Source organism: Pipistrellus kuhlii, unplaced genomic scaffold (genome assembly GCF_014108245.1).
Source record: "Pipistrellus kuhlii isolate mPipKuh1 unplaced genomic scaffold, mPipKuh1.p scaffold_m20_p_3, whole genome shotgun sequence".
NCBI lineage: Eukaryota > Metazoa > Chordata > Mammalia > Chiroptera > Vespertilionidae > Pipistrellus > Pipistrellus kuhlii.
Window position 1 is genome coordinate 86,946,572 of NW_023425529.1, and position 144,179 is coordinate 87,090,750.

The window sequence follows — 144,179 nt, forward strand, 5'->3', positions numbered from 1 at the left end:
TTAACTGCTTTTGCCTGCCAGCCTGATTGCACCCAACTGCCCTCCCCTGCAGGCCTGGTCCTGCCCAACTGCCCTCCCTTGCAGGCCTGGTCCTGCCCAACTGCCTTCCCTGCCAGCCATCTTGTGGTGGCCATCTTGGGACAACGTGGGGGCGGCCAGCTTGTGATGACACGAGGGCGTGAGGGCCATCTAGGCTTTTATTAGCTGCCTTCACCCTCAGAACCTTGGCAATGGACTTCTCAGCCATCAAACCCTAAAGCAATAAATTTTCTAACTTGACCCCTCTTGAAGTCAAGTCTGTAGGCAATCCAAGGAAGGGTTGTGGTTGGGTTCACCTGAAACTGTAAACTATTGAGGAAACAAAACTGACAGAGTTTGTGAAATAGCCCAACTTCAAAGCGTTCCTTGCAGGTGAGTGGACAGCTCAGATGGAAATCTTTGGGCCTGGCTCGGGGCTGCAGCCACTTCTGAGGGCAGCACCTGTGCTTGGCGCCCTCGGGTCTCCAAGGCCAGTCATCCATCCTGTGTGATTGTATTTCAGCCTCTTCCCCCTTGGACACTTGCCTGCTAGTAGGCACTGCACTTATATGTACAACTTTACTTCTAAAGAGCTTTTGTGTTGCCATAGAAATTAATTGGTCGCTTAGTTAAATAGAAGACTTGCACTGTAAAATGGCAAAAGAGCTTTTTGATAAGGATCCTGAGGACTTGAAGCCTTCAATAGTAGAGGAGAGAGACTGAAGAGAGAAAGCACAATTATGAATTCCTAGCCAGTGACCAGGCAGCAATTTACCAGCTCCATGTAATCTATAGAGCATACTGCCAAACATGGACAAATGGAATAAAGTCTGAATTATGAAGGATAAAGTTCACTGTTTTAAAGAAATCATCCAGAAACATTTTGGTGATTGCCAGATGGGAGGGGTGGTGGTGGAGGAATAGGTAAAAAAGATGAAGGGATTAAGAAGAACAAGTTTGTTGTTACATACTACCCTGTTTCCCCGAAAATAAGACAGTGTCTTATATTAAAATTTTCTCCCAAAGTTGCACTAGGTCTTATTTTCAGGGGATGTCTTATCTTTCCATGCGCTAGGTCTTATTTTTGGAGGATGTTTTAACACGGTAGTCATGGGAATGTAAAGTACAGCACAGGGAATACAGTTAGTAATAATCTAATAACTATGTATGGTGTCAGATGGGTGCAAAATTTATCAGGATGATCACTTAGTAAGTTATGTAATGTCTAATTACTGGGGTGTACACCCAAAACTAATATAATATTATATGGCAATTGTAATTGAAAAATAAAAAATGATTAAAAAAATGATCCTCGTCGAAACCAGTTTGGCTCAGTGGATAGAGCATCTGCCTTCGGACTGAAAGGTCCCAGGTTCGATTCCGGTCAAGAACATGTACCTTGGTTGTGGGCACATCCCCAGTAGGGGAAGTGCAGGAGACAGCTGATTGATGTCTCTCTCTCATCGATGTTTCTAACTCTTTATCCCTCTCCCTTCCTCTGTAAAAAAATCAATAAAATATATATTAAAAAAAACACAAAGAAATAAGTGGTCCAGAGCCCATCAATTCACTGTGCACATAGCTGGTGCTGAATAAATTCTTGCTGAAATGACTCTGGAAAGGAAATATACCAATCAGTTGAATGTGCATGGGTATTTTTCAAGTGCTGAGGGCAACTTGAAGATAGCACGCTTCAGCATGTAGCTTCAATATCCATTTATTAATTCTTTATATAAAGTGGCAAGTTAGCCCTACCCAGTTTGGCTCATTGGATAGAGCGTAGGCCTGCGGACTGAAGGGTCCCAGGTTCGATTTCGGTCAAGGGCATGTACCTTGGTTGCAAACACATCCCCAGCAGGAGGTGTGCAGGAGGTAGCTGATTGATGTTTCTCTCTCATCAATGTTTCCAACTTTCTATCCCTCTCCCTTCCTCTCTGTAAAAAAAAAAAAAAAAAAAAAAAAAAAAAAAAAAATTAAAGTGCCAAGTTAATTTCTGCTCTAAGCACTCAAATATCCAACGAGATAAGTCTGAATCAATGAGGCTTTGCTATATTGTAACATGGAAACTTCAGGCATGATGAGATGGTGACAACCCTTTTGAAGCTGAAATTGAGGTTTGTTAACTTTGAATGTAATTTTAACCACTTAACTGAGTATAGCTTCAAGTTTTGGAGGAACAAAAAAGCAACAGTCCACTTTAGTACACAGAGTGGAAATCAGCTTGCAGTTGCAGCATGGGATCTGCAGGCTCCATGGCCTCTCAGGCAGAAGAGTGCAGTAGGGACGAGGGAGCACAGGACTGACAGGCAACCTGAGGGCGCCATGCAGCAGTTCAGTGAGAAAACGAGCCTCTAACGCTGCCTTCCAACTTTTCCCACCAAACACGCCTCTGGGTTTATAAGCACAGGCTTCATTTGCTCCAGAGACGTTGGTGGCAGGTATCTTTGACGGACTGCTTTTTCCCTCTAGGCCCCAGCTCCCAGCCCTCCAAATGAGAAACTGCTTTGGTGATCCAAACAGTGAACTGGCAACATGTTGGTGGCGATGCTGCTACCTCTCAAGCGTTTATGGATCTGCCCTTTCCCCAGGACTTCAGCTCCACTGTCCAGGTCTGCAAGTTGCCTGTAACCCCCTCTGGGCCTTCTGTTTCCTACACGTTCTGTTTCCATTACTGTAATGTTAAGAGCTACCATGACCCGTAGTTATGTCAGTTTTTCTGTAGTTTACATAGTACAGTAACCAGATCTAAACAAACCTTAGACTAATTAAATAATGATAATGACTAGTTGGAGGAAAAAAGAGGGAGAAAGCATAGACTAGCCAACATGTTAGCCTGAAGGGTGATGGGAGACAAGCTCCCTATGTGGTGCACAGGAAGGGCAACACTATTGACCAACTTAAGACCTGACGTGAAGTACGCACAAAGAGAAATGGAAGGGGAAACACTAAATGAGCAGAAACAGACATATTCAGGGGAAGAAAACATAAAGCACAGAGAGCAAAGTAAGCTGAAAGCACAATGTAAGAAAGAAAAAATAAAATAATGTAAATGGACAAAAGAAGAAATTTCAAAAGCAGATAAAACACAGAACCTGCTATTTATACATTTGTCCACACATTGTAATGTAATGATAAACTGCAGTTTATCACATCGCTACAAATTGAAAAGAGAAGTCACAAATCTGGGGAAGGTATACGCACCACAGATAATCCACTCAGGGTTAACATCCTGAATAAAAAATTTATATAAGGAAAGTCCAAACAACCTATTAGAAAATGGTCAAAAAGTTATTCATCAAAGAGGATACTAGGATGGCTGGTAAAAATGTGAAAAGACACTAGATTTCACCAGTCATTAGGAAAATGCAAATCAAAACTACAATGAGACGCCATTTCACCCCCTTAATTCTGGTTGATTCTGCTGTGGAGCTAGTGCTGAGCAACCACTGCGCTAGAGGAACTCGCCTGGGGCACAAGGACGCTTAGTTCTCAGCGCTCACAGCAGCATTGCCAAAGATGGCAAAAAAGGGGGGGGGGATAATTGTTCAACTAAAAACAGTATAAAATTGTCAGTCACTGACTAATATAGCCATGAACATAAACTTGAACTACATATAACAAACATGAATGCTGTTGAAGCAAAATCAGTTAGTTGCTGACCACCACATAAGCATGGCATCACTTCTATAAAAGCATGCACAACAAAACTGTATGTGAAGGCTAAATAGGTGGTATAATTATGAAGAGACACATGGGGACACCAGAAAGAAAGTGAATCCTTTAGAGAAGGACCTTCAATAGTAGTGGCTGTTTCGCTTTGGTCAGTGGGTACATTTATTCATTGTCATTTTCATAACTTTTTGTGTTGGAAAAACTGTTATGAATTTAAAAGAGTGAAAAAGCACAACATGAAGACAACTCTTCTAGAAATTTTACTATGAAATAGCAGAGTCAAGGGAGGGATTTGGGGAAAGAAATGTGTTCCTGATATTCTTAACCAAGGATCCCGCTTCCTTGCTTGCACCACAGACAAGACCTCCCCTTTGCAGCGCCAGCACCAGAGGCCCCTCATTTCCCTGACAGCTTTTTGTGGTTTTTTTATTAAAGCAGATTCCCTCCCCCCCTCCTTGATTGTGGGCTGTGCAGTGACTTCTGGGGCAGGAGTTAGAGGAAAGAGTAACTTTATTGTGGAGAAACCTGATAAACACAACTGAGGTCAACATCAAACCAAGTCATAAATCATATCGACAGTACATACTAGTCATTCAATCTGACATAAGGGAATGGCACTTTTCTGTGATTTTCCTTCTCCAAACCAGTAACCCCAATCTAATCATGAGAAAAATAAACAAATTCCAGTAGATCGCCTTGTACAACATCCTTGACCGGTGACATGGCCAAGATCCTCACAAGGAGAAGTCTGACAGAATGGCACAGCCAACAGGAGCCTGGCTAGAAAGGACTAGTGTGTCCTGGATGGGATCCTGGAACAGAAGATGAATACCAGGCCGAGGTTCTTCCTCTGGGATAGCCCAGGCTCTGCATATTTAATGTCTCTGATATTTAATGTCTTTTAAAAACTGCTACAATTACCTCAAACACCTACCTGACAAGTTTGTTTTCTTCTGCTAAGTGCACGTCCATGACTACAAAAATATCCTAATACATAAAAAGCCAGGGGCCATCATGACTGATACAACCAGACAGACAACTGAACAACAGGCTGCATGAGGCAACCAGGCCGGCAGGGGGGTTAGTGAAGGACGACAAAACAACTGAACAGCAGGCTATGTGTGACGAGGCTGGCAGGGGGGAGGTTGGGGGCAACCAGGCCAGTGGGGAAAGGGGCAGTTGGGGGCAACTAAACCAGCAAGCAAAGGTGATTAGGGGTGATCAGGCTGGCAGGCAGAGGTGGTTAGGGAAGAAGGAAGGAAGGAAGGAAGGAAGGAAGGAAGGAAGGAAGGAAGGAAGGAAGGAAGGAAGGAAGGAAGGAAGGAAGGGAGGGAGGGAGGAAGGGAGGAAGGAGAGAGGGAAGGAGGGAGGGAAGGAGGGAAGGAGAGAGGGAAGGAGGGAGGAAAGGAGAGAGGGAAGGAGGGAGGGAAGTAGGCCAATGTTTGGAGATATTGTTTTAGTTTGGAGGATTGAGATGATGAATCTTAAAGCAATAGGACATTCATACTATAGACTGTGGGAGCTAAGACTTAGGGCACCTATGGTATTCAAAATTACAAGATGACCATCAAAGATGGTACTTAAAACTGTGACAGTCTTAAGTGGTAGAAAGTGGTCAGAGCCATAAAACATACAAATATGAAGGCTGGCTGAGGTTCCATCACAAGGAGGGTAATTCTCTTGCAAGTGGAAGTGAAGGTAAGAGGGAGCAAGATGCGGTTATGTTCAAGCTACGCCTTCAGCTATAGGGCCATGTGAGAGGCATAGAAGGGAGAGCACTACAGGGAAGGACAGTTGGGGCAGACCCAGGCCTGCAGGGGAGAGCAGTTGGGGGGTGGGGGTGGGGACCAGGCCCGCAGGGGAGGGCAGTTAGGGAAAAAGAGGCTAGCAGGGGAGCAGTTAGGCATCAATCCGGCTGGCAGGGGAGTGGTTAGGGGGTGATCAGGCTGGCAGGGAGAAGAGGTTAGGGGCAATCAGGAAGGCAGGCAGGCAAGCAGTTGGGAGCCAGCAGTCCTGAATTGTAATGAGAGGGATGTCCAACTGCCTGCTTAGGCCCAGGCCGGTGGACATCCCTCGAGGGGTCCCAGATTGGAGAGGGTGCAGGCTGGGCTGAGGGACACATACCACATACTCCCCTCCCCCATGCATGAATTTCGTGCACAGGGCCTCTAGTGTTATATAATCCATATGTCCAAGATATCATCATTTCAACATATAGCACTGGTCACAATTAGGCACTCAGTAGCCACCTGTCTAGAGATACTGCACAAGCAAAGCAAGTCACTAGAGATCATATGCCTAGAGTCGTGGTCAGCAAACTGTGGCTCGTGAGTCACACACTGCTCTTTGGTCCTTGAGTGTGGCGCTTCCACAAAATACCACAGCCTGGGTGAGTTTATTTTGAAGAAGTGGCGTTAGAAGAAGTTTAAGTTTAAAAAATTTGGCTCTCAAAAGAAATCTCAATTGTTGTACTGTTGATATTTGGCTCTGTTGACTAATGAGTTTGCTGACCACTGGCCTAGAGGAATGAGAACTAGAAGATGGATTTGTGATGCTGAGGTTTAAGCTTGGGATACTGTAATGATAACAAAAGTAAGGATCATGAGTTAACACCTGCTGTTCCAGAAAGATACAATACTGCTATTATGGAATTGATGACTTTTATTTCCATCAAGAATGATCATCATATCATTATTTAAACATACCTGGAAAATCCTGAAATAATTTAAACTGAAGGCACAGAACAAATAGAAATATTTAACTGTTTAAGCTTCAAATGACAAAATTCAAATATTTCAACAGTAACAATAAATTATGAATAAATTTCCATCACCAAATATCATTCTGACCAAAAGCTATATAATCTTTTGTAATAAAACCAAATTAGCTTAAGCTGATTTAAAGATTTCCATAATAAAAATAATATTGAAAAGTATTTCTTCTTTCAGAATACTCATTATAACCACTGAGTTCAATGAAAACTATTTTATATATAATAAAGTAGCAGGTTGGGGTATTTGTTGATGGATGGCCATTCCCCAAGAAATGACTCATTTTTACAAAATGTTTTTAAAAATAGCAAAGTGGGTTACAAAATTCTACTTGGGGAGTAGGAATAAAACTTGTTCCATGTCAATTAGAATATCAAAGCATTTCAATATCAAATTGCTTCCAAAGCCAATCATAACATAACAGTAATATACTGCATGGGGCATTCCACTGTATCTTGGTTACCTGTCAACTACAGTGTGGCTAAGAGGTTGAACAAGTTAGTAATAACTATTCCATTTCTTATTTATTCAAAAGAGATATATTTTAAAAAATCATTATAAAACTAACTGGAATGATTGGTGACATGCTAGAATACAATGAGCACAGCAATGCAATTGCTAAGTTTGAAAACAAAGTGGTCATGCTTCATAATATACTGTAGTTATTTTGAAATACATTCTCTGATCATCAATACCATTCATTACATAGGTCATTTGTAAATTAGCTCAGATTCTGAACTAGGTTTCTAATGAAACTTTTTTCAAGTATGCACAATATTAATAAGGATATTTTTTATCTTATTCACCTCCTTCTTCTGAAGGACAATCATATTGAATAAAGGACAAACATAATGGGCTGGTCATAGCTTTCAAAAACTTCTCAAAAAATATGAAATAGTCTAGTGACCAAAAACTGATAGATATTCACATCTAAAATCTACTATTTCAGGTTTAAAAAAAAACAACACAGAATTTTTCACTTTTTAAAAAAATAATTAAGTTCGTAAGTAAAGGAATAATGATGAAAAAGAAAGATTTCTAAAACACTCAAGAATCTTAATGAATAAAAATTTTAAAAGTTTAGCTTCCCCTACTTAGCTGTGTTGGGTAAGTATGTCTTGAATGGTTTTATCTTTATGATCTAATTGCATAAATCACAAAAACATATCCAGCCAGGTTTATTGACAGAAGGATAATACAAACTCTAAAAAATAATTTTAGCAAAAACTGCTTTAAAATTTTCCTACATGAAACATTCCTTTGGAAATGAATCTTTAATGCTTTTGGACTGTTCAAGTATATGCAGCTTTTAACATCTCCAGTACTAAACTATAATTCTCTCTCAAATGCCTGACACTGGAAAATGCTATCTTTTATTCTCTAATATTCTAATAAAGGGATGTTTTTGGTTTTTTTTAAAAATAAACTTGTGGTGTCAAAATTATTTCTTCATCATCTCTGAGCACTGAGAGATTAAGAAATAAGCCAGAAAAATTTATAAACAGTATGAAGTTTTGAAATGTTGGCACCTATGAAAAATGGGAAATGGTTATCATCCAAATTTAAAATCTATCCATTCCTGGCATTGGCAGTAACAGTGATAGCAAATGCTATTGCTCCTGTCTTCACTGGTACCAGTCTTGGGCATGTGTAACTCATTATCTGGTTCAGTCAGTGAAAACAAAGAGCCGCCAGAAGTCCTTGAATCTAGCTGGCTGGGTCACAGTTTTGACTGACTTCATTCATTATTATAGGTCACATTCTGAAAATATGAACTCATAGGATTAGTGGAAGACTGTTTCCAAGAAGAAAGAAATGTGGCTAACTAGAGTTTAACCACTTAAACAACAACAGAAGGACAATCTTAGTGGTTTGGGGCCCTGTATATACTAGCTGTGCTAGTAGCTCCTAACAACCAGAAAGACAAAAAAAAAAAAAAGGATTTCCTTTATGAAAAACCTAAAAAAGAAAGATGTTTGAGTCAAAATCTATTCCAAAATCTATACCAGGCTGCCAGGCCAGCAAATAACTGTCAGAGTGACTTTGTTCCTCTGCTCCTTCAACATGGGAACTAACGCGGAATGGCTCATGCCCACAGTTGACAGGCCGTTCACAGCCACGATCATATCTCCACATCTGGACAAAGACAGACAGAAACAGAAACAGACTGTCATGATTTTCATGGTATTAAAACCATTTAAAAATATGTCTTTATTGATTTGAGAGAGGAAGGGAGAGGGAGAAACATGGATTACCTGGAGATTTGTTTAGCATAAAAATCAGTTTAACTTAGTAACCATTAATTGTCAATGATTAGAGTGTATTATCTAGTCTGAGAAACATCTGGGGTGAATTTTTAAGTCTATGCTGGTTTTTCATGGCCAATTATCCCTCTGCCACCCTCTCTCCTTTAATCAGTGGGTGATTTCAAGGGCAAGAAGAATAATTTTCATGTAAGCATAAGGCAAAATATAATTAGGCGAATAAATTTATCTTTTATGATTTTTGGTCTTTAGTTTATAATATGAACATACCATTTTATTGTTAGCTATCTCAACTTCTTTTTGGAAGCAGGTGGAATGCAAATTATAAGCTAACAGACTCATTCTGGTTAATTTAGCTAAGAGAAAGGCTAATTCATTTCCCCCTACTCTTTCCTTGTAAAATAATACTTTCCATTTTATAAAATAATCTGATAAAAAGACTTATCTGGAGTGTACCAAACCCGACCAACTTTTCACAATATTATTTTAATGTCACTTTCTATTTGCAAACACTGTAATCTCTCTGTTTGTGCTGCTTTTTGTCTACGATGTCAATTTAATTTTTGCGAATTAGTTCTTTCATCAAAAACTAGGCACTAAGAACTTATAATCACCCACCTCCTCTTGGTTAGTATAATCTTTTGATATAATACCTCATTCTTTTCCCTGCACCTGAGTTTTGAAAAAGTAAAGAAGGCTGCACGGAGGCTGAGCAAGTCCTTCCTGCCCAGTGGTGACAACCGGCCAAGGGGATAGTGGGAAAGGCTCTGGAGCCAGGTAGTCTGGGTTTGAGTTGCGTCAACCACTCTCAGCTGTTTGATTGTGGGCACGTTTCTTAACCTTTCTAAGCCTTACTTATCTGGTTTATAAGTGGGAATTACAACACCTCCTAGGCTTAGCAGGGGTCTTCAAACTTCTCTCATTATGAGAATCACCTGGTGGAGTTGTTAAAACACAGATTCCCGGATCCCAACTATAAGAAGTGCTATCAGGAATCTGTGTTTTAACACCTCCACTAGGTGATTCTCATAATGAGAGAAGTTTGAAGACCCCTGCTTAAGAGGATTTGATAATCCAATCAGTCTCAAGCACCCAGCACTGTGCCTGGCACACTGTCAACTATCCCACACTCGTCCATTAAATATTTGTTGAGACCTTACTACATATGCAAGGCACTGCTCTGGCTACCAGGGATGTAACAACAAATATAACGAAGTCCCCTCTCCCCCTCCCTGCGTGGAGCTTGCATAAATATATTGTTAGGGAGATGTAAGTGCTGTGGAGAAAAATACAGCAGAGGCATCTAATGACAGGACTAGACCTGAGTGAATTGTGTGGCAAAACTACTCCGAGCCTGTCACATCATAGTATGTGAAGTGCAATGACTCAGGTTCAGGCCTGTCACCAGATTAACAAAATATACCTATGAGTGGCAAGATTGTCAAGGTAATGATTTGTCTACATCAGGGTTGGCAATATTTTCCTATAAAGGGCCAGATGGTAAATAAATATTTTAGGCTTCGCCAATCATATGGTCTCTGTCACAACAAATCAACTCTGCCAGTGTAGCTCAGAAGCAGTGACACAACATGTAAACAAGTGAGCATGGCCATGTTCCTATAAAACTTTATTTACAAAAACAGCTGCATTTGGAGCAGATCCCTGGTCTAGATCATATCGGTCACAACAAACATGAATCACATCAGTAAATAACAAGACTCACTTTAATCTTCCATCATAATAAGCAGGCGTTCCCAAGACAATGGTTTTAATGAAGAAAGGCTGATTGGTGTGGTTCTCTTCATATCCACCAACAATACTAAAGCCCCAACTTCCCAAGTAGCTTCTTCGTAAAACTATATCATGGCAGCTATGAAGGGAACTATAAACAAATACAGACACCAAGAATCAATTAATGGAGGCAATTACAGCCAGCTCATCTTCGTTATAACTGCACATCATGTCATATTTTCCATCACTAGGAAAAGTAAAAGGGCTACTTTATTTTCTTCTGAATGCATTATTTTGACCACCATTTTCCAGCACAGATGCAGTTATACATAGACTTGAATTTCTTTCACTTTTTTCAGTCTTCTCTTCCCAAGTGAATAACACACACACACACACACACACACACACACACACACACGCGGATTTAAGTAAACTTGGTTATAAGTTACACCTCCAAACTTGTATAAAATGGTTCTGAACCTATATTTTCTCACTGTACTGTTAACAGGTCTTCCATTCTGATATCCACTGGTACCTTCAAAATTTATATGGTGGTACACTTGGCTGGGTGGCTAGGAGGTTAGAGCATCGGCCTGTGGACTGAAGGGTCCCAGGTTTGATTCCTGGTGAAGGGCATGTCTCTGAGTTGCAGGTTCCATCCCTGGTCTTGGCTGGGGCATGTATGGGAGATAACCAACTGATGTTTCTCTCTCTCTTCCCTTCTCCTCCTAGCCCTTCCACTCTCTCTAAAAAATAAATGGAAAAAATATCAATGTTTGAGGATTAACAAAAACAAAACAAAACAAAACAAAAAAAGTGGTATGACTTCAGCACTCAATTGAAAGAAAATGAGTAGAGCAGATTCCCCCAAAATGTAAGATCACTATCCACCTTTTTAATCTATCCAAGGAATTAGAATTTGCTGTATTTTCCTTTTTCACTTAATATGCTTCCATTTTAAGAGACTCTAATTGACAAAATAGGGGACTCAAATCTGGAAAATAGTAATAAAAATCTCCTATTTCAATTTTGGTGTATGAAATAAACAGATATCTAGTAGCTAAATCATTTGTCATAAAAAAAATCTCTCTCCACAAGGTCCCTACAGGACCCTGAGACATGAATTCTATTACAATTTTAGGCCTCTTTGTTGGTTTTATTTTATTGATTTCAGAGAGGAAGGGAGAGGGAGAGGCAGAAACATTAATGATCAGACAGAATCATTGATTGACTGCCTCCAGCATACCCGCCCTGGGGATCTGGCCCACAACCTGTGTCTGCACCCTGACCAGGAATTGAACTGTGACCTCCTGGTTCATAGGTCGATACTCAATCACTGAGCACAGTGACCCGGCAGCCTTTTTGTTTGTTTTAAACCAAGAAGACAAGTTAGCAAGTTAGATTGTAAACAAACTAGAGGCCTGGTGCACAAAATTTGTGCACGTGGGGGGGGGGGGGGAAAGGGGTGCTGTCCCTCAGCCCGGCCTGCACCTTCTCCAATCTGGGACTCCTGGAAGGATGTTCTACAGCTAGTTTACAGGAATCAGGCCTAAACTGGCAGATGGACATCCCTCACCCAATCCCAGACTGTTGGCTCCTAAACGCTCACCTGTCTGCCTGATTGCCCCTGATCACTCTACCTGCCAGCCTGCTTGCTGCGACCCCCGCCCCCCTGTCAGCCTAATCACCCCCAACTGCCCCTATGCCAGTGTATTCACCCCCAACTGCCTCCCCTGCCAGCCTGCTCACCCCAACTGTGCCCCCTGCTGTCCTGCTTGCCCCCACTTTCCCTCCCCATTTACCTGCGCGCGCCCCCCCCCGTCCCCCCCCCAGTGATCCAGTATCCCAGCCCCACCATTTTATCTTTCTTTTTTTCATCGCCTCCTTGAGTGAAGGCCAGGGTTGGCTGGAAGCAGGTATCTGGGATTTATTTATCTTCTACAATTGAAACTTTGTAGCCTTGAGCAGAGGCCAGGGCTGGCCAGGGTGGATGGGAAGCTTGACTTCCTCCATTGCTGGGGGCAACCCAAGCCTCCTGCTTGCTCCAGCTCTGTGGCCACTGCCATTTTTGTTGGGCTAATTTGCATACTCGCTCCTGATTGGCTGTGGGTGTAGGAGAGTGATGGTCAATTTGCATGTTTCTCTTTTATTAGTGTAATCTACTAATCCAATTGTATAATCTAATCTAATAATGTCCTTTTTTTTAATTGTTCTTTATCTGAAAGTACTTTATAAACCAGAGTACTATACAAATTCTACCGTTTCCCCGAAAATAAGACAGTGCCTTATATTAATTTTTTCTCCCAAAGTTGCACGAGGTCTTATTTTCAGGGGATGTCTTATCTTTCCATGCACTAGGTCTTATTTTCGGAGGATGTTTTATTTTTGGGGAAACACGGTAGTTATTACTAATTTATTCCAAATGAAGCTAGGTAGCCCAGAAATTGGCACATTCTTATCGTTTATTTTTATTTTAAATAAGTAATTTTCATACTTTGTTAAGAATCAAAATGTTTCATCATAGTTCGATTTTAGGATTTTTTTTATATGTTAAGAATCTAAGCTGATTTGGAAACAAAAATAAGAGCACATTCTTCCCACTTCAAGATCAAATTATGCAATAACCACCTGGAGGTTCCATGACCAGACCCTGACCAAGTTCAGAACACATTGGCTGGTCAGTCAGTCATGAAGCAGTGAATTCTTTAGAAACGTGGGTAGGAGCCGAGACCAGTTTGGCTCAATGGATAGAGCGTCAGCTTGGGGACTGAAGGGTCCCGGGTTCGATTCTGGTCAAGGGCATGTACCTTGGTTGCGGGCATATCCCCAGTAGGGGGTGTGCAAGAGGCAGCTGATCGATGACTCTCTCTCATCGATGTTTCTAACTCTCTATCTCTCTCCCTTCCTCTCTGTACAAAATCAATAAATTATATTAAAAAAAAAAAAAAAAAGAAACGTGGGTAGGAGCAGCTATGCTTGAATACCAATCATTGGATTTAAGACTCTTATGCCCAATAAAAATTGAGTTTTATACCCAGCCATTTTAGGAGAGTTAAAAGCATTAAGAACAAAGGGCTTTTAGAAAGCCTCCTGGGATAAGACAAGGCTCTACACTTTGACCCCATGAACATGAAGTCTAAGCATGTATCAGAATGAACGTTGATGATGACAGCTTTCCTGAGCAAGAGACTGCTTGCCCACGTATGAGCCTTAACAGAAACAGACAAATGGATTTATTAATTTTTATAAATAGATGTCTTTTTAGCTTAGTTCTTATTATTACATTTACCTTTTAAATATAAGCTAAAAAATGACCATTTATTATAACTTGATTTGATGTTGCTACTTTTATCTAAAATTTACTGGGTTACACACTAATAAAAATTGTAATTATAATTCTATCTACTAAAAGGGTAATATGCAAATTAACCAGCACTCCATCACAAATATGCCAGTGCCCATAGCCAGAAGATGGCAGCACCCAGTCCTCTCAGCCCCACCGGAGTCCCCCAGTCCTGGAGGGGTGGTCACTGAGAGTGGGCATTGCTGTGGCAATGAAGCAAGCGTTCCATCCTGGCTGTGGAGGGCCTCTGTGCAGCAGGCATGGAGCGGTGGGGGGGTAGGGGGAATGCTTGCATCGTCACCTAGGCAATGAGGCAAGCATTCCATGCCTGGCCGTGAAAGGGCCTCTGGGCTGCAGAGAGCCTCTGGGGAGCGGGCGCAGAGTGGCCAGGCCCCACAGAGAGCTACTGGCACACGGATTTGTGCACAGGGCTACTAGTTACTTTATTAAGCAACAAAAAAAGCTGTCAGTACCTTGGAAGCCCAAGCCACATGACCCACGATGGGGACCAAGTGGCATCGTACTCGTTCTCACTGAGAGTGCTTGGCTGCGCATCCGTGGCCTGGGTAGCCTCCTCAACAACCTGGACCTCGAGGGCTTTCAGGGCAACAGCAGGGGATGCAGCACTGGCTTTCAGCATAGCAACAGCCTCACTGTGACTTAAATTGGTCAGATCAATGCCATTGATATTCAACAACACATCACCTGTTCAAATGTCAAGACAAAAAAAAAAAAAAAAAAAAAAAAGAATGAGCTGAGCTACTAAGTGATTATCTCCCTGTAAATTCTTCTACTGATAAGCTAAGCAACAAAAGCTAGTTTCATGACTCATATGAGATAAGGTAAAAGACCATTTTTTTTCTTCTTTGTAATTTTTATAATACTGAGAAAAAATTCAACTCATGAGAATCACTCCAGCCCTGGCCGGTTTGGCTCAGTGATAGAGTGTCAGCCTGCGAACCGACAGGTCCCAGGTTCGATTCTGGCAAGGGCACATGCCAGGGTTATGGGTTTGATCCCTAGTGGGGGATTTTTAGGAGACAGCCAATCCATGATTCTTTCTCTTCATGGATGTTTCTATCTCTCCCTCCCTCTTCCTTTCTCTCTGAAATCAATTATATATATATATATATATATATATATATATATATATATATATATATATATATATATATATATTTATATATATATATATATCTATATATATATTTAAAGTAATTTCATAATATATAGGGAAAAGTGTGGCTTGAGGAACTGTGATTCCATTGGAAGTCAAAAGTCAAAATCCTTGACCCTGGCATGTCATAGGTTTAGCTGAGTACAGCCCCTTGCACATTCAGTTCTCTTCTTTGAGCTTCAATGATTTCTACTGTTCTTTCTAATTCAAAAATTATTTGACACTTAGACATGAATTTTTAATATTCTATGTTTACACAGTTTTATACATAAAGACAGCCCTACACAGTTCACTCAGTGCACACATATCAGAATATGTAGAGAGTATATTCTTGGGCCTACACAAAGAAATGAAACTAGTGATTTGAACATCTTTTCCTTGAGGGAGAAAAAAAAGTATTTGTTCCTCTGTCAAATAATATGATAAAAAGGGCAGTGGGGATTAAATAAAAGGCTAGGAAGAAAAAGATTATTTCTGTAGGAAGCACACATACTTGTATCAAGAAACCTACATAAAAACTTCTCTCCCAATTCATCTATTATTCATATTGTTAAAGCAAAACATTTTCATTGTAGAAAATTTAGAAAACATAACAAATAATAAAAAGGAAATAAAATTACCCCCAATTCTATAACTGGACAAATACCTGTAAAAAATAGCAGCCTTCTAAAGAGATTACTCATATAACATTCAATTTATTCTAATTTCAACTTTATGGTTTTTAGTATAGTCACAGAGACCTCTCATTTTAAGATCAACCCCCAAAAGACATGTACCCATTAACAGTCACTTTTCTTCCCCCAGGCCTAAGTAATCACTAATCTACTTTCTATCTCTATGGATCTTCCCACCTGGGCATGTCATATAAAAGGAATCACATGTGGTCTTTTGTGACTGGCTTCTTCTTTTCATAGGCATAATGTTTTCAAAGTTCACCTATACTGTAGCTTGTGTCAATGCTTCATTCCTCATTAGAGCCAAATAACATTCTATTGTATGGATATGCCATATTATGTTAATCCATTCGTTAACTGACAGATATTTGGGTTGCTTGTACTTTTTGGTTATTTTGAAAAATTCTGCTGTGAAACTTTATGTACAAGTTTTTGTGTGGTCACATATTTCCATTTGTTTAGGAACAGAATTGTTATAGATCAGATGGTAACACTATGATTAACTTTTTAAGGAACTATTAAACTCTTATCTAAAACATTTGCAACAATTTACATTTCCACAGGCAATATCTGAAGATTCCAATTTTTCCACATCCTTGCCAATGTTTGCTATTGCTTTTTTTTTTTATTATATTTATCCTTGTAAGTGTGAAGCGGCTTTGATTTGCATTTCCCTAATAACTAATGACATTGTGTATATCCTTTGGAGAAATGTCTATTCAGATCCTTTGCTCGTTTTTCAATTGGGTTATTTACACTTTTATGTATTGAGTTGTAAGAGTTCTTTAGTACTCTAGATACAAATCATCAGATATACAATTTACAAATATTTTCTCCCATTCTGTGGGTTATCTTTTTACTTTCTTGGTGGTGTGGGTCCATTATCAAATTTGCAATTTTGATGAAGTCGTTTATCTATTTTGTCATTGTTGCTTGTGTTTTTGGTATCATATCTAAGAAAACCACCACCTAGTCCAAGGTCATGAGTTTTTCTCTGAATGTTGTAGACCTTACATTTAGGTATTGGGTCCATAATAAGTTAATTTTTGTATGTGGCTTGAGGTAGGAATCCAACCTCACTCTTGAAAAAAAAAAATAGCTTTTAAGACTCACTTTTCCACATGAATAAACCAAGTGTATGAAGAATGCTGTTTTCACCACTACCACCCCCATGTACACAAATAATATAATATTGATGCGGAATGTGAACTTTCGTGTTAATCCCTAAACCCACTATATTTTTAAAGTTTGTCTTTGCTCCACATCCCCTGTGAACCCGTCCCACTTTATTTTAAGCAACATTTGTATTTTGGAGATGGTCCTTCAGAGAATCTAGTCTGCCATCACGTAGAAAACATAAACTTCTTAGAAAATATTTTCTAGCATAAAATAGACCAACAGTCTCCATAACTGCTAGTAAATGCCAACCTTCAGCAATTTCCCTTTACAGTAGGCATTTTTCTACGCTTATAAAGAGGCTTTATGCTTATATATGCAAGGGACATTTTAAAGAATTAAAAAAGTAATATTTAAGAGAAAACGTTGTACATAGTTTTTACGTTCATAGTTAATTCAGGGAGAAGATGTAGTGACATCATTGACATTACTGACAAACCTATCTTACCTCTCTTGATTCTGCCATCGCGTGCAAGGCAGCCATGAGGCGGCACACTGGTCACAAAAATGGGCAGTTCCCCACTCTTACTTCCTCTGCCCCCAGCTACTGTCATTCCAAGGGACTCGTGAGGTTCCTTCTTTACAGTAATGTGTTTTTCTTGGCAAGTAACACACTGGGTAAGATCCTAAATCATGAGAGGAAAATTTTGTGGAATATATTTATTGGAATGAATATAAAACGAGGACAGCTTAAACTAATGTAAAAACTTATATGGTAACTGTAATTTTTTTTATCACTCAGTATAGAACTGAAAGTAATACACAGTTCCTCATAGGTTCAAAACTACACACTGATCACTGTGGATCACGTCAAACTTTGGATTTTTCGTATGACAATGGAACTAAAACAACTTAGGACTATTGGCATGTGTAAATTAAAGTAAAACAAGCACATCATTTATATAGTTATCTTAAAGTCCGATATATGATCAATTCTATAAAAGAAAATAATGTTTGACTTTTAAGATTCTAAATATGAGCTAATTAACTTTTCTTCCATCTTTCTTCCCTATTCTTTGAAAGGAAAGTTGATAGTACAAGATTATATTAATGTTACTAACAATATCAACAGTGGAAATATATGAGTTACATTTACAGAATTTTAATATTTCCTTTAGTGGCATAAATTTAAAGAGTTGACATGCACATATCTATTAACCAGGTCCTAGAATTCCAGGTCATGTGCTTTCTCTGATCCTGGACCCCTGCACTCCTGAAATTTTTATTAAGAGAATTATTTAAAATAATAGCAGAGCATTCCTAGCTGAAAACCTGTAAATATCTTAAGTGGTCTCCTATCTAAATGTATGAAATCTATGTTAGTATTCTTCAAAATGGACAAGAGGATTTATATGAGGACATGTAAACCCAGCCTTGAGGATATTAAGCGTTTTAGCTCTCAGGTATTTCATTATTTAAAGATAGGGATTCTAGTCCTCTGACAGCTGAGATGTATGCTTCCCCCCCCCCCCCCCGAACAAAACCTAACAAAATCAATGGTTTTACTGGGTAAGCTTTAAGGAAACTTCTCAGGGTTCAACACCATATGAATGCTTATCCAAACAGCTACATAGAAGTTTATTAGTAGACATATATTTTAATTTTTTAACAATTATAATCACCTGAACAGGTTGTTTCATGAATTTGTGTTTTGGCTTTCCCTAGGAGACCTTTATTTTTCTATATCAGATTTGTCATAATAAGTGCAAGAGTAAATAGCTAAATTAACTCTTAAAAGTATATCTCATGTGGTTGGCCCAACTAACAGGTTTGCAGAGTACCTAGAATAAGAATAAATTCAGCATTACTATGTAAAACACTGTGACATAAAATTAAAGAGAATAAGAATTAGCAGAGTTAAAAGAGAAAAATATATGTGCTCCAAACAAAATGAAGCAGTTATCTATATGAATGTTGAAATAATTAAACATAATTTTAAAAATTTTCTTATGTCTTAAAATTACAATGTTGTCAGACATCCATATCTCAAATCATTGTAAAATTCAATGACACAAAAGATTCAATAATCAATTTTTGGCTTATACTACAATTCTTTAAGAATATTTATCTTGTAAAGCAAGGACAAGCTATCTGAAATGACTACTATTAGAAATTATTGTTCAAAACACTAACTCCTTTTTCACAGTCATCATTATGAAGGCAAAATTACAAGGTTTCCCGCATACATTCTGTTTTTTTGTTAAAAAATGAGAACAAAGACTGTGGTTATAATTGTGTGTACGTATTAACTAAACCAAAGATCAGTGACAAGTCTATACTTAAACTCAGAAAACCAGATAAACTTGATGGGCCAAAAAATACTCATGTCTTTAAGAAATGCTTTTTTAGGGTACCCGTGACATTCCAAAGGTAATTACTTTTCAAATATTGTACTTACATTAAGAAGCCATTTTAACACATAGGCAACTTCTATAGTTTTTAAGCAGATCAATGGATAAGTTTTTGTTTGGTAAAATAATTTAATTTTACTTAAGGAAAGTCACTTTTGAATCTCACATTTAGCTTATATTTTCACACAGTTGGGTGAACGTAATCGTTGAAAAAATCCTAGCCAATCAGAAGTTGAGTTCACACAAGGATCCAATGAAGTAAATAATATGAAAAAATGCAGTGAAGTACCACTCTTTTTTCATTTCTGGAACTAAAGTTAGAGAGTATCAAAATTCTCAGTACAGACATACATGTCTTAATATATTATAATACCAGTGAAATATTAATGAAGCTGTAAAAATGCTCAACATATGGAAACTTAAAATAATTTAAGGTAGTATTCCTATTAAGCTATAATATAAAAAAGTGCTATACTTGTATCTATCAAAATGTATGATTTATACGTTTAATAATCGCATATCTAATTCTGTTGTTGCAGGCAACCTGCTCGATTGCAAAGTATAAACTTGTCATCACTGTCTTCATTTTGCTTTTTCAGTCAGACAACCAACTGCTGCATTTAAATGAGTAATCCAAGATAAAGCCCACTTTCAAGGAAGACTAAACAGAAATTTTTTCCTGGAAGATCAAACATTTCTCATCAATCACCTGGCAGAAGGGACCTTCTTCACTAAGAAACCACCTCTATTGTCTGAAGAACTGAGACAACAGAGTCACACTCCAAGGCAGCAAAACATGCACATTTCACCTCCCCAATGCCCATGTTCACCTTCTCCAACAGAATAGCAGCCTTCATTTAAATTTTACCAGTTGTAACAATGGTCCTTTGAGGGTGGGTAAATTAAAACACACAAACAAACACAACACCTCACCTTATGTGAGCTGGGTCTGCTGTAATACAGTGGCTGCGCATGGTGCTGGCTGCTGCTCTGGGTTCCTGCTTCTCGGATAGTGTTACCAGGCTGGGCTTTCCCTGGTCTAGCAATTGTTAAATTGACCCTTTCTCCACTAGCCTGGAGGAAACACACATACATACATTACCACCAGTCATTAATGAAGCTTCTCATTGTAAAAATTACAGGCAGTATAGTTTCTAATGCACTTATCGCTATACCAGAGCCTTGCTTGGGTAGTGAATGCAAGCACTGGTGGTGAGGAAGAAGGAGGTTCATTTCATGAGTTAATATTTTAAAACTTTTGCAGGTGAATCACACACACAGAGCTCCTGGATATGCCCTTCCCAACTCTACCTCCAATAAGGCAAAGCAGTTACCTCTCATCTCCCCTTGATTTCTTGAAGGGTACGGTAACTTTTTAAAAAAAATATTTTTATTGATTTTTTACAGAGAGGAAGAGAGAGGGACAGAGACTTAGAAACATCAATGAGAGAGTATCATCGATCAGCTGCCTCTTGCACACCCCCTACTGGGGATGTGCCCGCAACTAAGGTACATACCCTTGACCGGAATCGAACCCAGGACCTTTCAGTCCCCAGGCCGACACTCTATCCACTGAGCCAAACCGGTTTCGGCTAAGGTAACTTTTTATTTTATTTTTTAAATATACTTTTTATTGATTTCAGAGAGGAAGGGGGAGATAGAAACATCAATAATGAGAGAGAATCATTGATCAGCAGCCTCCTGCAAGCCCCTTACTGGGGACTGAGCCCACAACCCAAGCTGTGCCCTGGATCGGAATCAAACCTGGGACCTTTTAGTCCACAGGCCAAGGCTCTATCCACTGAGCCAAACCTGTATGATAACTTTTTAAAAATTCTTCTTTGCCCTTTCAATACTAGTCCTGGCACTGAGAGGGTCATAGCAAAGGAAGGAGATAGAAAGGAAGAAATGATTCAAAACTTAATTAAAACCCATTGTGACTTTTGAAATAAATTTTATAGTGGCTACTTTGGAAGTAATAATTGATGAAACTATGCCCAGCTTTGTTTTTGCTTGTGATAGGTTCGAGTCAAAATAGGATTTTTTTAAACAGTCCTGAAAAGAATGATTATAGAGATACGGCATAACAAGACCATGCACACACACACACACACACACACACACACACACACACACACAGTATGTGTATGACACAGCCACATGTCCCTAAGGATTAATATGGTAAGTTACTTTAGAGGTTTATGATGATTATTTTAAATTTAGAAGTCCGTTATCTATATATCTGTATTTTAAACAGAGATTCATATCTAGTATATTTTTAAAAAATACTTTGTTACTTAATTTTTTACTTTAAATTATTTTATCTTTGTTTTTTAATGTACAAGCCTAATTTATTTGATATTGACTCTTGGTCATGACCACAATTTTCAATTTTATTATTATTTCTCTGGGAAAATAGGATAGCCTACTTTCAAGGAATTGTGGTAGAAAGAGGGGAACTCCCTCATAACTATAGTCAACAATGTTAAGAAATTACTCCATTTTTAGTTTTTAAATTGGAAAATAAGTGATAACCAACTTTAAGACCCCAATGAAAACCATTTTCTATTCAAACATTTTATAGCACTAAATAGTTTCAAACAAGTTCTTTAGAATAACTGAAAGAACAGTTAATATACAGCCATACTTCCAAAGCAGAGTCTGGGGCTTGATCTAAAAGATCAATAACAAAGTAGAATGTTTAGAATTCTGATACTTAGAATTCTGATACTTCAGGTTATTAGATCACAGTGTGAAGTGGTGAGACGCTCCCTTTGTGACTTCATGTCAGTGTAGGATCATTTTCATTATGCTTAACACCTGATAACTACTAAATATTTCATAATCAGTACTTCAACTTTACTGGGAAATTCCTACTTACAAAACTATAAATAGAAATGAATCACTGATCTTAGATTGCTTCAAAGACAAAATTCTTTAAAAAAAAAAATATATATATATATATATATATTATATTGATTTTTTACAGATAGAAAGGAAGAGGGGTAGAGAACCAGAAACATAGATTAGAGAGAAACATTGATCAGCTGCCTCCTGTGCACCCCCCACTAGAGATATGCCTGCAGCCAGGGTACATGCCCTTGACTGGAATCAAACCCAGGACCTTTCAGTCCGTAGGCCGACGCCCTATCCACTAAGCCAAACTGGTTAGGGCCAAAGACAAAATTCTTTGCATGTAATAGAAGTGGGCAATTAGGCTTGAAACACTTCAACATTTGTGTTTAGGCTAACTTTAAACAGACCACACATGTAATATTCCAGGATTTCAAACATAGCAAAAGAGTTGTGTTAAAGTCAATATATTTTAAAATGCAGGATACCCAAATGACAATACCCATGATTCATAAGTAAGTAGCATGCTTTGTTACTGGGTGTATAAATTAGTATAGTCTGATTTTTACAGAAGGAAGTTTAGCAAAATGTCTTAAACCTGAAAATAAAAGTTATAGAACACAACATGCACACAGGTATTAAAAATCACGATGTGAATCTACACTTACTATTTTTTTTTAAATATGTATTTTATTGATTTTTCACAGAGAGGAAGAGAGAGGGATAGAGTTAGAAATATAGATGAGAGAGAATCATCGAACAGCTGCCTCTTGCACACCCCCACTGGGGATGTGCCCGTAACCAAGGTACATGCCCTTGACCGGAATCGAACACGGGACCTTTCAGTCTGCAGGCCGACGCTCTATCCACTGAGCCAAACCGGTTTCGGCTACACTTACTATTATAATAAGTCCACAATATACTGTTGATGTAAAGAAAAAGTTGCAAACTCAGAATTTATAAGTGCATAATGTTAAGTATTTGTGTAAATATGCACCTATTTACCTGAGGACAAACACATAAAAAATGTTTGTAATGATGGTCTCCAAAACATTAATGTTGACATTTTGGGGCTATTAGATTGAATGTGATTTAACTTCCTTCTTTATTTTCTGTATTTTGTCTTTCTGATTCTTTTTATGGGACATGGAATACATTTCTTTTTCCCACAGAGAAAGTTAAATTGACCAACTTCGGTTTTCTATTCTCTGAGGAAACTATGATGCAACTATTTAACTACTGCATTATAAAAATCAAAATATACATTATTATGAAAAAAATTTAATGTATTTTCTACCTGTGTATGTACATTTTTTCACATTTTGGTTAGAAATGTAGTGAGGTCCATCTACTTAAGAATTGAGTATTTTAACACTGCCTGAAATATATTTAGTCAGTCTATTTATCTGTATCTTACTGATCTGATTTCTCACTATATAAAGTTTACTCAGCTCTCCTGTTTCCTTTAACAAATCCCATAATTGATTAACTCCCCCCCCCCCCCCCCCCGCACCCCCTCCTCCTCTCACCAACCTGGCCCTTTCATGATGTACCTGTCCTCACCAGGGCAGCTGCTGCCTGGTATCCACAGGTAAAGGTCCGAATTACTGCCTCTGATTTCAAGAAATTTTAAGGCACCCAATTTCTTTAAATTTTGTCTATGAACTGAGGCCGATAACTGAATCTCCCTTCAATGCAATGTGGCTGTGTGTTTCTGTAAGGCTATACTGAACCAAAAGTTTTAAAAAGGAGTAAGTTATAGAGGTTTGAGAATTGGGTTTTCTTATAATCTTAAATTCTCATTATTATTTGATTCTGTGTAGTGCACACATGTTTAGTGACTATCCACCTATTTTAATTCCTGATGCTCAATTATATTAATTCTTGATTTCCTTTAGAGTGTTCTGTTGGGCTTACTTTAAAAAAAAGGCACTATTGTTTCACCCTGATCTCCGTAGGAGATCCCCACACTGGGTTAAATGCCATGGCTTGCTGCAGAACCTGAAATCTTCTCTGGGTGGTCTTCTAAATTTATCTGGAGTAATTCTCTCACTAAAAACATGATTTTTCTGTGATAATAACTATCCTTACTTTCTTTACAGGGATACTGTGAGGAGAAATGTTAATGTGTTTGAATTGCTTTAAATTCCTTAAGATGGAAAAAAAAAAAGGCATTATAGGATAACATTTATTCTTAACAAAAAACGACCTGCTATTTTTATGTATCTTAAAGTGAAGGGAAGGTAAGAGATGAGGTAAGTCACAACCTTGGTAATCACAGATTCTTTGAACTTTACTTTTCTCTTTTGTTATATGTGGACAACACCGTGTGCTATGTCTACTGCTAGATGGACCCAAGGGAGCAAAGGAGAAATGACACTTTAGAGACTGCACCTATAAATAGCCAGGCTACAAGTTCATGGACACAGTGCTTAGGAAAGATTCTATCTATAATGAAGTTATACGACTGTGGATTTCAAAGAATTTAAATAGCTATGCTTGCTTTTTCCAATGAAATATTAAACATGCCCAGATTCTTATGTTATTGGCTGATGAAAACAAAATACTGATATGTGGTAACAAAGGCCAAGCATTTGGAATGCATGTCTCAAATGTACCTGAATGATCTGTGCAGCCAACTCAGGAGTTCCGTGCTTCAGGTCATGCCCGTTGATGGCGAGCACCCGGTCATTGCTGCTGAGTCGCCCATCCTGCGCAGCAAGCCCCCCTTCCAGCAGGTCAAGAATAAAAACTCCTGGCTCATCCGTCCGTCGTACAAGTTTGATGCCAAGCTGTTCACCATAGTCTCGTTTATGAAGAACCACGTGGAAAATCTCTTCTCGTGGAGAGTTCCCATCAGAATGGCTAGTCACTCGGTTACCGAAGCGCCTCTCTCGTAGCACAGTGAGCTGTAGGGTGCTGCAGGGCTGTGAAAGGACAGCCCTGGCATAGTTGTGCGACACATTGCTAATATCATAGTTGTTGACCTAAAAACAAAAAAGAATTATGATCATACTGTGACTATATTCCCCCCTCCTATTTATAGAAATAACATTTCCCTAGGAAACTAATATTGTAAAAATGATATACAATCATTATTTACAAAGAAATCCACTCTAAAGACATTTTAAAGTACAGAATTCCTAAAATTAACTTATAATTAGCATTAAATAGAGAATAGTAGTTAGGATTACAGCATTAATGATAGTCTTGAATTAGCATCCTTTGTTCTGCTATGTACTAGCTGGATGACCGAGGGTCATTATAGAACTTATTTGAGTGTGTTTCCTTATGTGTAAAATGTGTTACATATTTGGGATTGAAATTAAGGTAGGAAAAAAAAATTCCATAAAATATATGGGGAATCAGAAGAAATTATAAAATCCTAATATTTTACATATAAGAATATACTCACATTCATATACTTTAGGTTCCACAGCACCATGAATTTTCAAGTTTTAAATTTATGAATAAGAACGAAATGATACAAATTAACAGAATTAAAATTGGTACCTGAAGAATCTGGTCTCCAGCAAGGAGCCTTCCATCTTTGGCAATTATCCCATCCCGATAGACTTCCTGGATAACAATGTTAATCAGTGGTGTTTCATTGCCACCCACGATGCTAATTCCTAACTGAATGTAAGGATTAGATCGGTGAATTTCAATCGTGGTGATTTCACCTTCTGGTAAACTAGGTGGTTGTTGTGTGGCTGCGAAGTTAAAAATGAGAAAGAAAAAAGAAAGAAAATAAATGTTTTATATTTTGAGGTTCTTCAGGTAAATAAGCCATCTTATGTTAATATATGACTAATAACTAATGATACCACTGGAAAAGAAAAAGATAGTGACAAAATATCTATATGTTAATATTATCTAAACATTTCCTCTTCCGAAGGTGATCAGTATATAAACAACAAATAGCTACCATGTATCAGATAACTAGGGAAGGTACAATGATCTGATAAAGAAATATTAAAAGACAGTCATCTTGTTCTAACTGATAAGAGAAAGTCTGAACCATTAACAAATGTGAACATGCAAGGCAGTTTAAGGAAAAAAATAACTGTGCTATGTAATCACTACAGATGCTGAGCGAGTAATCACAGCTGTAGGAGAGCTGTAAGAGGTGGATGGTGAGCCTTTATAGATGAAAAAAGTTCTAGCTATGGCAGGGAAAATTGGAAATGTTTAGTAAAACTTAAAAATTTTAAGGGAAAATCATATTTAAAAGTAAATTCCAAGAGATATGCCCAATATCTAGGACTACAGGCTTTCTGTTTGCTCCTAGTGGGTTTGTACAGTCGGATTAGTGACTGACAGCAGAGTGCAGTAGTCACAGTGTGGCTTTGGAGACAGATATCCAGCCATTTCTTAACAGTATGAGCTTGACCAATTAATCTCTCAAAGACTCAATTTTCTCACCATTAAAAAAATAATAACCCCATAATATTGTAACAAGCACTTAATCAGTTAATTTATATGAAGTGCTTGGCCCAGGGCCTGACACAGAACAAGCACTTAATCCAAGGTATTGTTTTTGCCATTCTTGATGTTACTGATTTTTTAGTCAAAAAGCAACAAAGTCTGAACACAGGAGCAAACAAGAAGCTGTTAATGACTAGCAAATTCATGAACTATAACAGAAGAGGGTGGGGGCACCTTCTTCCAGGGTAAAGATCATGTTCTGCTTCTAAAATGCCAATTGTTCGAATTATAAACTTAGGGTGATTCCATCCTATCTCAATAAAATCATTTTTTTAAGAGGGAAAAAAATACACGTTGGAAAATCGGAGGAGGAAGTAAGGAGGAAGCAAATGTCCGATTTGAAAACAGAAAAGAAAGAGGTGACTAGCACATACTATCAGCAATGGTGCTCTCCTCGAAGGCGGGGTTGTCCAGGCCAGGCTCCTCAGTCCATACAGGAAGAGAGGCTGAGGTCAAGTTCCGTTCGGCAGGCGCTGTGCCTGTCCCTGAGCAGTCCGTTTCGGGAGGAGAGGTACCTGGGAGATCTATTATAGTGGTTCCATTTTCATTTTCAGTCTCTGTCTGAGTTTTGCTGGTTTTCCTTCTCTCTAAGGCAACTCTCTGATGAGAAGCTCCAGGACATCTAGAAAGAAAATATCAGGTGGTTTCCAGATTATTTGAAAGGAGAAAAAAGTGACTAATGGCTCATATCACAACAAAAGAATGTCAGTGGCTTCTATTGCACAAAGCACCTAGAGGTATCCATAAGTTATAATTCCACTTGAAGTAAGTTCTTACCACTTTACATAGTGAATTTAAAACAAGGCGTCAGCATAAACAATGGTTTGGTATATATCTCAAAGAATGTTTCAATAAAAATTTGAGCATATATTAGTACCAGAGACATACACACCAGTATAGTATACAGTATTGTTGTCTCAATCCTACAAGACTTATTCTGAGTACAACCCTTTCTACAGGTTTACTGCCTGGACTGGACTGGAAATCATATTCTTCTTTCTCAATAAGCCCTTAAGCGCTTAGACCTTAATGCCCATATGCCTGACTCTGCACTCTCACAGCCAATGTCGAACATTTACTCATTAATGATAGCAAAACATTGAAGGTTTACAATTTGTAGGAAAACATAGCAAAGGCCCAAATAACTGTATAACAGACATGGAAGGAAATAAAGAAAACATATATCCTAGTTTGTAAAATTAGAATTGCAATTGTGGAATTACAGCTATGCTAAGTTAAACATATATTCCAAGTATCTGGGAAACTTACATAAACATTAAGAAATATGAAGTATTTGTTTGATTTTATTTATTTAAGCAAATAAAAGGGCACAAAAGTGCTTGTTTAAACATTTAAATAAAATTTACACAGATATTAGAAGGGTCTTTTCTACCTGACCCGTTTACTGGAGAACATGACTAATGCACAGTTTGAATGGTGGGAGAAGGAGAGGGAATTAGTGGAGAGCTAGATGTACATCCTACAGCCCAACTTGACTCAGACACCGTGTTGGGTAAGCAGGCACACAATTTTATGTCTAGGGTTGTAGATCTTCATTCAATGACAATATTGTTTAACAATGTAGCATTTTGATAAAAATTAAGTATAGGATTAAATTAAATTAAAATGGCAATCTATCTCTTAAGTATAATAGAAATAAAATTTCCCTCATGAACTAAAGATTTAAGTCCCGGATTTCAAGTTCTTTAAAAGAATCATTAAGAAGTTTTTACTCAACTTTCTCCCACTAGTGATTTTCTCTTCCCCTCATTAAGAAGATGGCTGACTTTCCTTACTGCACTGCTGAGCAGCACTCTAGGGAATGTTCCTACAAGGGCTTGACAAATAAGTTTGAAAATGGTATCACTGAAAAACCATTTTTGTAAGTATATTTATTTAGAAATGCATTTAAAAATATTTACTTCAATAAAAAAAATTGAGACAAAACTGTATCATAAAAAATATTTGTGACTAAACAGATAAATATACGAGTTCCAAAATGTATATCATACAGAAATATATACATGTGCAATAGCTAGTCTTCAATGAAAAACATGAATTAGGAAAGGGAAATACAAATAGAATGTGAACACTGGGAATTAGCCTAGCTTACACACAAAAAACTCCTATAAACTAAATAACTACAAAGCCTATCTTATTGTTAAAAATGAAAAATTAATTTAAAAAAATCTAAAGTTGTTTGAGAGGCAAAAAAGCAAGTATACTTAAAGTCCCAATGGGGCAGCAAATTGCTAATAGGAACTAAATAAAGATACTTTTAAATATCATGTGAAAATACAAAAGAGAGAACTTAGCCAGCACTGGAGAACACTACCTTTGAGAATAACCATCCTATATAATAAAAGCCTAATATGCAAATCAACCAAACAGTGGAACAACCAGTTGCTATGATGCACACTGATCACCAGGAGCTTCCCCCAACCCGCAAGCCCCAGGCCGGCCAAGGCGGGTGTCAGTGGAGGCCCCCCTGATCACCCGCTGGCCACCCTGCAGAGGGAGGTGACTGGCAGCAGCAGTGGGGCAATTGGCAGGCGGGACTGGTCAGTGAGTAGGCTGGGGGGCTCCTGCAGAGGAAGGTGACTGATGGTGGTGGTAGGGTGATCAGGGGCGGGGCTCCCCGATCGCCCCACCAGTCACCCCAGTGGAGGGAGGCTACCAGTGGTGGTGGCAGGGGGTGGGGCTGATGAGAAGGCAGCGCCAAGGTAGGTGCGGGGGGGGTGGGGGGGCGGCGGAGGGGCAATCACCCTGCCAGTTACCCCACAGATCGGCCTTGATCACTGGCCAGGCCTAGGGACTTTACCCTTGTACAAATTCCGTGCACTGGGTCTCTAGTCTATATACGTAAATTGTCCATTATGGCATCACAGTAATGACTGTTCAACAGGCTGTGCACGCAGCAAGGGGACTTGCATGAGGCTCGCTTCCCTGCCCCAAGCACTGGGCCGAGGAATGAGGCTGTGTCCCCTGCCCGGAATCCTCTTTTTCTCCCGGGTGCATGCGCCCGACAAACACCCTTGTGACACTCTGCCTGGGGATACCACCAACCCCTTGCCTGAGGTGGGGGCGGCGAGGGATGACACCCACACGACAGAAGGCCAGTTCTCGAAGCACGGTCAGCAGACACCAACTGGGGCGTGCGAGCATTGGTGGTGACTCCTGGGAGGGGTTGCACATTCAAGTTGAGAGGGTGTGGACCCAAATGAAGAAAGGGCCTGGGCGTGATGACAGAGAGTGGACATCAGGATAAGGCACCGGACCTGGATGGGCCACTGGGTAAACAACATGTAGATCCTACTGCCACAGACACACAGGGCAGCCCCATGATGCCTGGGACACTGGTCGATCCTCCCAAGCGCACAACCTCAAAGCCTCCTCCTGCCACCATGGAAACCACAGGCAATCCTCACACCACAGGGAAGTCACTATGGCTTTCTCCAGCCGTCCATCCATTCATCTGCCCGGTCTGACCCGTTGGGGGCTCGCATCCTGGGCGAACGCCCCCTGAGGGCAAGCCAGGCCCCAACTATGCCTGCACAAGCACGTCTGCTGCCTGTGAAATCGGGACGGGAGTGGACAGAGAGCCGGTCGAGGTGTGGGAGCACTCTCGGGGACGAGAAAGGCCTTCCCCTCTCCCTTCAGCATGCAACAGGAGAAAAGCCTCACGTGTGCACACAACGCAGTGGTCCCCTACTTGGAGCAGGGAGGCGCAGGCCACCGTAGGCAAGACACAGCTGCATTGTCGCTTGGCCTCTCAAAGCTGGTGTGAGAGGGGCCCGAGTGCCCAAACAGAGGACATCCCTAGGGTTCCCGGATTGGAGAGGGTGCAGGTCAGGCTGGGGGACCACCCCTCCCCCCGCCCCAATACACAAATTTCATGCACCAGGCCTGTAGTATTGAAATAAGTTGGAATAGATGAGTAGATTGAGAAAAAACAACTAGACAAGAGGAGACAATGAGAGCAAGACTTCCAAGTAATCAAGGGAGACAAGAGTGTTGCCAAAGAAAAAGTGGCCAATAACACACGTACCACATAAGAGACAAATAAGATAAAGACCAAAAAGCATTAGTTTGATTAAGTATTGAAAAAGTCATGGTGACCCCAGAACGAACACTTCTGATGCTAAGGGCAAGAGCCCAAACTATAATGCCAGCATTTCTGTTACCTTAATACAAGCATCTATTACAAAAACATCACACTAAGAATTACAGGGCTTAAGTGAGTAGGAGAATTGAGAAAGACCATGCAAAACCTGTACACCTGGGAATTGGAATGGCTGCTAATGGGGATGAGATTTCTTTATGGAGTGTTGAAAATGGTCTAAAAATTTGATTGTAATGATGACTGTATACTTCTGGAATATACTAAAAACTACTAAAGTGTACACTTTAAAAATAGATTGACTTTTATAGTATATGAAATATATCTCAATAAACTCCCCCCCCCCTCCCCCCAAAAAAAAGACTATATGGAATGAATAGATCAGAGCAGGTTTGGCCAGAGAAAAGCCCAGACCAGACAGACAACTCACAGCCATCATTCCTAAAGTTTGCAAATATTTGAAACTGAAAGAAAATGAAGAAAAACCAACATTTGTAAAGCATCTAATATGTGCCCGTCACATGTAAAAACCTTTACATACAGAATTTTAGTGAATCCTCACAATCACTCTATTATCCCAATTTTACAAAATGGGAAATTTGAAAGTCAACTAAGGCACCATCACATCGTTGTTAAATTGTAGAGCCATTTAAAACACTCTCAGATCTGATTTCAAAGATGTTTTCTGTTTCCACTTTGTCACACTAAATTCATTCTTATGGAGTTCTTTCTCTAGGTCTTATAAATTGAGTTTGTTCCAGAAACTTGTACTTAGAATCACAATTATAGAATGTAAGAATGAGAAAGGCCTTGGTGATCACTAAAAAAAAAACACCAAAATCATAAACAACAACAAAAACCCATGCATCTTATTAAATGGAGTATTTAACAATACAATACAAACTGCAACTGGCATTAAGGGACATAACTTGGATTATTCAAGCAGATAACTCATTGTAGCAGAAATCTAGTATAGAAGATATTACAAATAAATAAAAACAACGGAAACAAAATACATGCAACATTTAACTTCTCAGACAATGCAAATGGAAGTGTACCTCTGAGACGGTAGTCTGCCCTTAAAAGAGGCGATAGAGGCAGTATGAATTTCCCAGGGGGGCCGCTCTATTGCAGTTTTGTTTTTAAAATTTTAAAAATAAGATCAAAAAGCTCTTATAGCAACCAGAACCAAACTGAGGGACTTTTTCCCTTTCTGCTGAAGGTTATACTTCCATTCTTATTAGTATGGCTCTTCTTATGGAGACAAAATTACATAAAACTTATGATATAGTTGCATCATTCCCAGATACAACTATGATTCACATTGGGGAATATACAGTGCAACTGAATACACTATCTTATTAGTAGTAGTATTAGTGTCAGTGGTGGGACAGCTGTAATAGAAATAAAATAAAACGAAACAATGCATGGTTAGAAGTAAAATAAAACACAATGCATGGTAAATGCCAGCACAATGACAAGTACGTAATAAAACTCAAATAATATGAGCATCTTAGAAACAAGAAAAGTGAGCCCGACCTGTGTGGCTCAGTGGTTGAGCATCAACTGTTGAACCAAGAAGTAACAGTTCGATGCCAGGGCACATACTGGGTTGCGGGCTTGGTCCCCACCGTGGGGTCTGTAGGAGGCAGTTGATCGATGATTGTATCTCATCATTGATGCTTCTATCTCTCTCTCCCTCTGCCTTTCTGAAATCAATACAAATATTTTTTTTTTAAAAAGAAAAATGATAAAAATAGTTGTGGATTAAAATATGCAAAAATAAAGTGATGTCAGTGAAAATGGTAGGTTAAAGGTACCTGAAAAGCCTCTCCTTCATAAAGCAAAGAGAACACTGGCAAACACTGTTAGATCCAACTATTTTTGAGTTCTTGAAATTAGCCAAAGTTTGGTAGCAAGCCAAAGTGTGTTTACCAGTATTCAAGAAAAATGTCTAAATTTCAGTACAGTGAGCTCTATGGCATTAAACGCCCTGTTCTGGTCCCCAACTCCTTAGCTCCACAAAAGCCTGGAAAAACAATTGTCCATAATCACAGTTTGGCAGACATTGAAAGTGTAAACTGGCATGCTTTCAAAGCCCCATTTCTAGAGAATTGTCATTACTAATTGACCTGTTGGCTCCTTGAAAGACTCCACCCATAAGATGTCTTTTAACTAACCTGACTTGGAGCTCACCCAGTAAAATCAACCTTTACACTTGGGGGCATTCATTGGGGGAAAAAGTCAGAGTCAACTGTTTAAGATTGTGGCTGCCTGAGGTGGGCAAAAAAGGCTAATCAAAAGTGTTATTGTTTTTTAAAACTAGGGATAGAAATTTCCATAGGGGTTCTGACATGTCCAGACTGTGTGCATGCATCTGAAATAGTTGAGAAGGCACTTAGCTCTCATTTCTGGCTAATATTGACATTTTGTGAAAACCAGCAATGAAGGCTAAGGAGGAATTGTCTATTGTCTGAGTGTTGAAGATGTGCCCCACCATGAACACAGAATCCCTCAGAAACACTGGGAAATTTATTGGTCACAGGCATTTAAGGAATTACCTGTCTGACCATTAGCTGGCCATAAGCTGAGCAAAGATTTTGTAGAATTTTGTAGTTTATAAATGTCACTGGACAAACAGACAACAAACAGCAAAACAAGACCTGAAAAAGAATGAATAATCTGATTTCCAGAGTTTCTATATTACATTATTTAAAATGTCAAGTGTTCAATAAAAATGTTAAAAACATCCAAAGAAACAAATGAGTATGGCCCACACACAGGAAAAATAGCAGTCAATAGAAACTGTCCCCAGACATTTGCCTTGTCACTAGACATGACTTAAATAAAATATTACAAAGGTGTTCAAAGAACAAAGGAACCATGTCTAAAAACCCAAGGAAAATATCAGATTGTTTTACCAAATAAAAATATCAATACAGAAATATGTTATAATAAAATCCAAAGAGAAATTCTGTATTAAAAAAAATGAATAAATGAAATTAAGAACTCACAGCAGATTTGAACAGGCAGAAGAAAGAATTGGTGAACTTGAAGTTAGGTCAATTGAGATTACCAGTCTGAGGAATAGAAAGAAAAAATAAAAGAATGGATAGAGTCTCAAAAACCTGTGAGACACTATAAAAAATATTAGATATGTATAATGGGAGTGCCACAAAAAGTCAGAGAGAAAGGGGCAGAAAGAATATTTAAACACAAAATAACCAAAATCTTCCCAAGTATGATGATTCTTGAAAGCAGCAAGAGAGAAATATCTCATTACATAGAAGTGATCCTCAATAAAACTGGCAGCTAATTTCAGAAATCATGGAAATCAGAAGGCATGGATGACATATTCAAACTGCTAAAAAGAAAAAGAAGACAAAACAACGAAAAAATCACAGGACTTTCAACCAAGGATTCTATATCCAGCAAAACTATCCTTCAAAAACATGAGAACTGAAGACATTCCCAGATACTAGTAAACAAAAACAAAGATTTTGTTACTAGCAAATCTGCCATACAAGAAATACTACTCCTTCAAATTGATATGAAAGGTATTTAGACAGCAACACAATCCACATGAAGAAATAAATAGCACTGACACTGAGGAAAGTCACATAAATACATATGAAAACAGCCTAAACATATTTTTATAGTTCTTTTTTTGTTATATCTGGTTTAAGACAACCTCAAAAATAATTTTAATTCTGTTTTTATAGGTATCAATATATAATGCATAAAGATGTAATTTGTATAACCATAACAGCACAGAGGCAGGAGGAAGGAATGGAGCTATATATGAGTTTTTATATACCAGTGAAATTAAATTAGTATTAATCTGAGATAGATTGTTATAAATTACAATGTTAATTGTAATCCCTAGCACAAACACTAAGAAAACAAAACAAAAAACTATATATCTGGCCGCTGTTGCTCAGTTGGTTGGAGCATTGCCCCATATACCAAAAGGTCCGGGGGGTTGGATTCCCAGGCAGGACACATACCTAAGTTGTGATTTTGATCCCTGGTGGTGGTGGTGAGGGGAAGGTATATAGGAGGCAACTGATTGATGTTTTATCTCGCACATCCATGTCTGTCTGTCTGTCTCTCTCTCATAAATTTAGAAATGTATATATATGAACAGAAATGCCAAAAGAATTAAAATGACATACTAAAAAATATCTATTTAACATAAGAGGGAAAAACTGGAGGAATAAACAAATAGAAATGAGATACAGAAGCAAGTAGCAAAGTGGCAGACATAAATCTTACTTTATCAGTAATTATATCAAATATAAACAAATTAAACACTCCAATCAAAAGTCAGTGATTGGCCGGGACCAGTTTGGCTCAGTGGATAGAGCGTCGGCCTGCGGACTGAAGGGTCCCGGGTTCGATTCCAGTCAAGGGCATGTACCGTGGTTGCGGAAACATCCCCAGTAGGGGGTGTGCAAGAGGCAGCTGATCAATGACTCTCTCTCATCGATGTTTCTAACTCTCTATCCCTCTCTGTGAAAAATCAATTAAAAATATATTTAAAAAAAAAAAGTCAGTGATTGGCAGAACAGATTAAAAAGAAAACATGATCAACTATATATCGACTATAAGAAGACACACATCAGATTCAAAGACACAAATAGGTAAAAATTAAAAGAAGAAACAAAGATACACCAGGCAAATAGTATTTTTAAAAAATATATATTTTTTTATTGATTTCAAAGAGAAAGGGAGGAGAAAGAGATAGAAACATCAATGATGAGAGAGAATCATTGGCTGCATCCTGCACACCCCCTACCAGGTACTGAGCCCACAACCTGGGCATGTGCCCTTGACTGGAATTAAACCCAGAACCCTTCAGCCCACAGGTCTACCACTGAACCAAACCGGCGAGGGCACAAATAGTATCTTAAAGAGGACTATGTGGGTATACTAACTTCAGACACGATAAACTTTAAGACAAAAATTATTTCTAGTGAAAAGAACATTTTACAACATGAAAGGTTCAATTTATTAATGTTATGACAATTATAAACATAACCACAACACATCCCCAAATACATGAAGCAAAAATTATAGAATTGCCCAGCTGGCATGGCTTGGCGGTTGACCTATGAACCAGGAGTTCCTGGTTTGATTCCTGGTTGTGGACTCGATCTCCACTAGGGATTGTGTAGGAGGCAGCCAATCCATGGTTCTCTCTCATCATTAATGTTTTTATCTCTCTCCCTCTCTGAAATCAATAAAATATATATTTTAAAAAATATATAGAATTAAAATAAATAATTCAACAATAGTAATCTAAGATTTCAGTACCCTACTTTCAATAATAGAAACAACTAGGTATAAAAATAAGAAAAAACAGACTAACCTAATAGATATCTATAGAACACTTCACCCATCAATAGAGGAATACACATTCTTCTGGAGTAGACAAGAAGCATTTTCCAGGATAGACCATATGCTAGGCCATAAAAAAGAGCCTCAATAAAACTGAAAGGTTTGAGCTGAAACCAGTTTGGCTCAGTGGATAGAGCGTCGGCCTGTGGACCGAAAGGTCCCGGGTTCGATTCTGGTCAAGGGCATGTACCTTGGTTGCGGGCACATCCCCAGTAGGGGGTGTGCAAGAGGCAGCTGATCGATGATTCTCTCTCATTGATGTTTCAAACTCTCTATCCCTCTCAATTCCTCTCTGTAAAAATTCAATAAATTAAAAAACAAAAAAAAACAAAATAACAAACAAAACTGAAAGGTTTGAGTTGTACATAGCATGTTCTCCAATCACAATTAATTCAAAATGGATCAAAGACCAAAATATAAGAGCTATAACTAAAAAAGTCTTAGTGTAAATCTTCTTGACCTTGGAGTAGGCAATGATTTCTTAGATGTGGTACCAAAACCAAGCAAACAAAGAAAAAACAGATAAACTGAACTTCATAAAAATTAAACGTGTTTGTTCTTGAAAGGACATAGAAAAGTAAAAAGACAATCGATAGAATGCGAAAAAAATATTTAAAAACTGTATGTAATAAGGTTCTATAACCAGAATTTACATAAAATGCTAAAAACTGACAAAAACACAACAATCCATTATAAAAATGGACTAATAATTTTGAACATTTGTTCATGTGCTTATTGGCCATTCAAATATCCTTGAAGAAATATCTATTCAGACCCTTTGTCCACTTAAAATTGAATGACTTGAGCCCTAGACAATTATTGAGTGTTGGCCCAAGCACCAAAGGGTCATGGATTCCATTCGAGGTCAAAGGTATATAACTGGGTTGTAGGTTTGATATCCAGCCCCCAGTCAAGATATCAATGGAGGAGTCAACCAAACAATCTGTCTCTGTCACATCAATGTTTTTCTCCCCCCCACGCCCCGCACTCTCTTTAGAAATCAATGGAAAATATATCCTTAAATGAACATAAACAAAAAAACAAAACAAAAAAACTGAATGACTTGAGTTTTTATTAACTATTAGAGGCCTGGTGCATGAAATTTATAACCCAGGGGTGGGGAGGTCCCTCAGTCCAGCCTGCACACTCTCCAATCTGGGATCCCTCTCACAATCCAGGACTGGCTCCCAACTGCTTGCCTGCCTGCCTGCCTTCCTTATTGCCCCTAACCGTTTCTCCCTGCCAGCTTGATCATCCCCTAACCACTCCCCTGAAAGCCTGATTGATACCTAACTGCTCCCCTGCCAGCCTATTTGCCCCTAACTGCCCTCCCCTGCAGGCCTGGTGCCCCCCAACTGCTCTGCCCAGCAGGCCTGGGTGCCCCCAAACTTCCGTTCCCTGCTGACCTGGTCACCCCTAACTGCTCTCCCCTGCAGGCTTGATTGCCCCCAACTGCCCTCCCTTGCCGACTTGGTCCCTTCCAACTGCCCTCCCCTGTTGGCCTGATTGCCCACAACTGCCCTCCCCTGCTGGCATCTTGTGTCTACATGGGGGCAGCAATCTTGTGTGTTGGAGTGATGGTCAATTTACATATTACTCTTTTATTAGATAGGATAGAGGCCTGGTGCATGGGTGGGGGCTGGCTGGTTTGCCCTGAAGTGTGTCCTAGATCAGGTTGGGAGTTCCCTTGGGGCATGTGGCGGCCCGGGAGAGGGGCCTGTGGTGGTTTGCAGGCTGGCTACATCCCCCAGCGACCCAAGTGGAGGCCCTGGGATCTGGGATTTATTTATCTTCTATAATTGAAACTTTGTTGTCTTTAGCAGAGGCCAGGGCAGGCCAGGGCATTAGGAAAGGTTGGTGTCCTCCATCGCTGGGGAAACCCAAGCCTCCTGCTCACTCTGTGGCCACAGCCATTCTTGTTGGGATTTATCTTCTATAATTGAAACTTTGTAGCCTTGAGTAGAGGCCATGGCAGGCCAGGAAGCTTGGCTTCCTCCATTGCCAGGGGCAACTCAAGCCTGCTCTCTCCAGCTCCGTGGCTCCCACCATTTTTTGTTGAGATTTATTTATCTTCTATAATTGAAACTTTATAGCCTTGAGAGAAGGCAGGGCAGGCCAGGGCAGACAGAAAGCGTGGCTTCCTCCATTGCAGCGGAAACCCAAGCCTTCTGCTCGTTCCGTGGCCACAGCCATCTTGGTTGGGTTAATTTGCATTCTTGCTCCTGATTGGCTAGTAGGCATGGTTTATGGGTGTAGCAGAGGTAAAGTCAATTTGCATAATAGTCTTTTATTAGATAGGATAAGAACCCTATATAGCCTGGATACTAGACTCTTACCAGATACATGATTTGAATACACACACACACACACACACACACATATATATACACATGTATATATAAAATGTAATCTGTTTTTTACATTATATATGAGAAATGGATATTGGTAAGAATGTGCCAAACTAACCCTAGCTGGTTTGGTTCAGTGGATAGAGCTTTGGCCTGAGATTGAAGGGTCAAGGACATATGCTTGGATTACAGGCTTGATTCCCAGTGAGGGGCGTGCAGGATGCAGCCAATCAATGATTCTCTCTCATCATTAACGCTTTTTATTTCTCTCTCCCTCTCTCTTCCTCTCTGAAATCAATAAAATTTTATTTTAAAAAATGTGCCAAATTCAAATTTCCCTCCAAGCTAAAATGTGAATGTAAAAGAGCAATCTTGCCTCAGCCTATCCTGACCCATAAAGACTTTAAAACCATTAGATGAAACTTGGCTATTGTGGCTCAGAAAATTGGCTCAGTAGATAGAGCATGGGCTCACGCACTGAAGGGTCCCTGTTTGAGTCCCAGGTCAACCTGGGTTGCAGGTTCATCTCTGATCCCAGTGGAGGCGTGTGTGGGAGGCAAACAATTGATGTGTCTCACATTGATATCTCTCTCTCTCTCTCTCTCTCTCTCTCTCCACATCCCTTCTTCCCTTGCACTCTCTCTAAAAATATCAATGGGTAAGGATTAACAAAACACAAACAAACAAAAATACCATTTGATGATCTAGGAAAGGTCTCAGCATGGAAAAAGACTTCTTTAAAGATTTTCTCTATAGTGTACACACTTTTTACCAGAATGTTAAATTATTATGTTTTTTAAAGAGGAAAGTAAAATAATCCTGAATCTTGTCATAAACTAGGGCACAATGCTCAATTTAACAACAAAAATATAATATTTACAATTCTTATAAGCTTTACATGTTAAATTGTTGAGGGTGAGGCAGGAAAGAGGTGTAGAGCAGGGGAGGAGGGATGTTTTAAAGTTGATGGTGTTTGGCAGAATCTCACAAAGTAACTACTAAAATGTAATATGCTTAGTACAATATACAGAATATTTCTTTAATGTTTTAAGTCTCCTTTCAAAGAAGTGTACTTTTTCATGTCTTCAAATTCTTCATAGTTTTACTAACATACAATCTGTTAATAACTAGTAATTTTATTTAAAAACACATTCGTCTTTCACAAATAGTTTTAGTTGTAGCTGAAAAGTCAGTGGGTCAAATCCTAAAAATTCAAGAACAAAGACATCATAACTTTTATACAATGAATCACTTGCTGGTGATAAAATTTATGCATTTCCATTGAGTTTTAGAGAGAAGAGAGTGGGGAGGGGGGCAGTTATATACACACACATACATACACACACACACACACACACATACATATACATATATATATATATATATATATATAGAGAGAGAGAGAGAGAGAAAGAGAGAGAGAGAGAGAAATAATGTGATAGAGACACATCAATTGGTTGCCTCCTGCACTCACCCTGACCAGGGGCTGGGGATTGAACCTGTAACCCAGGTATGTGCCCTTGACCAGGAATTGAACCCATGACCCTTTGGTGCATGGGACAACATAGCAGTAGAGAACATGATTCAACCTGTGGAAAAGTCAGCATGGCATATTAGAATAGTAAAGAAGAATATGGACGTTTAAGTCTAACTATATTATTAATTAGCACTATGTATTTGTAACTCAGTTTCCTGATTTGTAAAGTGAAATTAATCTCTTTAAATTCTATGATTTTATGTGTGAATGTAATGAAAAGTTACTCTATGCCAGATTTATACTACCCTGTTTCCCTGAAAATAAGACAGTGTCTTATATTAACTATTGCTCCCAAAGATGCGCTAGGTCTTATTTTCAGGGGATGTCTTATTTTTCCATGTGCTAGGTCTTATTTTCGGAGCATGTCTTATTTTCGGGGAAACACGGTATTTCTAAATCTACTATAGGAAGCTTTTTTTGAGAACATGAAATAGTTTATTCTTGTATTATTTATTAATTAGTGGTGCAGTGCACAAATTTGTGCATGGGTGGGGTCTGGCCGGCCCAGCCCAAATCAGGGTGGATCTCCTGGGAGGAGGAGACAGTGGGAGGTTGGCTGGCTGGCCAACCCTGATAGGGGCTCATCAGGGCTGGGCAATTGGCAAAAAGGCCCTGCTCCTGATTGGGTGGGGGAGGCCAAATGGGGGTGGGGCCAGCTGTGGGGAGTGACTGGGTAGTGGGCTGGCCAGCCCCACCCCTGAATGGGGTGGGGTTAATCAGGGGTTAGAGGCTAGGGGAGGTTGGCCAGCCAGCCCCAACCCTGACTGGTACTATATGTGGGGGGCCAGTGGGGGTGGAGCTGGTTGGGGGAGTGGCTGCAGGCTGATTGGGGTGGGGCTGGCTGTGGGGAGGGGCTGTGGATGGTGGGCTGGCTGGCCCTGCCCCTGAATGTGGTTGGGGGAGCCAATCGGAGCCAGCAGCCTGAGGGAAGGGCCATGGGTGGTTGGCTGGCCAGCCCTGCCCCTAATTGGGGTGGGGGGGTGATCTGGGGTGGGGCCAGGTCAGGGAAGGGGCTGAAGGAGGTTGGCTTGCCGACCTTGTTCCCCATTGGGGTAGAGAGGGGCAATCAGGGGTGGGGCTGGCCGGGGGCTGCAGGTGGATCAGGGTGGTGGGGGCCCATGGAGGTTGGGGCTGGCTGGGGGGGGGAAGGGCTGTGGAGGATTGGCCAGCTAGCCCCACCCACGATTGGGCTGGTTTGCTGGCCACAGTGGGTATCATAGCTACTGTTGTTCCAATTATGGTGTTGTGGTCACTGGCTTTTTATATATATAGGTTGTATTTTCCACACAAACAGCTGTAAACCTACTTTTGCCCCACCCTGTATTGTACTCAATTGTTTTCATATAACTTAAAATTGCTGCAGCTTTATACTACACAAGTGACTTAAATTTGAAATTTAGAAATGAGTACATTTCTGTCACTTTATGTGATTCGACCTACTTAAGACATGCGATGTGCCAAAACCGGTTTGGCTCAGTGGATAGAGCATCGGCCTGTGGACTGAAAGGTCCCAGGTTCGATTCCAGTCAAGGGCACGTACCTTGGTTGTGGGCACATTCCCAGTGGGAGGTGTGCAAGAGGCAGCTGGTCGATGTTTCTCTCTCATCAACATTTCTAACTCTCTATCCCTCTCAATTCCTCTCTGTGTAAAATCAATAAAATATATTAAAAAAAAAAAAAAAAAAGACATGCGATGTATTTTATTCCGTCTAAGGGTATAGATAAATTTAAAGATCAAGAATTTTACCAAAGTCAAATTATAAATCTCACTAAATAATCAGCTAAATAAATCACTTAACCTTTTAGCCGAAACCGGTTTGGCTCAGTGGATAGAGCGTCAGTCTGTGGACTGAAAGGTCCCGGGTTCAATTCTGGTGAAGGGCATGTACCTTGGTTGCAGGTACATCCCCAGTAGGGGGTGTGCAAGAGGCAGCCGATCGATGATTCTCTCTCATCGATGTTTCTAACTCTCTATCCCTCTCTCTTCCTCTCTGTAAAAAATCAATAAAATATATTTAAAAAAATTATTTAACCTTTTAAAAAGTTTTTGTTAGGATAAAAATAAAACCTAAGTGTTTTAAAATTTCCACCTTGAGTTCTTATTCAGACTAGTCCCTAAATGCAGAATCTTCTTAAAAATAATCCTCACCCAAGGATATGTTTATTGACTTTTAGAGAGAGAGGAAGTGGGAAGGCGAGGAGAGAAAAATCGATCAGTTGCCTACTATATGTGCCCTCACAGTTTCCATGTTACAACAAATCTATCATTTTTATTGGCTGCATAATATCCCATTGAGTTGATGCACTACTGTTTTTAACTCTTCCTCTACTGTTAATTAGATTGAGTCCAATTTACTGAACTATGCTCAATGTGACAATGAACATCCTTATATACAATCTTTCCTTTTTGTGGATTATTTTCTTAGGATAATAATATGGATAAAAGGATATTTACAATTACAGTTTTCTAAATGTCTTGCAAAAGGGTATATCATTATATCCTGCTACCCATGTATATATAGTACCTTCATATTTTACCAGCAAAATCATTAATAGGTATAAAATGGTACTTCCTTACCACAGTTTTTATATTCATGCTTTTTTTTTTTTTTATAAAACCGATATTCCAAACAACTTATTCATTTATTGTATCTCTTGTATTTTATTTGTTCATTTATTTATTGATGCCTTGGTATATTTTTAATCAAGTTTTTGAACAGCCATTTTATAAAACCTAGAATCACTTTTTCTTTCTTTCATATTTTTTACTTACCTGTTTTTAAGATGTGCCTCCAGATCACAGCGCTGCATTACATCCTGGCACACTGAAGAAAAAGGACATGCAACTAATAATTTGTCCAGAAGTTTATGAACTAGAATACTAGACTTCTTACACAACTTAAAGTGAAGTCTTTTTCGGTCCAATGGACAGAAATCTTTCTCTTGTAAGAAGTTTCTGAGGCACTTGCAGCAGAATGTGTGTCCACAGGGGGTGTCTAATGGCTGTAATAGAGGCTGAAGGCAAATATGGCAGACCAGGTCATCATCCACTTCATTCTGGTAATTATACAAGTGATTTTCTCTTGTCCAGTGCTGCTGACCACATTCAAAACACAGAGGATTGAAGGACGAGGAGGTGTGTTCCACCGATACCATCTCTTCACTTGTTCCCATTTTGAGTCAACTGAAGCAGTTTCTGTGTCTTCATACATTAGATTTCTACTTCCATTTCAGGTCTGGTTTCTTTTAACAGATAGTGATGTATTTGACTAAAACCAGCCGTTTCTAGATTAACAAAACAAACAAAGAAAAAGTAATTAACATCCATCAAGAGAGACTAGACTAAAAGTATTAATATAATATTACCAGTTAATTTCTTTTTTAGTAAAATATTAAAATTTAGATCACGTTGGACTTAGAGTAAAGATAGCAAAGTAGAATGTCTAATTGAAAAATACTATAAATTTTCAAAAATAGAAAAAATATTAAAAAGAAATCACAGTAAAATTTAGAACAGGTAACAAATTAGTCATGAAACAAAAATGAAATTAGTTTGCTAGTTGGGTAAGAATGCATTACACTGCCAAGTTCTCAGTAAAAAAAAAAAAAAAAAAAAAAAAAAAAGGTAATTAAAAGCAAAGATGTCATATACTATATGACATGGCATAAGAAACAACCAATTTGTTTTATTTACTAACTGAAATCCACAACTACCTCACTGCTCAATGATTGTTTTAGAGCCCATTAATCTACAGAATATGTAATGTAACTTGAGATATACTACGTAATACATTTGCACTGGCAATCCCAATCATGGTTCTTTGCTTCTGACTGATTTTATGCATTTATAACACTATATCAAAGACTGCATCTCTGAAATGTAGTTTCAAAGTTAATTCAGTATATGTTTAAAAAATGGCCTTTGTTCCACACCATGTTTGGGGAGAAATGGATTTCAAAATATATAATATTTGAATATTCTTTTTATATATAACATAGATTAAACAAAGATAAATTTTAATAGCATATATAAACTATGCAACCTTCATAAAATACAATGCTATTTAATGCCATTAAAGAAAACCCTGTTGTAATTCAATTAAACAGATAAGACATGTTATAAATTTAAATTCCACCTCATATTATTCAATTATTCCATTTGTCCTGGCTTGCTCAGAGAAGCAGCAGTGTGTGTATTTATATGTGTGTGTGCATGCGTGCACGTACATGCATTCCCTCCAACATAATACTCTTAAAACAGCCTACCTCGATTTTGTGTAGGCTCCCCTTGGTAAAGTTTCCAGATTCCAGCTGCTGGAGCACCAGGGGTTAAAAAGTCAACTCTAAAGGCAGCATTTGTTTCTATTCATTTTTCTGTACATATTTACAGTGTCTAGTATGTGCCAAACATTGGACAAGGGCAGAAAGGTAGGGAGAGGACAGTTAAGCAAACCCACTATTAAAATTCAATGCAATAATTACTCTGAGAAAGTTGTGCACAGGATGCTATATCAATATAGAGAAAGGAGAGAACTGCCATCTAATTGAGTTCAGCTTTAAGGCTGGAAATACTTTCAAAAGGAAAAAAAATATGACTGCTGGGTTGTGACAGAAAGCATTAACCCAAGAGAATAAATGGACAAGGGCATCTCAATGCTAAGTCACAGGAGCTTGAGAGTGCACTTACATTCAGGGAATGGGGAGCAGATCAAGACCTCTGAGGCAAAGAACATGTACTTGGGCAGAGTAATTATAAGACTCAGCATCCCTGCTCCAAGAAGAAAAAGAGCAGGACACCAAGTTAAGGACTCTAGCATTTGTTTCAATAATAAAATTCTCCTCCAACCATCTGTACTAATAAAAGGGTAATAAGCTAATTAGACTGGGTTGACCAGACATCTGACTTCCTTCCGGACAAAGCCATTGTGGCGGGGGCTGAGGCAGAGTTGGTTAGGGGCGATCAGGCCAGTAGGGGAGCAAGCAGTTAAAGGAGAGATCAGGTCAGCGTGGGGGAGCAGGTAGTTAGGGGCGATATCAGGCTGATGCGGGGAGCAAGCAGTTAGGGGCATGATCAGGCTGGTACGGGGGAGCAAGCAGTTAGGGGTGCTATCAGGCCAGCAGGCAGAGGAGGTTAGGGGTGATCAGGCAGGCAGGCAAGCAGGCGAGTGATCCAGCTGTCCCAGATTGTGAGAGGGATGTCCCCCAAAGATTCCCAGATTGCAAGAGGGTGCAGACCGGCTGAGGGACTCTTGTGCACTGAATCTCTAGTATATATATATTTTGCTGTTTTACTTATCTGATATATTTATTAGAAAAACAAGATTAACATTTTAACACATTTATTAAGAACTGCCATGAATTATGAAGGGGTGGGACAGGATTCAGATGGGATGGCTGATGTCAGATAAATTGCAGGTTTTTTAAAAACTACTTAATATTTATATATACAAAAACCTAAGTAACCGAACTACCAAATGACCAGTCGACCCGTTGCTATGAGTGCACTAACCACCAGAAGGAAGATGCTCAATGCAGGAGCTGCCCCCTGCTGGTCAGTGCACTCCCACAGCCAACCTCCCGTGGCCAGCCAACCTCCCACAGCCCCTCCCCGCCAGCCAGCCATCCTGATCACCGGCCAGGTGGAGGGACCCCACCCATGCACGAATTCGTGCACCGGGCCTCTAGTAATATCAATAGGACAGCCTGTAATCTAAACTCCTACCAGTGCCAACATGAAGAGAGCAGACCCTTTTTGTATTTTACAACCTGTGAGATTTCTTCTTTACCATCTGAGCACTGCTAACTTTTTAAATGTCAGTACAAAAAAAATATATATATATATCAGTACAAAGTATGTGAGATTAAGGACAGAAATATCATTTATCTCAGGCAGACTATTGCTTCAACCCAGGTATTTAACATAGAAGGTTTACAGACATTTGTTTTCTATTCAATCAGCAAGACACTTCATATAACCTTTGCTCTTCTTTGTTTGTGACAGTGGTTATTCTAATTTTTCTTTTCCTCAAGAAAATATATTGTGAATCTAGCCTCCCACATAATGACTAAGAAAGCATTTCTCTTAAAACCATTATGTTTTAGCTATTTTCTAAGTCTCTAAATAATTTAGTTATTTGATTAGTTTAATTTTATCACAAATCTTTTCAAGAGGAAAAATAATATGGTCCCATTTGTAATATCCAATAACAACTGCATGATCTCCAACCCTGAAATACCTCTTTTACCACAAAATAAACATTAAATGAAAAATTATCATGAGTAGATTGCTAACATGTGCATATGAACATTGATTCAAGGCTTGTGAGACCATATAGCATAAGTAGCACATACCCCGGTGGCTCAGCCAGTCTGTGAGGATAGCTTTGTGACCTTAAATTTGTTTCTTTCTCGTCTGTGAAATGGGAGTAATAATAAATATGTATGTGTATACCCAACACATAATAGGTACTATATAAGTGTTAGCTATTGTTACTCTTATTAAAGATAAAGAAATAGAAGTTTAGACAGACTTTCATTTGCCCTAAGTCATCTATATACAGTAGGTCCTCAGGTTACATTGGAGATCCATTCCTATGATTCGATACGTGATTTTTGCCATAAGTTGGAACCCACCTACATAAGCACATACACAGCAGTAATGAAGTGAAACAGTAAAAAAAATTAAAGAAAGATAATTCTTTTTTTTTTAAAAATATATATTTTATTGATTTTTTTACAGAGAGGAAGGGAGAGAGATAGAGAGCTAGAAACATCGATGAGAGAGAAACATCGACGAGCTGCCTCTTGCACACTTTCTACCGGGGATGTGCCCGCAACTAACGTACATGCCCCTGACCGGAATCGAACCTGGGACCCTTCAGTTCGCAGACTGACGCTCTACCACTGAGCCAAACCGGTTTTGGGCAAGATAACAATTCTTGACCTTTACTTGTGGTAAATAAATAATAAAAACCATAAAGCACATATGTACACACATTGAAATGATGGAACTTTTTTAAAAAACAAATAAATGAAAGATGGTGACATAACCATGAAATGATGTATGCTGAGTCTGACATAACCTGAGGGCTGTCTGTATATAAAAGTCTAAGTGACCACCCGGCCAGCCAGTAGCTATGATGTGCACTGATCAGGGGGCAGACACTCAATGCAGGAGTGGAAACCACAAGCATGAAAACATGGAACAGAATGCTGAATGAATCTCAGAAAGAAGGAGGGAGAAGGGAGGGCGGGAAGATACTAACCAAAGATCTTATATGCATACTAGAGGCCTGGTGCACAGACTCATGCACTGGTGGGGTCCCTTGGCCTGGCCTGCAGGGATCAAGCTGAAATAGGCTCTCTGAAATCCCGAGGGGACCCTAGATTGTGAAAGGGTGCAGTCCAGGCCGAGGGACCCTACCGGTGCACAAATCTGTGCACCAGGCCTCTAGGAAAATTTATAACTACTTAGTAAGAGAAAAGGAAGATAAATCCAGTCTTTTCTTGCTTCAAAATAACCCAATAGTAAATTAAGTAATTATAGGAACAAGGTAAGGTATTTTATGAAAGCCTGGCTGTGCGAGTTTTGTTAAGGACAAAAGTAGCCTGACCCTGATTATGAAGCATGAGTGTATAGATAGTATGAAAAGCCCTCAGATCACCAAAGAAGAGTAGATGAGTGTAAGTAGAATAGAGGAAGGAGTCTAGGCCTGAACCTTGGGACATTTCAACATTAGGATGTCTGGGGGATAGGGAGGAGCCAAATTGAGAAGGAGTGGTAATTGTGGTAGATGAAAATTAGGAGAGTGTGTTGTGGAGAAACCAAACAAAGTATTTTAAGAAGTAGGGAATGATTAACTGTGTCAAATACTGCAAGCAAGGATAATACGATTAGGACTGAGAATTAAACATTGGATTTAGCAACATGAAATTCATCAGTGACCTTAATACAGAGCTTGGGTGGAATGGTGAGAGCAAAATCTTTCTGGAAAGAGTTCCAAAGAGAACTGGAAGAGGGGAATTAAAGCAAAGACAATTCTTGTGAAATTATGCCATATGGAAAGAGGAAAATTTGTATTTTTAGAGGAATTGAGACTATCAGAGATGATAGCATCTCTCATCCATTTAATAAAACAAAACACTTTTCACCTCCATCTGCACAAGTTTATAATTTGTATCTGTACAACTCCTTAATTCATTTTTTCTTCCATCAGACTTCTCCCTCTCCTATTTAAAGGCTAATTTCTCTTTTGCCAGAGATCAATATCCAGCCCCTTTGGCAACTATTGTCACTTATCTCATCTTTCTCCAACCTCACTCTTATTTTTCCCCTATATATGAAAAAGTTCAGTCTCAACAATTCAGAAAATAAAAACAAAAGATTCTTATATAATTATTAACATTTTCCCCATTTCCATTGCACCTTCAATATTTTTAAATATAAAACAATGCTTGCAGGCTCTAATTTCTAGGTGTGCACTGACCAGGGGGCAGACACTAGGTGTTAGAAATTTCCATCAGCCACTGAGACTGGTTCTATTGTGGTCATAAATGTCTAACTGCCAAAACTAATAGTCACTTCTCAGTTCCAAATTCTATTTTACTTCTTTGCAATATCATGACCTTTCTCCTTGAAACTCTGATCCTTTGGCTTAAATTATACCACTCTATTCCAGTTCTCATCCTACTTTTCACTCTTGTGATCAATTATTTCCTTTAGGCAAATTCTAAAAAAGTTACAATGTTGGGCCAAAGTGAGAGGAAGGCTTCTGACTTACCACTTTACTAAACTGGCCTCCAAATGGTAAACAAAAGTTTGACTCCTACAGTAATGTATAAGTATCCTAACTTTTCCCAAATTATTTTAATCCTGGTTAATTTTACTATTTTCAATATTTAGAAGTCTGATAGTTGAAAATACAAAAGGTATTTAAATTGAATTTTTTATTCTAGCTAAGTTAAATATATTATTATCATCCTACTGGAGACCCGATGCACAAAGATTTGAGCAAGAATGGGCCTTTCTTCCCCTGACTGCTTGCACTACCTTTGCTCCAGCCAGAGCCGCCTTTCTGCCTTCTCACACTGCCCAGAGGCCAGGAGCAGCTGGGATGGTACGATATGTCCGTATTGTCGCATGGGGATGACACAAGCGTCCTGCCCTGCCCCCAGCTGCTCGGCACCTGTGTATGTGTGTCTATTTTCTTTACCAGGTTATGGAAGTTTTCAGTCATTATTTCATCCAATAGGTTTTCAAACCTTGGCTTTCTCTCCTTTCCTTCTGGTACTCCTATAGGCAAATAGTTGGTATGCTTGATGGTGTTCCAGAGGTCTCTTAGCCTTCCTCATTTTTTAACATTCTTTTTTTCTCTTGCTATTCTGATTATTTCCCACTACTTTACCTTCCTAACACTGATTCCATCCTCTGCTTCATCTATTCTACTCTGATTCCTTCTAGTATATTCTTCATTTCTGACTGGTTCTTTTTTATGGTTTCTATGTCCTTTTATTGCTTTTTGTTTTTGTTAATCCTCATCTGAGGATATTTTCCCATTGAGATTTTAGAGAGTGGAAGGGGAGAGAGAAAAGCATCATGTAAGAGAGCCAAACTGGCTAGGGCTCTATGTCCTTTTCTATGCTTACTTTCTCTTTGTTGGAGTTCTTCCTCTACATTCCTTGAGCAGCCTTATGAACAGTGCTTTTAACTCTGTATCTGGTAGATTGCTTGTCTCCATTTTATTCAGTTATTTTTCTGGATTTTTCTCTCCTTTAATTTGGGACATGTTTCTCTGTCTCCTCACTTTGGCTGCCTCTCTGTATTTGCTGCTATGTATTAGGTAGATCTGCTATGTCTCCTGGTCTTGGCAGGGTAGCTTTCTACAGAAGGGTCCAGTGACCTTCTTTGGCCGCCTGAGCCCGGTGTCCCAGGAGTGTCCCTTGTGTGGATTGTGTGCACACTTTAATTGCAGTAAAGCCTTGATAATCAGTAAGTAGGGATGATCCTCAAGCTAACTGTGAAGACTGGCCACAACCACATTGTGAGGTGACTCTACAGAGTGGGATTCACCTCAGTGGGACTCTGGTGCCCAATAAGACCTTGGGTATGCCATTTATGGAGCTAATTAGGTAGTGTTCTATTGTGGTCTGAGACCGATTACCAGGTGTGTTGGTTCTGGGGCCTCTTGGAAGGGACTCCAGTGCAAACCAAGGTCATCTGCTACCTGTGCTCAGCTTGGGTGATAAGAACTACAAAGTGATCCACTATTTGCAGCTGGACCTGGAGGCACATGGAAGAGGCCAAACTGCAGCCAAAAGCTGGCTGTCACCTGCAGCATGCCCGAGACCACTCAGCAAAAGGCACAGGGCACACCAAGGCAAGTTGCCACTTCCACAGGAGCTTTGAGGAGCTTTTAAGAAAGTTTGAAGCCCAGGCTGAAGCTGCCCAAGAGGCACAGCCTCTGAAAGAACCAACAGTACTGAGTTGGGTGGAATGGTATCTCAGGGAGTCATCAGTGTGGAAAAGTGGTGTTCAATAGGTTAATGCAGATTCAGATTTGGCAACCTCTTGCTCCTATAGGCTTTCTTGGGGGAGGGCTCAACACAGGGACAATGGCGGCACTTGGTTTGAAGCCTGCACAATTTAGTTTCCCTCTGTATGTCATTGGTGTCTTTCAAGCTGCTTTCTCTTCACTAGAGCCCAGGGTAAGAGCCTCTGAGTGAGCCTGTGCATGGGTCCTTTAAGAGGACACCTGAATTTACAGCAACACTCCATCTCATGAGGACAGAATCCTTACGGATTTTCACAGCCAGCTGCTGGCTATGGAGCCCTGAGGTTGGAGCTGTGACCCCTCACTCCTTAGGGGGCACCAATATAGACAAGATATCACTCCCAATTCTCACATGGGTATGTGACTAGCCTGTTCCATGTCTCCATCCCTCCTACAGGTCTCAAAGTGACTTCTACTTTATATATGTAGTTATAGAAGTTCTGTTCAGCTAGTCTTTTGGTGGTTCTCTAGGTTGAGTTCTCTATAACTTAGATGTAATTTTGATGGTGTCATGGGAGGAGGTAAACACTGCACTTACCTACTCTACCATCTTGACTGGAACACCAAAAGCAATTACTCTTAAACCCCTTTATTCTTTCAAACATTCCACCACTTAAGCTCTAAGACCACTAGCCAAAATTAAACAAATAAGAAGCTAAAGCATTGTGTTAAGAATACAACTAGTACATTCTCCAGTTTTAATAAAGATAGAGATAAAAGATTGTCATATGTTAGGTGAATAGGAAGAAAAAAAGATGTGGCAACCAATCAGCTTTTCCTGTTTAGACTTTATGATTAAAAGCATGGTTTCTCTAAAATAATTCACTGCATTATCATAAGACAATCCCACTGAGTTGTGCGGTATATTTTTTTATTGTGTGTGTGCGTGTGTGTGTGTGTGTGTGTGTGTGTGTGTATGTTGTTGTTGTTTTTTAAACCATCTTACTATGAGCCCTAGAAAATAATTGCCTTTTACACAAGGAACCTGCCTCTTTGTTGATCAACTCTGTGGTTTTAACCGAAATGATCTTCAAAGTTTTTTTTAGCAAGAAGGAATAAAATAATTAAGGTTCTATCACAACTTTAATTTTCCATAGAAACCACCCAGTAAAGAGTAATGGCTTTTAGATAAAAAAGGTCTAACTTCAAATCATAGGTAGTTATTATACTTTTCACAAGCAAAAGGCAGGCAGTATAACAGTGAAAATTTAAAATCTTTATAGGGTGATACTCATAAATTACTGAGATTAATTTACCTTTATCTCCCCTCTACATCTAACATCATATTCTAATTGGAATCAAGGAAAAAGGTGCCTTTCCCTCTTTCCCTTTTAGAAGAAAAGGAATGCAATCAACCCTTCTCAAAATGAAGGTATTCTAAAAGTACATAACACAAACATTAATACTATAAAGGTACAATCTGTAGAACTGATGGACCAAGATACTTCCAATTAGCAAACAGACTTGTTAAATAAGTAATTTTTAATGCAGTATAATTTGTACTATAATATTCCCTAATAACCAAGTTTTTTAGCAAAATTGAAAATTTTCAAACAGGTCTTCTTTAATGGTTGTACTATATTTGCCAGATCAAAGTAACCGAGGAAATGTCCTATTTTCTCTTAGGTTATCTTAAAGATGACTAAATTAATGTTTATTATGTTTAGCATTCCCTTTAAAAATGAATAATCAACAGGGTCATGATTTATGTTTTTAAAAGTTCAAATAATATAATCATATCCAGCAAAGAAAACCTCTGCAAGGTATGTTCATGTGTTCTTCAAGATAAATATTTTTTAAGGTAATATAATTCAGGTGAGATCAGCAAACAGAAGGTGCCTCAGTTAAATTTCAAAAAGACTGGCAAATTAAAAACATCTTGAGCTAATTTAAGTCACGGTTCAGAACAGCATATGTTTCAAAATAACTCTCTATACAAATATACCCCCGAGTTCATATGCACAAATTATGTCTAGAAGGAAATACAAAAAAGGCCTAACAGCAGTCAACTTTGGAGAAACTGGACGTTTAGGGTAAAGAAGTGGGAGTGAGACTTTTTCTTCATTATCTGTTTGTACAGATTGACTTTTATGTATGGGAATATACTATGGACAAAAGGAAATAAAGCAGGAATTAGAAAGTAGCCAAGCTTGATTCCTATATACATGATTAGAAAGTAAAGCAAATAAGAAGTCCACATCAAAAAATAAAAACAGTTTTATGGAGCACTAAAAATGAAGTAGTATGCTCAAGTAGTATGCTTTATTTTCATTTCTGTTCTCTGTTTCAAAACTAAGTAAATCACAAACCTACAAATTAATCTACAAAGTGACTTCATACCATAAAAACTGGAAAAATGGTGCACAATAAGGATCTTTTTTGCAAGAAATACACATAGGTTATGCCTATTCTATTCAAACATATCGGAATGTCCAGTGTTGCAATACATTTCCAAGAATCAATTTAACATACAGCATAATAACAACAGGACACAAACATACAAATTTGTGTTTTCTTGTATTTGCTTCCACAACTGCTGCATAATGGAAATCTGCTATCACATTCTTTGTTTCTAAAAATGTACCACAATGTCAACTGATGAGTCATGGGTCACACTCCAAATTCTTATGTACTAAAGAAAGCAGGACACAAGTCTTACACATCTATTGTAAAGACTGTCAAATCAGGAGGGTTTTTTTATAAGGTGACACAGATGGTATTTTTTTAACAGATGTGAGAAATTAAAAACAAAAACAAATTTGCACAAGGATTAATAAAATTATTTTCCCTTGTTTCCTCTCCTAATACCTGGTAGAGTTTTATTTTTCTTAATTCAGAACATACAAAGAGTGAGTATTTTGGGGATACTGACAGATACAAACTCAAGTTGGTAAAAATCAAACAAACTCCCTACTTCATGAAAAGCCAAAATGATTTTCCATATGCTTGCTTCTCTTAATTCCTGCCTACTTTTATTATATCTTCACTGAACAAGCAATCTCCAAAAAAGAGTACAAAAGGGCAAGAAACAAAGATGACACTGGATGTTTCTTTAGGCCAGGATTAGTTAAAAATTTCCCTGGTGAGGAAAACAAATTATTAATAGCTGAAAGGAACTCTGGTGACCAGCTGTAGATTTAATCATGATAGCAGACTTGAGATCTGACCATACATATCATCTTATTTTCTTCCAGGCATTGGCCATTAGACTTTATTAATTTGCTAACTTGTTTATTATTTATCTCTCTTACTGCCTCCCAGCATGTAAACTCTCTAAGAACAGGGATCCATTTCGTCTAGTTCATTGCTATATTTTTACCATAAAAACAGTGCCTGTCACATTATAGGCAATCAGTAAATATCCAATAAAGAAAAAAGATACATAAACCTGTTCTTATGTACCTCAGTACCCGCACAATTGTTAAAATTTGTTTTCACATGAGAATATACTTTATTTATAACTTATATTAATAAAAAAACTTTTGCCTCGTCACAAGATTCTCTATCCTTAAATCCTATCTTTTAAATATAACATTGGTATTGAAATATAACAATTGTAATGAAATTGGAATCTGACATCTCATTTTCTGAGAACAAGAACTTCTGTCATTTTCATATCCCAAATATCTAGAATGGTACACAGTATAGCAGATAGTCAAATATTTGTAGAATAAGTGAATTATTAAAAAAAAAATTAACTGGTGGGACTATTTGTAATTTTTATTTTCTTTACATAGTTTAGGATTTTCTGAATTTTCTATATTTAGCATGTATTACTTCATAATTTAAAAAATTCTGTTATTAAAAAATACCACATGAATACCCTTATGCTTTCATGTACTTGATAATCCTATATAATAAAGAGATAATATGCAAATTGACCATCACTCTAACACACAGATGGCTGCCCCCATATGGTCAAAGATGGCCACCCCCAAGTGGACAAAAGATGACCACCACGAGATGGCCAGCAGGGGAGGGAAGTTGGGGGCAACCAGGTCAGCAGGGGAGGGCCCTTAGGGATGACCAGGCCAGTAGAGGAGGGCAATTGGGGGCAATCAGGCTGGCAAGGAGTGGTTAGGGGCAATCAGGCAGGCAGGCAGGCGAGCAGGCAGGCGAGCAGTTGGGAGCCAGCAGTACTGGATTGTGAGAGGGATGTCCGACTGCCCATTTAGGTCCACTGGGATCGGGCCTAAACAGGCATTCGGGCATCCCTCGAGGGGTCCCAGATTGGAGAGGGTGCAGGCTGGGCTGAGGAACACACCCCCTCCCTTGCATAAATTTCGTGCACCAGGCTTCTAGTGTATGTAATAAAGCAAATCAAACAGCTCTGTTACTTGCTTCCTTGGAATTATCAAATAAAAATATTCGATTTTTTTTAATAAATCAAATATTTGCATAGAGCGTCAGCCTGTGGATTGAAGAGTGCCAGGCTCGATTCCAGTTGAGGGAATATACCTTGGTTGAGGGCACATCCCCAGTAGGGGGCGTGCAGGAGGCAGCTGATCAATGTTTCTCTCTCATTTATGTTTCTATCTCTCTCCCTTCCTCTCTGTAAAAAAAATCAATAAAACATATTTTTAAAAGAAAAATACTATTTAAAACAGAGATGTAATTATTTTAAAATTCAATTATTTTTAAGAACACTAAACTTTATCTTCCAGAAAGCTATCCTTCAATAAATCATTGTTTTTTATTAACAGAATTAGAGGCCCAGTTCATGAATTGGTGCACGGGTGGGGTCCCTTGGGGTGGCCTGCAGGAATTAAGCTCCACCTTGTGCCCCCAGCCTCTCAGCACTGCCTGGCATCCCACCATGGCCTAGTGCCACCTCTCACCTACTCCACCATCCAGCCTGTGGGACGATCAATCAGGGCCGGCCCCCTACCCTCGTTGCTATCTGCAGGGCAATCGAACCCCCCCTCACACCCAACTTGGCCTGGCACCACCCACTCACCTGCTCCACCATCCCACTGTGGTCCTGCTCTCATCAGGGCCCATTGGAGCCAGCAGTGCCTTCACAGCCACCCGCTACCAGCACAGGATTGCTGACACCCACCATGTTTTATGCTGCCCCCAGTGGACAGCACATGTCATAGTGAGTGGTCAAACTCCTTGTCAAAATCCCAGTGGAATGATTTGCATATTAGGCTTTTATTATATAGTATTATTTTCTTCTTAAAAGGTTAAAGGAACCAAAAAAGAGTAATTCTTTATGAAGACATAAAGAAAACTGTATTGTGACCAAACTGGCATGGCTCAGTGATTGAGCACTGACCTATGAACCAGAAGGTCACAGTTCAATTATCAGTCAGGGCATATGCCGGGGTTATGGGCTTGATCCCCATTGGGGGGCATGCAGGAGGCAGCCAATCAATGATTCTCTCATCATTGATATTTCTATCACTCTCCTCCCTTCCTCTCTGAAACCAATAGATATATTTTTTAAAAAGAATACTGTATTGTGAATAAATATTTGAAGAACTACTTTTAATGTTCCATTTTCCTTTCTTTCAGCACCAAGTTTAACTCACTGCTTCTGGCAAAACCAAACTATAAGTAAAGAAAATTAAGTTATATTGTCTCATTTAGAAAGACTTTAATCTGAGCAACTTTATAAGGGGAAAAGTTAATAACAGTAGTTGAAAATTGACTTGTTAAAAAAAAGAATAAAAGAAAGTTGATTTGTTTGAATCAACTTGATATTTAAGAATACATAGATTTGCCCTGGCCAATTGCTCAATGGTTAGTGTCAGCCTGTGGACCAAAGGATCTCAGGTTTGATTCCCAATCAAGGGCATGTACTTTGACCAGGCTCATGGGAGGCAATCAATTGATGATATCTCTCTCTCTCTCTCTCTCTCTCTCTCTCTCTCTCTCTCTCTCTCTCTCTCTCTCTCTCTCCCCCCCCCCCTCCCTCCTTTCCACTCTGTCTAAAAATCAATGGAAAAAATAACCTTGGGTGAGGATTAAAAGAAAAAAAAAATACATAGACTTTATCCTCTTTCTGTATTCTACAAAATGTATTCATTAAAAATTTTTATCCCTTTTTGTAAATAGCTACCATAAAAAATTCCAGACTCAGAATAAATCCTGAAAATGTTTCAATGTTATTGATTATATACCATCAAAGGAAGAAAAATTCAAATGTGCTGACAAATGTACTCTATATAGCTGGATAAAGACTAGGTCAGAGAGCCAGAAAAACTGTATCTATTTTTAACAAACTCTGAAAATAGTCTATTGAAATATCAATTAATATATTTCATCTATAATGAAAGCACAAAGCCTAGAATAAGGGAAATTAATGAGGTTAATAAATATTTCATATAAGTTCTAATTGCTATGGATACTTTTGAAATCTTATTAAATGGCCTTGACAGAATAGTCTTAAAAGGGATACATGGCAACTATTGACCACACGGAATACATATTTAGTAGTAGAGGCAGAAGATGCAATCACATACACTCTGATACCCGGCTTCTTCCCAAGCATTTTAATTTTTTTTCTTTGGCTAGCCCTACTCTATTGATTGCTTCCATATTGGTATCTCACAACTATAAGAAACAAAAAGGAAAGAGAAATTCACACTAGAATTTCTCTTTCCTATTCAGCACCATTTGAGAAGTGTGTCCTAGCCTAATCACTATTCTCAATCCTTCCAAATTAAAACTATTCTATATTTCAGATCTTTCCCTTTTGTTTCCTATAAGCAAGGTCTCAGATGTTCAAAATATTTTCTTTGAACCCTTACCTTATACCATATTAAAAAACTGACCCAAAATTGATTAAAGACCTAAACACAGGACCTGAAACTATAAAACTCCTAGAAGAAAAGATAAAGATAAAGCTTTATGACACTGGATTTAGCAAAGATATGATAGCAAAAGCACAGGTAACAAAAGCAAGAATAGACAAATGGGATTATATCAAACTTAAAACCTCACATCAAAGGACACAATCAACAAAGTGCAAATGGGAAAAAAATACTTGTAAATAGTATATCTGAAAATTATTTATCCAGAATCCTATATAATAAAATACTAAAATGCAAATTGCCCCCTCGACCGGAAGTTCAACCAGGAGTTTGACTGCTCACTATGACATGTGCTGACCACCAGGAAGCAGAGTGGAATACGGCAGGTGTTGGTGATGCGAAGCTGGGAGCAGGGATGACAGGGACAGAGGTTCGGTAAGAATACGGGTTGTGTGCTGAGCTCACTCTGATTCCCCCTGCTACCCTTTTTCTGGACACCAGGGCTTGCAAGCCTGGAAAGCCCCCATGCTCATGTGACAGGTGCCTGTGAGGAGCCCAACCTGCGCCTCTTCTGGGTGAGCCTGGCCGCAGCCGCTAGAATCCAGTTGAGCTCCCTGTGGTTTCGTGTAGGAGCTAGTTGTGAGGTTAGCTGGGAGAGAGCGCACTGCCCACCTGCCTTCTATGCAGTGCCACTGGACAGCCCAGAGGTCCATGCTGAGCCCTGGCCCACAGCATCTAGCCGCACTCACTGCATCTCTGCATGGGGACTCGGACACCTGACTCAGATGGTGGTGGGGGTACGTGGGAGCCTTGAGGTCAGCTGGGACCTGCCCTTCCAAGCCAGACACTTGCGCTTCAATCACCAGCCTGGCCTACGGACCGCACCCGTGCAAGGATTTCATGCACTGGACCTCTAGTATATAAATAACTCCTATAAATCAACAACAAAAATCAAATAATCCAATTTCAAAATATGCCAACTACTGAGACATTCTCCAAAGATGATCTATAAATAGTCCACTACCATAATGAGATGTTCAATATCACTAATCATCAGATAAATGCAAAGCTGATACAATGAGATTATCACCTCAAACCTGTTAGGATGGCTACTTTAAAGAAAAACAACAGGAAATAACAAGTGTTTGTAAGAATGTAGAGAAATTGGAACCCTTATGCACTGTTAGTGAGATTGTAAAATTTGAAGCTGCTATGGCCAACAATATAGAGGATCTCAAGAAATTTAATAAAAGAACTACCATATGATCCAGCAAAAGCACTTCTCAGTATATAATGGGAAGAATTCCAAGCAGGTTCCCAAAGAGATTCCCACACTTATGTTCACAGCAGCACTATTCACAATAGCCATGAGGTGGAAGCAATCCAAATGTTCACTGAGAGATGAATGGATAAATAAAATGTGTATTCCAATGTATAAATACAATGGAATATTATTCAGCCTTACAAAGGAAAGAAATCCTGTCACAGACTACAACATAGATAAACCTTGAGGCCATCACACTAAGAGAAATAGCCAGACATAAAAAGACAAATACTGTATCATTTCACTTATATTAAGTATCTAAATCACATGTGTCAAACACAAGGCCCGCGGGCCAAATCCGTCCCGCCAGGCCTTGCCATGTGGCCCGCACCGCGCTGTCATCACTGCACTCCGCTGCGTTTCCATCACAATGACAGTTTATGACTGTTCAGTAAACCATCGGCCCGTGATTTAGGCTGGATTTTAGATTTTGGCCCCTTCTCTGATTGAGTTTGACACCCCTAATCTAAATTAATCAAATCCATAGATATAGAAAGTAGAATGGTGGTTTCCAGGGACTAAGGGGAAGAAGAACTGGGGATTGTTGTTTAATAGGTACAGAATTTCAGTTTTGCAAGATGAGAAAGTTCTGGAGATCTGTTGCACAGCAATGCGAATATACTTAACACCACTGAGATATATACGTAAAAATAGTTAAGATGTTACATGCTTTTCACCACAACAACAAGAACCTGGAGCAGTGAAAAATATTTTTCTGTTAAATTATTTTTACAAGATTCTTTTTATTTTAACCACTGACATTTTAGCACCTTTACTGAGATATGCTATAAGTATAAAATATAACCAGATTTCAAATACTTAATATGAAAAAGTCAAATATCTTGTTAATACTTTTAAATTGACTACCTATTAATGTGGCTTTAATAAATTACTTTAAATAATATAAATATTAAATTAAAAAATATTTTGTTATGCTTTAAGAACAGTGACTTGAGGGTAATGCAAGGTCAATGGACTTACAGACTAGTATGAAAAAGCCAGTGAGAAAGGGATTAAATACAGATGGGAGTTAATTAATGAAGTCTCTCCTGAAAGAGACTTTGAAGGATGACATCAAGGCACACGTGAAAAAGCTAGACTTCAACAGATCTGAAACTGATAATAGGTAAGTTAAGGAGGGGAGGGACAGAAATCTGAGAAATCAAACCAGATCATGAAGCGACCATATTACCTATACAAAAAGTCAGGGTTGGATAAAAGGGTCTGTAAATGATGAAGGTTTGGAATAATCTATGAGTGATAAAGAACAAAATCCTTATTAGGGCCAAAAAGGCCTATATGATCTGGCCCTGTCTGCCTCCCTGGCCAATCTCTCCCAGCTCCTCACCCTCCCTCAAAGTGCCATCCCCCTCTGACTGCTTCCTCTGAGGAGGGTTTACCTGTTCAACACCTCCTCAGCCAGATAGATCTGTTCAAACACAACTTCCTCAGGGAAGGCTTCAGGGACACCCTGCTCTGTGGATAACACCCTATGCCAGCACTGTCAACAAAAATAGAATGTGGCCACATGTCATTTTAATTGTTCTAATAGCCACATTTAAAAAAATATATTTTTACTGATTTCAGAGAGGAAGGGAGAGGGAGAGACACAGAAACTTCAACGATGAGAGAGAACCATTGATCAGCTGCCTCCTGCATGCCCAACACTGGGAATCAAGACCACAACCCGAGTAGGTGCCCTGGTTGGATTGAACTATGACCTCCTGGCTCACAGGTCAATACTCAACTAATGCTGGCCAGGCTAGTAGTCATATTTAAAAAAATAAAACTATTAAGTTATTTTTAACATTTTATTTTACCTAATATATGCAGAATATTATCACTTCATATATAAAAATTATTGAGATATTTTACCTTTTGGGGATATAAAATCTACAAAATTTGGTGTGTATTTTACACTTATAGCACACCTCAGTTGGGATGAGACACATTTCAATAGACACATGTGCTAGTGACTAGTACTGGACAACATTGTCCCATACTATTGCTTCAAATCACTTACCATATCTTGTAACTATACTACCGTGTTTCCCCGAAAATAAGACATCCTCCGAAAATAAGACCCAGCGCATGGAAAGATAAGACATCTCCTGAAAATAAGACCTAGCGCAACTTTGGGAGAAAAAATTCATATAAGACACTGTCTTATTTTCGGGGAAACGGTAATAATGTATGCTAATATTTGATGAATATCTATCTCCTCTAGCTTGTAAGCTCTATCAGGATATTCCAGTATTCTTAGCACTAGCTGACTAAGGAGGTTGGGGGAATGGTTGGTTGTTTGAGAGCCAATTATCTACATTAAGTGTCTGGCCTTTTTTTAAATTTTATTTAATATGTTTTTATTGATGTTAGAGATAGAGGAAGGGAGAGGGAGAGAGAAATCCCTATGAGAGAGAGTAACATGTATCAGCTGCCTCCTCCATGCCCCCAACTAGGGAGAGAGCCCATAATATGTCATGTCCCCTGACCTGGTGACCTCTCAGTGCATTCAAAGACGTTCAACCAACTGAACCACATGGCAAAGGTCTGGCCTTTTAATGGTGTTACCAAAGTACCTCAGGGAAAGAAGCAAAAGCAGAGTTCTGGCAGGCACAGCACAAAAACAAGTTCAAGAGAGGCAAAGGTACCAGTGAAAGTGCTTAACAAAGAATTCAAATTGGACAGGGAATAACCCAAGGCCAATAAATGTAAATGCAACAGACTAACAGGAAGTGGGAATGCAATCAAGGAATGGCAAGATATCTTTGCCAGAAGGAAGGGTGTTGTAATATAAAGTGTGGGTGTGAGGGAGCTAGAAGGACAGGAGGATGTGGTCACAGAGCAGGATATATAAATTTAACATTTCTATTGTGGAAAATCTTGGGGAATGTTAAAATATAGCAGAAGTGAAGGTCACTGGAGTTGAAGAGCTAAGGTCCTAGACATCAAGTGTGTTAGTCATCCTACTGCAAACGCTTAACTGTTTGACTGAATGTTTTTAAGATTTCAAGTTCCACAAAGGCAGAGACAATCTTTTGTATTCCACATTGCCCAGGGTTGACCACATCATGGATGCTTAGGTATTCCATGAATATAAGTATATTGAAAGTCAAAGTTCAAACATTAAAATCATGTGGAAGTGGTAATGGCCACAATACAATAAAGAAATAATGAATAAGTGAAGGACTCCAATTTACTTGTTCAGTAGTTATTTATGCAGTTTAATTGAACAGAATAAAGAATTCTGATAAAGGATTAATTTTTCAGATTGGTTGCCTAATCCCAATTTGGGGGAAGGAAGTAGGTGATAGGGATATCAATATTTCCTAGACTTGCTTTACTTTTTATTTATTTATTTATTTGTTTGTTTGTTTGTTTGTTTTTTAGAGTCATAAAGCTGGGTGCTAGGTGGGCGCCATCTCTCTGATGGAGTGTCACACTCACCACAGACAATACAGCATATTTATTGACTTGCTTTACTTTTAACTAAAAATAAAATAATGGCTAATAGGTCCTTTGGATGCTTTATTATAGCCAAGCACACTTTGTTTTACATAGGTCCTCATAACTTGGCTATGAACATTTTTTGCAGTGGCCCCTATTACACATTTTACAGCAATTTTTTTTTGTTTTGTTTTTAAATAACTCTTTATTGTTGAAAGTATTACATATGTCTCCTCCCCCCCCCCCCCCCCCCCCCACACACACACTGATGCCTTCTAGTATGCCTCTGTTTCCTGCCCCAGGACCTCACTGCCCCATTGTCTGTGTCCATGGTCCACACATATCTACATATACAAAAGACAAGGACCGGAATGCCCGAACAACTGGAATGACCAGCAGCTTTGACAGGCACTGCTGCCAGCCAATTGGCTGAATGGGGGCGGCTCCCCCTTTCCTGACTCCCTCCCCAGACCTCCCTCCCCAGACCTCAGACCAGGCAGGCCAACCTCCCATGGCCCCTACCCCCTCACCCCCCCAGCCAGCCCCGCCCCCAATCAACCCTCATTGGGGGAACTGGCCAGACCCCACCCATGCACGAATTCATGCACTGGGCCTCTAGAATGCATGTAAGGTCCTTGGATAATTACCTTCCACCCATCTACACGCCCCCCCCCCACCTTCCCCACTCTGTTCCATGCTTTTACTTTGATTTCACATACGAGTGAGATATGATACTTGTCTTTCTCTGACTGACTAATTTCACTTAGCATAATACTCTCCAGGTCCCTCCATGCTGTCTCAAAGGGTAGGGTAAGAGATTCTTCTTTTGTATTGCTGCATAGTATTCTGTGGTATAAATGTATCACAGCTTTTTTATCCACTCACCTACTGATGGGCACTTGGGCTGTTTCTAGATCGTAGCTATTGTAAATAGCATTGCTATAAACATAGGGGTACATACATTCTTTCTGATTTGTATTTCAGGTTGTTTAGGATATATTACTATAAGTGAAATTTCAGGGTCAAATGGCAGTTTCATATTTAATTTTTTTGAGGAAACTTTATATTGTTTTCCATACTGGCTGCACCAGTCTGCATTCCCACCAGCACTGTACTAGGATTTCCAAGGCAAATTGTTATTTAAAAGAATTCAAAGATTATCATTTTAATATTCTTTAATATTCATATGTTTTACATATGAAAGTGGTATGTTTTTAAGTAGACAACACTGTTTACAGTATACTTATACATATAAGCATATATGTATATTACATACTTATATATATATTGTATATACTTATACTTTTACTATTGCCTATTTTCTGCATTTGTTTCTATTTCTCATTTCTCCTACCCAGTCTAATTTTGAGAAAAAATCATTTTCCACTACAAAATTTTTCCACTGATGGAATCTGATTGCCAGAAGTAATAGTCCTAAGTCTTGAACCTGGAAAGATATAGGTGTGAAGCTTAACCCTCTCTGCCCACGACACTTCTGCTCCTTTCTTTTCAGCTTTTCTTATCAAGACACCAGACACTCCACTCTGGAGGTTTACTAATACCCAAGAGAAGACAAAATTATGACACAGCTATTGTCATGACTAAAGTTCAACTATGCCGGGGAAGCAAATTCCCTAAACAAGTCTGTTTCTCCCTATCACACTAATACATACATAGTTGTATATATAAGATATATTTGTATCTATGTTCACAAATATATCATACATTCCTATACACTTTTTTTTCCCAACCAACACAGCTTTCTAAGTAATATGGAACCTATAAAATGCGACCTTTGATTCTTCTAGAAACCTTATTGGATTGTGATATGGAAAGGTGGGCCTAGTGTGAACTTTTGCCCCATATGCAAAGAAAAGTTAAATGTCTCTGCATTTAAAAAAAAAAATAGATTTTGGGGGACAATCAGAAAGGAGAAAAAGAAAAAGGGAGAAAGGCACAGAAACAATCAGATTATATGAGCCTGGTACTCCTCTGTGATGGTAGCCAAATGCACTTTAAAGATTTTAGAGATGCCTAATATTCAACATCAACACTCCTGGTATTGCTATAGCATAAACCATTTCTCTCACTCTTTTCTCCAAATCTTCCAGAAAGCGTACCAAACCCACAAAGGCTCCCTCCCCACCCCCCTTCCATTCTTTGCTATCTCCTGTTGGATACATCTATCCAACAACTTCATCACAGACACCTCAACCATCCATTAGCAGTTGACTGGGTTGTTTTTATCTGCTCCTTCTCATATCTTCTAACATTCCATTAGCTCATTAATGTCGTCATCAGTAAAGAAACAACTAATATTTATTGAGCTCTTGTAATGTACTAGGTACTCTGCCAAGGGCATTACATGCATAATTTCATTTGATCTTCAAAACCTACTAGACAGGTACTGTGATCATTTCTGAAACATTAGGAAACCAACACTCAGTCAGGATGGTAATCCTGAGGGTAACAGAATTTAACCCTTGTTCTGATTCCACAGCAAACTTAACCAGTACACTCCAATGCCTCCACTCAAAAAACCTAGGTGCTATCCCTCTCTCATTAATCATATCTACAATAGTCACTAACCTAATCCAACCAATATACCTTCTAAAAGACACATCACTTGTACTTCCACTGCCTGCACAGAATAACAACTCACATTTACTAAGTCCTAACCATGTGCCAAGGATTATTCTAAGCAATATACATGTTTTTCCAAGTTTCATCCCCCAAACCCTATGGAATAAAGAACCCAAGGGGAAAAAAGGGTACAGAGAGAGAGAGTGACACAGCCAGATTCAAAACAAGACAATGTGAATCGAGAAGCCCTGAGCACTTACCACCTATAGTGTAACAGCTCCTGTTTTGTCTCCTTAACCCCCATCTGGACCTCACTATTCTCCTCTGCTGCAGATACCTTTCTGAAATACAAATGTCATCATGACATTCTCCTGATTAAAGTCCAATTTTCTTAATTTGCCAGACAAAATCCTTCATGTTTCTGTTCAATTCAGTTCAATAAATATTTGAGTGCCTGCTGTGAGCAAGACAAAGTGCTCTGAAAGGAGTATACACCAGCCCCTGACTACCACACCAACCCCAGACACTGTGTGCTTCAGCCACATTAACTACATGCAGATCTCATAATGCAATACCCTATACCCTATATTAGTCTCTCTGCTTAGAATGTACCTGGCAAAATTCCACAATGATCTGAAGTGGGATTCTGACTACGTTAGTTTCCCTAACAAACTCCAGGCAGAAATGCTTCCTCTTAAGTTCCCACAGCACTATGCTCAAATTACTTTCAGGCAGCCAGTGGAATAGAGGTATGGATCAGCTTCCAAATGAGACCACAGCAACTTAGGGCAAAAGCTGACGCCTGCCATCAATGCCTGGCATGCTGTAGGCACTCTACCATTTGCTGAATGAATAAATAATGAAATATACCTAATTTGATGGGAAAGGAGAGGAACAAGATACAGAATTAGGAATGTTAAGACACAACTGGGCCAAATTAAAAGTAGTATGATTCTATTTTTGTGCTGATTTGACCTACATTTTATCCCTATGGAAAAACTCACATGTGTGACTTGGACAAACTTAAAAGGCAAAACTTTGCCCTAGCTCCGTGGTCGGCAAACTGCGGCTCTCGAGCCACATGAGGCTCTTTGGCCCATTGAGTGTGGCTCTTCCACAAAATATCACCTGAGCGGGTCTATTTTGAAGAAGTGGTGTTAGAAGACGTTTAAGTTTAAAAATTTGGCTCTCAAAAGAAATTTCAATCGTTGTACTGCTGATATTTGGTTCTGTTGACTAATGAGTTTGCCAACCACTGCCCTAGCTGGTTTGGCTCAGTGGATAGAGCATCAGCCTGTGGACTAAAGGGTTCCAGGTTTGATTCCAGCCAAGGGCACATTTCGGCTTGATTCCTCCCAGCCCAGTCGGGGACGTGCAGGAGGTGGCCAATCAATGAATCGCTCTCATCATTGATGTTTCTATCTCTCTCCCTTCCTCTCTGAAATCAACTTAAAAAAATAAAAAGGAAAAGCTTTGTTATTCATTGCATAACAAAGTTTTGACAGGCCAAAAAGGATACTAGATCAAAGTCTATTTTTGAAAAGGGCATGAAGATAGGAATCAAATTAATTAAAGGAAATAAAATTGAACTACTGAGGTCCAACTTAGTGCTGTGTCACAGTACATTCAAGAAATAATAGAAAACAAAATCTGTCCTGGAAATGAAAGTCAGCTTACAAATAAGTACTACTTACTCGGCAAGAACGGGAAACTTTTATTTATTTATTTTTTATTGATTTTTTACAGAAAGGAAGGGATAGGGACAGAGAGTCAGAAACATCGATGAGAGAGAATTATCAATCAGCTGCCTCCTGCACACCCCCTACTGGGGATGTGCCCACAACCAAGGTACATACCCTTGACCGGAATCGAACCTGGGACTTTTCAGACCGAAGGCCAATGCTCTATCCACTGAGCCAAACCGGCTTCGGCTAGAATGGGAAACTTTTAAAGTGCAGGCAGTTCCCCAGAGCTCATCATTGCTTTTCACTCAACCTCATTTCATGTTTCTGTGATTTAAAAAGAAACATCTACACAGTTAAACCCAGTCCATGCAAGAGTGTACAGTAGCTCCTGTCAGATATGATGTCTTGATTCGTAGCATTATTTGTTAACTGAAATATCAGAAGAAACAGTACACAAAGTAAAAAGTCGCCAAAACAGGGCATAAAGCTTTGCAGAGTGAGTGATGTATTTCCTGAATGGTTTTGGGTACAACTGCTTCCAAATCAAGCTCCATATTTTGAAATCCCCTTCTCTTGGTGTGGAAGATGTTAAATCTCTCTACCACCTTCTCCTGCCTAAAGAGTAAGATGATAGAATGGCTACTACCAACAGATTAATAAATGTCAAGTGCTGGCAAGGATGTGGAGAAAAGGGAACCCTAGTACACTGGTGGTGGGAATGCAGACTGGTGCGACCATTATGGAAAATAGTATGGAGTTTCCTCAAAAAATTAAATATGGAACTGCATTTGACCCAGTGATCCCACTTCTGGGAATATTTCCTAAGAAACCCAAAACACCAATCAGAAAGGATATATGCAATCCTATGCTCATAGCAGCACAATTTATAATAGCTAAGATCTGGAACGAGCCCCAGTGCTTATCAGTAGACAAGTGGATAAAAAAGCTGTGGTACATTTACACCATGGAATACTATGCAGCTGTCAAAACAAAAACAAACAAAAAAAAGGGATCTCTTACCCTTTGAGACAGCATGGAGGGGGACTGGAGAGTATTACGCTATGCAAAATAACCCAGTCAAGAGAAAGACAAGTATCACATGATGTCACTCACATGTGGTTTCTCATGAACAAAATAAACTGATGAACAAAACAGATCCAGAGATCCAGAAACATGGAACCGACTGAGGATTCTGAGGGAAGAGGGGAGGATTGGAAGAAATTAATCAAAGAACTTGTATGCATATATGCATAATCCATGGACACAAACAATAGTGTGATGAAGGCCTGGAGGGGGGCGGTGACGGGTGGAGGGGATTAATGGGGGGGAAGTGGGGGACATCTGTAATACTTTCAACAATACAGTTTGTGGTTTTCTTTTTGTTTTTTAAGCAAAAAGAGTAAGGTGAGATTTACAGGCAACAGGCTGGGATGGAGGATATGGTCTCTTCCCATTCCTTTCCAGGAAACAAGACCCAATGTAAGGCAGCTAGTGCCACTCTTACTCATGAAAACATACACCCAGGAAATAAGAACTCATCCCCATCTCTCCCCTCCCTAAAAAAGCAAAAGGCTCAAAGATCGGCAACACCGCCGCCAGAACCGCCAAATGGCAACAGCCGGGGCCGCCCGCCTCTCCCAGGCGCCCGCCGGGCGGCGGGCACTGGGCGCAGGGCAGCTGGTCCCTCCGCCCCGGACAGGCGCGCCGGCCCCATCAGGTCCGCGTTCCTCCGCAAACAGGACCGGGCAGGAGGGGAGCGGGAGGACCGCCGCGGCGCCGCTCCAGCCGCCTCCCCGGCGCAGCGGCGCCCCAACACCCCCCGCCGCCCGCACCTGAGGCGGCAGCCCGGACCCGGCGGGGGCGCGGAGCGGTCCGCACAAAGTTACTCACTGGGAAGGCGCGGCGTCCGGGGCGCGCTCCGGCTCCGGGCGCCCCCCGCTTGGCTCTCCGTGGCCCGCTGCGGGAGCCGGGAGCGCGGCGGCCTCCGCTCGGCCGGGGATCGCTGCCGCCGCCACCGCCGCCTCGGCCGCAGCAGATTTGCTGGCAAGAAGCAAACTCTGGCTAAGACTTCACTTCTCAACCGCCCCTGCTGCCTTCTCGGGGGGGAAACGCCAGGGCCCGGCCGCCCAACCCGACACGCACCTGGACCAATCGGCAGCAGGACAGGGCGGTAGGGGGGCGGGACAGAGAGGGTATCCGCCTATCCGAGGGCTCAGGGGGCGGGCCAGGCCGGAGCCGTCACTCCCTGGTTAGAGTGCGCCCACTCCGCCCCGCGCCGCCTACCCTCCCCCACCGCTCTCGCCGGGGCTCCCGGATCACCTGGCCTGAGACCGGCTCCTGGGGTGTCTGCGCTCCGCCGCGGCCGCGAGGGGCATTGGACAGTGCGGGAGGCAGGGAATGTCTAGGGGAATTCAGGAAGAACAGGTGGCCCGGGGGAGCAGAAATGTAGGTGTGCTGGGCGAAAGGACAGCTGGGCAAGGTGGTGGGGACTGGGGTGGCCGGAAGGAGAAGGGCGAGCGGAGCCGGAGAGCGAGGAAGGGGAGGCTGTTAGCGAAGAGTCACTGAGGGGACGGAGAGCCAGTCTGGCTGGAAAGGTGGCCGAGGCGGGGGAGGGGAAACCTGAGGACAAAGGTGAAGAAGTTGATCCAAAGCGAGGGAGCACGTCCTCCTGGGGCAGAAGAGACCCTAGGAGAGAAAGAATGGGAGGGGAAAGTTTCCTTCCAAACTCTCACTTTCCTCGCAAAAGATCAAGACAAACGCTTGTCCTTTGACCCAGCTGAGATGTGTCAAGAGATCCTCGATGAGACAAATACCGTCTTAAACCTATCCTATTCTATTGTGAAATGTATTAAGATGCTTTATCAACTATAACTTAAGCCTGACGTTCCACGAAAGCCCCCCAAGGGCTGGAGTCCTGCGCGAGAGAAACACCGTCCCCCGTAGGTCTGGCGGCAAGTCAGAAAGAAGCCGGATTTGGGCCCTAAGTGGGCAGGTGATCTGGGGGAGGCCGGTGGGCCGCGCCCCCTCCGCCCACACCCGGGGTAGGGTGCGGTGGGCCGAGTTCCAGCGCCCACAGGGCCGTCTCGGCCTCGGGGGTGGGCGGGACCCGACCCCACCTGCCCCGCTAGCTCAGCGGCGGAACCCGCTCCGGAGCTCCGGGAGCCGCCCGGCCCGCCCCGCCCACCGCGCGCCGGGGGAGGGGGGAGGGGCGGTGTGGGCGGGGCCTGGCGCCGCGGCGGCTCCTCCCCCCTCCTTCCGCCTTCCGCTCCTCCGTCGGTCGGTTGTTCCTTCCTTCCTGCTTCGGTCGCACGTTTCGCGATATGGGGCAGAGCGTCCCGTCCCTCTGCTCCACTTGAACATCCTGGAAGCCGGCCCCGCGATGGAGGAGGACCAGGAGCTGGAGAGGTAACGGCCGAGGCGGCGGAGGCGGAGTAGGCGGGCGGGAGGGGCGAGCCGCTCCGGGCCCCGGAGCCAGCGGCCGAGGAGGGCCCGTGGCCGCCGGGTCTCGGCCTCTGCGTCCAGGCCGGGCCCGAAGGCAGGGGGCGAGAGAGGAACGGGCGTCTGGGCGGGAGGGAGGGCTCCGATTGGGAAAAGGAGAGGAGACAGAGATGTGTTGGAAGAGAAACGCTCAGAACACTAGGTACCAAGGAGGGAAGGCAAGTTGTGAGAAATCCCCAGACTGCCCGTCCCCAGTTAGAACAGCAAGAGGAAATCAGCCACCGTGTGAACTCACACACCAGGCCCACGTCCCTGCATGTGGCCCAACTCCCTCTTCTGGGCTCCGAGTTCTCTTTCTCCCTTCTGCCTGATTGACCTCTCTCTCACTTACCGTTCTAGTTTCCTTACCTCGTCCAAATGGAAGCCATAGTTGGGCCTGCACGTTGATCATCTGTAGCCTCTAATTTTATAACAATCTGCTTCTCTACGCCTTCCAACTAACTCCCTTTTCATTCTCTTGCAAGACTACCTTATTCTAATCCTATTCTTGTGATTCTTTCAAAAGACTATTTTAGCAAACATTTAACTTTGTGTTTTAAGAAAACTCCCTTTTGGCCATGTAGATAGTCAAATGGACTGGGGAGAAAATGGAGGCAATAAATTAGGTGCTTATTGATAGAAAATGTGAAAACAGGAAAATAAGGGGCTAATGTAATAGTTTTATGTAATTGGAGTGCCTCGGGTATTATTGTGTTGCAATTGTGATATAGTAAATGAAAAAGCTACTTACAAAACCATATTCAGTATGATCTCATTTTTATAAAAAATATGTACGTAGAAAAATGTCTGGATTGAAGACCTCAATGGCTGAAGGCGAGAGGAAGACAGCTCTGGAAATGGTCCAGGCAGCTGGAACAGATAGACACTGTGTGACATTTGTTTTGCACGAGGAGGACCATACCCTAGGAAATTCTCTTCGTTACATGATCATGAAGAACCCGGAAGTGGAGTTTTGTGGTTACACTACAACCCATCCATCAGAGAGTAAAATTAATTTACGAATTCAGACTCGAGGTGCTCTTCCAGCTGTTGAGCCATTTCAGAGAGGCCTGAATGAGCTCATGAATGTCTGCCAACATGTGCTGGACAAGTTTGAGGCCAGCATAAAGGAATATAAGGACCAAAAAGCAAGCAGGAATGAATCCTCATTCTAGTCTGTGTGCACTGTAGAGGGAGGAACATCCTCCGGGATATTCTCTTTGTGATCTTGCAAAACCTAGAAATAGAAGTTTATGGTTACAACATGATCTGCCCTTCAGAAAAGTGTGATTCTAGCTGTTAACTCATTGCAGCTATGGAAATCCTTGCAAGAACCTTTGTATTCTAATAAATTCCCTCTTTAAACTAATTTGAGTGGTTTCTGTTCCTTGATCCACAAGGTTGACTATTAGGGGGTATTTGTTTATTAATTGATCCAACATTAAAAGTGAGGAAACAAAAGCCCAGGCCTAGACAAGGACTTTTATTAAGGGAATTAAAAGAAATACGCGTTTATGGCTGTGATTGTGGGGAAGGGATATGTGCAGTAAAGCATGACCCCAGATAGGCTCTGGTTGTTAATTCATGAGAAAATTCTTTGCTGTAATTGGTAGATAGGTAAAGGTGGGGGATTATTTGAAAAAACTGAGAATTCTGGTTTCACATAGGAATTTTAGGTAGTATCAAGCTCCATCATATTTATAGGATAGATATCAGTTTGCTTTATTTTGACATAAGGAAGTCAAGAGAATTTAATTCTATTAGAGAGGAAGGTTACTGGGATGACTAGATAACCTTTAAAGTTCTTAAGTATCTTTATACAATATATATATATATGTGTGTGTATATTATATATACATTTTTTTTATTGATTTTTTACAGAGAGTAAGGGAGTGGGATAGAGAGTTAGAAACATCGATGAGAGAGAAACATCAATCAGCTGCCTCCTGCACACCCAAAGTACATGCCCTTGACTGTAATCGAACCTGGGACCCTTCAGTCCACAAGCCGATGCTCCACAGATTTTGGCCAGCCCTTAGGTACCTTAAGTATAGCCCATGGTTACATAAAAGAGGCAGTATTTGAAAGAAAAGGCAGGAAGAAAGGAAATTCCATATGGCCAAAATTATTTTTAAAAAATAAGATACCAGTGAATCACGTCTAAGAACTGTCCTATTTCTTCAAACTTGATTAATATCTATCCTATGCCAACTTGATTATTAATTTATCCAAAATGTCTGTCAACTTTTGAACCCGAGCACCCCCACCCCAGTACTTTATGCTTTGTTCCTTCTTCCTGGGGGACTCTTCTGTCATACTGCAGTGTAGGTAAGAACTTATATGTAAGACTCCCCCATCCTAATTTGGGTACTTGCCTGCACTTTCATTATACTCTGTTTCCTAGTCTTGGATTTACTATGTGATTATTTGTGCTTACGTTGTCTACCATTATACCAACTTGTAGCACAATGCCTAATAGGTAGTGGACCATTAGTAAATACCAGATGAATCCATGTAGCTAGTTATGATATGTAGCCTTTAATTCACTCATATCAGACCTCTTCTATTGACCTGCCACAGAACCTGAATTTTCTACATGCAACTTCTTTATATATATATATATATATATATATATATATATATATATATATATATTTTTTTTTTAATATATTTTATTGATTTTGTACAGAGAGGAAGGGAGAGAGAGTTAGAAGCATCGATGAGGGAGAGTCATCGACTAGCTGCCTCTTGCACACCCCCTACTGGGGATATGCCCGCAACCAAGGTACATGCCCTTGACCGGAATCGAACCCAGGACCTTTCAGTCCCCAAGCCGACACTCTATCCATTGAGTCAAACCAGTTTCGGCAATATATTTTGTTTTTATTGATCACCTAGCATATGCCAGGTTCTAGGATAGATATGCTAGTGGATGAAACACAGGTCTTATTCTTATGGAGTATACATTATAAAAGGAGTAAAAATTTTTTTACATTATATTTGTGGGGGTAGGAGGAGAAAGAAAACATGAGAGGAGATTCTACTGTAAGTATGGAAGTAGTGAAGATCTTCCAGAAATTATGGGGAGCAGACCTAAGCTGTCAGTCAGACCTCAGTGCTTCCATGGAGGCAGGAGAGGCTCCCTCCATCACCATTGTGCTTGCCAGCTGTGAGCCCTGCTTCTGGCTGAATGGCGCTCCCCCTGTGGGAGTGCACTGACCACCAGGGGGCAGCTCCTGCATTGAATGTCTGCCCCCTGGTGGTCAGTGCACGTCATAGCTACTGGTCATTCTGCTGTTTGGTTGATTTGCATATTAGCCTAAAAGGCTAAGCAACTGTTTGACCAGCCAGTAGGTGTGACATGCACTGACCACGAGGGGGCAGATGCTCAGTGCAGGAGCTGCTGAGCTCAGTGACTTGGCAGCAACAGTTCTCGGGTGACGCACATCAGAACCAGAGAGGAGGGAGCCCGGTTCCTCGAACTTCTATCATAGAGAAAGGGTGAATAGTGATATTAAAACATTTCTCCTAATTAATTTCCTTTCAATGTACCGAATCTGTGCACTGGGCCACTAGTATATAATAATTTGCTTACCTAGCACTTTCCATTTTCCAAAGCACTTTACAAATTACAAATTGCATATAGCTGTAATATCTAATTGCTCTAATTAGTTGGTATAACACACAAGTGCCTACAGAATCTGTAGAGATTTTTAAAAAGTGTCTATATAAAATGTCCATTCAGTACCATTCTGATCCAAAGAGTATCTTGTATTTCAGGAAATATGAAAGCATATCAAGTTCTACGGCCCACCATTTTATTCCCTTTGAACAAGTTATTAAAATTGTAGTTACACCCTGGCCGTTTTTTTCAGTGGTTCGTGCATCAGTCGGTGGACAGAAGGATTGCAGGTTCAATTCCTGGTCCAGGGCACACATACCCATACCTATACCTGTATTGCGGATTTGTTCCCAGCCCTGGTTGGGACATGTTTGGGAGACAACCAATCAGTGTCTGTCTCACATCAATATTTATCTCTTTCTCCCTTCCACTCTCTAAAAAAAATCAATGGAAAAAATATCCTTGAGAGAAGATTTTAAAAAAGAGAGATTGTAGTCTCCAGATCACTAGGCAAAAGTCATCAATTTTGGTTAGCATAATTTTAGAATCAAAGACAATTTTTGTGATATCCCTCCAAATGGGATCCTAAGAAGTTTACTCAAGCCCACTAGTGTACTTTCAAATACTTGTAAAGATCTCAAATCTTTTGCACTCAAGTTTTTAATGTTTTGTTCGCTATTTGAAACTTTAAAAACTATCCCAGTTTGGTTAAAGTATGGTTTGTATTTTTTTTCCATAATGAAATTTCTTCCAAACCTAAATTAATGTATCTCTAAGCAACAAATATGTACATAGTCTTGGCACAGTTCTGAGAAATGGTGCAGGTAGAGATGAGTCGGTCCTGAAAAGCTCTATGTGGTTTTGGAGAGAAGAAAGTTGTATATATGAAAAAGAAAGCAGATTTCATTTATGATGAAGTGCCCTAATGTTCAGTAAAGAGTATTATGTGCTGAACATAGAATGGTATCAGGGAGAGACACTATTGAAGAATGATTATTTCATGAGTTTCCCCTCAGCTAGGCACTGCAGATAAATAGTTTCCTGTTTCCCAGTGTAAACGAACCATTAAAGACTCTTGAGCTAGGGAATGCCATAAGTTTTGTTTTTTCATCCCGTGCCTGTGCATAATGGATGAGTAGAAGGAAACATTGGGAGACAGCATTGAACTGGGCATGTGTAACTGTCCGGGTGTAATAAAAGGAGGCTATTCTAGCAATGGAGGTGAAAGGATGAATACTAGAAAGCTAAAAAAGAATTAAAATAACTTGGAGACAGATCCTACATAGGGTTAAAGGTAACAGAAGTGTTGTAAATGGCCTCAACCATGTTGTTGACCCCTTTATTTTCCTACTACTCCTTCAAGACCCAAACCAGAATGATGGAGTATACCATCTCTTTCCCAGCCTGTACTTGCTAATGGGAGCAACCACTCTTCCCTCCTTCTCTCACCCATGTTAGAAGAATTTACATCTTAGACAAGAACTTTAATCCAGGACTACAGATCTGAAGATTGGGGATAGGAGGAGGCAGTCAGGCTGACAGACTCTTACAGCTGTCTGCGTTCACCAAGTTGCTTTCATTCATCTACCCAATCCATAAATATTAGTGAGTACATATATATTTAGGCACATGTAAGGATGTAGACAGGAACAAATTGCCTACATGCAGTTTACTTTCTAATAGAAATAAGAGCATAAATATATAATGTAATTAAAGGTAGTGATATAAATGGGAAGTAAAAGAATGATGGGGATTAGAGGGCACTGAGAGATTGAATAGTTAAGGAAGACCTTTCTGAAGAGGTGACATTGGAACAGAAATAACAGAGACAGACCAAGCATAAAGAAGAATATGCTCAGAATTTTCTTAAAGATGAACTTAAATTATTTACCATAGAAAAAAAGCAAGATTATGAACCTTTTTAAAGAAAAACTTTCAGCATTGTGTATATGTGGGTTTTATTAGTACCTAGATTTATATCACATTTTTAATCTATGTTTTTACCTAATAATTAAGGAAAATAATATTAAGTTACTGTCTGGGACACTAAGATATTGTGTAGGAGTTTTGAATTGGATTATATATATATATATATATATATATATATATATATATATATATATATTAGAAAAGTTGAATTTATCTTAATGGAACTTTTTCTGTATTTTTGAGAAAAGCATATCTTTCTTAGAAGCAGAAGTTGGTGGGCTTGGGATCTTGCATATCTTTTCAGGCTAAATAACAGGCAGTATAGCGTAGGAACTAACAGGTTGCACTGTTGAAATCATATTGCTTGGATCTTACCTCTAGATTTTAGCTATATGTCCTTGGACAAGCTGTTTGACCTCTTTGTCCTTCGCCAGTAAGATTGGGATACTGTAACTATTATTCAGCCCATCATTTCTGCTGGATATATAGGATATTATCTGTCCCATATAGCATACTCTCAACCAATGTTAGCTATTGTTGTTATATCATTAATTCTGTCGAACAAACTAGCTTTGTTAATTTTCTTTTAGGTGAAAACTTGAAAACAAAAAAACTTTAGTAACTTGCTATTTTTTGTCTTTAGCCCATGCAGCACTATAATATAAATTTGTGAACTCCAATATGGAATGTTATCAGTATACCAACATCATTGCTTTTCAGAAAAAACAGTTTAAAATAGCATTCCTATTAATAGGATGTAAATAAAAAATAAATGGATTGTGTGTTCCTCTTTCACAAAGAAATTAAGATTCTGATGGAACATTTATAACATTTCCCAAGATTCAAAACAGGTTAAGCAGGAAGGAAAAGCAAGTTCTATAGCAGATGGATGCCTGGTTTGGTACTGAAATATCTGAATATTGATAGGAAGCCAGGACTCAAGCTAGGTCAGCTAAGTATAAAATTGCAGAAAGTGGAATATATTAGTATTTTATCTAATCATACTAATCCTCAGTAAATTCCATATTTGTTAATTAAGGAATTTAATATATGTCAAAAAGAAAAGTTGCCTGTTTGATTTTCTAAATTTATCATGCTGACCTAGATCAAACCTCAAAAAAAAAAAAAAAAAAAAAAAGCACATAATACCACAACCAATACTAGTAAAGGGCTCCAAGAGAAAATCAAACTGCCAGGACCATCTAATCAGAGACTGAACTAGTTGGTTTAAACAACAGTTTCGGTTTTGTTTGTGTGGTTGGTTTGTTTGTTTGTTTGTTTGTTTGTTTTTTCAAGGGTGAAAGAGATTTTCTTTCTAAGGGCCTCTCTTTCAAGATAGTACTGTGTAGGGATGGAGGGTAAGGCCTCTGAAGTCAGAAGGCTTATCTCCCACATTCCTAACTTGTGAATGTGGGAGAGTAACTTAATTTTTATGAGCCTCAGATTCCTTTTCTGTAAAATTAGGCTAATAATAATATCTATTTTATAGGGTTATTGTGAAGACTAAGTGAAATAAAGCACTTAGCACAATGCCTAGTACTGTATATTAAATGTGAAAATATTAGCTATTGCTATTATTGTTATTATATTGGTTATTGTTTAAGCCAGTTCGTAGTAGTTGGAATAGCAGCCTTCATAATACTAGTTATGTCTCATTTTTCACAGCAGTCGTCAAGGCTGGCTTGCTCCAACTGGTCTCTGTCCATATTATCACCTGTGACTGGCTGTCATACTGCCTTCTCCCTTTTAAGTGTGCCTAGCTTGTTCCACATCAGAGACTTTGCCATTTACTCCGAGAGACCATCCTTGACCACTGTATTATTTAGTGTTGTATAACAAATTGTCCTAAAACTTAGTGGCTGAAAAACAAAAACATTTCTCCTAGTTTCTGTGGATAGGAATCTGGTTGGAGCTTGACTGAGTGATTGTGACTTGGTCTTTCATAAGGCTGTAATCAAGGTGTCATGTGGGCTGCAATCATCTCAAGACTTGAATGGGGGATATTTTACTTACAAGCTCATTCACATGGGTCTGATTCATGCCATGGCATCTGGCTTCCCCAAGGTCAAGTGATCCAGAAAAGAGAGAGAGCTAAAGATGGAAGCCACAGTCTTTATATCCTAGTCTCAGAGAATAGACAATCACTTGTATTCTGTTTGTTGGAAGTGATTCAGTACGTCCAGCCCACATGGGGATGAATTTTAACAAGGGTCCACATATCAAGAGGAGAGGATCCTTAGGACCTTCTTGGAAGCTGTCTACCATAATTGCCTTCTCTAAAATAGCATGTGTGCCTACATATAAACCTCCATCATTTTCTTTCTTTTTTTGAAATACATTTTTATTGGTGTCAGAGAGGAAGAGAGAGGGAAACATCAATGATGAGAGAAAATCATTATCAGCTGCCTCCTGCAACACCCCCAACTTGGGATCAAGCCTGCAGCCTAGGTACGTGCCCTGACTGGGAATGGAACCATGACTTCCTGGTTTATAAGTTGATGCTCAACGTCTAAGCCACAGCTTTTGGGCCCTGTACCATTTTCTATCCCTGACCTTCATTCCTTTATAGTACTCATCATTAACTGATATCCTATATAATAAAAGCTTAATATGCTAAGTGTCTGGTCATCCTTTCAGCTGTTCAACCAGTCAAAGGGTAATATGCTAATGATATGCTAAGGCTGCTCAACCACTTGCTATGATGTGCACTGACCACCAGGGGGAAGATAGTTGACCAGTCGTTATGACATGCACTGACCACCAGGGGGCAGACCCTCCAACCTGCTGGGGTTTGGCAATGGGGACTGAGCGAGACAGGGCGTGTCCCTAGAGCCTTCCATGGCCCCTCCCTGGCTGGCCAACCTCCCGTGTTCCTCCCTGGTCCCTATCGTGCACCAGTAGGGTCCCTTGGCCTGGCCTGCACCCTATTACAATCTGGGACTCCTTGGGCGATGTCAGAGAGCTGGTTTTGTCCCAATCCCGCAGGCCAGGTCGAGGGACTCCCCAATGGTGCATGAATTCATGCACCGGGCCTCTAGTTATATATATATGTATGTGTATTATATGTTTTTTGTCTAACTCTATTTAAATAAATACATGCTCCCTGAGGGCAAGGGCTTCATCCTTGTTTGCATGTGTATCCTTAGTACTTAAAACCCTACCAGGCATAGAGCAGGGTATCATTAGTATTTATTCAGTGAATCAGAATATATATTCATGACTAAATGTCAGTGTTGGTAGGACTGCTGCAACAGAGAACAGACTGCAGAGAAGGACTGATGATTTTTAATGACATTAGTTTGTACCCTCATCAGATAACAGTTGCATACTCAGCCACCACAGTTAACAAGCTTTGAGATGAAAAAAATATTCTTGAGTGAGGCAAGGAAGCATGCTCTCCTGTGGCTTCTGTGGAAGAGCTGAGGTGATAAGCATAAAAAAGCTTCAATAAAGGTAGTTATATGTTGGAATCGTTTCATTTATGTCTTCTCTCTATCCCCAAGAGCCTTAGATACTGCCATCCCTAACACCTTTGTCCCATGCTACTTTTGATACCTTTGCTCTTATTAGTCTACATATCTCCCACTTGAGGTTGAAAAAAGGACATTTTTGTTTTACAGCAGCAACAATATGAAACAGTAATAAGATTATCCTTGGAATCTGGTCCTCACAGAATTCCAGTGAGGCAAAAGTTCTGGGTTATAGTTTTGGAGACTATGAAGAGGAATTCAAATAATTTGACCCTTAAGGTTTGCTGTTTTGTCAGTGCCAAATAATACATTATTTCCTGACCTGCTGTTTTGATAAATTGATGCCATAAATTATAAGTAGCATTGCTTTGGGAAAATGTTGACTATATGTATTTTATTTCAGCAGTTGTTTTTGAAGTCCTGCTGTGTCCCAGGTACTAGGCATGCAAAGGTGAATCTTACTTGGTTTCTGCCTTTGTAGTTTACAATCAGGTTGAACCAAAGAACTCAATACATGTGTCATTTTTTTTCTAACTCTTTCACCTTGTTTAAAATTGTAGCCCTTCCCCCAACACCATCTGGCAGAATTACAGCCCCTGGAACAGTGCCTGACCCATAGTAGATGCTCAAAAAATACTTACCAATAAATTAATAGTAATTTTTTCATTGAATATTCTAAACTAAATTTGAATTTGAATGGCTGAAGTAACTATTTTATAATCTTTGGAGTTAAAAACCACAAATGTGTGGTTGTATATCTTTACCTCCATAGTCTGTCACATATAAATGACAACAGACTGGGACTGTCAGGGAGGAGACACACTAGAGTTCTTTAGGCTAAAGGTGGTCATGACAAAGAGAGTGGCAAAGAAGAAGCCTGCACAGTGGGGACCTAGTGGACCTTACAGATGGATCCATCTGCTATGGTCCAAGAGTCCAAAGAGGTCACGTGAGCTAAGAAGAGTTGGGCATGTTGTGTGTACACATCTAAGAAGGCAAGACTTGGATCTGGAAAGCCCAGATTTGGCTATAAGTGAGTATATCTCACATTAGTGAGAAATCCCCCCTCTCAATGTGGCCACAGTTGGTTTTACACCTACTGCATGGTTTCAGATTTGGGTCAATAATATTTCAAAAAATATTATTAATCTAATAGGGTTAACTGATGTATGCTTGCTTAGGTTTTATTTTGCCTTTGAAAATGTACTTTCCCTTGCTTTGGTAGAAAATTGTCAGAAATTCTAGTTTTTGTGTGGCCTGATATAAGGTAAAGGCCTCCAGTGCGTGTTCTCCACAGCAGTTAATTCTGACACTGGGCTTGGAGATAGCACAAACCTCACAGGTTATTGTATAGGCTTAGTCCTACAAGACTGTACACCACCCTCTCCCCAATTCCCAACCCTTCAGAGGCCAATTTCATGTCCAGGTTGTTACCTGGGCTTCTGGCAAATGGGCTATAAGTTGGAGGGACCCATGACCTTCAGGTTCAATTACTTTGCTAGAGCAGCTCACAGAACTCAGAGAAATATTTAGTTACATTGATTAGCTTACAATAAAGGATATGAATGAAGAAGTGCATAGGGCAAGGTATGGGGCAGGGTATGGCGTATTTATGCCTTCTCCCCCTTAATCTCCCCATGTTCACCAACCCAGATGTTTTCTGAACCCCCATACTTTGGAGTTTTTAAAGAGGCATCATTGCATAGGTGAGATTAAGTCATTGGCCATTGGTGAATGAACTCGATCCCCAGCCCCTTTCCCCCACCTGCAAGTTAAGGGATGGGACTGAATGTTCCAATCCTCCAAATCACCTTGTTGGTTCCCTGGCAACCAGTCCCCATAGTTAGGTTTCCAAGGGGCTTTCCTAAACCATTAACTAACAAAAGACCATTATCTCGCCAATTAATTGATCCAGTTATATTGGATCCTCCTGAGCTTTACAATTACAGCTCTTAATTTCTCACTGCCATGTTTGGTAAATTATGGGGATCTCAGAATGAATTTAAATTTGAACTCAGATTTCAAGTTAAGGATCATACATCATTGAGATTCCCTATCTAAAGTTATTTCAGACCTTGTTTTGCTTGCCTTCTCTGTCCTGCATACTTAAACTTAAATTATGGTGCTTGGAATACTTCACAGAGATTTTATTCAAAAGTGATTAATATAAATTTGGGGATATAAGCATCAATTATCATCTCTTTCCCTGAAGTTGAAGAATAAAGCTTATAATTATGTTCTTTATCACAGTAAACGAGTTGGATTATGTTCTGCATCAGACCTTGTAATCTAAGCTTTCAGGACTTGATTTCTAGAGAGGTTTGTTTTTTTTTTCTTCCTGTTTATTTGTTTACATGACAAAGATTACAATTTGCCCTTAAGTAGATGGGAAATATTGGGGATTCTAGAGCCTTATGATTAGAAACTATTCTGCTGAAAAATGCCTGTCTTTAGAAGTGTCCGCCTGCAGGTATGTCACTGTCTACTGTCCAGACTTGTAGCAAGCAAGCTAAAGTTCCCTTTCTATTTTCTTGTTCTAGTAAGTTGGTCCCCATCTAAGACATTATGCTGAACAAGCTAGGGCATGAGGAAGCCAGTTGGGCTTATTCTTAGCCAAAAGCAGACAGCTTAACAGACATGTAGCTGTGACTGTGAAGAAGACTGATTCACCGACCCAATTGGGAAAAACCAGTTTAATCCTGTTTCAAGGTAGACTGGTTTTTGCATTTATAGAAATGGAAACAGGTTTGCAGAAGTAACCAGCTTCAGCTTATACAGCTTATAAGTAAATACAAACCCAGGAATGCCTGACTCCTTAGGCTCAGCTTTTAATGTCCACGATGTTGCCTTTGCTATCTCAGGTACATATGAAGATACTAAAGCTTGGCCAGATGTTCAGTTTGAGAAACTAAACAGTTGACCTATAATCTTTATTTACGTCTAAATTCAGGTTGAAACATGCTGGAAATGGGGCTGTTTTTTGTACATCTTAACCATGAAAAGGGTCAATGAGAATATTTGGTTAAGAATCCAGATATGGGTTCACTAATACTTGGTTCATAAAAATTATCATTTTTCATAATGGTAAACTCCATTGGCATTATTTTTAAATACATTCATTTTCACTGTTTAAGCTGTCTTGTACCAAAGCTACACTTGATCATCCTCAAAATGTGGAAAATACCTTCATTGATAGACTAGAATAGGGAGTCAGAAGTTAGAATCAGGTTTACCGCTTATTAATTGACCTGGTGGACAAATCAGCCTCCCTACATATTAATTGCCTAACAAATAAAAGGGGGACAATGATTTCAAGGGTTCTTCTGAGGTTCAGTGATATCATAATATTATGCTGTTAATCACTTTATTTTGGCTTCTTGCATGTTAAAGTAAAAAGTTTTGTATATACTTGGACCTGTATGAATTAATATAGATGTTTAGTATATGGCCCAGTTTCTATCAAGCAAATGCTGGGGGAGAATTGTGAATTAGGGATTTGCTATTTTAAATCAATTGTGAAAGTATGGTCCTGAACATTTATCAACGTAGTGCCCTTTTTATAAGTATAAGATCTTGGGAGCAGGCCCAATTATGTTGTTTGGGTAATCAGCATGAACTATTCCTTAGAATTTCCCCTGAATTCTCAATTAGGTACCTGTTCCATTTTTAACAGTCTAAATTCTTCATTAGCATTGCTCCAGCCAAGCCAGCTGCAACAGCAAGCATGGGTTGTATGTCAGTGGTAAACAAGATGTTTCTAAAGTAGGCAGCACCTTAACATATAGCAATAATACAGGTACAGAAGATAGTGTTTAAGTTTTTTGATATGTTGTAAAATGGATCTTGAAACGTTTGCTCTAGAACATGTTTTCATATTTTCCTTCTTAGTTGTATCATTGCATGTAAGTAATTTATAAGTCTGAATAGTAGCACAGTTGGTTAGAGCATCTTCCTGATACTCCAAGGTGGCGGGTTTGATCCCTGGTCAGGGCACACACAAGAAGCAGCCTATGAATGGGCAAATCAGTGGAACAATAAGTCGATGTTTCTCTTTAAAAAAATAAAGAAGTCTGAATAGTAAAGTTTACTTTAGAGTTTGGTGGTTCTTTTAAGTATGATTTTTTTATTGATTTCAGAGAGAAGAAGGGAGAAGAATAGAAATATCAATGATGAAAGAGAATCATTGATCAGCTGCCTCCTGCATGCCTCCTATTGGGAATCCTTGACTGGGAATCGAACTGTAATTTTTCGGTTCATGGATTGGTGCTCAACCACTGAGACACACCAACAGGGTAGAGTTTGCTGGTTCTTGGCTGTATTACATCTGGTTTCTGATGCCCAAATCCCGAGTTGTATTACTCTCTGTTGTTTCTTTTCTTTTTCTTGTCAGTTAATAGATTGTTTGTATGGGGTGATACACACTTAATGGTTGGATTAATCAGTAAAGGAATTTCCCATGCTTTGAGTTTTTCTCCTGTAGTGGTTAGTCCATTGTGCTCGTTTCTTCCCAACTCTGCAGACTTTCTAGTGATCTGCTGTATTTAGCATCTGTAAGAATATGTTCGCACTACACCAGAGCTATGACTTCTTCCCGTTAACAGGAAACATCGTTGGGGTCTTTACAAAAGAATGAAAAACCTGCCGAAACCGGCTTGGCTCAGTGGATAGAGCGTCAGTCTGCGGACTGAAAGGTTCCAGGTTCGATTCCGATCAAGGGCATGTACATTGGTTACGGGCACATCCCCAATAGGGGGTGTGCAGGAGGCAGCTGGTTGATGTTTCTCTCTCATCGATGTTTCTAGCTCTCTATTCCTCTCCCTTCCTCTCTCTAAAAAAATCAATAAAATATATTTAAAAAAAAAAAAGAATGAAAAACCTTATTTCCACAATTATGTAGTTTTGGCTGACTTTGAACTTTTATATAACATTTTCCCCAAAGCAACACTACTCCCAAGGTTACTTTTGCTTTTATATTTAACTGCTTAATTCCATTAACTACTGCATTATAGAAATAGAGTTGTGGTGTTTTAATTTTCAAAACACTTGCATGTCTGTTAAGTAAGATTTTTTAAATTGTAAAATAGCATTGACATTGCCTTGTGCTACTTAAATACCTTGTTATCAAATTAGTACCTGAAACTTGACACTGGAATGTCTGTGAAGAGTCAAGAATTTACTGATTGGGTTCAATAAGTTATTTTTTATAGTAGATTCTTATACTTAACTATTGATGTAGGAAACTCTGTGTGTGGATTTACTATTTGTCCAGAAACTCTCTCTGCCAAAGTACTCTTTGATATCTAAAGTGTGAAAGACAGAAAATGCCTGGTGATCCAGAGAAGTCCACAGGCAGGAGGGCTGCACCCTGCTCCAAGTGGGCTGCATCCTCTATTTCACTGGCTCCCCATCATCTCTTACCTCCTGAAGCCAGACCGAAGTATCAATATGTTTTCTTCATGGGATAAAAATTGCTTAATTCAGTTGATGACAGATAAATTACTTATCTTGAAGTAGCACCTTCAAGAGACTATTTTCCCTATGTGTTTTTAAATGAAAATATAAGTTGTTATTGATTTTAGAAAGAGAGGAAGGGAGATGGATTGAGAGTAATAACTAAGTGAGAGAGAAACATCGATTGGTTGCCTCTAGTATGAATCCAACCTGGGAACAAACTCGCAACCCAGGCATGTGCCTCAACTAGGACTTGAACCATTGCTTTTGCCGTACATGGAACGATACTCAACCAACTGAGCCACACCAGCCAGGGCTAAAATGAAAAGAATTTTTAAAGAGCTTGAATTAGGAAGTCCTACACATTCTGGAACTTTCTACATGTTTTCAATTTCTTGGTTCTTGGTACTAAGTATAGTTTATAATCATTTGATGAATTAGATCAGATCTGCAAGGTATGAAAAGCTTATCTTTTAGCTAATTACTGCAGTCTTGACACAACTGAAGGAAATAGCTTCAGCGGGTCGACCAAACTTTCTGCTGAATAGGCCATTCTTGGGGCCGAGATCCAAAAACTCTGAAGCATTGTTTTGGACAGTCTGCAGAGAACTGCAGATCATTTATATGAAATAAAGCTCTTTTAGGATCAAGAGAGTTGTTTACAGACCATGGTTTGATGAGGTGGTGTTTTCTGGTAAGTGGTGTGTTTATCAAAGGACAAACTTCAACCCCCACTAAAGAAAGCCATAGAAGCAAACTTTAGAGGCTTTATAGTCTAATATTTCTTTAGTGCAATTATTGTGTGTTTTTCCTTTTTGCATTGTTGTTTGGTGAGAGTTGGAATTTTATTTTACATTTCTGACATATTTTCACACCCATCTTCCTATATTTTATTCCCCCCCCCCCTTTTTTTTTGCAGTTTCCTTTCACTAATTTTGTTCTTCAGAGTATCTGTTCTTTTAAGGACATCATAAAATGCTTTCATTTAGTAAAAGAGCTCAATAATTATTTTGACTTTATGTTCTTTGGGTTTATTTATATTTCAGTAGGATATATATATATATATATATGTATATGTATATATATATTTAAACTTACTAATTGACCTATTAAACAAATATACTGTTGCTGATATTGGTGTAATTTATGTGCTTTTCTATTCAGAGTTTACTATTTCTAAGTTAATTCTCTACCATCCCTATTTCACCACCACAGAGTTTTTTAGTAAGAGATGTTTTTCTCCATTACCTTTATAAATTTACCATGGCACATTTAATGTCTTATAATATTAACCAAAATGAATCACTGTACTTCTGACTAGCTCCTTAATCAGGATTTAAGAATAAATATTTGTGTAAAATTACTACTTTGAATATGAGGTCATTTTTTCTTTTATTACATCTTTTCTACATGAGGTATCTTATGAACTGAGGAATAAGGTTTTTCTCTAAGAGCCAAACTAATAAGAATCAGCCCACATATTAAGTTTTAACTGAAGAAGTCATCTCTGTAAGAATAGCCCATCCTCAGAGGTCACCTAGAAAAGGATAGTGTTGGACATTCCAGAATGTCAAAGTCTAGGTGAAGGGACTAGAGTGTTATCTTCACTGTAGCAATTCTTGTCATAAATACAAATAAATACAGTAAAATACTGCTGTCATTCCTTTACTTGCTTTCTCTCTCACTAGCCTGGAGTTTGTAAGGGTTGAGGTCATGACTTTTAACATAGCTGTAGTATAAGGATTTGCTAAGATCCTGGGCCCTATAGTCAACTGCCTGGGTTCATACCACAACCCCATCACTTTAAGGCTTTGTTGCCTTAGTAAGTTTCTGGGACCCTTATTTTCTTATCTCTTTATCTGTGAAATAATAGTTACATAGAGGAGTTGTGAGGATTAAGTGTAAAATCTGTGGTACGTAGGCACTATTGTCATTATCCTTGGTGCTTACTATATTGATATTCAAAGGAGAATTTCCTTTAACCTGGACAAGAAAGGCAGACCCTATATATACAAACACAATTTCTCTGTCACTGGGGATCCAGTGCTTAGTACAATTTATAACCCAGGAAACAACCTCCTCATATTTTGACTTGCATCCTTAAATGAAAGGAAGCTTGCATATGTGGAGATAAGTGTGTTGTACCACTGTTGACTTTAGAATACAGAATACAGAAAAGTGTTTAGAAGAGGAAAGACACATTAACTTGTCAAAACCATTTCGGCATGAATGCAGTAGGTTGTACCATAAGAAAATATTATTTCCCAGTAATGCTAAACTTCTGTTTTCTTGCTTAGGATTTCAGTTCATGGTTATGGAGGTGCTCATGACTTGGTACAGTATTAGAAATAGTTAGTTATATTTGGAGGCTAACATTTGCAGTGTTACTCATACTACTTATATATGTATGTTTATATAGAACCTAAATGAAGTTTTCTACTGATTTATTAATCATATTCTTTTGCAGGGAAATTTTAAAACATAAAATTTAGATTATCAATTTTTTACATTTTAGGTAATTACATTTTGACAAATATATTTAATTTATTTGCATTGAATATAGTTACATTTTCTTTTTTAATACTTTAGATTATTACAGTGCGTAGAACATAATTTATGTAAAAATCTTGATTATAACAATAAGTGATTTTGCTGAAAATCAAGGTAAGAAATGCATTTTGTGTAATATATAATATGATTTGTGGCTTTTAAAAATCAGTTTTAATTAATTTTTTATTTATTTTATTTTCAGTATTTTTTTAAATTCTCACCTGAGAATATTTTTCCATTGATTTTTAGAGAGAGTAGAAGAGATAGGAAATAAAGAAATATTGATGTTAGAGAAACACATCGATTGGTTGCTTACTGCATGAGCCCTGCCTGATCAGGGCCTAGGCTGGGGAGGAGCCTGCAATTGAGGTATGTGCCCTTAACTGGAATTGAACACGGGTTTCACAAGCCGATGCTCTCTCCACTTAACCAAAACGGCTGGGGCTACTTTCAGTATTATTTTGTATTATTTTGTATTGGTTTCAGGTATGCAGCACAGTGGTTAGATAATCACATATAGTACTTTGCAAAGTATTCCCCCTTGATATTTCCAGTACCCACCTGATACCATACATAGCTATCGCAATATTATTATTTTTTAAATATACTTTTATTGATTTTTTTACAGAGAGAAAGAGAGAGGGATAGAGAGTTAGAAACATCAGTGAGAGAGAATCATTGATCAGCTGCCTCTTGCACATCCCTTACTGTGGATGTGCCCGCAACTACGGTACATGCCCTTGACCTTAATCGAACCTGGGACCCTTCAGTCCGCAGGCCGACGCTCTATCCACTGAGCCAGGTTTTGGCGCTATTGCAATATTGTTAACTATTCCAGAGGCCTGGTGCACAAAATTCGTGCATGGGTATGGTCCCTAGGCCTGGCTGGCAATCGAAGCAAAAGCATCTGACATGGAAGGGCAGCTCCTAGCTGACCTCTGGGCCCTAGGCAGCACCAGAACCACCGGCCCCCTGTACGCCCTCGTTTGCCTGAGTCTTTGGGCCCTTGCCCGGCTCCCTCAGCGCCTGGACACAGGTGGCGGCCCTGCTCCCTACCGCCATCTGGGCCATTGGGTTCCCGTCTGGCTCCCTTAGCACCTGGGAGCCAGGCGGCAGCCCCACCACCACTGCTGGTGGCCGTCTGTGGGACAATCAGTGGGGTAATCGGACCCCCACCCTGCTCCCTCAGCACCTGGGAGTTGGGTGGCAGCCCCACCCTCCACCACCACTGCTGGTCGCCATTTGCAGAGCATTTGATGGGGCAGTCGGGCCCCATTCACACACGCCTTGGCCTGGTGCCACCCGCTCATCTGCTCCACCATCCTGCCTTGGTCTCACTCTCATCAGGGCCCATCAGGGCCAGCAGCACCTCCTCTGCCGCCCACTGCCAGCGCCGTGTTGCTGAAGCCCGCCATGTTCTGCGCCGCCCCCTGGTGGTCAGAGTATGTCATAGTGAGCATCCGAACTCCCAGTCAAGGGGACAATTTGTATATTAGGCTTTTATTATACTAGGTGTACCAGTTAATGTGGATTTTTTTCAATAGTTGGAGTTACACATATGTTGATATATATGTGATTTTATATGTATTCTGTTTTGTTGTATTGGCAACAAGCTTCAGAACTTCATATGTCAAGTTTTCTGAAGGTGTTAACATTATAGATATTTTTATACTTAAAAGTGTCCAATTTCGTACCAAAAATAGAGCATGTGTGGGAAGTTTTAATTCATAATTTTGAAGAAAAGTGGTGCTGAATAGTCTGGGAAGCTTATTGTGAACATGCTCTATCTCAAGATACTTGTGAACACTGGTTTAAATGCTTTAAAAGTGATGATTTCGATGTGAAAGACAAAGAATGTCCAGGTCAACCGAAAAAGTTTTAAGAACAACAATTACAAGCATTATTGGATGAAGATGCATGTCAAGCTCTAGAACTACTTGAAGAAAGATTAAATGTTGCTCAGCAAAAAAATTTCCAATTGTTTACAAGCAATGGGAAAGATTTAAAGGAATGAAAATGGGTATCGCATCAACTGAAGGAAAAACAAATAGAAAACAGAAAAGTCATCAGTAAAATGTTGCTTCAATGACACAAAAGAAAGTCTTTTTTGCATCAAATTGTGACTGGTGATGAAAAGTGGATTTATTTTGAGAATCCCAAATGCACAAAACCATGGGTTGATCCCGGTCAACTACCAACATGGACTGCAAGGCCAAATCGCTTCAGAAAGAAGTCAATGCTCTGCGTTTGGTGGGATCAGGAAGGTGTGTGTTATGAGCTTCTAAAACCAGGTGAAACTGTTAATACTAATCACTACAGAAAACAATCAATCAAACGGAACCATGCTTTGATCATGAATCTACCAGAATGTGCCAGAAGACACCGTAAAGTAATTTTGCTTCATGATAACCACCATCACACACTTCAAAATCAGTTAAAGACATGTTAAAAGATCTTTCCTGGAAAGTATTAACCCACCCGCTGTTCTCATCAGATTTTGCTCCTTCACATTACCACTTGTTTTGATCGATAGCACACGTACTTTATGAGCAGCACTTCAAAATATATAAAAAGTGGAAAATTGGGTCTCTGAATGGTTTACCTCAAAACAAGGAAAGTTCTATTGGGAATGTATCCACAAATTACCTGAAAGATGGGAAAATATGTAGCTAGCTATGGGCATTACTTTGAATAAAGCACTTTTGATATTTCTCTTGAAATAATCATGTTTTCTTTGATTACAAAATTGGCTATTATTAATTAGTACCTAACTAGTATAGGATTCCCTATGCTGTACTTCACATCCCTGAAACTATTCTGTGAATATCAATCTGTACTTCTTAATCCCTTCACATTTTCACCCAGTCCCCTAACCCTCTTGCCCTCTGGCAGTTACCAGTCCAGTCTGAATTATGTGTCTTTATTTCTCTTTATTTATCCAATTATTACCAACTCATTAACAGAATAACTAATGTGTGCAATTAGTTAATTCTGACATCTTAGATACTTCGCTGACTTTTAATCATTTTTTAAAATCATAGCTTTACACTTATTTTTATTTTTGTTGTATATATGACATGGTAGGAGTTAGGAAGGAGTATAATTTTTTTTTAGTTTATTTTATAACTTTTAAATACTTAGAACTATGTTGTGTGGGACTTCATTTGCGTATTAGTGGGCCTGAAAGAAGGGAATTATGGGGGTGCCATTTCTTTTTATTTAATAAATCTTTTTTGAAAATATTTTATTGATTTTTTACAGAGAAGAAGGAGAGAGATAGAGAGATAGAAACATCGATGAGAGAGAAACATCGATCAGCTGCCTCGTGCACACCCCCTACTGGAGATGTGCCTGCAACCAAGGTACATGCCTTGGACTAGAATTGAACCTGGGACCCTTCAGTTCATAGGCTGCCTCTCTGTCTACTGAGCCAAACCAGTCAGGGCTATTTAATAAATCTTTGTTGTTCAGATTATTGCCATTGTTCCTCTTTTTTCCTCCCATAGCTCCCCTCCACCTGGTTCCCATCCCACCTTCTGCCCTTACCACCCCCCCACTGTCCTCATCCATAAGTATACCATTTTTTCCAGTCTCTTCCTGCACCTCCCATACCCATTTCCCCCAAAGAATTGTCAGTCCACTCCCTTTCTATGCCCCCGATTCTATTATACACACCAGTTTATTCTGTTCAATAGATTTTTAATTCACTTGATTTTTAGATTCACTTGTTGATAGATATGTATTTGCTGTTCATAATTGTTATCTTTATTTTTCTTCTTCCTCTTCTTAAAGAATACCTTTCAGCATTTCATATAATATTGGTTTGGTGGTGATGAACTCGTTTAGCTTTTTCTTATCTGTGAAGCTCTTTATCTGCCTTCAAATTCTAAATGATAGCTTTGCTGGGTAGAGTAATCTTGGATGTAGGTTCTTTCTATTCATCACTTTGAATATTTCTTGCTACCCCCATCTGCCTGCGTAGTTTCTGTTGAGAAATCAGCTGACAATCGCATGGGTGCTCCCTTGTAGGTAACTGTTTTTCTCTTGCTGCTTTTAATATTCTCTTTGTCTTTTGCTCTTGGCATTTTAATTATGATGTGCCTTGGTGTGGTCCTCTTTGGATTTCTTTTATTTCGGGTTCTGTGTGCTTCCTGGACTTCTAAGTCTATTTCTTTCACCAGATGGGGGAAGTTTTCAGTCATTATTTCTTCAAATAGGATTTCAGTATCCTGCTCTCTCTCTTCTTCTGGCACCCCCATAATTCCGATGTTGGTATGCTTGAAGTTGTCCCAGAGGCTCTTTACACTATCTTCATATTTTTGGATTCTTTTTCTTTTTACTTTTCCAGTTGTGTTTTTTACTTCTTTGTACTTCAAATCTTTGATTTGATTCTTGCGATCCTCTTGTCTGCTATTGGATCTCTGTATATTATATTTTATTTCAGTCAGTATATGTTTAATTTCTAGTTGGTCCTTTTCATATTCTCAAGGGTCTCACTAAATTTATCTGCCTTTTCTAGGAAATTCTTTTAACTGTGGTTTTGAACTCTATATCCAGTCGTTTGCTTTCCTCCATTTCTTTCATATGTGACCTATTCTTTGTCTCCACATTTGGCTGCTTTCCTGAGTTGTTAGAGTGGCTTTGTGTGCTAGATGTCCTATAGGGCCCAGTGGCTCAGCCTCTCCAGTTACCTGAGGTAGACATCTTGGTGCACCCCTTTGTGGGCTGTGTGAACAGTCTTGTTGTAGTTAAGCCTTGATTGTTGTTGGTATCTCTAAAAGGAATTGACCTCCAGGCCAATTCTCTGTGAGGATCAGCTGTGTTTATGCTGGGAGAACTTCTGTGCTGGAGATATTCTTATGAGACAAGACTTGCAAGTACTTGTGCTTAGCTTGGATGGAGCAGAATCTCAGGTTGGAGCAGACAGCATTGGCTTCCCGTCAACCATGCCCTGCATCTCAGTGTCCCATGGTAATCACTGCAAGCACCTCTGAGAGAAAGCAGTCCTTTCCGGGCACGTGTCTCTGTACCTCTGCCTTCTGCAGCTCCTCTGAGTCTCAGTGTGCTTTTCTCTTTCCTTCTGGTTTTAGAATTTTCACTCAGCCAGCCTTCCTGTGGTTCTGGATGATGTTTGTTTTGTCTTTTAGTTGTGGTTTTGAAATTGTTGTGCGAGCCATCAGTTTAGGTGTTTACCTATGCTGCCATCTTGGTTTCTCTATTGGTTACATCTATTGATGTGGAGTATACAGGGAGATCACTAATGGCTGTAGAGCAGGAAACATCTTTGGGTAGTATGGACATTTTTAATGATTTTAATTATAACAATCCATGAACATGGTTTATTTTTCCAGTTGTTTATATCCCTTTCTATCTCTTTTTTTCAGAGTTCTATTGTTTTCCGAATATAGGTCTTTTGCCTTCTTCGTTAAGTTTATTCCTAAGTATCTTATTTTGTTGTTGTTGCAATTGTAAATAAGATTTTTTTATTATTTTTTTTTAATTTCTCTTTCTGAGAGTTCATTATTGGTGTATGAGAATGCCATTGAATTCTGAGTGATGTCAGTGGTGTGGTACAGTACCCTACTATGATGGTATTGCTATTGATTTTTTCCTTTAAGTCCTCCAGAAGTTTTTTTTATGTATTTGGATTCTCCTATATTGGGTGTGTGTATGTTTACTAGGGTTATATTCCCATGTGTTGATCCTATTATTATTTTGCAATGACTTTTATTTTCTCTTGTTAATTTTGAAGTCTATTTTGTCAGATACTAGTATTGCTACTCCAACTTTTTAAAATTTCCATTTGCATGGAAAAATAAATTTTCATCCCTTCACTTTCATTCTGCGTAAGTCTTTTGTTCTGAGGTGGGTCTCTTGTAGATAGCATGTATATATGGGTCATGTTTTCTTATCCATTCATATCTTTTTATTGGAGCATTTAATCCATTTGCATTTAAGGTTATTATTGATAGGTACTTGTTTGTTGCCATGTTTATTCTTTATCCTTGCATTTCTCCCTCTCCTTCTATTTCTTTTTCTTACAACAGTCCCTTTAGCATTTCTTGCATTGCTGGTTTGGTGGTAATAAACTCCTTTACCCTTTTTTGTCTGTGAAACTCATACTGTCACCTTCTATTTTGAATGATAGCCTTGCTGGATAGAGTAGTGTTAGATTCAGTTCCTTGGTATTCATTACTTTATAGACTTCATGCCTCTCCCTTCTGGTCTGATACGTTTCTATTGAGAACTCAGCTGATAGTCTAATGGGAGTTCCCTTGTAGGTAACTTTCTGTCTCTTTCTTGCAGCCTTTAAGGTTCTTTCTTTGTCTTTAACGTTTGTCATTTTAATTATGATGTGTCTTCGTGTGGATCGTATTTTCGTTTACCTTGATTGAGACTCTGTGCTTCCTGGACTTGTAAGACTTTTTTCTTCAACAAGTCAGGAAAATTTTCTGTCATTATTCAAACTGGTTTTCTAGTCCTTGCTCAGCTTCTTCTCCTTCTGGCACCTTTATTATGTAGATGTTGTTTCATTTCATGTTGTCCCAAAGTTCCCTTAAACTCTCCTCCTGCTTTTTAATTTTTTTTCCCCAGTTGCTGCTATGATTGTGTGCATTTTTCTATCTTGTCTTATAACTTGCTGGTTTGGTCCACAGCCTCCTCTGGTCTACTCTTGAATTCTTCTAGGGTGGTTATTATTAAAGCTATGTCATTCTTCATTTCCTCTTGATTCTTATTCATGTGGTTGTTTGTTTGTTTTTATTCAGCTTCTTATAATTTTCATTACTTGTAATTCTCACTCAGACGTTTGAGCATCCTTATAACCATTTCTTTGAATTCTTTATCTGACAAATTACTTGCCTCCATTACATTTAATATGTGTGTTTTTTCCTGGTGATTCCTCCTTTTTTTTCCATTGACAGTTGTTTCTTTTTCTTCTCATGTTAGCAGTCTATTAGTCTGGGGAGCCAGGTGAGGAGGGTGCATTCACAGTGGTAGTTCTTGTGTGTTCAGAGGTAACTGTCCCACCAGGTTACAGACAGCGGTGTGTCCAGTCTTCTGGTGGCACCAGGTTAGGCATGTCCTGTCTGGCAGGTCTGTGCTTCTGGGGGAGCGGGGGGGTGGCGGGGGGGGGGGGGGGGGGGTGTCAATTTATGTTTACCAAGGAGTATTAGGCAGCAGCAGCGCCATTTGCCCAGGGGCACTGGGTAAGACACAGTGGGCCACAATGTCAGGTCCATCTATAGGTAGTGTGGGGTCACCATGACAGGGCTGGGCATACTATGTCAAGGCAGTGGGGCCAGTTATCCAGAGGCATTGGGTCAAGCATGCTGGTTTGGAGCAGCAGGTCCCAGTGTCCAGGTGGTGTTAGGATTCCAGCATATAAATGTTGTGAGTGATACAAACATTCAGTTCATAACACTTTCTTTCATTCTCAAGAAAGTATGTAGGTCCATCTAAGTGTCTGTCTCTGTGTTTTGAACAATTACTTGATATTTAGCTTTTCTGATTTTATTTCTTTAAAAGTCTCTCTTTTGTTCATTATTACATTTGCCTTTCAATTTCTGGTGTGTCAATTCAGTTGCCTTAAATTTCTTGTTATCCTTTCTATATCCCAATATACTACTTGTTAACTCTCAGTTGATTTGTGTGAATGAAAAGAAACACGGACCCAGATAACTCAAAAGTAATTTGTTAGACTTTGGATTTTTTAGATTATTTTGCACTGGATTTGCATTCCTGTTTGGGATTTATTTAAGCTGCTGTTATGATTTGTTTACATTCCTTAAGCATGTACCAGTTGGCTAATGGAACAAATAGGCAGGCCTAAGGAAGCTGAGCTAGGATGGATCATTAAAAACTGATTGTAGTTTGTTCCTGTGCCCAGAATACTTACTGTCTGCTTAATGATCTAGCTTTCTTGAATTTCTTGTTTGTATTGAAGTTTATATTCTAATAAAATAAGTTTGTTTTACAAAGAAAACTTTAATATGCTTAAAGGATAAAATATAGAAATTATTGTACCTAAAATTAAATTTGTTTTAATTGTTCATATTCTCTTTGTACTTTGTTCTTATACATTCTTATACATTGTTTTCTTTTCCTATATTTTCATTTTAGATTATACTCTGTTATTATCTCATTAAAAACCACTTTGTTGCATGATGTTGATGTTTCATAATCTTTGCTAATTTAAGCATTTAGCCTCTGAAAATGTACAGTAGAAAATGGACTTGCTATCTCCTTACTCAGGAATTCATTAGTGAATGTTCCAGGCTACAGTAGAAAGGAAAACTGGCTGACTTTCTGTTTTTCCTCCTTAATTTTGAAGGTGATGTTATTTCAAGAAATGACTACATGACTGCTTGGTATTGTTTTCCTTCTTGGAAAATAAGCCTTGCAGAAGAAGCTTATACAGGAGAATTTGGGTTGAGAGGTAGTTGAATGCTCAACCTTCATAGGACAAAGCAGTGAGCAGTCCTTCATTTATTCTGCCCTTCAGGATCACCATTCACCCAGCTCTCCTCAAATGAGTGTGGAAGCAATGTAACTCTATTAAAACTTTTGGGTTCCCCCCACACACACACACACACACATATTTTATTTTTGCCTCTTTTAATAATAAAGAGAAATGTCTTCTTTGTAACTTGCTGCACAAATGTTGTGGAAGAGATAGGAAGTATAATAGACGAGGAGATTTGTAGCCATAAACACGTGGGTCCTTTCGTTTCTCCTCTACTCTACCCATTACAATAGTACCTTGGGCAAGTTAGTCAAATCAATTATAAATCCGTAATTTGGGTCAACCCCAACCATATGTATGGAATACTGCTTCCCACAATTATTTTGGGCTTTACCTCTGAAAAGAAGGGATGTCTGGATGCCATCCCCAACCAGGCTGAGCCCCACCTTTTATCATCTTTCAACACAGGTGACTTCATTTCACCTCAGGCAGTTTTTCTGATGCATATACCTTCTTTTCCCTTTGATTGTAGTTGTAAATCAGAAAGTTCCCTTTATTGCAGCAAATAAAGTTAATAACAGTGTTGGAGATAGTTTTAAATAAATCAAAACTACCGAAGAATCTGTGTCAAACTTCATAGCTTTAGATAGTGCATAGAATATACCTTCAGGGTCCCTACAAAATTCCTGACTGATTATTGTTTCCTGCAGACATAGAGCATTTCAGCTGTATTATCACACAAACTGGCTGGTCCAGAAAGCTAACCAAATATTTTAACAAAGTTTTTATGGGAAAATGCATTCTAGTTTATTTATAATGGATACATAGTTTATTCATATTGGGGAACTGTCCAAACAAGTTTTTCCCTAATTATTTTTTAACTAGTGGCCTGGTGCACGAAATTCATACAGGGGGGTGGGAGATTGGTTTCCCTCAGCTGGGCCTGCACCCTCTCAAATCTGGGACCCCTCAGGGGATGTCTGACTCACAATCCAGGACCACTGACTCCTAACCTCTTACCTGCCTGCCAGATCACCCCTGTCCACTCTGCCTGCTAGTCTTCTTGCCCCAACTACTTCTCCTTGCTGGCCTGATCACCCCCAATTGCCCCCCCCCCTGCCAGCCTGCTTGCTCCAACTGCCCCCCTGAAAGCCTAATTGCCCCCAAATGCCCTCCCCATTGACCTGCTCACCTCTAACTTCCTCCCTCTGTCGGCCTGCTTGTCCCCAACTGCTCCCCATGCCAGCCTGATTGTCCCCAACTTCCCCCCCTGAAGGCCTGACCACCCCTAACCGCCTCTGCCTTGGCTCCACCATCATGGCTTTGTCCAGAAGGATGTCTGGAAGATCTCCCAGAATGTCTTCTGGTCTAATTATTATTACCCTTTTATTAGTATAAACTAGGGGCCCAGTGCACGAATTTGTGCACCTTGAAAGGAACTGTGGACTGCAAGGCTATAGTGGGCACAGGGGTTAGTCTTGGCCCATACTCGTGTGCCCGCCCAGCCCTGCTGTGGTCCCCAGTCCCCTCTCTGCCAGCAGCCTTGCTCCTGCTGCCACTGCTCCCACGTGCTAACTATTGCTCCTCAGGAGCAAGGGGAGGTGGAGAAGTTCTCAGGGGCAATTGGGGTCAGCAGCTGCTGGTTGCACTCGCTGACAATGCTGAGTGATTGGGGTCAGCGCCGGGCACCAGCAGCAGGTGTGAGCAGGGCAGGCTCTGGCAGCAGTGCAAGTGCCAGGCAGGACCATGGCACGTAGGAACAGAGAATTTTCAGTAACCACCAGAGGCTTGCCCAAGTAACAGCAGCCAGCGCCCCCCTCTCACCTGTTCCACCATTCCACCAGGGCTGATGCCCACCATATTCTGCGCTCTGCCACCTGCTGCCAATGCCTACTATGTTCCTCGTGAACCCCCTGGTGGTCAGCGCATGTCATAGCAACCGGTTGTTTGATTGTTTCACCATTCGGTCTATTTGCATATTAGCTTTTTATTATGTAGGACTATCAGGCATGAAAATTCATGCACTGGGGGTGTCCCTCAGCCCTGGCCTGCCACTCTCACAGTCCGAGAGCCCTCAGGGGTGGGAGGTGACCTGGCAATCAGGAGAAGGTGATGCCCCATCATATCTCTGCTGCTGCCATTGCTGGCAGCACAAGCCTCGGCTGGCCCTGGTTACCTGAAAGAGGCTGATCATGGGCGGGGCTGACTGGGGGGAGGGGCTGTGGGAGGTTGGCCTGCAGGCCCCACCCCTCCATTGGGCCAGCAGTGGGCATCATAGTGACTGGTTCTGGTCATTACGGCATTGTGGTCGCTGGCTTTATATATATATATATATATATATATATATATATATATAGAGAGAGAGAGAGAGAGAGAGAGAGAGAGATTTCATAGCATAAAGTGGAATTTTTAGATCAGCAGGTATGTATTATTTTTATGATTCTATCATGTTATCAAATTGTCCTGTAGAAATTTTAAATCAGTTTTCGGCCCCATTAGTAGAGATAAGAATATCTATTTCTTTACTCCCTCACAGATGACAAAAACAGTCTCATTGTTGGGTTAGTTTGTATTTCTTAGAATAATAATGCATTTGAACATTTTTAATATGGATAAAGTTTGTCATTTTATCTTTAGTTTTTAGTATTATTCTGCATTGTATAAAAAGTTTTTTTTTAATTTTTGTATTCAAAATTATCAACCATTTATTAAAAAATTTCTCCCCCAATTTTGAAGATTTATTTCAGAGCTGTTCCTTTCCAATGATCACATACATAGAATAACTTGATTTTTAGAATTTGACTATCTGTCAAATTTCTTCCTTTTTCCTACCAGGAAAGCAATAGAAGAACTGCTTAAGGAGGCAAAACGTGGAAAAACAAGAGCAGAAACAATGGGACCTATGGGTTGGTAAGTACTGGAGTAATCTTCCTTAAAACTTAAAATACATATTAAAGAAAAAAGCCTTCTTTAGCATATAGAAGGATTGTTAAACCCTAAATGTAGAGGATATCACTCAAGGCAAATGGTAGAGAAGAATACCACTGAAGACTGAAGCTGAGAAACTCTAGTAACTTGAAGAAATGGGCAGAGGGATGTATATGGAGAATGTCATGGTTTTATCATCCCTTTGGTTCCCAAATCCCTGAGAGATAAATACATAGTTATACTACTGTGACTACAGGCACCTGTGTGAGACTAATGTTATATCAGCATTTATTGTTTTTGGTTTTTTTTCCTCATTTTTTTAAATTAAGGTATTATATGTATACATACCTTACCAATCCCCCCCCTCGCATACATGCCCTCCCTTCCCAGAGTTTTTTGTCCATTGGTTATGCTTATATGCATGTATACAACTCCTTCAGTTGATCTCTTATCTCCCCTATATCTCCCTACCCTCTCCGCTGTAATTTGACACTCTGTTTGTTTCTTTACTGTTTCTGTATCTGTCTTTTTATTCATCAGTTTATAATGTTCCTTATTATTCATAAATGAGTGAGATCATGTGGTGTTTTTCTTTCATTAACTGGCTTATTTCACTCAGCATAATGTTCTCCGAATTCATCCAGGGCGCTGTAAATGATAAGAATTCCTTCTTTTTTATGGCAGCATAGTATTCTATTATGTAGGTGTCCCATAGTTTTTTGACCCAATCATCTGCTGACAGGCACCTGGGCTGTTTCCAAATCCTAGCTATTGTAGATTGTGCTGCTATGAACATAGGGGTGCATATTTCCTTTTTGATTGGTATTTCTAGTTTCTTAGGATATATTCCTAGGAGTGGGATTATTGGGTCAAATGGGAGTTCCATTTTCAGTTTTTTGAGGAAATTCCATACTGTTCTCCACAGTGATTGCATCAGTCTGCATTCATACCAGCAGTGCACAAGGGTTCCTTTTTCTCCGCATCCCCGCCAGCACTTGTCCTTTGCTGATTTGTTGATGATAGCCATTCTGACAGGTGTGAGATGGTACCGCATTGTTGTTTTGATTTTCATCTCTTGGATAATTAGTGGCTTTGAGCATGTTTTCATGTGCCTCTTGGCCTTCCCTCTGTCTTCTTTTGAAAAGATTCTATTTAGGTCTATTGCCCATTTTTTAATTGGATCATTTATCTTCCTTTTATTAAGTTGTATAAACTGTCTGTAGATGTTGGAGATTAAACCTTTATCAGTGATAACATTTGCAAATATGTTCTCCCATACAGTGGGCTTTCTTGTTGTTTTGTTGATGGTTTATTTTGCTATAAAAAAGCCTTTTATTTTGATGTAGTCCCATTTATTTATTTTCTCTTTAGCTTCCATTGCCATAGGGACAGTATCAGTGAAGAAGTTCTTTTGGCATATGTCTGAGATTTTGCTGCCTGTGGACGCCACTAGTGTTTTTATGGTTTCCTGTCTTATATTTAAGTCTTGTATCCATTTTGAGTTTATTTTTGTGTATGATGTAAGTTGGTGATCTAGTTTTATTCTTTTGCATGTATCTGTTCAATTTCCCCAACACCATTTATTGAAGAGACTGTCTTGACTCCATTGTTTGTTCATGCCTCCTTTGTCAAATATTAATTGAGCATAGTGATTTGGGTTAATATCTGGATTCTCTATTCTATTCTACTGATCTGTATGTCTATTCTTGTGCCAGTACCAGACTGTTTTGAGAACAGTGGCTTTGTAATACAGCTTGAAATCTGGTATTGAGATCCCTCCTACTTTACTCTTCTTTCTCAGGATTGCTGTGGCTATTCAGGGTCTTTTTTTGTTTCAGATGAATTTTTGGAGAGTTCTTTCTAGGTCTGTGAAATATGCTGTTGGTACTTTAATGGGGAGTGCATTGAACCTATAAATTGCTTTGGGAAGTATGGACATTTTGATGATGTTGATTCTACCAAGCCATGAACATGGTATGTTCTTCCATTTGTTTACATATTCCTCTCTTTTTTCAGAGTCCTATAGTTTTCTGCATATAGATCTTTTACCTCCTTAAGTTAATTTTTTGGTGAGATGGTAAATGGAATTGCTTTTTTAGTCTCTGTTTCTGTAAGTTCACTATTGGTGTATAGAAATGCCATAGATTTCTTGGCTTTAATTTTGTATCCTGCTACATTGCCAAATTCATTTATTAAATCTATTAGTTTGTTTATGGAGTCTTTGTGTTTTTTTTTATGTACAATATCATGTCATTTGCAAATAAGGACAATTTTACTTCTTCTTTTCCAATTTGGGTGCCTTTTATTTCTTCTTCCTGTCTAATTGCAATAGCTAGTACTTCCACTACTATGTCAAACAGGAGTGGTAAGAGTGGGCATCCTGTTTTGTTCCTGTTCTTAGAGGGAATGTATAATATATTTTATTTCAGACAATGTATTCTTTATTTCTTATTGATCCCTTATTATTTCTTGTTGATTCCTTATTATTTCTAGTTGATCCATTTTCATATCCTCATAGGTCTTACCGATCTTTTCTAGGAAATTCTTGAAAAACCTTATAAGCGTTGTTTTGAACTCTATATCCAGTCGCTTTTTGTCCTCCACTTCTTTCGTTTGTGATCTATTGCCTTGTCTCGGCATTTTCGCAGCTTCCCTGAGTTGGTAGCCTTAAAAATCTCTGTGTTCTGCTTGGATGGGGCAGAGTTTCAGGGTGGAGCCTACAGCTTTGGCTTCCTTCAGCCACATCAGGCACACCCTATGCTGCTCCTAAGTCTCAGTGTTTCTCAGGGTCCTTCGGTACTTGCTGCAAGCACCTCTGAGAGTGAGGTGCCCTCGAGTTTTGCCTGCTACCAAACAGTCTAGTCTCTCCCCCAATGAGCCCGGAACTGGGGTTCAGTTCACTTGGAAGTGGGGTTGGAAGTGAGGTTCAGAGCAGTCTGGGGTTGTCTCCTTCCCACCAGGGCAATCCCGCGGCACAGCCAACCGTCCCTTCTCTACACGCAATGTGCACGCCTCCAGGGTCTCTGCCTTTCACCGCTCCCCCGGGTTTCTGCCTCACAACCCAGTCTCTCTCTGTATGAGCCTGGATCCCCAGGGTCTGGCCTAGAACTGGGGTTCAGCGCTATTGGGTCTGGGGTTCGGCACAATCCGGAGCTTTTATCTCCTTCCCGCTAGGGAACGCCAGCCAGGCACTCAGCTGCCCCCTCCTCTCCAGCTTTGTCCTCTCCGTGCACGCAGCTTGTCTCCGTACCTTAGGCTTTTACAGCTCCTCGGATTTTCCTTCTGATTTTCTCTTTCCTTCTTGTTGTAGAATTTCTAGTCAGTCGACTTTCCTGTAGCTCTGGGCAATGTCCATTTTATATTTTAGTTGTATTTTATTGAAATCGTTGTGTGCGGCTGCGGTTAGGTGTTTACCTGTGCAGCCATCTTGGATCCTCCGATTTGCTAGAATTTTGTTGGGAATTTTGGCATCTATGTTCATGAGGGATATTGGCCTATAATTCTCTTTCATTGTGTTGTCTTAATCTGGTTTTGGTATTAGGGTGATGCTGGCTTCATAGAAGGAGTTTGGAAGTGTTCCTTCCTCTTGAATTTTTTGGAATTGTCTGAGGAGGATAGGTTTTAGTTCTTCCTTGAATGTTTGGTAAAACTCTCCTGTGAAGCCATCTGGCCCCAGGCTTTTGTTTGCTGGAAGCTTTTTGATGACTGTTTCAATTTCTTCCAGAGTCACTGCTCTATTGAGATTTTTAGGTTCTTCCTGATTGAGTTTTGGAAGGTTATATTTTTCTAGGAACATTTCCTCCAGATTGTCCAGTTTGTTGGAATAGAGTTGTTCGTAGTATTTTGTAACAATCCTTTGTATTTCAGTGGGGTCTGTTGTTATTTCACCTCTTTCGTTTCTGATTTTGTTTATTTGGGTCCTCTCTCTTTGTTTCTTGGTTAGCCTGGCTAGAGGTTCATTAATCTTGTTTATCCTTTCAAAGAACCAGCTCTTGGTTTTGTTGATCTTTTGTATTGTTTCTTTGGTCTCTATGTTGTTTATCTTTGCTCTTATTTTTATTATTTTCTTCCTTCTGCTTACACTGGGCTTTTCTTGTTGCTCTTTTTCTAACTCTTTGAGTTGTAGAGTTAGATAATTTGTTACCATTTTTTTTCTTGTTTTTTGCAATAGGCTTGTAGAGCTATGAACTTCCCTCTTAAGATTGCTTTTGTTGTGTCCCATAGATTTTGGATTGTGGGTTTTCATTGTCATTTGTTGCCAGGATGTTTTTTATTTCTTCCTTGATTTCTCTGGTAACCCAGTCCTTGTTTAATAGCATGCTGTTTAGTCTCCATGAGTTTGATTTCTTTGGATTATTTTTATTGTAGTTGATTTCCAGTTTTATGCCAGTATGATCTGAGAAGATGCTTGATGTGATTTCTATCTTATTAAATTTGAAGAGACTTTGCCTATGTCCCAAAATGTGGTCTATCTATGAGTATGATAATGTGCACTTGAGAAGAATTTATGTTCTATGGCTTTGGGGTGAAATGTTCTGAAGATGTTGGGTTGTTTGTTTGCTGATTTTTTGTTTAGATAATTTGTTCAATGGTGATAGTGGTGTATTAAAATGTCCTACTATGATTGTATTGCTATTAATCTCTCCCTTAATGTCCTCCAGCAGTTTTTTTTTTTTATGTATTTGGGTGCTCCCGTATTGGGTGCATATATATTTACCAGGGTTATTTCTTCTTGTTGGATTGCTCCCTTTAGTATTATGAAGTGGCCTTTATTATCTCTTATTATGTCCTTCACTTTGAGATCTAATTTGTCAGATATAAGTATTGCTACCCCAGCTTTTTTTTCATTTCCATTCGCCTGGAAACCCTTTTCCATCCCTTCACCCTCAGTTTGCGTCTTTTTTTCTGAAGTGTGTTTCTTATAGTCAGCAGATATATGGGTCTTGTTTTCTTATCCAATCCGTTACCCTATGTCTTTTGATTAGGACATTTAATCCATTTACATTTAAAGTTATTATTGATAGGTACTTATTTGTCACCATTTTTATTCTATACCCTTGTGTTCCTTCTTTGCTTTCTATTTCTTTATTTTTACAGCAGACCCTTTAGCATTTCTTGCATTGCTGGTTTGGTGGAGATAAATTCCTTTAGTCTTTTTTTGTCTGTGAAGCTCCTGATTTCACCTTCAATTTTGATTGATAGCCTTGCTGGATACAGTATTCTTGGATTCAGACCCTTCCTTTGCATGACTTTGTATATTTCATCCCATTCCCTTCTGGCCTGATGAGTTTCTGTTAAGAAATCAGTTGCTAGTCTGATTGGGGGTTCCTTTATATATAACTTTCTGTCTCTCTCTGGCTGCTTTTAAGATTCTTACTTTGTCATTGGTGTTTGTCAATTTAATTATAATGTGCCTTGACGTCGGTCCGTTGTGCTTCATTTTGCTTTGGACTCTGTGAGCTTCTTGGATTTGTGTGGTTTTTTTCTTCTCTAACTTAGGAAAGTTTTCTGTCATTATTTCTTGAGACAGGCTTTCCATGTTTTCCTCGGTTTCCTTTCCTTCTAGAACCCCTATTATGCGAATATTGTTTTTGTTTTGAATTGTCCTGAAGTTCCCTTAGGCTCTCCTCCTGCTTTTTAATTTTTTTTCTAGAAGCTGCTCTAATTGGGTATTTTTTTCCATCTTGTCTTCCTGCTCACTGATGCGGTCCTCTGCTTCTTCTAGTCTACTCTTGATGCTTTCTATTGAGAGTTCTTTACAGTAGTGATGTCATTTTTCATTTCCTCTTGGTTCTTACTCATATTGTCAAATTTGTCTTCCATTCTTTTTAGCCATCCTATGATCATTTCTCTGATATCTTGCTCTGATAGGTTGCTTGCCTCTAACTCATTTACTTACTTTTCTGGTGATGCCTGCTTTTCTTTCATATGCAGGCTGTTTTTTTTGTCTCCTCGTGGTCTCTCTTTTTCAGGATGTCTTGTTATGTAGTTCTCTCTCCTTTTCGTCGTGCAGTGGAGCGCACCTTTGAGTTCAAGTGTTTGCGCCACCTGGGTCCAGTGTTCTGGGGCTCACAGCTGCTTGGCAGTCACTGCAGCTGTGGTTATTCAGGCCTCTGACAAGATCCACTTTTCCTTTAAAGATGGCGAGATTTTCCCGTCCAAGCCCATAGGTAGCCCGGGAGGGGACCCAGTCTGGCATGGGTGCTTCCCTGTCAGGGGAATCCTGATCAGCAGTGTCTGCCTTCTCCTGGAGTTCACCTGTCCCTTAACTTGTTGACAAATACTTCCAGCGCCACCCTCAGCTGCTCTATCTTTCTGCTTCGGGACAAGGCTCAGAACCCGTCCCTCTATTCTTCCACCATTTTGGAGCTCTCTGTAAATGCTTTTTCTACAGAGGGAACAGGAGGCCAAGGAGAAAGCCTATTGTCTATCCCAGTACACCACTGTGTATAAATTTGCTTCTGAATTTCATCTTCCCATAGCTTCTTCCTCTTGGTAGTCTCCTAAAGAGCATCAATACTGAGACAGTCTAGTATTTATCTTTACTTCAGGATCTCACCTAATGCCTTACATATTAAAGATTCTCAGATTTATAAAAATAAATATTACAACTATGTGCATCTACATTACTTTTTCAGTCTAACGCTCTCCCAACTGAGCTATTTCGGCGGCTGTTACGTTACTTTTTAAAAATATATATTTTATTGATTTTTACAGAGAGGAAGGGAGAAGGATAGAGTTAAAAACATGGATCAGAGAGAAACATTGATTCAGCTGCCTCCTGCACATCTCCCACTGGGGATGTGCCCGCAACCAAGGTACATGCCCTTGACCGGAATTAAACCTGGGACCTTTCAGTCCACAGGCTGACGTTCCATCCACCAAGCCAAACCAGTCAGGGCTATTTTACTTTTAAGTGTAATGTTACAGGCAGAGTGCAGTGAAAAACCTACATGAGCCTCAGTACTGTTGTACACAGGGTAATTAAGAATTAACAATTTAGTAATGGGGAGCATAATACTATAAAAGAATTTCTCATGTGGCCACATGCTGAGGCATTTGATTGCCAAATTACAAACCTCCCTGGGTGGTATGGTAATTGTGGCAGCATTAAACAACAAAGTGAGTTGTGATCAATCACAGCCTTGGGACTTGAAATACTGCCCTTGTTTCATAGCATGTTGGAAGCATAGTTGCACTTGTTTCTACTAGTGTTATTTTAAACTTATATCCATGAGAGTGCACAGGTGTGTACAGAATGGAAGATAAAATGCTATCTGCTGGTGTGGGGATGAGTTTGGCTATAGAATAAAGGAATTAATTGGGATGCATAGCCTGGAACCTTGCTCCCATGATCCCAAGGCCTCTATTTACCTAACCATAAAAATAAGAACCATAATCTCCCACTGCCTGTTGTACTTCCTAAATAGCAAAGTCAGTTCAAGTGTGTTGGGCGTCCTTTGCCTTTGTTCTTGCTGACACTGCACAGATCTGCATCTGGTGCCGCTCTCAGACGAAGCAGCTTCGCTGCACAGGGACTGACAGGCTTTCACCTGCGGTTTGTTTCCGAACCATCTGACTGGACCGCAGCACACCTTCCTCTGCTCCTTCTGCCCAGCTGGTATAGTGCTGAGAGGGGGGCTCTAGAATCAGAATCCTGGTTCCAATTCCAGCTCCATACCCTATGATTGGAGAAATGAAATGAGGTGACATTGGTAATTGCTTTGTAAATGTTAGCATCACCATTGTTATTATCCTTTTTTTAAAATATATTTTTATTACTTTCAGAGAGGAAGGGAGAGGGAGAGAAAGAGAGAAACATCAATGATGAGAGTGAATCATTGACTGGCTGTCACCTGCATATACCCTACTGGGAATTGAGCCCACAACCCAGGCATGTGCCCTGCCAGGTTCATAAGTCAGTGTTCAGCCACTGCCATGCTGGCTGGGCACCATTCTTATTATTCTTATTGTCTAGGTATCATGTGTCACTATTGGATGGATCATATTTATGAGACTATTTTAGAAACCCAGAGCGGCAGGTCTAAATCTCTAGAATGCTACTACCTCCAACCTTTAGCAGGAGAGACACAAAGGTATTAAAATAATGGAGGGGGTGGGGAAGAGTCAATCTGTCTTCCCTTTTCTGTTTTCTAGGTTTATTATATAGTTTGCTGATTTTCATAAGTCAAGTATTATAACTGCAGAAAGAAAGTGCCTTATTTTTGCCTTTTATATTCTACCTACTCAAAAAAAGGAAAGGAAAGCTTACAGTCCTACCTAACCTCGATCAATCTTAGTATCTCTTATAGCAGATTCTCTAAAAATCTACCTCCCCTGGGTGTGCAGAACCCTTCAGCACAGCTTCTGAGATGACAGCTTCAAAAGTAAAGGGGATGGCTTCACTTTTAAAGTTTAACATACATAGAATGCTGGATCTTCAGTCCAACGGTGCTGTCAGGAGCACTTTCTATATTCAGTTTTATATCAATTTATGTTGTCAGTATCTTAAGTTGGGGTCTTCCCACGTGAGCTAGTATAACTTTCTAAAACCAAAAATAAAAATAACTATTCAGGGTGAGAAAGTAGACATTGTGTGGGTCAGAGCTGCAGACAGGAAAGTGGCCACCCTGTCCTATGGGTCTCCTTCAATCCCCCACCCAAGCACACCTTCGGCATGGCCAGTGACAGACAGAGCAGACACATCAAGCAGCCACTGCCTATGCCCTTACTGCAGGTCTTAGGGTTTTACCTCAATGCTGGTATGAAAAAGGTTGTAAAGCAATTGAGCTCGATATTCATTAATGCTAGCTTGCATTGTCATCTCAAATATAGAAAAACATGACTCTAACAAAGCTGAGAAACATGAAGGCAGAGAGATCAGTGAAATGAAGTATCCTGACATGATGCATGAAAATAGAGTAATTTTCTGAAGGGTGAACATAAAGAATATGAGCAGAGAATCTTAAATCTGGAAGGGACTGTGGAGACCACCTACTTAACTTCAACCTTTAGTTCATCTATGAACAGAGTTTAAAAAACATTAGGAAATGCAAGTTATAAGCTCAGAGGTAATACCCAGTTTCCATTGACCCTGATGTCCGTGGAGAATTGAGATAGCCTGGAAATACTGAAACTTTTTCATTTTAGCTGTTTTTATGAAAATTCCTATTAAATGTCCCATTAACTTTTTCTTGATGATGGTTTTTTTCTTTTTTGATATGTTTCTTATTGAGAAACATAAAATGTACTACTGTTATTGATTGATTTATTCCAGGTAATTTGAAACTGGGATGTTTGTTTGAGTTACCATTGTGGAAAAAATCCTTGGTATGTTAATTTATTTGAGTGCTATATACTTTTTCATGAATAGAGAATGATATAATAATAATATAGGTCTTTAATTCCTGGCTTAAAACTCTTGGATCCAGATTACCTTCTAAATTTAGATGTGAATTTCACATTTTAGAAAGGTGCAGGAGCACTTCTGGTGTTCAGTAAAGGTACCCCTAGTGGTACTTGTTCAACACATCATTTCTTCAGCAAAACATATGAGTGCCTACCCCAAATGGACCAAAGATTAGACATAAGTACTTCAGTGTGAGCTTAGGTCATTTTGCTGCCAAATGAGTTGTGGTATCATAAAAGCAACTTGATTTTCAGAGGTTTTTAAATTTTGGAATTGTGAATAAAAAATTATAGATCCAGAGGTAAAGTGTATTAAAGATATACTGTATGCCAGGCACTGTGCTAATAAGCACTTTGTGCATTATCTCATTAAAACCTAACAATAGCTTTATAAGGTAAATATTTCTGACTCCCTTTTACAAACAGGGAAAACTGATTTACAGAGAAGTTAAGTAACTTGTCCATGCCTAGACAGCTAATTTAGTAGTAGAGGTAGGATATGCACCAAAGCTAACATTTACTAAGTGCTAGTTATTAATGAGGTATTATTCTAAGCACTTGACATATTCTCATTTGATCTCCATATATCCCTTTAAGATAGTTACTATTGTTATCCTCATTCTAAAAGAATAATATGCAAATTGACCGTCACTCCAACACACAAGATGGCCGCCCCCATGTGGTCAAAGATGACTGCCCCCATTTGGACACAAGATGGCCACCAGGGGAGGGCAGTTGGGAGGGACCAAGCCTGCAAGGAAGGGCAGTTAGGAGTGACTGGGCCAACAGAGGAGGGCATTGGGGGGGACCAGGCCTTCAGGGAAAGGCAGTTGGGGGGAACCAGGCCGGCAGGGGAGAGCAGTTGGAGGTGACCAGGCTGGCAGGAGAGGGCAGTTAGGAGCGACCAGGCTGGCAGGGGAGCAGTTATCTGTTGATCAGGCTGGCAGGGGAGTGGTGAAGGGTTGGTCAGGATAGCAGGCAGAAGCAGTTAGGGGCAATCAGGCAGGCAGGCAGGCAGGCAAGTGGTTGGGAGCCAGCAGTCCTAGATTGTGAGAAGGATGTCCAACTACCTGTTTAGGCCCAATCCCAGTCAGACATCCCTCGAGGAGTTCCAGATTGGAGAAGGTGCAGGCTGGGCTGAGGGACACACATACACACCCCTCCCCCATGCACGAATTTCGTGTACCAGGCCTCTAGTTTAACTGGTAAGAGGCTATGGGAAGATTATATAACATGTCTCACATTTAGTTTAATAGGTGGTATGATTTCAGCACATGTGTGCTCAGCTAGTATACCGTGTTGTGTGAGTTTGTAGCAATAAAATGCTTGCTGTAAAAATTCAGCAAAATTAATTACCATATTAAGGCCAATGTGATTTCCTCAAACATCAGCATTGATGTTACTCTTTATATTTTAACATATTTAGTGAATATTTTATAATTATACAGAATCATTTACCACATGTAACTTCACATCTGCTTACAATTACCCCCTTGACATTGACGTGCCTTATTTGTTAATAAAATTTAATGAGTACTTGTCATCATTTCTAACATGTGTCCTGACATGTTTGGGAGAAGTCACTTTTGAAACCTCTCCACTCCCGCTCTCAAGAAAATCAGTTTTCTCTGAGTCACCCTTGACTTTTCATCTTGATTCAAATGCTAGGCATAATCAACATTAAAAATGCTACCTTTGATGTTACAAAGAGATGTAAATGCCAGTTTTCTTGTGGGATATTTTGGAAAACTACCTTATTTTCTGAGTAGCTCTTTTCTCTTATTCTCAGTTGCTCTGTTGAGACAGGGAACATGTCCTCTGACAGCCCTTGCTCTCCGTGAACTCGTCTGTTCTCCAGCAGAACAAGAGCTCTGTTCATCTCGGCTAAGCAGGAGGTGTTAAAGATAATCTCACATGGGCAATAGCAAAATATAGTAGAACTCACCAGGAGTTACAAAGGCTTTGTTTTAAGACCCTGGATTATTGTCCCATTTGGCAATAATCATTTTTTCTTGTTTAATCTATGGAAGAGCTGACTAGATATACCAACACTGAGATGGCCCACTCCAATGAAAACACCCTAAATTCTTCTGAAGTTGGATAGTTTTCACCACTGTTCCTAATCCTTCAATATGGCAGTAGCGTTTTATATTTCACGTTAAAGGATAGTGTTTCCTGCAGTCTAGCAGTATTGTGCTGCTTTGTGACACCAGTGTGCCATACTCTTGAATCTTTGCTGAGTTGGCAATCACAGTGGTTCAGGTTTCTTCACCAAAGTATTACTTTGACTCTGTTACCCTATGAAGCCACTGAAGTAAGCTTGTCCTGCCCTTTCATCACACACTCTCTTATTGTGTAGAGCACCCAATGCGGAGGCGCCTCCAGGAAGTATAAATGGCTTTGCCTTGTTCCTACTGAGGCCGCAATGATGCTGGTGTGCTTCTGAAAGCTCAGTGAGACGCTACAGAGGTACAGAGAGCTAATCATTTTGTCCCCCAGTACTTTGCTCTCAGTTATCACCTTTCCTCTTTGCTCCTCTTCCCATTCACCTTGGCTTCTAAACTCTAGTGCTAAAAAACACCTCTCCCCAAAAAATTCCAGTGTCATCACCTCTAAATGTCCCCACTGCTTCTACTGCATTCCACTGTCCTTTTCTCTCTCATTCTCTTCTAGCTCATTCTGTGCTAGTTCATTCCCCTGCCACTTACACGCCGAGCACATTGGGTGTATACACCATCGTTGACTCTTCTCAGATGTTTTTTCTGTCCATATAAGCTTGCAGCAGGAGACTTTTTTTTCTCCTTTTACTTCCAGATTCAGTGCCCTTCTGATTGCTTGAGGTGGTCTGACTCCCTATAGATGATACTAGGCTGATGACTGCTTATATTTCATTTACACAGTCATAGGCTACAAAATCACTACAGTGGGGTGCTGGTGCAGTGATTTGGAAGTACTGTGTGAGAGTTTCTTTGAATTGAAGTTTGATATAGAGATGAAGATTATAGAATCCTACATTCATTTTAATACCAGTCAGCCCAATACTGGGGATCAGTAGCCACCTAAAATTAGCTCATCATCTGGCAAACTGCTCAAGGCCAAGTGAAATATGCAGGTTTTCATTTGTATGGGGTTTTCTTTTTCCAAAATGATAGATTTGCTACACCTGAAAAATAAATATTGTGGTATATAAGTGTGACTCAGCATGTTGATTAGCAGTTAATTAGTTATATTCTCCCTCCTGGATAACCTTGAATCATGAAGCTACTCAGACATACACTGCACAGAAACACAGCCAGAGGGTGGGTGTGTGCACAATGCTCCCCAACAGAGTAAAGGCAGCAGTCTTGAAATAGAAAGTGGAAGAGGTTTTTAAAAGGTAAAAGGTGATTATTGTATGTTTATGATTCTTTTTTATTGGATTTATTGGGGTGACAATGATTATTTTTATGGATTTTTTTTTTTTTTTAGATTTTTCAAAGTGTATTTTTATTGATTTCAGAAAAGAATGGAGAGGGAGAGAGAGATACAAACATCAGTGATGAGAGAGAATCATTGATTGGCTGCCTCCTGCATGCCCCCTACGGGGCATCGAGCTCGAAACCTAGGCATGTGCCCTTGTTTGAAATCGAGCCAGGACCTTTTAGTTCTATGGATTTCTTTTTTGTTGTTGTTGACAGTTTTTATTTCTATAGTAGATAGGTCATTTAGCTCCAGTATTCACAATTTAGCAGGGTATACTTCTTTCCCCTTGATGCGGGACTCATTTTTACTCTGGTAATTAAAAGCAAGGCACACTGTAGATGCAGATAATAGTCAGATCAGTCATTTATTGTCTAAGGAGAAAATATTAAATAATTCAGTTCATTTGCATTGCAGTCAGTACCTGTTGAACACACACATAGAAGTAGAAAAGTTAGTCCGAGTGAGGAAGAAAGGGTAAAAGTGTTCCATGAGGTCCAGGCCTCAGGAATTCCAAGCATCTTGCTTTCCCCCTTTGTACTCAGAGTTTACACTAGGTGGCACGCAAGGAAAGCTGAACAGGTTCAGAAACTTGGCTCTGTTGATGGGGAACTCTTTGGCAGTAGCCATGCTTGTGTTCTCAGCTCTGAAATCGGCTATTTGGTTTGTGATTGTTTTCTTTTTCCCTCACCCCCAGGATGAAGTGTCCTCTTGCTAGTACCAATAAAAGATTTCTCATTAACACAATTAAGAACACACTCCCCTCGCAGAAAGAGCAAGATCATGAAGAAAAAGAGGGCGATGAGGAACCTGCAAAGAGCCAGAACCAGAAAGAAGAAAGCCGGAAGAAGCACAGAGCCCACCCTTACAAGCACAGCTTCCGCGCTCGAGGCTCAGTCAGTCATTCTCCCCCGAGGAAGCGGAGCAGCCAGGACAAATATGAAAAGCGGTCACACAAGCGATGAGGCAGGGAGGGAGAGCCAGCAGGACTGTCCCCAGTCACAGTGCTGCTACCTGCGGGAGACTGGGATGTGCAGAGGTTATTGAAGACATGCCCTGAGTTGACAGAGCAAACACCTAAGAGCAATTTTTACAGTAGGTCCTTTGTCCTTGTGACAAGCAAAAATGACCTAGAAACTCTTCAAGGAAATTAGTACAAAGGAACTTGCTTTGAATGTCTTGGCCAGTGTAAGCTACTTCCGCAGTGTAGTATACATATGTATTGTTTCTATTCTATTTCATTAGAGATTGGTTCCAAAGTAAATGTAAAACATAAAGGTTTGCAGAGATTGTTAAAACTAGTTTCAGTTTTTCTGGATGTGCTACAATTGTAGTCATTTCTCAAATTTTCTCAAAAAGTGAAATACTTGTAAATACTGTGTGTTACATTTTGGAGTGACAAATTTAAAACTTAGAAATAATTTTTAAGAAAAGTTATAGCTTTCCAAGGGCTATAAATTTACCAACTCTGATAACTCTGCATTTGCTTTCCTTTAAGTGAACAATGTAGGAAACTCTAAAATGGCTTTGAATTTAGTGTTCCATCACTGGCAGTGGTTAAAGATGGCTCTGTTGACCCTGTGCACTCTCACACTTATCCCTGAGATAAAACAGTTTTTCTATAGTTAGTTTCTTTTGAATATATAAGTTTTAAGGGTGCTTTAAAAAGAAATTTCTCAAAAGTTAAAGTGGGCATAATTCTTTTAATGCTATGTCTTATTTAGCAAAAGACCTATAATAACCACTCTTAGTATAGTTGTTTCAGAAATCTTAATTTTAAATAAAAATGTGTTTACAATGCCCTTTTTGTTGTTGTTTTTTAATATCAGTGTGATTGTTTTAAAATACAATTACAAACCTTCAAACCTGTATTCTTCTTTTTATATTCAGCAAAATGTCACCAAATACCCTTTTCCCTAGTCTACAAACGGAAGAAGAATCTGTCTCTCTGCCCCTCCCCAGTTTTCCAAAGCTGCTGAGCTTATGCCTGGCTGCTCCCAGATAATCACTCTGCCGCAGCCTGCTCTCTGCTTCCTGGCAGCCAATAAAAGCCCTTTCTAAAGGCTAGAAAGGAACACATCCGAAAAGTTCACTTTGGGCTGTTTATAGAGAAACCAGAATAGACTGTATTGCTCCCCCACCACACTGCTCTGCCACAACCTCAGTCTGTTCTGAGCTAACGGCCCAAGAGAGACAAACTCAGAGCGCTCTCATCCACCCAAGACCCCAGGGTCTCATCCTGCCACTCTCAAACACACAAAAGGAGTATGTATGTTCCTTCATAAGACTCCATCCAAATTTAGTTATGCATTAGCCTATATTTGTGTTACATTTGAAATGTTTCATATTTAAATATCAAAAATAGAGTTGTGAGGGTTTTTTAAATTCTTGTTATTAAAGTTGAATTAAATCATTTGTCTATGCACTTTGTATAGAGCAAACTGGCAAGTTCATTGTTTAAGATGAGATGATTTTAATGAGCATATTCTTTACTCAAAAGTAAAGGAAGCTCTTTATTCTAATCATATTACCTTTCTTATATAATTGTGCTAAAGGATAAATGTTCTACAAAATAATTTTTCCTTTAAAAAAGCTCTGTTCCCTGTCTATCTTTAAAACCTCCTGTATATAAATGTAACAGCAAATTATCTGTTCTTATTCCATATCTATTTAGCAGATGTTAGGGAAGGATTGGGCCTCATATACTCACCAGCTGCCTCCGACTTCTGTAGTTAACATACTGGCCCAGCAGAGAGCTTTTGTTCAGTGTCAGTATCCGTTCCACAGTATATATTTAGAGATCGCACAGCTCAGGGTAGAAGTTAGAGAAGTTAAACCTTCATTCTGCTTCTGCCATCAGCTACCTGCGGGGCCTTATCTGGATCACTTCCTTCTCATCCATAACTAAAATGGTTGGACTGAGTCTCTAATTTTTAAATAAATAGAGACAAAAGTGCAAAATGTTTACCCCTAAGTATTAGGAACTGTTTTCATGCTTCCACTAGAAAGCAAATAAGATTTAGATACAAATGTGAATTAGCAGAATTTATTTTCTGTTTGTTTTGTTTTAGGAAACATTCCCTAAGAAATGTGAATGAAAAGCTATGGTCACTCACCTGTTAGTGGCTGATTTTTCTGAACAGCCTATGCATGATGGGGGAGGGGTCTTAGGGTAGGCTGAATCCTAAAGGACACTTTGTTGGTCTGATTCTGGAAGATGGCCCTAGAGTTTTTAATTTCCCTGTGATGTGTAATGTTGGCGGGCGGGGTGGGGGGGAGCAGGTGTTACAGGGAACAGTAGATTTGCCTCAGATCTATTGAGTAATATTTATGATTATTGGTGTATTTATATACTTATTGTAGTATGGCACTTATATTATTTTTATATTCTAATTAATATTATAAATATAATATATTTATAATATAATATTTTTATATTATAATTAGTAAAATCTGTCACTCCTGAAGATCATGCCATTGTCTTTGGATCATAAGGAGTATCTGGTGGTAGTGCTTGTTAATAGACAGTACATGAGGTGAATTCCTGATAAAGAAGCCTCAGTGCTTCCTAAGGATTATTGACCCCACAAATAGTCTTATCACAAGGTAGGCTGTACTGAACATTGTAGACAGTAACATTTATTGTCTATCACCTCTGAGCCAAACATTTTTAGGCCCTTTGTTCCTTAGCTTTATTGGGATTTATTTGTCATATAACATTGTGTTAAGATACAGTGTGATGATTTGATGTACTGCAAAATGATGACCACAGTAAGGTAACTTAACACATCTACTACCTCACATTTACCATTTTGAGGGTGCGTGCTGAGAACACTTACGAAAAGCCTTTTACCTGTGTCTACCTAGTCATCTCACAATCCCATGAAGAAGGTGTTATTGCTCCCCTTTTACAAATAAGGAAACTGAGGATAGGTTAAAAAGTTTGCCCAAGGTCACGGAGCTTGGAAGTGGCAGAAATACTATCAGAAGCCAGGACTATCCGAGATTTAAAAAAAACAAAACAACCTACCTTCTCTCCTGTACCTTTGGCCAAACTTGGCTTCCTGAAAACAGAACAGGCATGTCTCAGTGGCCCCAGAAGTCCCAGTTTAAGAGCTAAAGAACTTTTATAACCAATGCACTTTATATTGGTTGAGATTTCCTGGAGACCTGAATGCAGAAGCCCCATCTAAGGAACATCTACATGGGAGCGGTGTTTCCCTGTGGCCAGTTTACACAGCCATCTAAATCCAAAAGAAAACTCTTACCACTCTGTTGTTAAATAGTGAAATGTCAGCTGGTGGAATATATCTTGGAGAAACTAAACTTATTTGAAGCAAATATTTTAGGTTATTTCACATTTACTTCTCCTTTTTCCAACCAAAGAATCAAAAGATTTGGGAGTTAAAGAGTGTTAGAGTCAAGGCCTCTTTGGTTCTATGAATGACATTCTACGATCCAAAGAAAATTATATTGCCTCTCTCCCTTTCCTGCCCAGGAAAGATGTGTCAATACATCATAGATTGAAACCTGCCCTATGGCTCATCTGAGCCTAGATGATGGCAAGGCTAGTTTGCCAAATGGAAACTTGTTCTCAATTTGGAAAAGACTGTCAAGAATCATGCACTCAGGAGCACATAAAGAAGTAAGTAAATCTACATTAAACTGGCAGAAAACAAGAATGTAAACAATTTTGATTCGGATAACCATGCTATAAATCTTAGTAGAAGACACTGGGCATTATTGTTAAAGGCCAATAATAAACAGATTTGGGTGCATCATTAATAGTTGATTAGATGAGTGATTTCTCCCATTTATCTATAATAGATTTGTAATTTTCACTTTTGTTTTTTATAACTTATAAAAATTTTCTATGCAAGACAAACTCCAGATATAACATATCAAACAAAATACCTGAGGGAAATATTTCTCTACCAGATAAATGTGTGGCCTGCCTTCAGTGGTGGTCCATGTCCTTCCTAATTGTTTTTTCTCCTTAATTCCTCCCATGTTCAAGATGAACTAGTATGTATTGTCCAATTACAAGTCTCCATTTACTCCAAATTACAACCTAGCAGTCTGATGGATAGTCTTTTGAAGTTCAGTGCTAATTTCCAAAGGAAAAATGGCAAGACTCGCTTTTTTTTTTATGCTCTACATGAAGAACAACTATTCATTCATTCACTCACTCATTCAGTAAACACTTGGAGAACCAAGCATCTGTGACAAGCACATCTGGTCTCAGACCTGAGCAGTTTCACTCCTATCTTCAAAACCTTCTTGTCCATGTTCACTTCTTTCACATTTAAACTGTAGAGCATTTGAGCAGCATCCTATCTGCTTCTCACAATGTTTTTGACCCTATCTGTGGGTGTCCAATCTTCCACACTTGGGAAACAGTTGTTGGTCATCAGCACAAAAACTGCACAGATGATTTCATCATTTTTTTAAAAGAATTAAAAAAATTTATTTTCACAAGTTCTAAAAATATGTATATATCTAATTAATCTTAAAAATATATATGTGAATTTCAAAAATAACCAGCACAGAAGGCAACATATCATAAACTAGAGGCTCAGTGCATAAAATTTGTGCATGGGAGGTGTGTCCCTCAGCCCAGCCTGCACCCTCTCCAATCTGGGATCCCTCTCACAATCCAGGACTGCTGGCTCCCAACTGCTCACCTAACTGCCTTCCTGATTGCCCCTAACCACTTCTGCCTGCCAACCTGATTGCCCCCTAACCACTCCCCTGAAAGCCTGATTGATGCCTAATTGCTCCACTGCCAGCCTGTTTGCCCCTAACTGCCCTCCCCTGCAGGCCTGGTCACCCCTAATTGCCCTCCCCTTCAGGCCTGGTCACCCTGCAACTGCTCTCCCCTGCAGACCCGGTCACCCCCAACTTCCATCCTTTGCCGGCCTGCTCATCCCTAACTGCCCTCCCCTACTGGCATGATCCTCCCTTGCAGACCTGGTCCCTCCCAACTGCCCTCCCCTCCTAGCCATCTTGTGGCAGCTATCTTGTGTCCACATGGGGGCAGCAATCTTTGACCACATGGGGGCAGCCATCTTGGTGTTGGAGTGATGGTCAATTTGCATATTACTCTTTTATTAGGATTCTATGGAGAAAGAGCACTACCTGGGGTAGTGGTACCATGCATTGGAAGTTAATACTATCCCATGACTATTTTAGTCATCTCTTAGATCACACTGCTAAGGTGGGATTTTATCATAAATATTAAAAGGAAATTGGCACCACATCTTGGGAACTGAAAGAAGCTTAAAAAAATTCTGGTATATCTTTGTGAGTGATCATGCTCAGGGGTAAAGGTTAGTGGAAAATTACTAAAGCTTCAAAATAGATATGGCCTCATAGGCCAGAGTCATGCCTAGTTTATACAATGCCTTTACATGAATGAAAGCAAGGTGTTCATTTTAAAAAATATATTTTATTGATTTTATACAGAGAGGAAGGGAGAGAGATAGATAGTTAGAAACATCGATGAGAGTCATCGATCAGCTGCCTCTTGCACACCCCCTACTGGGGATATGCCCGCAACCAAGGTACATGCCCTTGACTGGAATCGAACCCGGGACCTTTCAGTCCCCAAGCCGATGCTCTATCCAGTCTATCCATTGAGCCAAACCGGTTTCGGCAAGGTGTTCACTTTAAATGGCTGAAGACTGTGGCTTATGTATTTGCCACCTTAGTGCAAGCTGGATTTTACCTTCATTTTTGACCCTATATTGGCTGTTTACAGAACAAACCCTAATTTCATCTCCCAGCTGGTATTATACTTGATTTGAGTCTTCAATAGGCAATTCCATTATGCTATAGGACCAGCTGCTTTTAGCTGATGGGATTTGTTGTATAACAGTGAATCCCTTGGGCATATTGTCTCACTTCTGTTGCTATAGAATAAATTTTTGACAGAATTAAAATTGTAAGGAATAACGTGATATATATAAGACACTTGGTAAGTCCAGAGATGAAGATACTGGAATCACTGTGGACATGGAAGTGAAATCTATGTTCAGAATAAGTGTCTACTCTACTAAACATGAATGACTGCAATTTGGAAGGAGTCCCATGCAATTAACCAGCCACAGGAAGTTGGCTAGTTCCTGCAGGGCAGGTACTTGATGAGGTTCCCCTTTGATCTCTATTGTTAACAGGTTGGAGACTCAGCAGTGGTGGTAGCCAAATCAGCCTTATTGACAAGCATGTTGTGGAGCTCCTGCCTAACCTCTGCCCCTGCCACCATGTTTACCCTGTACACAAGCCCACTAGGAGGTCAAGGAGAGATGCTTATTGAGATCAACACAATGAATCATCTTTCCACCTTTTATGAACTACCTCTGATGAACATTCACAAAGGACACCAATTTCTTATACTGTATGCATTCTAAGACATTTCTCCAGATACCTCTAGCCCAAACCTCCTTATCTCTAACTTTCTGATCTTGTTCCTGCCATGTCTCTAACCATCTGACCAAGTTGGTTATTACATATGAATCAGTGAGATATGCACCTCTGACCTTCTCTTCCATTTAAGATGGGCAAACAAGTGCCCAGTAGATGTTTACCCAATGGGAAGATTCCTTTCAGGGGCCCCATAAATGAGGCTAATAGAGCTATAGTCATCTCTATGACCAACAGACAGAACTTGTAATGAGGCCAGAGGAGTAGCTTGAAGGAAGTAGTGAGCAGAGCAGCAGGAGTAGATGCATTGGGAGTATAAGCCAGTGCATTATGAGTCTTACCTATGCCTTCAGGATCTGCTTAACCCCAATTTCATATTAACACTTCATTTGAAATTGAAGTGCTATTTCACATGTATGACTTTGGGGTGACATCTAGTTCAAAATGGGCAGTTCAGGCCATATTATCTCTTGGTGTCCTATGATCAGGTGTTTAGTCTCTACCCAGACCAAATAGCAATGCTGAATTTTTTTCTCAATAGGATATTAGTTATTTGCCCAAGAGAATATGGCACTTCTCCTAAATACCATGACCTAAACTGTAATTCTCTCATATGAATTTTCCCCAAGTTCTACAGAGTATCTCCATCTGCTGCAGACACACTGAGAGTCAGTGGGTCTGCTAGGTCACTGGCCTGGTGGTGACAGCCACATGCAGGCTGAACTAGTTAGAAAGCATTCTCTTGTTCTGGGTACCACTCAGATCTGCTAGCTTCACAGGTTTCTCAGTAAATGGGTAGAGAAACACATTCAAATGTGATAGAGCAGGGTGCTACAGAATTTATTGTGCAGTTTTGTTTGTTTGTTAATCTTCACCCAAGGATATTTTTCCATTGCTTTTTAGAGTAGAAGGAAGAGGGAGGAAGGGATGGAGGGAGGGAGGGAGGGAGGGAGGGAGGGAGGGAGAAAGAGAAAGAGAGAGAGAGAGAGAGAGAGAGAGAGAGATTGAGAGAGAGAGAGAGAAACATTGATATAAGAAACACATCAATTGGTTGACTCTTGAACATGCCCAACCAGGGTGGTGCCCTTGACTGGATTAGAACCTGGGACCCTTCAATTCAAGGATCAATGCTCTATTCCACACATGTCAAACACAAGGCCCTCGGGCCAAATCCGGCCCGCCAGGTCTTGCAATGTGGCCCGCACCGCGCTGTCATCACTGCACTCCGCTGCGTTCCATCACAATGACGCGTGGTGACATAGGAGGCTTGTGATCTTGCCGGCCGCAGTACTTGCTATCTATTACGCATGCGCATAGATAACAAGTCACGCAAGATTCAGGAGGCGTGACCTATAGTCCGGCATCCGATGTGGATGTGCGGGTGGCAGAGCAGAGGAGAGAGTGAGTGTGCGGGCATAAAAAATACACAGCAGAAGCTGCCAGTTCCTGGCATAAAGTGCAGGCATAAAAATCGCAACAGAATCTGCTATCTGTACCCAGCCAGGCATTTATTGACTGACTTTTTTTTTCTCCACTCCATCTGCCAAATCAAGCTATCCCTGTGCAGTTTTCAACTTTTTCCTTCTAACGCAGATTTCCAATAAACTACATCTTTTACTGCCAATATTGATCCCAAAATGTCCAGGAAAAGAAAAGTTGACGGTGAAGGCAGACAATTTAATGACAAATGGGAAAATGAATACATGTTTGTGCTTAGAGAGGGCAAACCAGTGTGTATATTGTGTTATGAGACAGTGTCGGTGATGAAAGAGTACAATATACGTCGTCATTTTGACACCAAACATAATGTTAAGTATGGCAAATATACTTTGGAAGAAAAGCATAAAATTGTTAAAGAACTAAAAGGCAAACTACAATCACAGCAGCAAATGTTTACAAAGGCTACAGTGAAAAAATGATGCTGTAGTGAAAGCAAGCTTTATAGTGCTGAAGAAATTGCCTGTACTTCAAGGTGTTTTTCAGAGGGTGCCTTTTTGAAGCAATGCATGCTAAAAGTGTGTGAGCAAGTATGCCCAGACCAGATACAGAGTTTTCAAAATGTCAGTTTGTCAAGAAACACCATTGCAGATAGAGTTCAAGAACTCTCAGGAAATCTATCATCACAGCTGGCCGAGTAGGCATGTAGTTATCTCGCTTTTTCACTTGCTATCGATGAAAGCACAGACAACACTGATACAGCGCAGCTGTCCATCTTTATACGTGCTACGAAGACCGACCTCTCTGTCACTGAGGAACTTTTGGATGTAGCTGCCATGCATGGGACGACGACTGGTAGAGATATATTTGAGGCTGTGGAGAAATCTATAAATAATTTTAAATTACCCTGGGAAAAGTTGGTGGGGCTAACTACCGATGGCGCACCTTCAATGTGCGGAGAAAAGAAAGGCTTGGTTGGACTAATGAAGGAAAGAATGCAAAAAAGTCACTGCCACACACCCTTGATTACTTATCATTGCATTATCCACCAAGAGGCTATGTGTGGAAAAGTTCTGGACATGAATGACATAATGACCACAGTCATTAAAACTATTAACTTTATATGGGCACGTGGCCTGAATCATCGCCAGTTCCAGCAGTTTTTACAGGAGGTGGGTGCAGAGCATGGAGACGTGCCATACCACACAGAAGTAAGATGGCTGAGCAAGAGCGCAGTCCTCAAAAGATTTTTTGAGCTCAGAGAACAAATTGCTCTTTTCATGGAAAGTAAAGGAAAGCCCTTGCCTGAACTGTCGGATCCCGTCTGGCTATGTGATTTTGCTATGATGTGTGACATATGCGAACATCTCGCCCAACTGAATCTGAAACTGCAGGGACGCAAACAAGTCATCACGAAGATGTCTGACATGATCACAGCATTCCAGCGTAAACTTAACTATGGAAGTCCCAACTGGAACAGGACAATCTTGCCCACTTTCCCGTTTGTTTGAGTATCTCAACCACTATTTCTGGTACTTTTCCTTGCAGTCGGCTGGCTACCAAAGTTAGCCGTTTACTAAGTGAATTTGAGCGGCACTTTTCTGACTTTAGAACACAGCACTCAGGCTTTGACATCTTTGCCAATCCTTTTACAGTTGATGTCAACAATGTGCCCCATCACCTTCAGATGGAGATAATCGAGCTTCAGTCTGACAGTGGCCTGAAATCAAGGTTTCAGGATGTTGAAATTGAGGACTTTTACCCTCTACTGCCCCCTGACTCAATGCCAGAGCTCCGACTTCATGCTGCCCGTATTCTATCCATGTTCGGGAGCACCTATCTTTGTGAACAGATGTTTTCAATAATGAATCTGAACAAAAACAAGCACAGATCATGCATTACCGATGACAACCTCCATGCTGTTTTGCGGGTTGCTACAGCCCAAGAAATAAAACCAAACATTGACTCATTGATCCGGGGAAAACGGTGTCAGACATCTAGCCAGAAAACAAAACAATGAGCATTTTAGGTACATTCCAATATTACTGTTTTGCTTGATACCAATATTACTGTTTTTGCTTGATAGCATGTGAGTTGGTTAACAGCACTGTTAAGGAAAAGATTGTTCCACTCATTTTAAATTCACATTTCTGGTTAACATTGTCAGTTTATGACTATTCAGTAAACCATTCGGCCCGCGATTTAGGCTGGATTTTAGATTTTGGCCCCTTCTCTGATTGAGTTCGACACCCCTGCTTAAGCAAAACTGGCTAGAGCAAGCAGAGGCACTTTTAAATGAACGAGGTGCTATTTAAAATTACAATAAGAAAGCACACATAAACTTGGTCTGCTCAAGACAAATGAGTCACTTTAAATACATATTGCTCAAGATTCAAAGAAGCCCACCACTCTATGAGTTTGTTTCTATTTTGTTAGTTTATGTTGTTCATTAGAGTCATATATGAGTGAAATCATATGGTATCTAAACAGACAAAGTAGAAAAAGATTCACAGAGAACAAACAGACAGCTGTCAGAAGGGGGGGGGGGTAAAAAAGGTGAAGGGATTTAACAACAAAAGAACAAAAAACAAACAAACAAACAAAAATCCATAAAACTCATAGACACAGACAATAGCATGGTGATTGCCAGAGAAGAAGGGAGGACGGAGGAAGTAAAAGAAGATATAGAGGAGATAAATGGTAATGGAAGGAGATTTGACTTTTGGTGGTAAACACACAATACAATATACAATTGATGCATGATAGAATTGTATACCTGAAACCAATATAATTTTTTAAATGTGTTTTTTATTTATTTTTGTTTATTTCAATTCTCATCCAAAGATATTTTTCCATTGATGTGTCTGTGTGTGTCTATATCTTATCTAATAAAAGAGTAATATGCAAATTGATTGTCCCTCTGCTATACCCACAAGCCATGTCCACCAGCCAATCAGGAGCAAGTATGCAAATTAACCCAACCAAGATAGCTGCAGCCACAGAGAGAGCAAGAGGCTTGGGTTTCCCTGGCAATGAAGGAAGACAAGCTTTTCACTTGCCCTGGCCTACCTTGGACTCCGCTTAAGGTCACAAAGTTTCAATTATAGAAGATAAATAAATTCCAGATACCAAGGCCTTTGCCTGGGTCACCAGGGGCTGTGGTTGGCCTGCAAACCACCACAGGCTCCTTGCCCAGGCTGCCCCACACTCAAAGGGAACCCCCATCCTGATCCAGAACATCCTTCCGGGCAAACCAGCCAGCCCCAACCTATGCACCAGGCCTCTATCCTATATAATTAAATAATAATATGCAAATTGACTGTCACTCTAACACACAAGATGGCTGCTCCCATGTGGACACAGATGGCCACCACAAGATAGCCAGCAGAAGAGGGCAGTTGGGGGTGATCAGGCCTGTAGGAGAGGGCAGTTAGAGGTGACCAGGCCTGCAGGAGAGGGCAGTTAGGGGCAAACAGGCTGGCAGTGGAACAGTTAGGCATTAATTAGGCTGGCAGGGGAGTGGTTAGGGGGTGATCAGGCTGGTAGGTGGAAATGGTTAGGGGCAATCAGGAAGGCAGGCAGGTGAGCAGTTGGGAGCCATCAGTCCAGGTAGGATCAGGCCTAAACAGGCAGTCAGACATCCCTCAAGGGGTCTTAGATTGGAGAGGGTGCAGGCTGGGCTGAGGGACACACACCCCTGTGCACAAATTTCATGCACCGGGCCTCTAGTGTGTATATGTATATGTGTGTGTGTGTGTGTGTGTGTGGGGGGGGAGAGAGAGAGAGAGAGAGAGAGAGAGAGAGAGAGAGAGAGAGAGAGAGAGAAAGTATGTGCCCTTGACCAGAATTGAACCTGGGACCCTTCAGTCCACAGGCCATCGCTCTATCCAGTGAGCCAAACCAGCTCAGGATGAAACTAATATAATTTTATTAAGCAATGTCACCCCAATAAATTCAATAAAAAATAATTAGCAAAGAAGCTCACCAAGCATTTTGATGTTTTCTTTGTGGTAGGGGTATAAACTATTGTGTTACATAATCAATGGGCTGTGTCCAGGTTTTAGTTGTAGTCTGTCTGTTGACTTTGGCCCAAGGCTTTCTCCTGTAGAAAGGCAAATTTAGACTTAATGTGCAATGAGTAAAGGGGTTAGCCCTAAATGATTTGGCTCAGCAGGCTGCATGGGGGGTTAGTAAGGGATGACCAAACAACTGAACAGCAGGCTGTATGGGACAACCAGGCCAGCAAGGGGAGGGTGCAATTGGGGGTGATCAGGCTGGCGGGGGGGGGGGGGAGCATTTAAGAGCAATCAGACAGGCAGGCAGGTGAGCAATTAGGAGCCAGTGGTCCTGGATTGTGAGAGAGATGTCTTACTGCTGGCAGTCAGACATCCTCTGAGTGGTCCCAAATTGGAGAGGGTGCAGGGTGGGCTGATGGGGACCCCCTTGTGTATGAATTTTGTGTATCAGGCCTCTAGTATATATATAAAAGCCCAGTGACTGAACAGCAGAATGACCACAATCACTGGTTGACCAGTTGCTATGATGTGCACTGGCCACCAGGGGGCAGATGCTCAACACAGGAGCTACCCCCTGGGGTTAGTGCACTCCCACAGTGTGAGGGCTGCTCGGCTGACTGGGATGAGTCACTGCTTCCACAGTGGGAGCAGCCACTAGCAGGCCCAGTGTAAGGCCAAGTCTCTGCACCTATCAAATACCTGAGGCAATCCAGACTCTGGCCTGACCCCAACAGCTCATGCAGGCCCTCTAAGGTGTGTTCTAGAAAGAGCATGGGGAGCTGGCATAGGCCGATGGCAAGAGGAGATGTGACTGTGGACACCGCCCCCCTGCCCCCACCTTCTCCCCCTGCTCCCCCTGTTCCTGTTTCCCCCGCCTCCCTGCACAGGGAGGCTGTCATGATGACTGAGGATCCTGGAACACAGCTGCCCCGAGCATCCCCGATGGTGTCACCAACCTGGCATCACACATCAAGGACATTCACCGAGTGGCTTTCGGGTGCAAAGCTCTCCACCAGGTTCCTCCAGGACACAGAACGGACCTTTACCCAAGACTTTACCCCAAAATATCAGCTCAGACTAATTTCCTCACTCAGCAGCCGCGCAGAGAGCGGGTCCAAAGCTGCTCAGCTGACCGGGATGAGCCACATACCCAACCAGTGCACGAATTCGTGCACCAGGTCTCTAGTTAATGTATAAAGAACTGAGGGAACCCTTGCCAGTAGGGCTCAGTTGATTGAAGCTTCCTCCCATACACTGAAGGGTAGTGGGTTCAATTCCAGGTCAGGGCACATGCCCAGGTTGTGGGTTTGATTCCTAGTTTGGGCAAGTGTGGGAGGCAACTGATTGATGTTTCTTTCTCACACCAATCTTTCTATCTTCCCTCTCTTACTTAAAAAACAAAAACAAAACTGAGGTGAATGTCTACTTCAGGATAGAGTAACAAGTACCAGATTTATCCTCTAACATGAAACAACTGAAGAAAATATGTGAAACAACAGTTCTCAAGGATAGCAGGTATCAAAGGACAATGATTTATAAGAAAAAGAAAAGAAGTAAGGTGAACCCTATGCCTGCCACTGCATGGATGAAGTTTCTAGGCTGCTGAGCAGGGAAGGAAAATCCATACAGAAACATGAGATTCTATATTTATCAACTTTAGAAGTACAATTGATTTTGACATATTGATCTTGTATCCTGCCACCTTATTAATATAAATTCACATTCTTGGAGGTTTGCTGTTGCTGTTTGTATATTGCATAGGCTTTTCTACATAGACATTCACATAATCTGCAAGAAAAACCCAAGCAGTTTTAATTACTTCTTTCCAACTTAAATGTCTTTCATTTCTTAGTTTTGCCCTGTGCATTGGCTAGAATCTCCAGTGTAATATTGAGTAGAAAGGATGAGGACTAATATACTTTTCTTGATCCTAAACTTAGGAAAGCACTCAACATTTCACCAGGAAGTATGATGTTAGTTACTATAAGGTGTTTTGTGGGATTTTTTATAGATGACTTATAGTCTGAAGAAGTTCCTTCTATTTATAGTTTGCTTTGAGTTTTTAAAATCTGGAATGGATATACGATTTTGTCAAATGCCTGTTCTACGTGTATTGAGATGATTGCATGGCTTTTATTTTTGGTTTGTTAACATGATGAATAAAATAAATTGTTGCAGTTAAACCAACTACATTCAATCTGGGATAAGTCTCACTTGTTCTTTTTTTCTTTCTCTTTTTTTTAAGATTGTTTATTAAAGGACTGCCAGGCTTCCTTATTGAAACTTCCTCAGTCCTGCTACCAGAGACCTACATTTGGGGAAACAAGTTCAGAAACGAAGCCATAGAAGGTAGAATAAGCTAAGTGCTAGGAAAGAGGTTTCCACATATAGAAGAGGAAGGGACATGGTCAGCAGGGGGATAAGAAGTTTCATGAGAGAAAACAATATTTGGTCTAGGGTTTGAATTTAAGTTTTTCAAATGTTTATCATGGAAGCACAAACTTAAGGTTAACTATACATCCTTTCAACTGAAAAGTAATAAAACCTGGGACCTGTCTTGATAGTGTTATCATAAAAAGAATGTCAAGCCCTGACCAGTTTGGCTCAGTGGATAGAGCATTAGCCTGCGGACTGAAAGATCCCAGGTTTGATTCCAGTCAAGGGCATGTACCTTGGTTGCGGGCACATCCCCAGTAGGGGGTTTTCAGGAGACAGCTGATCAATGTTTCTCATAGATGTTTCTAACTCCCTGTAAAAAATCAATAAAATATACATATTTTAAAAAGAATGTCAAGATTACTTCCTCAGTTGTACCAACTTTGAGCTTCTTCTTGACAGTCCAATAAAGAAGCAACATCAGGAACTTTTCAGAGAAAAAAGAGAAAAAGGCTGATAGAGGGTTGGCAAGACTGGAGGGCAGTGGCAGGGGTGGTTTCCTACTGGATCAACCTAGCAGAGCTGGAGTTGTGTTTCCCAAAATTCTCTTCCTGTGTGAACCTAGGCAAAAGGACCCGAAAGTGAAGCAGCATTCATTAAGCTCAAGATTGTGACAAGGTATGGATACCACTACAGCTCGTGCACATGGTTGCTGATCTGCTAGCGTCCTTCCTGTTTGTCCTGTGGTTCTGGTTTATCTTGCTCTATTCTGTTTCACACCTGTGTTTTTTCCATCCTGCCAGCCCTGATAGCCTACCCTACAGCAATGTATGCTCACCTCAGACAACAGAGACAAGGGCTTTCTATAGACATCTTCACCAGCTTATAACTGGGAAAACTCGAATGCCTACAGAGTCCCTTAGTGCATATCACTTCTCATAGTTTTGTTTCCCCAACTGAACCTTGAGTGATGCAGTGTGGCCTGTTGATTAAAAGGGGTGTGTGTGTGTGTGTGTGTGTGTGTGTGTGTGTGTGTGTTGGGCGGGGGATGCCTTTTTTATTACTTTGGAAAAGAAAAGTCCAAGAGATTGCTGACTTCAAAAATTTACAGAGCTATCATCAAATGAAAGGATCTTTTTATTGTTGGGAATTTCTCCCACAAAGTAAGTGTTACAGACCTCAAACTGTGAAATCTTAACATAATTACTACATTTTCTTTTAATGTTTTGCAAGAATTCTAGACTTTTAGGAAAATGAAAGAAGCCAACTCAAAATCAAAGTATAACATTGGTGTTAAACTCAAAATATTTTTATCTAGCTAAATCCTTTCCCCCTCTTTAGAAAGCCTCTTGAGAAATCCCATTTGACAAGGGATATTATTACAGTTTGTAATGGGCAACATCGGGGCAAGACTTTTTTTTTCTCTTTTGTAAAATCAATTTGAGTTATTTACAATGAACTTAAAAACCATGAACTTTAATGAAAAAGCTTGACAGGTTTGATGTATGGTAGACTAGAGTTAATAAAAAAAAAAAGCCAGAAAAAGATTTTTTCTTTTTGGCTGTAGAATAAAATCATGGGTCTAGCCACTCAGAGTTGCTGCTAAAGGAGAAGTGAAATAGAGTTGCCCGGTGATTATAAAATATCTACAAAAAACTAGTTAACAAAGGAGATGTAAATGTTTTTCCATCAATGGAATAATGTAGCAGGAGGGGGTTGCGTTTCTCCCAACAAACAAGCATTTGTTTGTGTGTGTGTGTGTGTGTGTGTGTGTGTGTGTGTGTGTCTGCAAGCTAGTTACAGATTGAATTGCATATTTTACTCAATTAGACTACTTTATAATACTTATTTTTCAGGAGAAGCACAAAACAGGTAAGTCGTGTGACATCTTTGTGGAAGAGTCTGCATTCCCTGGCACAAGGACAGCTGTTTCTCAACACATTTCTTCATGCCTTCCATTGCATTTGCACCCCAGCTCCTTGCTTTGTTAATGCCTTCAAAGTAGTTGTAAGCAGTTTCTCAAACATAATCTTCAACCGGGTGTTTACTTTGACCACTGACTGTTGATTTAAAAGGAGCTCCCTTTTCAAAGGAAATCTATCCACTTTTCTTGTGTCTACAGGCAAGAGAGAATAATTGTGTCATGGCACCCAACCCCATGTGTTTCAAGCCTTGAAATGATCGCAAAATTACTTTTCCCCTTTCACTTATTTTCTTCTTAAATCCTGTTTTACAGTAATCATTCAAATGACTTCACTACACGGTCAGCTAAATAATGGCTTTAGGAGGCTAGCTATTTTAAATAGTAGAGACTAAATAGCCACTTCTCAGTACAAACCTTTTAAGAAGTATTTGTTTAATGAACAAGAAAAGCCTGGAATATGAATGAAAATGTGTCGGAAATACAATTACATTTTTTCAAAAACACTTTTATTCAAGAAAATGTAGATTTTATTCCTTGTTTGTGACTTCCTTCAAGATTGTATTTGTAATTATCTCTGCATGACATAAAGAGTAAAAGAATAGGATAAAAATTAGAAAAGAAAACATATTTTAAAATTATCAGTGACATCTACCTAATGATTTACTAATTAATATTAATTCAATGACTTTGCAATACAAATATCAAATAAATTATTCAGATGGGAGAAACTCTATACCAAATTCTATCCCTTTCATCAATTCCTTCACTTAATTAACTTAATTCTTTGTAATGAATTCATTATTTGGCTAAATTTAATACTTAAACTACAGAAAGATTAGAGCTTGGCTTACTCTAAATTAGGTTTGCTCCTCCTTTAATTTGGTAGTTTCTATTCAATTCCAACAACCTCCTATTCCCAAACAATGACAATGTCAAACAGCAATGGGGATACTGGGTGAGAAGGTGCTTCCTTGTTGGGCTGGGGAGCTGTTAATTTCTGAATGAGCTGTGGTGTCTAAGAGACTGGCAGAGGTGGATATATTCAGATATATTCACGAGGAATTAAAATAATTTGATTAAGCCTGGCCTGCAAGGCTCAGTGGTTGAGCATCAACTTAGGAACCACGGTTAGATTCCCGGTCACGGCATATGCTCCATCCCCAGTGTGGAGCCTGCAAGAGGCAATAAATCAGTGATTCTCTTTCATCCTTGATGTTTCTCTCTCTCTCTCCCTCTCTCTTTCTCTTGGAAAGCAATAAAAATGTATTTTTAATTGGATTAAATGTTTCTCAATACTGCTTTGGAAAATGTCAGGTTGTAGAGGTAATGATGGAATTAGATAATTGTAGAGAGCCGTCTGGGAAGGCACATGGACATTCTTTTAATTCTTATCAGCTGAGCCCGAGGGCACTGGCAGAATCCTGTTATCAGTACTGATTTCTTATCTTTATCTATGTGCTTGGAATGAGGAACAAACAGGACCTTGACTTACCCAGATCTTGATATGCTAAATCTTGTACCAAAAAATGAGGAGCTTACCCAGATCTTGATGAATAGGATCTGGGCACACCCGAAACTCCTTTTGACCTTAAAATCCCCTTTGGAAACCAATAAATATGCTGTGTTGTCTGTGGTGAGGGTGACTGTCTCTCCATCAGAGAGATGGCGCCCACCTAGCGCCCAGCTTTATGAATCTATTTCTGCCTCTTGTCTCTTTCTTTCTCTGATTTCTTCATCCCCAGCTCCTCCACTCAGAAACCTGTTGTTTTTCTGTGCCGGACTCGGAAAACAGAGAAAATGCCCACCGCAGATAATCATCATCTGGCATAATTGTTTCAGTTCAGAATCACCAATTGATGGTAAATTTCATGAGCAAAAGTAAAATTTTTAAAAGGGTATTTGCATGGTTTCACAAATATCTCTCCATAAGATACTTGTTAATTACAAAGGGGGAATTTGCTGTGGAGAAACCTGGCTCCACCTTAACCAAAGGTCAAAGCATTTCAGTGTGCCTTGAGGATACACTGAGGACACAGAACTTCTATCTTATATAACATGAATCTGGGCATGAAGAAAACAGATAATTCAAAATGAGGGACATCAGACAAAATAGCTGGCCCGTGCTCCTCAAAAGTGTGATGAAGGACAAAGATCAGCTGAAATGGTTGCCAATCAATGAAGACCGAATTTACATGATGACTAAGCAATTCATTATGGAAATTATCATCTACATTTTATTTTTAAAATATTTTTTATTGATCTCAGAGAGGAAGGGAGAGGTAGAGAGAGATAGAAACATCAATGGTGAGAGAGAATCATTAATTGGCTGCCTCTTGCACTCCCCCTGCTGGGAATCAAGCCCATAACCCAGGCATGTGCCTTTGATCAGAATCAAACACAGGACTCTTCAGTCCACAGGCTGGCGCTCTGTCCACTGAGCCAAACCAGCTAGGGCTATCATCTGCATTTTTAAAGTCAGAATGTTTTAGAGCCTTGCCTAAAACAACAGTTTATGATGATATGGTGACCCAATCTAAGGAATTCAAACAAAGGGATATGATCAAAAAGGGCACAACAAAAATAATTTTTTGTCAGAGGTAATTCTGTATTGTGAAAACCTGTGCATTTCACAGTACAAAAATCATAGTCTATTGAACAAGAGATTTTCCAAAACGCAGGCTAAACAGAGAGTGTTCGCTGTGACAGGCAATCCTGGAGTGGAGTGAGTTACCACAACAAACACTGTCCCATATAAAGCCAGGCACTCGACCACTCTTCCTCTCTGGGCACGAGCGTCTCCCTACTTCAACACGCTGTGGCTCCTCTGATCCCTGAGCCTCTTTCCTTCTTTCTAGTTGTAGATTTTTTCACTCAGCCAGCTTTTCTGAGGTTTTGGATGATGTCTGTTCTTTCTTTTAGTTGTTTTGAAATTGTTGTGTGAGGCGGCAGCCTTGGTGCTTACTTAGGCCGCCATCTTGGGTTCTCCTCTTCTTAAAGAATACCTTTCAGCATTTCATATAATATTGGTTTGGCTGTGATAAACCCCTTTAGCTTTTTCTTATCTGTGAAGCTTTTTATCTGACCTTCAGTTCTGAATGATAGCTTTGCTGGGTAGAGTAATCTTAGTTGTAGATTCTATTCATCACTTTGAATATTTCTTGCCACTCCCATCTGGCCTGCATAATTTCTGTTGAGAAATCAGTGACAAATTGCATGGGTGCTCCCTTGTAGGTAACTAACTGGTGGTTTTTTTTTTCTTGTTTTTTTTTTTCTCTTGCTGATTTTAATATTTTCTCTTTGTCTTTTGCTCTTGGAATTTTAATCATGATGTGTCTTGGTGTGGTTCTCTTTGGATTCTTTTTTTGGGGGGTTCTGTATGCTTCCTGGACTTGTAAGTCTATTTCTTTCACCAAGTGGGGAAAGTTTTCTGTCATTATTTCTTCAAATAGGTTTCAGTATCTTGCTCTCTCTCTTCTTCTGGCACCCCCTATAATTTGGAAGTTGGTAGGCTTGAAGTAGTCTTAGAGGCTCTTTCCACTATCTTCATATTTTTTTATTCTTTTTTTCTTTTTTCTTTTCTTGTTGGGTGTTTTTTGCTTTTTTGTATTTCAAATCTTTGATATGATTCTTGTGATCCTCTAGTATGTTGTTGGATCTCTGTATATTATTTTTAATTTCAGTTAGTGTATGCTTAATTTCTAGTTGGTCCTTTTCATATCCTCAAGGGTCTCACTAAATTTATTGTCAGTTTCTAGAAAATTCTTGAAAAACCTTATAACCATGGTTTGAACTCTATATCTAGTCATTTGCTTTTCTCCACTTCTTTCATTTGTGACCTGTTTCTTTGTCTCTGCGTTTTGGTTGCTTCCCTGAATTGATAGAATGGCTTTGTGTGATAGGTGTCCTATCAGGCCCAGTGGCTCAGCCTCCCCAGTTACCTGAGGTGGACACTCTTGATTCACCCATTTGTGGGCTGTGTGCACAGTCTCGTTGTAGTTAAGCCTTGATTGTTATTGGTATCACTGGGAGGAATTGACCTCCAGGCCAGTTCTCTGTGAGGATCAGCTGTGTCTATTCTGGGAGAACTTCTGTGCTGGAGACACCGTTATGAGGCAAGACCTGCTTCCGTGGGGCTTTAGTGCTCACTGAGTCTACCCCCTGAGTGTATCCCTTATGAATCTGAAGAGTTGTAATCTGGATGGTCCCACTCTGACTACTGGGTACACTGGCTCTTGGATCTCCAAAGAGGTGCTAATGTAACCTCTGCTTGAGACCACCCAGCAGGAGCTTCGGAGAGATCTGCAGATTCCTCTTCTTTGTTTGGGTTTTGGAGGTGCCCGGATGAGGCCCAGCTGTGAAGCAATGCAAGCTTCTGGAGGCCTTGGGTCTTCTTTTGGATGTTCTGGGTCTCTCTGACTCAGCTGCAGTTTGTAAGGTAATTTTAGGTTTCAAAGGTCCAGGTTATTCATATGCAAAAAAATCTCTGCATACAGCTTGGATGGGGTGGAGTCTTAGGGTGGAGCAAACAGCATGACTTCCCGTCAGCCCTAAAAGGCCCCCGGGTCTCTGTGTCTCTTGGTAATAACTGAAAGCACCTCTAAGAGAAAGCCACCATCGAGTTCTACCTGCTGCCAGACAGTCCAGTTTCTCCCTGTATGACTCTGGATCTCCAGAGTCTCATTCTGAGCTGGAGTTCAGAGCAATCAGGAGCTTGTGTCTCCCTCCCACTTGAAAAAGACAGAAGCATACTCATTTACCAGCCCTTTCCACACATGTGCCTTCATATCTCTGCACTTTACTTCCGCAGCTCCTCTGAGTATCAGTGTGATTTTCTCTTTCCTTCTAGTTGTAGAATTTCCTCTTAATCAGCCTTCCTGTGTTTCTGGATGATGTATGTTTTATATTTTAGTTGTAGTTTTAAAGTGGTTGTGCGAGGTAGCAAGTTCTGGTGTTTACCTATGCTGCCATTTTGGTTTCTTCCTCCAAGGTATTCTTTATTACTGATATGTCATTTTGCATTTCTGACTGGTCATTTTCATAGTTTCTATATCTTTTCTCATGCTGTTCATCATCCTTGTATTCATTATTCTGAACTGATTATATCTGATCAATTTTTTAAAATCTACTTTCCATTTAGCTCTTTTTTTGGAGAATTCTCTTTTTCTTTCATTTGGGGTTTTCCTGTCTCCCCATTTTGGATGTCTGCTTGGGTTTGTTTCTATGTATTATGTAGATCTGCTATGACACTCAGTCTTTTTGGAGGGTCTCTGGTGTAAGACAATGTCAGAGCTGTTTGTGACTGTCTCTGAGTTCTCTGTTTGGAGTTATCAGCAATCCACAGCTTGTGGCTCCCTCTGCTAGGGCTGCATGCCTTTGGAAAGGACCAAGATGTGCTCCAAGATCTGCTTTTCCTAACCTGGTCCAGAAGTAGGTCAGGCAAAGACTCAAAGCATCCAGAGATCCACCTCTGCCTGCAAACTGATTGTTATTTTTCATCTCTTAATGAGCCTCAGACTCTAGACCACAGCAAGATGTAAACTCCCTCAGGTGAGGCAATTGCTTACCCCTCAGGCAAAAGCTAACTGGATGGTAAAGTTCTACCTTAGAAAGATGTCCTCTGCAGTGTGGGGGAATGACTCAGCACAGGAAACCAGGCATCTGCCTTTCAAGCTCTAACCTCAGAGTCCCCAACCCTGGATTCTCCTTACACAGCTCTAGTCCACTCTGTCTTCCCTCTGCTGAAGCCCAAAGTGAGTGACTGCACACAAAATTTTGTGCATTGGCCTTTTAAGAAGGTGCCTGCAATTATAACCATCTCTTCTTGGCAGATAGCAACTCCACTGCTTTTCACAACCAGATGTTATATGGGCACCATTCTAATTTCTGGTGCTCTGGAATGGGGATCCCAGCTTGGGGTTTAGACCCCAGAGTTCTCAGTGGGAACTCCCACAACTGAGATAACTCTTTGGAACTTCAGCTACTGTTTATGGGAACCTGGCCAGTCCTCTTGCACCTCTGCACTTCTTACCAATCTCTGTGCAGTCTCCACTTTACATCTTTGATTACAATGGCTCTCTTCAGTTAATCAGTTGATTAGTCAGGATGGTTTTTCTATATTTTAGTTGTAATTCCAGTTTGGTCTGGGGAGAGTGTCAGTATATCTTCCACTTAACCTGCCACCATTTTTGAATCTCATCAAATGCTTTTGAATGATGCAAAACAGATAATTCTTCTTAAAAATAATTTATTAACATATAAGATCTCAAAAAACATATAAAATATTTCTAAGTTATATGTACTTTTAAAACTCATTAATTTCCTACAATGTATGTGCTATATTATATATCATAGTTATGAAAGAATGCTTTTAAAAATCTTCCTTCTCAAGCAACCAAGCCAGGCTTTCCTCTTCTCTTATAATCCATAACTATAACAATTTATATGTCAAATTAGCATGAAATAACCTTCCTGTTGTGTGATGGCTTCATGAATAATTGATACTTTGTTAAAAACTGATTCATTAACTAATTAATGAAAGCAGGCCATGCATGGATAATAATGAGAGTGTCTTGAGCCCTGGATTACTATTAGTCCAACTAGAAGCCTGATGCACAAAATTCAGACATTGGGGGTTCCCCTCAGCTCTGCCTGCACCCTCTCAAATCTGGGGCCCCTTGGGGGATGTCTGACTGCCAGTTTAGGCCCTATCTCAGAAATTAGGTCTAAACTGGCAGTTGGACATCTCTCTCACAATCCTGGACTGCTGACTCCTAAACCTCAGAGTCACCTGTCTGCTTGCCTGGTTGCCCTTAACTGCTCCCCCCCCCCCCCAACCTGCCTGATTGCCCCTCACTGCCTCTGCGTACCAGCCTGATTGCTCCTAACTGCCTCCCCTTCCAGCCTGGTCACCCCTTACTATTCCCCCTAATGGCCTGGTTGCCCCCAACTGCCCCCCTTTGCTGGCCTAGTTGCCACTAACTGCTTCCCTACCAGCCTGGTTGCTCCCAACTGCCCCTCCCCACTGACCTAGTCACCCCTCATTGCCCCCCCCCCGCCACCCTAATCACTCCAATCCCCCCCCCCCCCCCCAGCCTGATAACTCCCAACGGCACCCTCTCCACTGGCCTGGTCATTCCTAACTGCTCCCCATACATACTGGCTTGGTTGCCTCTTACTGACACCCTCCCGGCTGGCCTGGTCGCCCCACGCAGCCTGCTGTTCAGTCATTTGGTCATCCATCACTAACACTCCTGCCAGCCTGGTCATAGGCAGCCATCTTGTGAGGGCATGAGGGTCAATTTGCATATTACCTCTTTATTATATAGGAGTCTGTTCATCTGAGGTTCAATATAAAAATTACACTTGAATATATGTCTTTAATCAGTACTCTTTTATCCTAAACATTTAGTATTTAACTTAAAAAGTGTTTTTGAAATTTTGCAAGATGAGAAATTATAGCTTTGGTAATTTACATATACAAAGCTGCTGTGGAAAAAATATGCACAAAACTTTATGAAAAGTAAATAAGTACATAAAAATTTATTAGCCTTGTGTAAGAATTAAATTTAATCTATTTCTATAATGTCAAATGATGAATTTTAAAATGGGAGTTATATTCATTCATTCAACGACTATTTATGGATTGCCTACTATGTGACATTAGAGGATAGAGAATAAACCATTGATTTGGGCATGCTGGATGTCATGATAACCTTGATGAGAGCAATACCAGTGGAAAGGGAAAGATGACCCCCCTCAGAGTAACTTAAAAAGAAAATGGGAGAGTCTGGCCAGTGCTGCTCAGGGATTGAGTGTCAACCCACAAGCCAGGTGGTTGCTGGTTTGATTTCTGGACGGGCACATGCTGGGTTGTGGGCTTGATCCCCAGTAGGAGGTGGCAATTGTTTGTTGATGTTTCTCTCTCATTGATGTTTCTATCTCCTTGTCTCTCTCCCTTCCTCTGTCTCTAAAAATAAATAAAAACACTTAAAAAAGAAATGAAAATAGAATATAATAAACTAAGGACACTGGGTCTACAATATTGTTTACTTATATAGAACTTCTACAGAAATAAACAGTATTGGGTTATAGTTGGAAGAACCATAGAGTTAAGTAATTTTTTAAAGTTGAAGGTATTACAGCATTTTTGTAGGTTAAAGGGAAAGGCCCAGTAGAGAAAGAGGAATTGATGATTCAAGAGAGAAAGAAGGACATTTCAGAGCCAAGTCTCTAAAAAGGTGAGACAGAGTGAAATTCTAGGACCAGCAGAGGTCGTGGCTTTAGGAGTACAGGAAAGACAGCCTATGTAGGTACAGATAAGGGTCTGCTGAACAATTTGGTCATGAGAAGATGGGGTACTTTTATTTACTAAACTTTTTAAATGAAATAATGAAATATGGAGTTAGGTCAATAATCTGGCATGGTATGTGTGTAGGATTGGAGGTCTGAAACAAAAGAAGAGAGTACAGAAATAGCAGAAATCTAATTTGATAAAGGCATGGAGTGAGATGGCTGGACAGTGCCATTGATGGTAGTAAATTTAAAGTGAAAATTGTCTGTGTGATGTACACTTAAAAAAAAATACTCTTGCCCTAGTTGGTTTGGCTCAGTGGATAGAACGTCAGTCTGCTGACTGAAGGGTCCCGAGTTTGATTCCCACCAAGGGCACATGTCCAGGTTGCCAGCTCAATCCCTAGTAGGGGGTATGCAGGAGGCAGCCAATCAATGATTCTTTCTCATCATTGATATTCCTATCTCTTTCTTCCCCTCTGAAATCAATAAAATATATTTTAAAATAAAAAATTTTAAAATACTCTTTATTGTTGAGTATTACAGATGGTCCCTGTTTCCACCCCATCATCCCCCACCATCTGGTTTCTGCCTCACCCCAGGCCTTCACCATCCTATCTATGTTCATAGGTAATGCATATATGCATATAAATTCTTTGGTTAATCTCTTCCCGCCCCCTCTCCCTGCTTCCCTCTGAGATTTGTCAGTCTGTTCCATGTTTCCATGCTTCTAATTCTATTTTATCATTAGTTTGTTTTGTCCATTAGATTCCTTCTCCTTTTATTTTGATTCAATTGCTCATAAATATGTTTTATTGCCATTTTATTGTTCATATTTTTAAAAATATATTTTATTGATTTTTTACAGAGAGGAAGGGAAAGGGAAAGAGAGCTAGAAAAGTCGATGAGAGAGAAACATCGACCAGCTGCCTCTTGCACACCCCCTACCAGGGATGTGCCCGCAACCAACGTACATGGCCCCGACTGGAATCGAACCCGGGACCTTTCAGTCCGCAGACCAACACTCTACCACTGAACCAAACCGGTTTTGGCATCTCTTCTCTTTCTTAACACCCCTATAATTCAAATGTTGGTATGCTTGAAGTTATCTCAGAGACTCCTAATTCTATCTTCATATTTTTGAATTCGTTTTTTTTCTTTTTTTATCTTCTGCTTGGGTGTTTTGCTTCCTCATATTCCAAATCACTGATTTGATTCTCAGATTTTCTACTCTACTGTTAAATTTCTATAAATTTATTCTTTATTTCAGTTAGTGCAGATTGATCTTTTTCATGTCTTTGATATTCTCACTAAGATCCAAGAAATTCTCACTGAAGCTCTCCCTAAAGCTCTCATTAAGATCCTTGAGCATCATTAAAACCATTATTTTGAACACTGTATCTAGTAATTTGTTTTGCTTCTATTTCATTTAGTTCTTTTTTTCTGAAGATTTCTTTTGTTCTTTTATTTATGACGTTTCTTTGTCTCTGCATTTTGTCTATTTCCCCAACATTTTGTCTCATTCCCTGTATTTGTTTCTATTTATTAGGTAGAGCTGCTAAGTCTCTTGGAATTGGTAGAGAGGCCTTGTGCAGTAGGTGTCCTGTAGGGCTTAGTGGCTCAGTCATCTGAGCTGAGCACTCTAGACGTGCCCCTTTGTTGGCTGTGTGCATAGTCTTATTGTAGTTGAGCCTTGATTACTATGGTGTCTCTGGGAGGAATTGAACTCCAGGCCAATTGGCTATGAGGATCAGCTGTGACTGCAGTGGAAGGTCTGCTGTGCAGAAGACACCCCTCTGGAGCAGTAGTTGTTTCAGTGGGACTTTGGTGCTCACTGAGTCTTCCTCTTGAGTGTATCACTTGTGGATGTATAGAGCTGTAATCTGCTGTGGTCTGAAGCTGTCTACCAGGTGCACTGGCTCTGGGTCCTCTTGGGAGGTACAAATCAGCCATTGCCTTGGGCCACCTGTAGGAGCTACAGAGCAATCTGAAGATGGCTGCTACTTATGTGGGCTTCAAGGTACCCAGGAGAGGCCAAGCTGTGAAGCAAGGCAGGCTGCTGCTAGTGTCGGTCTTTGGGTCTTTTACTGAGGGTATGGGGTACACTGACTCCAGCTGCTGCTTGTTTGAGAGACTTTAGGAAAGCCTGAAGCCTGAGCCAGGACAGTCCATTCATATGGAAAAGCTGCTACAAACAGCTTGGATGGGGCTGCAAATTGTGTAAGCTGGGGTCTCAGAGAACCACCAGTGAACAGTGTGCTTCAGGTTGATGCAGACTTAGATATGGGGCCTTCCAGTCAGTTATGTGATGTGGGAGATCTCAGCATAGGAGCTATGAACCCTGTGAGCATCCCTATCTGGAAGAAAACTGCCCCTGAGTTCTATGCCTGATGGCAGAAATCCAGTTCTTCCCATATGTTCCTGGATCCCCCAAGCTGCTACCCTAGCACTGGAGCTCAGAGGGAGCAATTCTGAGTGAGTCTCTGCACTGGCCCTTTAAGAGGAACTGCTGGTAAAATGGCAGCCTCTGTGTCACACAGCCATGATACTTCTCTTTCTGGCACTGGAACCCTGGGCTGAGGGGACTGTTGTGGGGCTGGGACCCCTTGCTCCTCATAGGAGGCCTCCAGTATATGCTTTTTTAAAGACACATTCAGTTGCTAAGATGGCAGTCCAGAGAAGACAGAAATCTAGGGCTAACCAGAGTTTGCTTCCCGAGTCCTGCCCCAATTATATAGGCAAATATAATGGCGGAAAGGAAGTCAAGGCAGGAGTAACTGATAGAGAAGCATTAAAGAGTTAAGGTCCCACTAGAGTTGAAAATGTTGGTGTGGGAATATTAGAATACATGACCAGCCAGAGGGGAGGAGAGTAATGAGTAGGAGACAGGTGGTACAATTCTTGATGAGATCAGGAGAGAATGCATGACATGAAGATAGCAAGAAACTGAGCTGTCAAAGTGTTGCCTTGGATGTTGAAATGATTCTGAATAATGCAAGAGTGCTTTAGAAGAGAAAGACAGTGTCTTGGGAGCCAAATAATAATAAATGAGGGGAGACATAGGGAGACTGGTAGATGACAGTAACAAGGAGGAATGGCTGATGACAAAGGCTATTGGAATGCAAATCAAAGGAGCTGGGAGATTGGTAGGAAGATGGAAGAAAGAGCATGGCAGAATCAGAAGGAGTGTGATAAGTGGAGAGTGGCAGAAAAAAGTCTCCAAGAGAAATAGAGCAGAAACAGTGTCCTTAGGAGAAAGCCAGGTTTCAGGTACAATTTGAAACAATTTAGTGCAACACAATTGAGCTTTAAAATTTTGAAAGAATATATATATCAATAATAGAATAGAAAATGTAAGCACCTAGCTGGTTTGGCTCAGTGGATAGAGCCTCCACCTGTGGATTGAAGGGTCTGGGTTTGATTCCGGTCAAGGGTTGCAGGCTCTTCCCCGGCCTGGGTGTTGGTTGGGGCTCATGCAGGAGGTAACCAATTGATGTGTTTCTCTCACATCGAAGTTTCTCTCTGTCTTTCCCTCTCTTTAAAAATCAATGGAGAAAGATTGCAACTGGCAAGAAGGTAGGAGGAAGAGTGTGTGAGAGAGTGAAGGAGCGATAGAAGAGTGTGTGGACATGTGGTGTGTGTGTGTGTGTGTGTGTGTGTGTGTGTGTGTGTATGTTTGTGTGTGACATAGGGACAATTAGTTCCTGCAGATCTTCCAGGGGGCTGCCAAATCGGGCAGTCTTAGATGCCAGTACCTTGTTGCTACCGTAAACACTCTGGGGAAGATATCACTGGCACAAAAACCATGCCATCTTGAAGAACAGAACTGCTAGAGACTAGGATTTTGGCCTTACCACCACTCAATCTGGTCTCAGATGCAAACTAGGACCCTACAGCCACTTGGGACAAAGACCTGCAACCACAGCTGTAGACCTACAGATACCAAAACTCCAGACATCCCAGCTGCAGATTTCTGTGAGTCACAGAGCCAAACCTCCTCCCTGCTGGCCCTCTACAGTGTCATAGGAACTGCTAGACCCTCTCCACACAAGCAGGCCTCCTTCCCACACACAGTGGAAGCACTGCCTGAATCTGAGCTTGGGTGCATGGTCATGGGGACTTTGTTTCCCACAGCACACACTCCCGTGACCAAACCTCATGCCCACACAGGGGTGCTGCGCTACCTGAATTTGAGCCTGAGCACATGGACATAGGGAATCTGTTCTTTGCAACACGCACTCATGCAACCAGACCCCTGGCCCACACAGGGCAGCTGTACCACTTGACTTTGATTCTAGGTGAGGGCACATGGAAGTCTGTCTCCTGCAGCACAGGAGTGGACCTCGCACTGATACAGGGCAGCTGTGCAACCCGGTCCCCCAATCAGACCTGGACCCTCATTCTCCATGCAAGAGGAAGCACTGAGCACCAGTGACTTGTCTCTACTCCTCATTGCCAGCGCACGGGACCTCTAATTCCAAGTATACACACACTAAGAGCCAGTGACTCCAATTCTTGGCGCATGTGCACACAGGGATGCTGATTCTCTGCACAAGTGACAGAGTCTCCAATATTCAATTCTCAGTGTAGGCACAGGGGGACACTGACTCTTGGCATGCACTAAGGGACTCTGATTTTTGGCACACAACAACGGGGTCTTTATTTTCAGCATGGTGCAGGCAGGATCTCTGATTCTAGGTGCATGCACGAGGCCACACTGAGTACTGTTGACTCTGATCCTGAGTGAGTGTGGCTCTCACAAACCTACGGCAACCACATGTCTTGGTGTCAGAGCTCTTTTGTGACACTTAGGTGGCACAAAGCTCCAACTGCACACAGCCCAGGCCCACACAACTTGATGATTGGACTTTCTGGTGATAGTTAGAATGGGGAGACAACGAAACAATCCCCAGTGGAAAGAAAAAGGATTTGCCAAGAAAGGAAATAAGTGAAACAGAGGCATGCAACATGACAGAAAAAGAATTCAGAATAATGGGAGTACAGTTCATAAACCTGATGGATGAGAAAATCAACAACCTATGCAAAAATCAGGAAGAAATCAAAAGTGATATAGCTATAATAAAAAATGTCATGGAAGGTTTCAACAGTAGACTAGGAGAAGCAGAAGACCAAAATAGTGAGTTAGAAGATAAGGTAGAGAAACAAGCCTAATCTGAACAGCAACTGGAGAAAAAAAATTAAAAAGCAGGAGGAGAGCCTAAGGGAGCTTTGAGACAACATGAAATGAAGTAACATATGTATAATAGGGATTCCAGAAGGACAAGAAGAGCAGCAAAGACTAGAGAATCTACTTTAGAAAATAATGACAGAAAACTTCCCTGAATAGGGGAAGAAAAATGTTACACAAGTAAAGGGAGTCCCAGGCAAGATGAATCCCAAAAGACCCACACCAAGAAATGTCATAATTACAATGGCAAACGTTAAAGACAAAGAGAGAATTTTAAAGTCTGCAAGAGAAAGATGGAGACTTACCTACAAAGGATCCCCTATCAGATTATCAAATGATTTCTCAACAGAAATACATCAAGCTAGAAGGAAATGGAATTAAGTATACCAAGTGATGCAAATCAAATGTCTGAATCCAAAAATATTCTATCCAGCAAGACTATCAACCAAAATTGTAGGGAAAATCAGGAGCTTCACAGACAAAGAAAGGCTAATGGAGTTTATCACTACCAAGCCAGCAATGCAAGAAATGCTAAGGGGAATGCTGTAAAAAGAAGAAATAGAAAGGGAGGAAGGAACACAGGCATTAAGTACAGAAATGGCTACCAATAAGTACCCATCAATAATAACATTAAATGTAAATTGATTAAATGCTCCAATCAAAAGACATCAAATGACTGAATGGATAAGAAAACATGATCCAGCCAAAACCGGTTTGGCTCAGTGGTAGAGTGTTGGTCTGCGGACTGAAAGGTCCCAGGTTCGATTCTGGTCAAGGGCATGTACCTTGGTTGCGGGCACATCCCCAGTAGGGGGTGTCCAAGAGGCAGCTGGTCAATGTTTCTCTCTCATCAACATTTCTAGCTCTCTATCTCTCTCCCTTCCTCTCTGTAAAATATCTATAAAATATATTTTAAAAAAAGAAAAGAAAACATGATCCATATATTGTATATGCTATCTACAGAAGACCCACCTCAGAACAAGGGACTCACACAGACTGAAAATGAAAAGATGGGAAAATATCTATCAGGTAAATGAGAATGAAAAAAAAAAAGGGGGGGGGGTTAGCAATACTTATATCTGACAAAATAGACCTTAAAGTGAAGACCATAACAAGGGACAAGAAAGACCACTTCATAATTCTAAAGGGGTCAATACAACAAGAAGATATAACTCTGGTAAACATTTATGTGCCCAATGCAGGAGCAGCCAAATACATTAAAAAACAAAAAACTAAAAAAAAACTAAAAAACAAACAAACAAACAAAAACTTCTGGAATATATCAGAGAAGATATTGACAGCAACACAATCATAGTAGGAGACTTTAGTATCCCATTAACATCATTGGATAAATCCTCTAGACCAGTGTTTCCCAAACTTTTGACATATGTGTACCCCTTCTATAATTTTTGTAACGCTGAGTACCCCTCGTACTCATGAGAATGTAGAATTAGGCACAGCTAAGCACGGTGCAGTGCATATCTCCCAAACTCTGGTGCAATGCGAACCCACACCAAACTCTTCCCGTACCCCTGGGGGTACGCGTACCACACTTTGGGAAACACTGGTCTAGACAAAATAATAAATAAATAAATAAATAAATAAATAAATAAATAAATAAATAGAAAGAAACTTCAATCCTAAATGATCTAGTATCAAATGGATTTAATTGACATCTTTGGAACATTCCACCCCAAAACTACAGAATATACATTATTCTCAAGTGCACATGGGACATTTTCAAAGATAAACCACATATTGGGTCATAGGCAAAGTCTCTCCAAATTCAAGAGGATTGAGATCATATCAAGCAACTTCTCAGATATCAATGGCATAAAATTAGAAATCAACTACAGTAAAAGCAATCACAAAAATTCAAACACTTAGAGGCTGACTAGCATATTATTAAACAACGAGTGGGTTATCAAAGAAATCAAAGAAGAAATTTAAAAAATCCTGGAAACAAATGACAATGAAAACAAAACAATCCAAAATCTTTGGGACACAGTGAAAGCAATTCTGAGAGGGAAGTTCATAACATTACAGGCCTACCTCAAAAAACAAGAAAAACTGGTACTAAACCATCTAACTCTGCAACTTGAAGAATTAGAAAGAGAGCAACAAGAAATGCCCAGTGTGAGCAGAAGGAAGGAAATAATAAAGATCAGAGTGGAAATAAATGACATAGAGACAAAAAACAAACAAACAAAACACAAATAAACACACAATACAAAAAAATGTCAATGAAACCAAGAGCTGGTTCTTTGAAAGGATAAACAAGATTGATGAATTTCTAGCCAGGATCACCAAGAAGCAAAGAGAGAGGACCCAAATAAACAAATCAGAAATGAAAGAGGTGAAATAACAACAGACCCCACAGAAATACAAAGGCTCTTTAAAAAATCGCCGAAACCGGTTTGGCTCAATGGATAGAGTGTCGGCTTGGGGACTGAAGGGTCCCGGGTTCGATTCCGGTCAAGGGCATGTACCTTGATTGCA

At 40.1% G+C, this 144,179-nt stretch overlaps 3 protein-coding genes across 8 annotated transcripts; 2 read left to right on the forward strand and 1 right to left on the reverse strand.

Annotated features, from left to right (window-relative positions):
• Window positions 1–6,331: 6,331 nt before the first annotated feature.
• LNX2 (ligand of numb-protein X 2) lies at window positions 6,332–68,384 on the reverse strand. Of its 4 annotated transcripts, XM_036454707.2 has the most exons (12): window positions 60,483–60,520; window positions 56,698–56,700; window positions 42,697–43,208; window positions 33,653–33,718; window positions 26,893–27,140; window positions 25,544–25,743; window positions 24,649–25,017; window positions 20,111–20,251; window positions 17,275–17,452; window positions 14,273–14,504; window positions 10,449–10,607; window positions 6,332–8,597 (listed from the first exon to the last, which is right to left on the reverse strand). In XM_036454707.2, exons 3-12 carry the CDS (start codon window positions 43,095–43,097, stop codon window positions 8,462–8,464), a joined length of 2,130 nt encoding a protein of 709 aa, XP_036310600.1. In that variant the 5' UTR covers window positions 43,098–43,208; window positions 56,698–56,700; window positions 60,483–60,520; the 3' UTR covers window positions 6,332–8,461. The 4 variants fall into 4 exon arrangements, with proteins under 4 accessions (XP_036310600.1, XP_045444427.1, XP_045444429.1 ...); XM_045588471.1 differs by lacking the exons at window positions 56,698–56,700; window positions 60,483–60,520 and adding an exon at window positions 68,161–68,383; XM_045588473.1 differs by lacking the exons at window positions 20,111–20,251; window positions 56,698–56,700; window positions 60,483–60,520 and adding an exon at window positions 68,161–68,384.
• Window positions 68,385–69,538: 1,154 nt separating this feature from the next.
• On the forward strand, window positions 69,539–71,116 carry LOC118728312 (DNA-directed RNA polymerases I and III subunit RPAC2). Its single transcript, XM_036454712.2, has 2 exons — window positions 69,539–69,675; window positions 70,547–71,116. Exons 1-2 carry the CDS (start codon window positions 69,650–69,652, stop codon window positions 70,920–70,922), a joined length of 402 nt encoding a protein of 133 aa, XP_036310605.1. The 5' UTR covers window positions 69,539–69,649; the 3' UTR covers window positions 70,923–71,116.
• On the forward strand, window positions 69,547–112,828 carry LOC118728314 (protein POLR1D). Of its 3 annotated transcripts, XM_036454714.2 has the most exons (4): window positions 69,553–69,675; window positions 95,273–95,316; window positions 98,068–98,143; window positions 111,726–112,828. In XM_036454714.2, exons 3-4 carry the CDS (start codon window positions 98,127–98,129, stop codon window positions 111,991–111,993), a joined length of 285 nt encoding a protein of 94 aa, XP_036310607.1. In that variant the 5' UTR covers window positions 69,553–69,675; window positions 95,273–95,316; window positions 98,068–98,126; the 3' UTR covers window positions 111,994–112,828. The 3 variants fall into 3 exon arrangements, with proteins under 3 accessions (XP_036310606.1, XP_036310607.1, XP_045444430.1); XM_036454713.2 differs by lacking the exon at window positions 95,273–95,316 and having other exon boundaries at window positions 69,547–69,675; window positions 98,069–98,143; XM_045588474.1 differs by lacking the exons at window positions 69,553–69,675; window positions 95,273–95,316 and adding an exon at window positions 79,197–79,219 and having other exon boundaries at window positions 98,069–98,143.
• The last annotated feature ends 31,351 nt before the right edge of the window (window positions 112,829–144,179 follow it).

Bases quoted from the DNA above. Each gene is read 5' to 3' on its own strand.
- LNX2 (XM_045588471.1), bottom strand. From the start codon at position 43,097: ATGGGAACAAGTGAAGAGATGGTATCGGTGGAACACACCTCCTCGTCC. The intron at 25,018-25,543 runs GTACCAATTTTA...TTTTGTTTTTAG, and splicing joins CTGGAGACCAGATTCTTCAG to GTCAACAACTATGATATTAG. The intron at 17,453-20,110 runs GTGAGGTGTTGT...CTCATGATTTAG, and splicing joins GCAGACCCAGCTCACATAAG to GATCTTACCCAGTGTGTTAC.
- LOC118728312 (XM_036454712.2), top strand. From the start codon at position 69,650: ATGGAGGAGGACCAGGAGCTGGAGAG. The intron at 69,676-70,546 runs GTAACGGCCGAG...ATATGTACGTAG, and splicing joins GAGGACCAGGAGCTGGAGAG to AAAAATGTCTGGATTGAAGA.
- LOC118728314 (XM_036454713.2), top strand. From the start codon at position 69,650: ATGGAGGAGGACCAGGAGCTGGAGAG. The intron at 69,676-98,068 runs GTAACGGCCGAG...TTTTCCTACCAG, and splicing joins GAGGACCAGGAGCTGGAGAG to GAAAGCAATAGAAGAACTGC. The intron at 98,144-111,725 runs GTAAGTACTGGA...CCTCACCCCCAG, and splicing joins ACAATGGGACCTATGGGTTG to GATGAAGTGTCCTCTTGCTA.